We start from the raw sequence: 144,179 nt of genomic DNA, 5'->3' as shown, positions 1-144,179 counted from the left end.
ATGTCATCAGTATAAGTTATTGTGTCAGCAATATTATTTTGTAATTCTAGGATTTGAATCCTATGCTTTAGTTGAGATACTTCTGATTTAATGGTATATACTTATGTTTTGAGGTCAGCTATAGTGGGTTCTTTATGAAAAGCTTCATTTTGGCTGATTCTTTTCATTATAGTAGCAAAATTATATTCATCAGAAGGTTTAATTAATGAAATAGGTTTATCTTTTTGTTTCGTAAGATTATTGAATTGTGTGATTACTTCTCTTTTATCATCAGGATTCGATATTTTCTCTATTAGATCTAAGATAAAATTATCTTCTTTTGTCAGGGTATGAAGATTATGACTTGGAACGTTCTTAGAACAAGTTTCACATTGGTCGTTATCAGATTCATCAGTCGTAGTATCTGAACATATAAGATGTTCATCATGAAGATTTCCTACTAAGGACATGTCACTACCAGATTGAGAGTCTGTATCGTAACTCGTAGGAGAATCATATATTTGTACTATGTTAAATAAATTATTTCTTACTGATTCATCTACTATAAAAGTTTCGATTTTCTTTTTAACTTTGCATTGGCATTTATAATGGCCAACCTTACCACATTTATAGGAGACAGGTAATTTCCTTTTACCCTGTTTCCTAAAAGTAGAATATTTGGGAGCAAAGCGTTTGGTAAATTTATCTCTTTTCTCTTTATGTTTATATTTCTTATAATGATATTTTTCCTTTTTTCCGGATCTGTGTTTCTTTTTATGAATTTGATTACTTTTGTCTATATGATAACTAAATTGTTCACATAAATCACCTAATTCTTTTTTACCGATCATTTGTTGTTTATCTAACTGTTTTCTGAGTTTCATATCAGTGCATAAGGCTAAGCCTTCTGCACATATTTCAGCAGATAATTTTCCTAAAGTATATTTAGAATATGATATTACACCATTATTTTTATTCTTTAGTCGTTCTTTGACTTTTTCAGCAAATAAATAAGGTAATCCAGCAATAAATTTTTCTTTCCAATGTTCTAGCTGACTATCTTCCCGTAGTAATAATCGGAAAAAAAATGCATCTTTATACCATTTATAATGAGATAAGGTAGGACATCTTAAATTGGACAAAAGATCCTCAGATGTTGCAGCAAGGACAACTGTATTTCCTATAAAATGGAGTGTAATTGTATAAATTAATGTATTTACTGCATCACTTTCTGTTAGAAGGATGTCTTGATTTTGTTCATTTTTCACAGTCCATTTTCTTGTACTATTTATTATAGTTTGTTTGACATGTTCGGGAAGATGGAAATCCCACCATCCTCGAAGCCATCTTGTAATACCACAAACTATGGTTTTTGCTATTTCTTGGTCATGTGTCCCTACCATTTTGCATGAAGATGCATACATGGTCATATGTCTCATAGTGTCTAAGATTTGATGTTCAGATATTCCATCAATATTCCAGTTTACTAAAGTCCTTCCCGAATAAGAAGAAGTATTGGATATGAAAGCTTCTTCAAATTGTATATCAACTGGAGTTGGTCTCCTATGATATGGTAGGGCTGTTGCAGGTTTCCAATTTTTTGAATATGCAATTCTTTGGATTTCATCTATATGTGGACTAGATGTCATAGACTGATTAAATGCTATTTCTCTATTTTCTATTGTATCATTCATAGATTCATCAAATTCTTCCTGAAGCATTAGGGTTTCATATTCAGGAACCTTTTCTTTGGTTTTATTTGTAATATCAAGTTTAGATAATTTTGATATTAGTTGATCCCTTAATGTTTTATTATCATATCCGATTAGAAAATTTTCTTTATTTAGCTCAGGAGGAGGTTTAAATAATAACTGTTTTGGTACAGAAATGGATGGAGTTGGAGATAAAAGATTTTCAATTCGTATTGTTTGTTTGCCTATTGTTTGTAGGTAAAGATTCGTCTATTTATTTTGTTCAATTATATGAGGAAGTAAGTCAAATCTTGTGACATCTGAAAAAGTTAATTTATATGGGGTTGTTGTTGTTTCATATACAACTATTTGAGTAGAAGTACTTGATTCCTCTGTAACTTTTTCGGGGAGTTGTTTACTAACTCTTTTAATGGTTAGGCTTTATTCTGGAGGATGCATACAAGTGATTTCTTTGCCACTAGTAGTAGTAAATTTTGTGAATTGAGATTCAAGAGTATTGACTTTAGTAAATTGGGTTTCTAATGTATTAATTTCAAAATCTGGTATTGTTATATTTTTTGTCTTTACATGTATTTCTTAGCCAATCGAAGAAACATATAGTTTTCTTCTCCTTTTTTAGACATTTATTGAATTTCTTATGGAATAATTCTACTAATCTTGGCTCAAAAGTATTAAGATACCAATGCCTAATATTTTTGTTTTCCTCAGATAAATAATAATTAGTAATATGCCTTTTATTAACTTTTTCTTCTTTTTGAAGAGTTAATAGGTGAAATTATGATTCATCAGGTTTATCTTGGGCTGGTTTATATAGAGGAATAATAACATTTTCAGATGTTCTTAGTAGTCCTTGAATTTGTGGTTCAGATGTTCGACTATTTCGGGATATAGGTCTTTGTTCGGATGTCACTGGTCTTTGAGGAGACTTGTTATAAATGGTGACAGAACTTCGGGCTGGTTCTATTTTAATAGGTTTAGAGGGGATTTCTAAATCATCTTGATTTAAATAATTTCGATCACTATTAAATTGTATTTCTATGTTGCCATTATTATGTTCAACTATCCTATCTGGAATATTTTGAACTAGATACTATGGAGGTTGTTGATCATTTTGTATTGACCATGATTGTGGTAGAACTATTTTTGACCATGATATAGTTATGGAAACAATCGTATTAGATTTTACTATATTTGTTTGGAATAATATATTTGTCCTTTAGTAACTACCTGGAGTATATTCGGACATAAAGTAGTCATAACTTTATAATAAATTCGATATACTATGGCAATATTTTGAGTTCCTATTCTCATATCAAACCCTTGTGTTTTCAAGTTTAAGGATAAAACATTTAGAATATTTGGATCTATTAATGATACAGAATAATTAGGTAAACAATTAAAATATATTGGTGCACTACAAAGACTGGATTCCACCATTTCAAGTAATGAATCAGAAAACCTATTATGCCTTGTATCTCTTAGGCATACAAGGACAAAAATTTTAAGTCCTAATCGTGTTAATGGTTTAATTGCTATTTGTATTAGCCCAATATGTAGATATTTATAATTTTTATTTTTATGTACTTGTATTATTTTAATTGATAAAAGTTGAAAGTCTTCCTGATTACTGGTAACAGACAAAGTCTGTTCCACAGTTTTTATAGCATAATCTATTTTTAAATCGAATGTTCCTTTTCTATATACATTTATATGTATTTTTTGTATATTTCAATTTTGTATTTAGTTTTCAATATCATTTATAATTACTTCTTCTTTGTTCTTAATCCTTAGAGTATAACTAGTTTGTCCAACAGCTTTATTAGTAAGATTTCTAATAAAATTTTCCATTATTAGGTTGCGGATGAGTATTATCTGGACAGTCCTCCTTGACTACCTCTTATGTATGTTTCGACCTCAGCAGCTCTTTTGGCCTTAACGGTCTTTAGACTTGGTGTCTGAGCGTCTCTAACCTCAACTCTCGGACCAACTTTCTTTAATGGATAATATTCTTAGATTTCCTATGATGAAGTTGTTTTTCAGACTAGTGATTCTCTAACAGATATGAACAGTGAACAAGTGCGAACTGGTATGGCTCTGATACCATAAACCCGCCAAGATCAACCAGTTTAGATTAAATCAAAAATTACTTCGACCTGAAGAACTACTCCCTTACGATTTGTAATTTTTTCATTGGAATAAGAATATGCATACTAATACATCTCAAAAATCTAAACAAAAAACCCCCATGGACTTAGTTCCTTTACATCCATCTGAGCTCCCTGTGCTCAGCCAACCTTTTTTACCATTACAGCCCATGTCTCCACTACGATCTACCAATGTCTCAGAATATTATATTCAAAGTCCAAAGCATAATACACCAAGTTCTGCTTTTTCTCCAGCCCAAATCCCATATAAATCACCCTCTTCTTCCAAATCAGTGTATATTGACAACGCTTTTATTGCAGACATAGTCCTTGATGATAAACATGTCCAAATCAACCCAAATAAATTAGCTCCCCTATATCTTCAAAACCATTTAAGCCCTCTTAATGGTATCAAGACTAGAGAATGGTATGAGTCTGTTTTAATGGAAACCGGATCAGTTTCAATTGTCCACTTTTTTCATGGCAACACCAATTTATATGCTAATTCAAAGTGACAAATTAAAAAGTTGTTCACATATGAAGATTGGGGTAATAACCACACTCAGGGAAAAAAATTATTAAATACAAAATACCAATACGAATATTACAGATATGCTGAATATCTTGAAGCTTGGCATAAAATATTCTTCTACCAAAATCCAAATAATTCTCACTCTTGGTACATCCAGTTTAAAATGCCTATATTTGAAAGATTTCCCAGTTGGTTCCGTCATTGGTTCCTTATTTGGGGATCCTCCACCCAAATACTACCTGATTCCTTCCATGCTTTCCAACAAAAATTCTGTGAATATAATACTTGTTCAGACCAAATAGACTACAATCTGTACTTCATGGCCATTTATCAGATCCCATGGATTGTAAAATGGGAGTATGCTATTAATGAAAATACTTCGAATACTTATGAATACATTCCCCGTCTGGGAAAAAAAAATAAAATTAAATAGTGGGATATGTATAGCACTGACCCACAATCTTTTTCACTCAAGAGGATTCCTCCTTCCTCGGAGTTCTGTCATAATACTACTGAGAATAATACTGTTACTCTTAATACATTTTCTTCTTATATGAAAAAGATAAAACATGCTCATCCCCATGCTATACTAGAAGAAATAGAAAAACAACTTTTTGCAATATTTGCTGACCCTTCTACGTTACCTACAACATCATAAGAAACTGTCCAATCTGGTAATTCTCTCCTTGAAGAATTTAGCCAAAGGCCCGAAAACTGACAACACGGCCCATTGGAAAATCTCATCCTTATCCTTTATTCTGATATGACTCAAAGTAGATTCCTTATCTTTACTTTATTCCGATATGACCCAAAACAGATTCCTTTTATTTGACGAGACCCCAACTACAGTAAGTATTATTCCCTTGCATAATGCACCATTGCCAAGTGTTTGATGAGACCCCAACTACAGTGAACATTATTCCCTTGCACAATACACTATTGCTTCTCACGCACCATCAATTGCCACGTCGCCCAATTGCCACTCGCCATCAACCGACAAGTCACCTCCGTCAATCATCACCTTATCCAGCCGTATGATGCATCTATTTTAGCCAGATTCCTTGAGATAAGGAGAAGCAACAACAGCATCCCAACAGCCCTCCACTTGGCAACCATCTACACAAACCTGTGCCTATAAATACATCTTCCCTAGATAGACAACACAGGTCGAATTCAAGGAAGCCATACGAGAAGACCTTCTTCATCACTCCTCTCTAAGTCACCCCTCCCTTATTCCTCTTTGCAATTCTCTTTCTTTACTACTGTAAATTCTCATACAGTATATAGTTTTCATAACAGTCATGTATAATCGAATCAAAGTTGGTAACCTCTATTACTCTGTATTTTTAAATTTGTGATTGTAATATCTCTTCTCTTCCCTCTTACTGTCCTTACGAATGGAGTTTCTTTTCCAGTTATTATATTTGTAAACAGTGAGTTTTTATATGATCTATGAGTTTTTTATGATCTATCTGTCTATTATTGATGCAATTTAAATTAGTATTCAGTATTAAAATAAAAAATTCAATCCATACTTCTTGGATTATCTTAGATATTTATGTAATCTCTGCTGTCTTCATAATATTCTTATTCTTTTATTATATAGGAATTTTACAACAATTAATTAACTACAATTATGCTCTATTCATGTTTTTAAGGTAGTAATTTTTGGTTTAATCTAAACTGGTTGATCTTGGCGAGTTTATGGTATCAGAGTCATACCAGTTCGCACTTGTTCACTGTTCATATTTGTTAGAGAATCACTAGTCTGAAAAACAACTTCATCATAAGAAATCTAAAAAAATTATCCATTAAAGAAAGTTAGTATGAGAGTTGAGGTTAGAGACGCTCAGACATCCAGTCTAAAGACCGTTAAGGCCAGGAGAGCCGCTGAGGTCGAAACAGACATAAGAGGTAGTCAAGGAGTACTGTCCGGATAACACTTATCCGCAACCTAATAATGGAAAATTTTATTAGAAATCTTACTGATAAAGCTGTTGGACAAACCAATAATACTCCAAGGATTAAGAACAAAGAAGAAGTAATTGTATATGATATTGAAAATCAAATACAAAATTGGAATATACCAAAAGTACCTATATCTAATGTATATAGAAAAGGAACATTTGATTTAAAAATAGGTTATGCTCTAAAACTGTGGAACAGACTTTGTTTGTTACCAGTAATCAGGAAGACTTTCAACTTTAATCAAATAAAATAATACAGGTACATAAAAATAAAAAGTATAAATATCTACATATTGGACTGATACGAATAGCAATTAAACCATTAACCCGATTAAGACTTAACAATTTTGTTCTTGTATGCCTAAGAGATACAAGGTATAATAGGTTTTCCGATTCATTACTTGGAATGGTGGAATCCAGTCTTTGTAGTGGACCAATATATTTTAATTGTTTTCCTAATTATTTTGTCGCATTAACAGACTCAAATATTCTAAATGTTTTATCCTTAAACTTGAAAACACAAGGGTTTAATATGAGAATAGGATCTCAAAATATTGCTATAGTATATCGAATTTATTATAAAGTTATGACTACTTTATGTCCTAATGTACTCCAGGTAGATACTAGAGGACAAACTATATTATTTCAAACAAATATAGAAAAATCTAATACTATTGTCTTCAGAACTATATCATGGTCAGAAATAGTTCTACCACAATCATGGTCAATACAAAATGATCAACAACCTACACAGTATCCAGTTCAAAATATTCCAGATATGATAGTTGAACAAAATAATGGCAACATATAAATACAATTTAATAGTGGTCAAAATTATTTAAATCAAGATGATTTAAATATCTCCTCTAAACCAATTAAAATAGAACCAGCCCGAAGTTCTGTTACCATCTATAACAAGTCTCCTCAAAGACCAGTGACATCTGAACAAAGACCTATATCCCGAAATAGTCGAACATCTGAACCACAAATTCAGGGATTACAAAGAACATCTGAAAATGTTATTATCCCTCAATATAAACCGGCCCAAGACGAACGTGATGAATCAGAATTTCACCTATTAACTCTTCAAAACGAATAAAAAGTTAATAAAAGTCATATTACTAATGATTATTTATCTGAGGAAAACAAAAATATCAGGCATTGGTATCTTTATACTTTTAAGCCAAGATTAGTATAATTATTCCAAAGAAATTCAATAAATATCTATAAAAGGAGAAGAAAACCATATGTTTCTTCGATTGGCTAAGAAATATATGTAAAGATAAAAATATAACAATACCAGATTTTGAAATTAATACATTAGAAACCCAATTTACTAAAGTCAATACTCTTGAATCTCAATTCACAAAATTCACTACTACCTGTGGTAAAGACATCACTTGTATGCATCCTCCAGAACAAAGTCTAACCATTAAAGGAGTTAGTAAACAACTCGCCGAAAAAGATACAGAGGAATCAAGTACTTCTACTCAAATAGTTGTATATGAAACAACAACAACCCCATATAAATTAACTACTTCAGATATCACAAGATTTGACTTACTTCCTCATATAATTGAACAAAATAATTATACGAATCTTTACCTACAAACAATAGGCAAACAGACAGTACGAATTGAAAATCTTTTATCTCCAGCTCCATCCATTTCTGTACCAAAACAGTTACTATTTAAACCTCCTCCTGAGCTAAATAAAGAAAAATTTCTTATTGGAGATGATAATAAAACACTAATGGACCAACTAATATCAAAATTATCTAAACTTGATATTACAAATAGAACCAAAGAAAAGGTTCCTGAACATGAAACCCTAATGCTTCAGGAAGAATTTGATGAGTCTATAATCGATTCAATAGAAAATAGAGAACAAGCATTTAATCAGTCTATGACATCTAGTCCACGTATAGATGAAATCCAAAGAATTGCATATTCAAAAAATTGGAAACCTGCAACAGCCATACCATATCACAGGAGACCAACTCCAGTTGATATACAATTTGAAGAAGCTTTCATATCCAATATTTCTTCTTATTTGGGAAGGACTTTAGTAAAGTGGAATATCGATGGAATATCTGAACATCAAATCTTTAGACACCATGAGACATATGACCATGTATGCATCTGCATGAAAAATGGTAGGAACACATGACCAAGAAATAGCAAAAGCCATAGTTTGTGGTTTTACAAGATGGCTTTGAGGATGGTGGAATTTCCATCTCCCAGAATATGTCAAATAAACAATAATAAATAGTACAAGACAAAAAGTGAACAAAATCAAGACATCCTTCTAATAGAAAGTGATGCAGTAAATACATTAATTTATATGATTACACTCCATTTTATAGGAAATACAGCAGTCCTAACTGCAAGATCTGAGGATCTTTTGTCCAATTTAAGATGTCCTACTTTATCTCATTATAAATGGTATAAAGATATATTTTTTTCTCGATTATTACTGCGGGAAGATAATCAGCTAGAACATTGGAAAGAAAAATTTATTGCTGGATTACCTTATTTATTTGCCGAAAAAGTCAAAGAACGACTAAAGAATTAAAATAATGGTATAATATTATATTCTAAATATGCTTTAGGAGAATTATCTGCTGAAATATGTGCAGAAGGTTTAGCCTTATGCACTAATATGAAACTCAAAAAACAGTTAGATAAAACAACAAATGACCGGTAAAAAAGAATTAGGTGATTTTGATGAACAATTTGGTTATCATAAAGACAAAAGTAATCAAATTCATAAAAAGAAACACAGACCAGGAAAAAAGGAAAAATATCATTCTAACAAATATAAACATAGAGAGAAAAGAGATAAATTTACCAAACGCTTTGCTCCCAAATATTCTACTTTTAAAAAGAAGGGTAAAAGGAAATTACCAGTCTGCTATAAATGTGGTAAGGTTGGCCATTATAAAAGCCAATATAAAGTTAAAAAGAAAATCGAAACTCTTATAGTAGATGAATCAGTAAGAAATAATTTTTTTAACATAATACAACTATATGACTCTCCTACTAGTTCCGATACAGACTCTCAATTCGGTAGTGACATGTCTTTAGTAGGAAATCTTCATGATGAACATTTCATATGGTCAGATACTACGACTGATGAATCTGATAATGACCAATGTGAAACTTGTTCTAAGAACGTTCCAAGTCATAATCTTCATACCCTGACAAAAGAAGATAATTTTCGCTTAGATCTAATAGAAAAAATATCTAATCCCGATGATAAAAGAGAAGTAATCACACAATTCATTAATCTTACAAAACAAAAAGATAAACCTATTTCATTAATTAAACCTCCTGATGAATATAATTTTGCTACGATAATGAAAAGAATCAGCCAAAATGAAGCTCTTCATAAATATTTTGAAAAAATTACTCAAATATTAAATACTGCTGATGGAAGTAGATTATTTATTAAATACAAATTATCTAATGCAATGATCTACAATAATGGACATTGTTTTCCGACTCTTTTCATAATGGTCAAAGGATTAACCCAAGCTATTACCCTTGGAGTACCTTTTCTTACATTACTTTATCCAATGATAATTACTCATACTGGAATAGAAACAAGAATAGATAATACTACTATTCAATTTGAATTATTAGATAAACCCAGAATTAAAGAAATAAATAATATAAAAGGAATTATCAAGCAAAAAGAGAATTTCCTATGCTCTTTACAAACATAAATAAAACATAAAATAATAAGTGAAAAATTACAATCCACTGAAGTAATTCACAAAATACAAACACTCAAAACTTTAATTGAAAGAGAAATTTGTAATGAATTACCTAATGCATTTTGGAATCGAAAACAACATATTATTGGATTACCATATGAGCCTGATTTTGATAAAAAGAAAATACCTACAAAAGCTGGACCAATTCAAATAAATACTGAATTATTACAAACATGTAAAATAGAAATAGATGATCTATTATAGAAAAAACTTATAAGACCTAGTCAATCTCCTTGGAGTTGCTCAGTCTTTTATGTAAAAAAAAATGCTGAAAAGGAAAGAGGAGTTCCTCGTTTAGTAATTAATTACAAACCTCTTAATAAAGTTTTACAATGGATCAGATATCCAATTCCCAATAAAAAAGATTTATTAGACAGACTTATAAATGCAATCATCTTTTCTAAATTTGATAGAAAGTCAGGTTTTTGGCAAATACAAATTAAAGAAGAAGATAAGCACAAAACATCATTTAATGTACCATTCTGCCAATTTGAATGGAATGTCATGCCTTTTGGTCTAAAAAATGCTCCATCTAAATTTCAAAAATAATGAACGATGTATTCAATCCTTATTATAAATTTATGATAGTTTACATAGATGATGTCCTAATATTCTCTAACTCTATTGATCAACATTTCAAATATCTTAATACTTTTAACAATACAGTGAAACAAGCTGGGTTAGTTGTTTCTGCTAAAAAGATAAATTTATTTCAAACTAAAATAAGATTTTTAGAACATAATATTAATCAAGGCACTATCATTCCCATTTATAGATCTATTTTATTTGCTGATAAATTCCCTGATAAAATCCTAGATAAAACCGAACTTCAAAGATTTTTAGGATGTTTAAATTATATTAGTGATTTTTATAAAAATCTTGCTATTGATGTAAAACCTTTATATGATAGACTCAAAAAGAATCCTCCACCTTGGACGGATCTTCATACTACTGCAGTTCAACGCCTTAAGATAAAAGCTAAAGAATTACCCAGTTTAACTTTACCTGACCCAACTGCCTTTAAAATCATTGAATGCGATGCTTCTGATATAGGATTAGGAGGTATCTTAAAACAAACCATAGAATCTAAAGAACAACTCATTCGCTTTACTTTTAAAGCATGGAATCCCACTCAAAAGAATTATTCTACTGTAAAAAAAGAATTACTTGCTATTATTTATTGTGTTACTAAATTTCAAAGTGATATTCTTAATCAACATTTCCTTATCCGTACTGATTGCAAAGCTGCCAAAGATATCCTGCAAAAGGATATCCACAATCTCGTTTCCAAACAAATTTTTGCCCGTTGGCAAGCCATTTCATCTGCTTTTGATTTCTCCATTGAACATCTTCACGGTGCTTATTTGGTACAGAAATGGATGGAGCTGGAGATAGAAGATTTTCAATTCGTACTGTTTCTTTGCCTAGTGTTTGTAAGTAAAGATTCATATAATTATTTTGTTCAATTATATGAGGAAGTAAGTCAAATCTTGTGACATCTGAAGTAGTTAATTTATATGGGGTTGTTGTTGTTTCATATACAACTATTTGAGTAGAAGTACTTGATTCCTCTGTATTTTTTTCGGGGAGTTGTTTACTAACTCCTTTAATGGTTAGACTTTGTTCTGGAGGATGCATACAAGTGATGTCTTTGCCACTAGTAGTAGTGAATTTTGTGAATTGAGATTCAAGAGTATTGACTTTAGTAAATTGGGTTTCTAATGTATTAATTTCAAAATCTGGTATTGTTATATTTTTGTCTTTACATATATTTCTTAGCCAATCGAAGAAACATATGGTTTTATTCTCTTTTTTTAGATATTTATTGAATTTCTTATGGAATAATTCTACTAATATTGGCTCAAAAGTATTAAGATACCAATGCCTAATATTTTTTTTCCCTCGGATAAATAATCATTAGTAATATGAATTTTATTAACTTTTTCTTCTTTTTGAAGAGTTAATAGGTGAAATTCTGATTCATCAGGTTCGTCTTGGGCTGGTTTATATTGAGGAATAATTACATTTTCAAATGTTTTAGTAGTCCCTGAATTTGTGGTTCAGATGTTCGACTATTTTGAGATATAGGTCTTTGTTCAGATGTCACTGGTCTTTGAGGAGACTTGTTATAGATGGTGACAGAACTTCGGGCTGGTTCTATTTTAATTGGTTTAGAGGAGATATTTAAATCATTTTGATTTAAATAATTTCGATCACTATTAAATTGTATTTCTATGTTGCCATTATTATGTTCAACTATCATATCTGGAATATTTTGAACTGGATACTGTGTAGGTTGTTGATCATTTTGTATTGACCATGATTGTGGTAGACGTATTTCTGACCATGATCTAGTTCTGGGGACAATAGTATATTCACAGAATTTTTGTTGGAAAGCTTGGAAGGAATCAGGTAGTATTTGGGTAGAGGATCCCCAAATAAGGAACCAATGACGGAACCAACTGGGAAATCTTTCAAATATAGGCATTTTAAACTGGATGTACCAAGAGTGAGAATTATTTGGATTTTGGTAAAAGAATATTTTATGCCAAGCTTCAAGATATTCAGCATATCTGTAATAATTGTATTTGTAATCTGTAAGGATAAGGATGAGATTTTCCAGTGGGCCGGGCCGTCAGTTTTCGGGCCTTTGGCTAAATTCTTCAAGGAGAGAATTACCAGATTGGACAGTTTCTTCTGATGTTGTAGGTAACGTAGAAGGGTCAGCAAATATTGCAAAAAGTTGTTTTTCTATTTCTTCTAGTATAGCATGGGGATGAGCTTGTTTTATCTTTTTCATGTAAGAAGAAAATGTATTAAGAGTAACAGTATTATTCTCAGTAGTATTATGACAGAACTCCGAGGAAGAAGGAATCCTCTTGAGTGAAAAAGATTGTGGGTCAGTGCTATACATATCCCACTATTTAATTTTATTTTTTTTCCCAGACGGGGAATGTATTCATAAGTATTCGAAGTATTTTCATTAATAGCATACTCCCATTTTTCAATCCATGGGATCTGATAAATGGCCATGAAGTACAGATTGTAGTCTATTTGGTCTGAACAAGTATTATATTCACAGAATTTTTGTTGGAAAGCATGGAAGGAATCAGGTAGTATTTGGGTGGAGGATCCCCAAATAAGGAACCAATGACGGAACCAACTGGGAAATCTTTCAAATATAGGCATTTTAAACTGGATGTACCAAGAGTGAGAATTATTTGGATTTTGGTAGAAGAATATTTTATGCCAAGCTTCAAGATATTCAGCATATCTGTAATATATTACCCCAATCTTCATATGTCAATAACTTTTTTATTTGTAACTTTGAATAACCATATAAATTGGTATTGCCTTGGAAAAAGTGGACAATTGAAACTGATCCGGTTTCCATTAAAACAGACCCATACCATTCTCTAGTATTGATACCATTAAGTGGGCGTAAATGGTTTTGAAGATATAGGGGAGCTAATTTATTTGGGTTGATTTGGACATGTTTATCATCAAGGACTATTTCTGTAATAAAAGCATTGTCAATATACGCTGATCTGGAAAAAGAGGGTGATTTATATGGGATTTGGGCTGGAGAAAAAGCAGGACTTGGTATATTATGCTTTGGACTTTGAATATAATATTCTGGGACATTGGTAGATCGTAGTAGAGATATGGGCTGTAATGGTAAAAAAGGTTGGCTGAGCACAGGGAGCTCAAATGGATGTAAAGGAATTAAGTCCATGGGGGTAGATTTTAGATTTTTGAGTTGTATTAGTATGCATATTCTTATTCCTATGAAAAAGTTTCAAACCGTAAGGGTGTCGTTTTTCAGGTGGAAGAGGTGGTAAGGTACGGCCCCCTGCAAAAATTCACGGGTAAGAAAATCAGGTAAAGAGTTAGAAGCACTGTGAAGATGTTCAATGGAGAAATCAAAAGCAGATAAAATGGCTTGCCAACGGGCAAAAATTTGTTTGGAAACGAGATTGTGGACATCCTTTTGCAGGATATATTTGGTAGCTTTGCAATCAGTACGGATAAGGAAATGTTGATTAAGAATATCACTTTGAAATTTAGTAACATAATGAATAATAGCAAGTAATTCTTTTTTTACAGTAGAATAATTCTTTTGAGTGGGATTCCATGCTTTAGAAGTAAAGCGATTGAGTTGTTCTTTAGATTCTATGGTTTGTTTTAATATTTGCGTAGTTTTATCAAAATATTTAGTAGGTACTAATCCTTCATTGAGGCAATTTAAATCTGCTCCAGAATCTATTAAGGCTAAAGATTGAAAGTCATATTCATTATTTACTACAATCTTGACTAGTACAAACCATTTTTTGTGTAATAACTTTATTGAGTAAATTCAGAGTTGTAGTCTCTTCTTCTTTTATTTTGACACCAGAGGATTCAGAGTTTTCTTTCAGATTATATGTATGTACTAAATTATCAAACTCCATGTCATCAGTATCAGTTATTGTGTCAGCAATATTATTTTGTAATTCTAGTATTTGTATCCTATGCTTTAGTTGAGATACTTCTGATTTAATAGTATTTACTTCTGTTGAGGTCAGCTATAGTGGGTTCTTTATGAAGAGCTTCATTTTGGTTGATTCTTTTCATTATCGTAGCAAAATCATATTCATCAGGAGGTTTAATTAATGGAATAGTTTTATCCTTTTGTTTTGTAAGATTAATGAATTGTGTGATTACTTCTCTTTTATCATCATGATTAGATATTTTTTCTATTAGATCTAAGATAAAATTATCTTCTTTTGTCATGGTATGAAGATTATGACTTGGAACGTTCTTAGAACAAGTTTCACATTGGTCATTATCACATTCATCAGTCGTAGTATCTGACCATATGAGATGTTCATCATGAAGATTTCTTACTAAAGACATGTCACTACCGGATTGGGAGTCTGTATCGGAACTAGTAGGAGAGTATATAATTGTACTATGTTAAATAAATTATTTCTTACTGATTCATCTACTATAAGAGTTTCGATTTTCTTTTTAACTTTACATTGGCTTTTATAATGGCCAACCTTACCACATTTATAGCCGACTGGTAATTTCCTTTTACCCTTCTTTTTAAAAGTAGAATATTTGGGAGTAAAGCGTTTGATAAATTTATCTCTTTTCTCTCTATGTTTAATAATAATGTTACTCTTAATACGTTTTCTTCTTATATGAAAAAGATAAAACAAGCTCATCCCCATGCTACACTAGAAGAAATAGAAAAACACCTTTTTGCAATATTTGCTGACGCTTCTACGTTACCTACAACATCAGAAGAAACTGTCCAATCTGGTAATCCTCTCCTTGAAGAATTTAGCCAAAGGCCCGAAAACTGACGACCCGGCCCATTGGAAAATCTCATCCTTATCCTTTATTCTGATATGACTCAAAGTAGATTCCTTATATTTACTTCATTCCGATATGACCCAAAGCAGATTCCTTTTAATTAACAAGACCTCAACTACAATAAATATTATTCCCTTGCATAATGCACCATTGCCACGTATTTGATGAGACCCCAACTACAGTGAACATTCCCTTGCACAATATACTATTGCTCCTCACACACCATCAATTGCCACATCGCCCAACCGTCACTCGCCATCAACCGACAAGTCACCTCCGTCAATCATCACCTTATCCAGCCGTATGATTCATCTATCTTAGCCAGATCCCTTGAGATAAGGACAAGCAACAACAGCATGCCAGCAGCCGTCCACTTGGCAACCATCTACACAAACCTGCGCCTATAAATACATCTTCCCCGGATAGACAACACAGGTCGAATTCAAGGAAGCCATACGAGAAGACCTTCTTCATCACTCCTCTCTGAGTCACCCCTCTCTTATTCCTCTTTGCAATTCTTTTTCTGTACTACTGTAAATTCTCATACAGTAGATAGTTTTCATAACAGTCCTGTATAATCGAATCGGAGTTGGTAACCTCTATTACTCTGTATTTTAAAATTTGTGATTGTAATATCTCTTCTCTTCCCTCTTACTGTCCTTACGAATGGAGTTTCTTCTCCAGTTATTATATTTGTAAACAGTGAGTTTTTATATGATCTATAATTTTTTTATGATCTATTTGTCTATTATTGATGCAATTTAAATTAGTATTCAGTATTAAAATAAAAAATTCAATCCATACTTCTTGGATTATCTTAGATATTTATGTAATCTCTGCTGTCTTCATAATAATCTCATTCTTTTATTATATAGGAATTTTACAACAATTAATTAACTACAATTATGCTCTATTCATGTTTTTAAGGTAGTAATTTTTGGTTTAATCTAAACTGGTTGATCTTAGTGCGTTTATGGTATCAGAGCCATACCATTTCACACTTGTTCATTGTTCATATTTGTTAGAGAATCACTAGTCTGAAAAACAACTTCATCATAGGAAATCTAAGAAAATTATCCATTGAAGAAAGTTGGTTTGAGAGTTGAGGTTAGAGACGCTCAGACACCCAGTCTAAAGACCGTTAACGCCAGGAGAGCCGCTGAGGTCGAAACAGACATAAGAGGTAGTTAAGGAGGACTGTCTAGATAACACTCATCCACAACCTAATAATGGAAAATTTTATTAGAAATCTTACTGATAAAGCTGCTGGACAAACCAGTAATACTCTAAGGATTAAGAACAAAGAATAAATAATTATAAATGACATTGAAAATCAAATACAAAATTGGAATATATCAAAAGTACCTATATCTAATGTATATAGAAAAGGAACATTCGATTTAAAAATAATTTATGTTATAAAAACCGTGGAACAAACTTTGTCTGTTACCAGTAATCAGAAAGACTTTCAACTTTTATCAAATAAAATAATACAAGTACATAACAATAAAAAGTATAAATATCTACATATTGGACTAATACAAATAGCAATTAAACCATTAACCCGATTCGGACTTAACAATTCTGTCCTTGTATGCCTAAGAGATACAAGGCATAATAGGTTTTCTGATTCATTACTTGGAATGGTGGAATCCAGTCTTTGAAGTGGACCAATATATTTTAATTGTTTTCTTAATTATTTCGTCTCATTAACAAACCCAAATATTCTAAATGTTTTATCCTTAAACTTGAAAACACAAGGGTTTGATATGAGAATAGGATCTCAAAATAGTGCTATAGTATATAGAATTTATTATAAAGTTATAACTACTTTATGTCCTAATGTACTCCAGGTAGATACTAGAGGACAAACTATATTTTTTGAAATTCAGATGGAGCATTTTTTAGACCAAAAGGCATGACATTCCATTTAAATTGGCCGAATGGTACATTAAATGATGTTTTGTACTTATCTTCTTCTTTAATTTGTATTTGCCAAAAACCTGACTTTCTATCAAATTTAGAAAAGATGATTGCATTTATAAGTCTGTCTAATAAATCTTTTTTATTGGGAATTGGATATCTGATCTATTGTAAAACTTTATTAAGAGGTTTATAATTAATAACTAAACGAGGAACTCCTCTTTCCTTTTCAGCATTTTTATTTACATAAAAGGCTGAGCAACTCCAAGGAGATTGACTAGGTCTCATAAATTTTTTTTGTAATAGATCCTCTATTTCTATTTTACATGTTTGTAATAATTCAGTATTCATTTGAATTGGTCTAGCTTTTGTAGGTATTTTCTTTTTATCAAAATCAGGCTCATATGGTAATCCAATAATATGTCGTTTTCGATTCCAAAATGCATTAGGTAATTCATTACGAATTTCTCTTTCAATTAAAGTTTTGAGTGTTTGTATTTTGTGAATTACTTCAGTGGATTATAACTTTTCACTTATTATTTTATGTTTTACTTTTGTTTGTAAAGAGCATAGGAAATTCTCTTTTTGTTTCATAATTCCTTTTATATTATTTATTTCTTTAATTTTGGGTTTATCTAATAATTCAAATTGAATAGTAGTATTATCTATTCTTGTTTCTATTCCAGTATGAGTAATTGTCATTGGATAAAGTGTATATATATATATATATATATATATATATATATATATATATATATATATATATATGGAAGATGCTACACCGGCGGGTGTACTTGTAAGAATACACCCAACGGCCCAAATTAAATCTAAGCTGATCTGACGGTCACCAGACTGCCACGATCTCATTTCGTGTTTGAATTTTAATATTTTTTGTACAAATCTAAATCACTTTAAATTTCAAGCGTTTATTCTTTTCATCAAGGCGCACCTAATAAAAATATCACAAAAATAATTCATAAAAACTAAATTGATCAAAATACCTCCGAAAATGCTTTTCGTTGAGCAGAGAGCTACATAGTACTTTGTTTCAAAATTGGGTGGGCCTTCTTGCGTTATTGGTTATCTGCACGAGAGCAAGTCAACCGGTGAATCTCAATCTTATTCTTGAGATATGAGCACAAGATCTAATGGTGATCCTTGGGGGTCTTATGCCACAAGGTGTGACAGGGTCTCATAGGGTCATTACTCATATTATATGGGGTAATGGATTGATGGATTAGTGTAATCCCAATGGCCAAATTGAATCTGAGCTGATCTGACGATCACGACTACATTTCGTAATGTAATTTTTATTTTTTTTTACCAATTTAAATCACATAAAAATTGAGGCGTTCACTCTTTTCATCAAGGTGCGCCTAATAAAATATTAAAAAATAATTCGTAAAAAATAAATTTACAAATATACTTCTCAAAGTTTTAAGGATATTTTGGTCAATTTATTTTTTACGAATTATTTTTTTGATATTTTTATTAGATTTTCCCATTTTTAAAGAATCAATTTTTCAAATTTTAAGTAATTTGGATTTGTATAAAAAAAATTAAAATTCAAATATGAAATACAATAGTGACAGTTGGATCGGCCCAGATTCAATCTGGACCATTAAACAATAGCTGTCCACAATTGGCATAGATGCAAATAAGGTATGTACCCAATAACTTATGCAATTACTTTGATTATATCTGGACTATTGAGCACATGCCACTGATGGCCATATTGTAGAATCTTGTTGTCCACAATTGGCATAGATGCAACTAAGGTACGTACCCAATAACTTATGCAATTGAGTAGGAGACTAGTTATAGTTGAAAATGGTTTCGGAAATTTTGAATGAACAGCTAAATGAGAGGCCTGATCTCCAAGCATTGACCACTATCAAGTATATTGCTTGCGCCACTTAGTTGAGAACTTCAAAAAGATTTGGAAGGTTCTTCATTACCACGACAATTCTGGATAGCTGCCCATGCAAAGACCGTTGTACTGTTTGACAAGACCATGTCTTACATTTGCAGAAAGGGATGCTTATGAATAGATAATGGATAAACCTGTACAATTTTAGGCAAACACCCATTTTCATGGGGCTAGATACAATCATCTAACTTCAAATATTGTCGGAGTGTTTTAACAAGTGGATACTACTGGGTTAGGACAAACCCATCCACCAACTACTAGAATACCTCAAAATTAAACATATAAGCAGGTTTTCAGAAAAAATGTCAGAATCTAGAAACTTGAGTACTATGCTTGCTCCAAAAGCTCACAAAAAGATAGATAGGTGGAGGGAAGAAGGCCAGATTCATAACATGGGCACATGATAGCAAGTATGAGGTTCTTAATGACAAGGTGTACTCTGCTATTTTGTCATTAAGGATATGCATCTATCAGGTATAGTAAATTAGTGGCTTGCCGTGTAGCCATGCCATTGCTGCTATAGACCATCGGTATAATAAGTCTGTGACGGGGTAAAATGGTCATTTAAAAAAATCCACCACAAAATGGATATGCTTGTATTAAATAAGGATTTTATGTATACCTGAATTGGAAAATTGTTTCATGCGGGCCAAACCGCAGTTCTACATATGTGGTCCAGAAGTGTAAAGCATCCATCTTAAAGATAGATGCAAGTAGGTGTTCCATCTAAAAACAATAGAAACTAACGGTCCAAATGTTTTCTTACTAGAACTATTAATTTTTAAAATTTATTTATTTTTTCATATTCATGATCTCCATGTTAGAGATTACATATCTTTAAAAACTAAGTCTTAAAATCCATCTCAAAAATAGATTTATAAGAGGCCCGCATTTCTACATATGTGAGTTTGGTTGCATAGAAACCGGGTCCATATGAAATATAGGGAACTTTAGGGGATATATCTGATAATTTTGCCTCTTTTTTTTATTTTTTTATATACGGTCATATATCTTGATGTCCAACATGATCAATTCTAGGGCTTTTAGATGTTAAAACAAGTGATTTTTAAAGTGCACCTTACTTCTACCAAATAAGGCTGACAACTCAAATAAACTCTTTCTATATTACGTATGTTGATGTGTATAGGGGATCAACACACTAAGACACTAGATATCCCAAAAAAATCTATTTAGTTGAGGCCACGTTTTTTTTGTTTTTGCTGCATCTCGAAACTGCCGGTAATCAACAAAATAATGTTAAAAAAATACAAAAATACGAAAAATTCAAAAAAATAGGAAAGATATACTTAAAATAAAATTAACCAAAATAGATCTAAATGTGGTTAAAAAGTAGTAAAATGGAACTTGAAAAAATCAATTTGTGACCAGGGTTATTTTAGAAAAAATCCAAAAAGAATGGAAAAATAGAAAAATAAGTACTCGTGACCAAAACACTTTCCCATCTTTACCAAAATAGTAGAAAACATAAAAAATACCACACATAGATTCCTTATTTTTTGGGATTTGTATGATTTTTTTGAAATTTATTTACGCAACTCGAAGAAACTCATGCTTGCGAGGATGGCAAGCCTCGAGTACCCGGCCCGACTACTCGGAGGTCGGACTGAGTAACCGGACACTGTTCTATCCTTCCTATAGAATTTTGAGGTCCTAACAAAATGCTACAGTACGTACTTGATATGGATTGTCTAAAAATTATTTTACAAGATAGATTATTCTTAGGATTTGAAATTCATCCATATTTGTCGAAGTAGAAAGAAGTAGAAATGATCTATTTACAAATTTTTCATGCAATAACCGTGTTTTCCGATTAAGTTTGAGGTGCAAGTTTATAATAAGCTGTGGACAAAAAAAATACGTTCCCCTTGTTTTTATATAACTCTCTTACAAACTCCAACAAACTATATTGCTTAGAGATGCTTGGAAATAGTCAAAAGAATGCCTACATTATCTAAAAGATTACATGATGACGATTATTTTAGGGCTTCAAATTTTGGGAATGTTGGTCTTGTTCAATCTCGGCCTATCGATCACAGCTGAAAAAGGAAAAGAAGAAAGAAATTCAATGGGCAATCTGGATTTACTTATGAATATTAATTAGGGTGTGGTTTCTATAAGGTTGCAACCTTAAAGAATTCAATTAAGGTGCACCTCTAAATTTTATCATAACATGTAATTTTGATGTAAAAAATTCTTAAGATTATCTGAAAATCTATTTTTATCTCTAATTATAAAATTTTAAATTCCAAAGATGGTTAAAATCAAGTCGATCTATTAACATATGAATATCTTGAAAATGGACGGTCTAGATAATGTGTTGCAAGATGCACTATTTATATGGGGCTCAATTATTATTATTTTCATATTCATACATCTCGATGTCGAGATGAACAATTAGAGGGTTTTTTAACATTTAAACAACATTTTCCTGTCCAAGTCCGGACAGTCAAATCAAGATCAAGATGTTTAGGTAGTTAAACTTTTTTTTGAGAAAGCTTAAATACTCATTTCTAATGTTGACCCTGGACATCTTATCAAAATAATCCACTTAAGCACATCATCTGCCTAATGGAGCAAATATAGATTTTACTCCTAAGGGAGCAATGGACTCCCGCTAAATTAAAGAACAAAAATAAAAAAGCAATGTAAACCCCTTGTTAATTTCTTTTTTTTTTTTATAAATGTTCAAATGTTTTATTGATGACTAAGTGAAAAAAATTACATCATAACAGATCAACAACGAGGGTAACGAGGCACGACTTTTAGCCAAAGAGTCGGCAATGGAATTTGCTTCCCGATAGACATGATTGAACGAAAGAGAAGGTCCAATTAGATCCATTATTTGCAACCACAAAGACTGCAACTCCTACAGAACCCTATGTTCCAATTTGCACCATTTTATCACATTCAAAGAATCCCCTTCAATCTAGACATTACCAGTAATGTTCCTCTCAATCAAGATTTTCAACCCACACAACAAAGCACTCAATTTAGCAAAATTTGATGTTTTTTCCCTTATTGGGCTAGCAAAAGAGAAAAAACACAACCCGTGAGGTCACGTACAACACCACCAATGCCAGCCCTTCTTGGATTTCCAAAAGAACTTCCATCGAAATTTAGCTTAACACTCCCAAAGTCATGTGCCAACCAAAAGCTCTTCGGTCTAGAACGAGAAGTGCCAAGGGAAACAAATTGTGAAGATTAGACAAAACATCCACAATTGGAATACCCCAACCCTCCTTTTTCACTGATAGCCATAACCAAATAGATAGCTTAATTTTGGCTATGATCTTTTCAAAGGGCAATGAGTTCCCATCGAAAGTTCTTCTATTCCTATCCTTCCATATTTCCCAGAGGATAGCCCCTTTAAAAATCTTCCATAGGACCTTCCCACCTACAGGAAAATGACTTAAAGACATCTAAAAGATAATACCTTCCACTGAATGGGGTATGACAAAAAGTACCCCAAGCGTGGAGAAAAGCCAGGACCACACATGGGATGTAAAGGAAAATGGATCAAAAGATGTGCCATTGTTTCCCCATCTTCTTTGCACAAAAGACAAACTTTAGGCAAAATTTTTCCCCTTTTAATCAAGTTATCAACTGTTAAAATCCTATTCAGAGAGACAAGCCAAATGAAACATTAAACCTTATGTGGTATAGGCCATTTCCGAACAACAACAACATTGGACTTAGACCATCTAAACCTATCTTGGAATAATAGATTATAACAAAATTTCACCGAAAAAACACCATTACTTTCAATCTCTCACATAATCTCATCCTCAGCATCAACAGCAACATAAGTGTTATCCAACATTTCCATAAGAGAGCACCATTGAGATAATAGGTGGTTACTTAGTCTGCCATACGATAGATAAATATTTCAAGAACTTTGTAAACCTCTTCTTTCTAAAGCATCATGAATAGTCATTGTTGGCTGAGTTACCAATTCAAAAAAATCAGGAAAGGCCACTATCAACAGATAATCCCCTATCCATTTATGATGCCACAAAGATACTTGCGTACCACATCCAACACTCCATCTAGAATAACCTGAAACAATAGGCCTGTATCTAAACATGGTCTTCCACACCTGTGAAACCTCTCTTCCGTGCCCATTACCCAACCAAACCTGTAATCTATCAACTCTATATTTAGCCATGAGAACTTTATACCACAAATGGTTCTTAAGGCTCCTCCACCACCATTTACATAAAAGTGTTTGGTTAAACTCCTTAATTCTCCGTAATCCCATTCCACCCTCTTTTTCAGGTATACATATTCTATCCCATCTAAGCAAGTGAAACTTCCTTCCGTTGGAATAGGAGCCCCAAAGAAAGTCTCGCATCAGTTTTTCCAATTTTCTTGCAACCGAAGCAAGCATATTTATCAAAGACAACTGGTAAACATGGAGTTTTAATAAACACGATTTTAATAAAGCAACCCTACCACTAAGAGAGAGGTAATTGTACTTCCATAAATCCATTTGTTTTTTAACTATTTCAAGCACTATATCCCAGACAGCAATCGAAAGTCTTGAAACAGAGATAGGAAGACCCAAATAGGTCACTGGGAAGGAGCCAATCTTGCAACCCACAACAACATCTATCTCCTCTATCACCCCATCCTCACAACATATCCCAACCATGGAAGATTTATGAAAATTAACTCTCAGACCCAAGGTTGCTTCACAGATATCAAAAAATCTGCCAACGTTAAAAACTTGTAATGTCTCTGCCTCATAAAAAATAACGGTATCATCAGCATATTGAAGATGAGAGATTTGGATATTAGAGTTAGCAATCCGAAACCCAGTAAAGTAGCCTTCATTCTCTACTCTATTTAACACTAAACTAAAGCATTTAGCATAAATTGTATAGAGGAAAGGAAACAAGGGATCCCCTTGTCGCAACCCCCTAGAGGCATTGAAAAGCCTACGGAACTACCTTTGTACAGAACAAAAAAATGAGTCGATGATAAGCACCCAAAAATCCAAGATCTCCATCTCTTGGGAAAGCCTATAACTCTCATAATTTCCAAAAGGATCCCCCACTCCACCCTATCGTAGGTTTTTTCTATATCCAGGTTAAAAAGAATACCCAGCTTCTTACTAATAACTCTTGAATGGATGCATTCTTGAGCTAGTAGAACACTGGCTGTGATTTGACGATCCTTAATAAAGGCAGATTAGGTATTAGATATAAGAGTAGGCAGCACCAACTTCAGCCCCTCAGCCAAAACCTTAGCAATGATCTTATATAGGCTTGTCAGCAAACGTATGGTCTAATATCAGCAAGACTAGAAATCAACCCTTTCTTTGGAATCAATGCCACAAAGGTAGAATTAACACCTTTGAAAGTTTGACCCCTAACCCTTAATCATAAAAAATTTCACCAATTGAAGCACTTCATTTTTAACCAACGACCAAAATTTATGGAAGAGTGCCCGAGGGAAACTATCAGGTCCCAGAGCTTTGTCCGCAAGTAAGCAAAAACAACCTTATGTAACTCCTCGCTGATGACTTGCCTCTCCAGTTCAAAACGCAAATTCAAATGAAGCCTATTAAAAAAGATTCTATCCAGTGATGGGGTGAAATCAACCTCTTTAGTAGAAGCATTTTTAAAATGGTTTACCACAGCATTCTCAGTAATAGTATCACTCTATGGATCCACACCAGAAATTGATAAACCATGAGACATCATTTTATTTCCTCCGGGCACTTGCAATTGCATGGAAGTATTTGGTATTAAGATCACCTTGTTTTAACCACTTTGTTCTAGACCTTTGTCTCCAATATATTTCCTCTGCCTTACGAAGCTCCTCCGACTCCAAAATTTTCATATTATGCTCCAGAACATCCTAATCAGTAATCACTCCAGAGGTCTGGAAGCTCAAGTCTAATACTTCCAAATCAAGCGACACTCTATCAATTTTTGCCCTTACATCAAATTTATTCTCTTGCTTCCACCTAATGAACTTCCTTTTAATATTTAACAACTTGTTGTGCAACTGAAAGTCCATAGATTCCTCTACCACTGTATTCACCCAGGCATTGTTTATAAGGTTCACTACCTGTTGTTCCTGTAACCAGCTCAAATCCAACCTAAAAGGTTTAGGGCCCCCTTTCAAAATTCATGAATTAAGAAGAATAGGACAATGATATGAGAATAACCTTGTCAATGCCCTTACGGAAGATATAGGGTACTCCTCTAACCAATCCATCGACAGTAAAACTATGTCTATCTTTGACATAGATAGATTGATTTGGCTATTATTAGACCATGTAAACCTGGCCCCAATAATAGGGGGATCCATAAAAGAATGATTTTCTATAAAGCGATTAAAACAGCACATCGAAGAATTGATAGGATTTCCCAATAGACTTTCATCAGGCTATCGTACCAAATTGAAGTCCCCACCAACCACAACCGGAAACTCAAAAGAATGAATAGCAGCAAATAAATCCAAAAGAAATCCTCCTTTAAGAGCAGCACTAGAAGGCCCATACACATTGACAATCTCCCATTTCAACCCAACTTGAGGACCACAAAAACCCATAAGCAAAAAAGAGTCATGTTTGCTTATGACAAAAGTTTGGATAACTGTGGGATCCATAAGACCCACAAGCCACCAGATGCTCCACAAGCATCTATACCATCAAAAGCAACGGCATTAGATGCCCAAATCTCCCTATCCCCTGCAACATCAGGACTAGGGAGTTTTGTCTCCTGGACGATTAAAATCACTTGTTTAAATTTAGCAACAAGAAAAAGTACACCCCTTTTCGTACACTGACTACGCAAACCCCTTACATTCCATGATATAATATGCATTAATAAATTGAGGGGTAAGAAGAGGAACTTGGCCCATCAGGACCGAAATCATGCTGCACATCATTCGCCGGAAAGTCATCATCAGGTCCAACAACACTGGTGGAAGAACTGATTCAGAGTCGACATTGACGATAGCTTGATCACGAAAGACAATTGCTTGCGGGAGTCCTTTTTTTATGACACCTTTCGCTTTCAGCCTAGTAGAAGAACGAGTATCCCAGAAGCCTTTCATCGTCGCCTTCTTCTTCTTACTTTTATCCATCTTTATCTTTGGCGTCGTAATAGGGTCTTGAACAGCAGCAACACCACTTTTGTTGTCCATTCTCCTAGACCTGCGACTTTTCTTGCTATTTTTTATTACAACCGCAAGTGGCGCTTCATCCATGCCCATATCGAAGACCATGTTTTCCAGCATTTCCTTCAATTCCTTCTGCATTTCATTCAAAGACTGATCAGGGGCATTTTCCAGAAGCCCTTGCTCCTCAGACGGTACCATATCTAACGGGACGGCATCCGGCACATCTGCACTTACCAGAGCACCATCGTCTTGAGCATCACCCAAGTCAGTATCATAATCCAAAAGACGAGGGTGATTCTCCATGACAGGGTCTTGTTCTACAACTATGATGGCTAAGAGATCCACCCGTAAAGGATCAAAATGAACTGTGTTTTCCTTTCTCCCACCTTTCACTGCAGCCAAACGGAAAAGTAGCAGATGCATATTCTGGTTTAGCAGGACTCCAAACACCAAAGTCGTGAGCTTCTATTGAACACACCTCGCTGAAGCTCTTCGATGGATTAGCAAGCACCACAATACGTAGACCACCACCAAGCTTTGCAAAATATGGTAATGGAGTTCAAACTCCTTCCAAAATAGAGCCAAAGGGACTTGATTTTTGATTGACGTTGCTACGTGTTCTAAGGAAGAGAAATTGCCCTCCTTTTTACGCAGAAGATTGTCTTTATCGAGAAATTGGAAAGCAAATATATCAGTCCCATCAACTTCAGGACTGCCTCCCACTGCCATATCAATAGATTTAGGCATAAAATCATTCCCCAAAAATGGTGCACCAGCCTATCCACCATAATAGATGAGTAAACCAGCATCACAGTAGTTACTCGTAACTGACTTTCCAATCCTTCCATATTCTTCGGCAGCACAATCTCCATCATTTGAGAAAATCTCAAGCTAATTATGAAATTCTTCCAAAAAACCTTTCGAGCTTTCAGGAAACTCCCAACCTGGATCCAACGTTTCCAAATTTTTGGCCTTTCAAATTTTTGAAAATTTTGAACTTTGTACCTCCTATAATTTCGGTCTTTTCAGGATTGCTCCTGCACTGAAGTGCTGCCGAAAATAATTCCGACCATCTTTTCCGACTGCTTGAGAAGATCTATATTTTGTCCATTACTCCGTTCTCCTTTTCTTTTAAGTTGAAGGGAGTCCATGGACTTTCTATGGATATAAGAATTTATTTGAAATTATTACTATAGAGAGAAAAATATAGAATAAAACTATTTATCTGTGATGCAAAGAGGTCACAATTGCCAGTGACTGATAGATTTGAAATCGGATAGTTGGGGGAATCGACCAAGCTCATTTTTCAAAAGAAACTTTCTCTATCTTTGCAAGAGATCCTAAGTTTTAGGAATTGACTTCTGACGGTCTAGTGCAATTGTGAACTTCTTGAACCAACTAGTATACAATCCATTATAGAGATGGGGTATATGACTTTTTCCCTTATGAATTTACACATGATAGGAATTTGATCTGCCAATCATTTAATATCCTTGCGCAACACTCATAGTAATCACCAGGTACCCTTATTTCCAAGCCAACATAGCCAACCACGTACACTTTGCTCTTACTGTACACTTACTCCCTCTTGTAGAAGTCTTCCTTGGGAGGATTTTTTCACTTTGAATATTTGGGAACCACTTAGGAATCACTAGATGGTTGCTATCATAGTTAGCAAGTCTCCATTTAAAGCACGATTTTTTCAAAAAATCTCTGATTTTTTTAAATCCGTTTAGGACCCGAATTTTTCAAAAGATATTAAAAAAATCGTAAACTCTTATTTTATCTTTTTTCAGAAAAATTTTTCAAAAACACTTATTCCCTGACTTTATTTCTTCATTAACTTAATACTATGGGTGCGGTTTGTATAGAGCCTAGGCTCTAAAAAATTAAATTAGAGCCTACCTTCAAATAGTGTCAAGAAATTTGGTTTTAATAGTGGAAATCTTTGTGATAGCCTTAACATACATTTTCATCTTCATTTATAAAGTTTAAAGCTTCAAAAATAGTGTAGATCAATAGATCTATGAAAAATTGAAAATCTTGAAATTTGACGGTCAAAAATGCATTACAAAATATACTATTTCCAAATCTTTTCCATATTTTTATCATGTCCATGCATCTTGAGCTGAGATGATCAATTTGAGGATATTTGGGCATCAAAACAACCTCCTATAGTGAAGTTTTTGAGGTAGGCTCTAATTTGATTATTTAGAGCCTTTGCTCTATATAAACTTTTTCCCAATATTATTGAATTTTTATTTAAAGATAAACAAATTAATAGTATGAGTAAATTAAGATCTTGATTTAAATTAAAATTCCATAAAGTGTTTCACCAATAATTTCCCTTAAAAAAGTTTACAAAAAAATTACAAACAATATATTCTCCAAAAACTAAGATATCATAACTATCTTATATCTCAAGATAATAGGCAGAGTTAGAAGACTAACTCAATGAAAACTCCTTTTTTTTTTTGTTTCTTTAAACCCAGTGCATCTTTATAAAGGGAATTTTGTGTGAGATTCGAAATTGCTTAAAGATTTTGTATACTAAAGATTTAAGCAGCTAGTAATTCAATGTGAGATTCAAATTTTCTTAAACATTTTGTTAATTTCTTTATATATAGAGAAGTTTGATTAATTTATTTTTTTATTTTATTGGTGTATACAACATAGCATTTTGGATGGACTACTATTTATGTATTTGGATCTGTATTTTGTTTGAGTTAATTGTAATCTTATGCTGAGGGTCTTTTTTGTCTTTTTTTTCTTCAAACAATAATCCTATGTCTTAGTTTACAGTTCTTGTTATCTACTAATGTAGTTAATGTGTTAAGTATTATTTATATTTCATTTTATGTTCCAAATTAATCTGTCATATTTTCGTATTATGACAACAGCGAAAGGAAAGGTTTCTATACTTTCCCAACAATATAGAAGATCTATGCTTTCCCTACCATCCAGCCGTCCAATTTTGATCAAGAGAGCCAGTCACCGTTTGATCTTAGATCCGACATCTCAAAGTATTTTATTTTTAGGTTTTTTATACAAATTTTATGAATATGAAATTTGGTACATGTCATCTTCTCATTAGGGAGCACCTGTAAAAAGTATTAAAAATAAATTTTTGATAAAATATAATGACCAAAATACCCCTTGAATCTTTCAAGGGTATTTTGGTCATTTTATTTTATTGAAAATATTTTTTTAATATTTTTTGCTAGTGCGAGTTTGATAAAGGATTGGACATCTAAAATTTAGTATCAAAATAATTTATAAAAATAAAAATTAAAAATAAAATAGTGTAAATACGTGACATTGTGATTGGGGCAATCTTAGCCCTCCATTCAAAATGGACAATTGGATAAGGGGAAGTATATGAGTTTTATGTTGTAAGAGAAGCATAGAAAGCTTGCCCAATAGAAAAAGCATTGTTGTTGGACTTATTGAAATTTTAGACAATAAATTGTCAAGTATCATTCCAACGATACTAGGTAAGGTCATAAAATTATTGTTCAATGGCTTTAATGTATATATACAACAACTGTAAATCATAATCCTATATTATGTCATCTTTACATATCCGATTTTTTCACTTCGTTTTTGTTTAGATAAATCTGAATTATTCACAACTTTATTACTTACCTCATTTTTTAGCGATCCGTATTTTAACCTGATTTTTTACACCGACTTTTTGAAATAAAACCGATTCATTACTGATGTTTTGGCTTGCCGATATATTATTATTCCCCGACTTGCTAACTATAGTTATTACTCAAAAGAAAATTTGAATTTTAAGCTTTTTAGTAATTAGATCTCACCCTCAACAAATTCATCTGTTCAAATACATTATTCTTTTCAAGTGTATAGAGAGTGCGATTTGGGTTTTTCTCCTTTCATTGTTGGGTTCATCAATAGGAAAATTGTTTCATGTGGGCTGGACCGCATGACTATATATGCAGTTCAAAAAGTGTATAACTAATAGTCCAAATGTTTTCCTACTATAATTATTATTTTTAGTTTTTTAAATTTACTTATTTTGTAGATCATGATAGAGATTACATGTCCTTAAAACTTAAGTCCAAAAATCCATCTCAAAAAATAGATTTATTAATAGGCCTACATTTCTACATATGCGAGCTTGGCCGCATAGAAACCGGGTCCTAGTCAATATGTTGAGCTTACATCCTCAAGATTTGGGGTCTCAGAATTACTCCTATATTGGATTTTATCCAGGGGGTAAATGACTAGCATGCTTTTACATGTCCTTTTCTAACATTGGGAGCTGATCAGATTGGCAAAAAAAAAAAAAAAAACTTAGTCCCCTAGGACCAGGTTCGGCATTTAGTCCAACAGCCGAAACACCACGTTGTGTTGGTTTACTTGATCCCGAATCTCTTGTATCATCCTAAGATCAATCTAATAAGACCAATCTAAAACGAAATTGAGTTGAAGATCAAAAAGTTCTCCCAATAGTTCCCACCCTATTATTTGATTCTTGGACATCCAATTGATGCATGATTTGATCATGTGTTTCCTGACCTTAAAATCTTTCTTTTTATTTATTTATTATTATTATTATTATTATTTAAATTGATGAGTTTCTTAAAGTTGCTTTGAAAAGTTATAAAATGTATTACTCAGCGTTTCAAAAATTGGATCTGCCGACCGAACTGGCCTTTTGGATTTTCTATCCAAATCGACGAACTGGACTGACTCTCGGTTTTAAATAATAATTTTAAATTTTGGAAAAATAGAATACGAAAATAGTTGTGAATCAGGTGATACGCGTGATATGAATCACGCAGTTCTTTACAAACTCACACAATTCTATGGAATAAGGTGAGTTTATGGGAATGAGACCAATTCCTAATTCTGACTAGGAACCAAGTCGGTCCCCCCTATTCTCGATCTGGATCAGCAACTCCAGATCTACCTCCACAAAATTTGCAACATACGTACTGTCCATGGGACCTCAATTTGGTTCCATCTAAGGTTTTAAAAATAGATCGGTAACCTACCCATCCGTGAAACTGATTCCATTGGCGGATTGGCAGTCTTGATCAAAGAATCGACTGGATCAGTTGGATTCAGCTTTAAATTTTTTCAAAAAAAAATCCAAAATTTCTTAAAAATCTATGTTTTATTTCTTTGTATACTTTTTTTCAAATAATGGTAGTGAATTATAGTTTTTTATCATTATATATAAAATCCGTATATACTGAGAACTTCTCTCTTGTTTGAGTGTTTGTTATCGGTTAATTTCATCTCAAAATCAATAATTCGTCTTCCCTATCTCAGTTATCTAAATGGATAAATAAAAGGGTGTGGTTTCTATAAGGTTGCAAACTTAAACAATCCAATTAAGGCGCACCTCCAAATATTATCATAACATATAATTTTGGTGTAAAAAATTTTTAGGATTATTGGAAAATCTATTCTCATATCTAATTATAAAATTTTAAACTCCAAAAATAGCTAAAATCAAGTAGATCTATAACATACGAAAATCTCAAAAATGGGCGGGCTAGATAATGTGTTGCAAGATGCACTATTTCTGGAACTGAAAATCTTTTTTTTTTTTTTTTCATATTCATTAATCCCGATGTCGAGATGATCAATTAGATGGTTTTTTAATATTAAAACAATATTTTCCAATGGCTTTTTGACGCACATATGTAATTCTACATTTTAAAGTTGCAATCTTATATAAACTTTTTCTTAAATAAATATATAAACATGAGAACCCAATTCAACACTGAAATTATTTCTTGTTCCATTTGAATTAATTCAAACTATATAAAAAGTGTATTCTTGTGACATTTTAACAGTGGGCATGTATACTAGGTTCCCTCTTGGTACTTGAGGGCATATAGTTTACTTCTACTTCCTCGGTTAAACTACAAACTTTTTTTCAATTTGAAATTTTGGGAATCACTTAAAAATCAATAGATGATTTTTCTAAAAAAAAATTGAAATATGAGTTTTCTAATACTTATATTTCACTTTCTAAAAGTTCGATGGTTTCTATTCAATTGAGACATCAACTGCATGGATGATGCAATTCAATTTTTTTTTAATTAATTTTAATCTATGAGTTGATGAGGTTATCTCCCTAAGATTTGAGATTCTAAAATTCACCGTAGGTAGGGTTTACACCCTTGAGAGTACAATGTCTTTTGACTTAATTGCAATCAGTGCCCATGCTCGTTCTCTCTACATCCCTCTTTTCCCTCTTTTGTTGTGTGTCCCACATCGAACTTTTTCGAGGATTGGAGTTTATAAACAGCGGGTGGGGGGGCATGTGTCCCACAATCAGAATGCCTTCCGAGGAGGGGTCAATTTGTTGATCCAAGAAAGGCTCAAGTGTATGCAATACGGAAGAAAAGAGCTCGGGTTTAATTGGTTAGCGCTCGACGATTTGTGAAGCTAGGTTGAATTCTTATAAAGGGTAGACGTTTTATCCACTTCCTCAACTCGAAATAAATAAATAAATAAATAAATAAAAGAGAAAGAGAGAGGTGTGTGGACAAGCCCAGCGTATGCTAAAGTATATTTGGAGTTCCTTCATGAGAGGGGTGAGGGTCACCCTTTCAATACGAGACTTTTAACTTATTAAACATGAATTATAAAATTCGACAAAAATATAAAAGTAATGTCTGGGAGGTGGGCCGGACAGGAGAATGGGCTGGAGAAGTGCGGGGACCTAATTGGCTGCTGATATTTTATAAGATCCAACTTGGATATGCGAATCTTCCTCTCTCTCTCTCTCTCTCTCTCAAACGCTTTGAATTCATTAATTCATTCATTAATATGCGTTCATTGCATTCCAATGCATTTAGAGAGAGATGATGTTCTCACTCGATTTTTACGTTGTTTGCATGGTTGGAGGCCTTCTCAGCTGCGGCCTCACTCATGCTGGAGTCACCCCTCTCGACCTTCTCAAATGTAACATGCAGGTCTCTCTCTCTACCTTCTCATATGGAACATGCAGGTCTCTCTCTCTCTACCTTCTCAAATGTAACATGCAGGTCTCTCTCTACCTTCTCAAATGTAACATGCAGATCTCTCTCTCTACCTTCTCAAATGTAACATGCAGGTCTCTCTCTCTATATCTCTATGTATCTATCTCTCTCTCTAACCAACTGACGATAGGCCTTGTTACTTCAGGCTAATCCATCAAAGTACACAAGCATCAAATGTGGGTTCAATAAGTTGATCAGGAGGCACGGCCCTGGTGCTCTATTCAAAGGATTGGTTCCCACATTTCTTGGTTACAGTGCTCAGGGTGCTGTGAAATTTGGGCTCTATGAATTCTTCAAGGCTCTCTATGGAGGAGAGGGAGATGGCAACAGTAATGGTAGGCATAAGACCCTCGTTTATCTTGCGAGCTCTGCTTCAGCTGAGTTCATAGCAGACATTGCTCTCTGTCCTTTTGAAGCCCTCAAAATTAGAGTTCAGACTCATCCTGACTTCGCCATTGGTTTCTTTGGGGCTGCTTTAGACATTGTGGCCACACAGGGAATCAAAGGGTAAGCCATTCATGAATTATTTCTCTGCCTATGTACTATGCTTTCTCAATGTTGTTTCTCTTTTCTTTTTCACTATGAAAGATTCTATTTTCTGGGTTTTTGTGGTTCCAAGAGACGGGTTAGTGCTAGTGATCATGCATTTTGAGTAATTCTTTTCATGGGTTTTTAGTTTTTGCATTTTTTTCCCCCTTTATTCAGCTTTCAGGTCTTCCAACAGTATTCCATTTTGCGCTTTCATGTCTTTCAAATGGTGATGAGTGATATAGAATTGATGGTCCCAATGCATTTGGGGTAATTGATTCCATGTGTTCTTAATCTCTGTAAAAAAATTTATTTTCTGCGTTGTCATGGCTTGCAATTGATAATTGGTGACATGATTTTTAGTTAACCAGTCAAGACATTAAAAATTCTCGTAAATGTCAGCTTTGATTTGGTATAAAAAACTAAAATTCCCTTGCCTCCTAATGATTCAAGATATTCCACTGTTCTTGTATTTGGTTTGTCTGGCAACTATTCCTTTTAAATCAAGGATTTGAAGTCTAAACTCCCCATCTGTTTCCCAAGCAGTAATTGCGCTAAAACTTGTCTCCCTCTCTACATGCACTATCTATTCTTTTCTTTTTTTTTGTTTTTTTATCTTTTGATTCTGGATTCCTTGCTAAACTTGATATTATTGTGGTTCCTAATCTTTTGGAAAAACTTTTGTTAATTTTTTTTGCTTTTAAATTTATTCTCGCAGTGACAAAGCATTCAAAACACAGACATTACCCTTTTTTCTTTAAAGAGCACATTCATGAAAGTTTGTGTAGTTTATTCTTAGATTATAACAGGTATGGGATAATTATCTATCCCGTCAATATCAGATTATTTGTACATACATATATTTGGACATGAACGCCTTCCTGGTTGTGGCTGTTTCAGTTTTGGATGCATTTTGTTGCCTCCCCTTCTAAGAACTCTCCTCATTGAAGTTCAACATTAAAAAATCTTAGGGATTGGCTCAATAATTCATGATTAAAGTTCATTTTTTGGATTTTGACATTGTCCAATACAGGGCATAATCAGTTACAAAAATTACTGCAATTACAGGAAGGCTGTAAGTGGTCAACCTAAAAATGGCATCAAATTTTTGGTTTGGGATTATTGTATTAAGGAAACATCAGCCATCGACCCAAAGGTTGTTAATCCAGTTCATGGTTAATCACTGATCTACATACTGCAACCAGTTTAACTGCTCAGGTGAGAAAATTTAATAGGGCGACCGTGTGATCTAGTTTATGCAGTCTTGCTTGAAGGTTCTCCTGGTTTGATAGGTTCAGTTCAAACTGGTTCATTCTGGTTCTGACTTGTTCGAACTAATTATCCAAGTCCTCTGGGTTCTAGAGGTAACACGATTTTATTTAATCCTACTGGGATTCAACCATAATGTGCTTGATGCTGAACTGAAGAAACTAGTATGCATGAGGAAGGCGATGATATGTGCATACAATTTGTTTTTCTCTCCAAAGCTAATTTGTCTCATGAGGAAAATTTGGTAATAGGAAAAATAAACAGGCCTTTTCCCAAGGAATAGAGGGTGGCATTCAACAAGTGACATATGTTTGTTACCAAAAGTAGTGAGTGGAGCTGCAATGGATGACAGGGAACATGTCATAGAATTGACACCAAAATAGTGAACAACTCCTGGAAATGACTACAATTTTGCCTTGCCTTAGAGTGCCACCTCTAGATTGGTTGAGCTGGATGATGTGAGAGAAGATTGGTTGTATGGTTAATGAAATTTTGGTCCTCAATGAGCTGCTCTTACTGTGCAAGATTTGTTGCATGCAGTGTGCCGGGATGGGACTCTCTAGTTAGAGTCGGTAAATCAGGGGGAAGCCGAGTTTTCCCAAGTTGTGTTTACAACTCGGGGTTATTAAAAAAATTTAAAAAATTGAAAAATATGTGGGATGAATCTATAGCTTTTGTGTATGATTTATATGTTTTTGGCAAAGATTAGTGAGCATTTTTTGCCACAAATCCTTATTTTTATATTTTCCTTTTTTAAAGAGTTTTTAAAATGCCCCCAACTATATATCTGTTTTTTCTAAATCCATTTTTCTAGTACTTGTTTAAGCTTATTTGGACTGCTGAAGATTTTTTTTTTTTTTTTTTTATTCTTCTCTTAATACAATTGTTTTAAATTTTTTAAAATTTTCTCATTTTTTTCAATTTATATAGGGCTTGTCAGACCTGTGCTTGACTCTGCCAAGTAACTCACCTCAGCCAGAGGGCGAGTTCCCTGGCCGAGGCAAGTTTCTGATCACTGGCTGCACAATATCTGATTTGCTTGTCAACACTATGTTTGTATATGCATGTAGGTGTGCGACTGTGTTTATGCATGCATGCATTCATTTGTGTATGAACATATTTGTGTTGATTTATCAAATAGTTTATTATGTTATATATATAAGTCACTTGATGTGCTCTGCATGTAATATCACTGTTTTCGGGAACCCCTTCTCTCTTAATCTCTCTTTTTTCAGAGAAGTGCCATCCATCTTGTTCACTACCACTTCAATGCATTGCTGAATGAAATATTACTTGCTTTTATTGACAGGCTTTATAAGGGATTACTGCCTTTATGGGGAAGACAGATACCCTGTGAGTGAAAACACTTAGGCATGAAGTAACTATATTTAGTTTAATTTCTAGTATTTGGTATCCTTTTCTTTAAAATTAATGATCTCACTTCTTTGCCATTTGTAGACACAATGGTAAAATTTGTATGCTTTGAGAAGACAGTGGAAGGGATTTACAAGCATGGCTTGTCAATGTCTAGAGAAGAATGTCCCAAGTCAGTTCAGTTGGGAGTGAGCTTTCTGGCTGGTTACATCTCAGGAATATCTTGTGCTCTTGTTTCACAGCCAGCTGATAATCTCGTCTCCCTCATCAACAACTGCAAGGGCGAAACCCTATCCACCGTAAGTATGGGTTCTTTACTTTTCACTTCTACAATATTAGTTAACATCTCTCTGTTGGATTATTACCAACTTAACTTTTAGGAATCCTATTTCATGTTTTTGATGTCTAGTATATGCAATCACTTGGTTTTATCTGATTGGAAAAGCCTATATTATTAACGTGGTTTGTGGATAACATCTTACTAATGGAGATTTTCCTACCCCCATTCTGAAAAGTGAAAACTACTTGTCAATGCCTGAGCACAAGGGCTTAGAAAAGCACTGCTTGTTTCAGAATTTGGAACCATGTTCCATTATCCTATATATCTTTCATATGATTTCAAATTACATCTGAACATCACTTGATCATGCTTGGTATGTTACCCAAGATTTCCTGTTTCGACTGAAACTTCAGATCTCATCTATGCTCCATAATTTAATTTTCCAGTTTCAGGGAAAATGTGGAACATTAGTTTTGGCCAAGAATTGAAACAGCCACAAAATCCAAAACAGCCACAAAATCCAAACAGTTTTTACAGTTTGTATGATCCTAAGGTTTTTATACGGCGTTCATTACTCATAGCCTAATATCTTGAACTCATGCAGGCGATTGCAAAGGTGAGCATTGCCTCTTTGTTTACAAGGGGTTTGACACTACGAATCCTAATGGTGGGTACACTCACTGGAGCACAATGGGGAATATATGACGCATTCAAGGTCATCAATGGACTGTAAGTAATTCATCTAGTCATTGTCATTGATATTTATTATAACTGTATCCACAATAGTATTTACACTGTGTGTGTAGATTTTTACATGCATGGAACCTTTAAATACAAGAAGCTGTCCACAGTGGACATGCACTCCAAAAGTATGTGCATTGGCAAAGGGTCATGCAAAATTAGGGTATGAATTGTTAAATAATTTATCTTTCCTTGTGAAATAGACAGACACATACTTTTTTTTGGGGGGTTGGTAGGGTGTGGGAGGGTGGGCGCTGCTGCTAAACTATTCAATGCATGAGATTAAGGCTAGATTTAAAGAGACGGATATGGTGTAAGGGTATGTTGTCAGCATGCGCCCATTTTCTTTGGCTCCTATAATCAATTTTCACAAATGCATAATACAGTCCTCTTTAATCCCATGCAAGAGAGATCGGTGAACTATATATATTTAGAAGTTATATAAAGTCTTCTCCATGATGTTTCCTTTTGCCCTTGGTGTGGAATCATGATATAAACTTGGCACCTTTGTATTGAATTTCTTGAAAATGTCGCGAACACTATCATCCATTACTATGTAAATGCAATAAAGAGGGTAACTGATTGTGATTTTCTCGAACCATGTGGGGAACATAATTGATACGACGTTTCTACATTCCTGGGCAGCGGTAGAGGATGTTTACTTACTATATATATTGCCATGTTTGTATGTGTGAAAGTGATTCCATGTTCATGTATCTCATATTTTTCATCCAAGTATAGTAAGTCCAGGGGCCATTACTTCGGATTTCGCATCCATCAGAGATGTTTAATTTGAATTTGTCACTTTCAAGCCGCAAGTCTTTGCTAGTTTGACTTATTGAGATCTTCAAAGTTTTAATCAGTTACAATGGATTATGGGTTGTGAAATATGAATTAAGGCTGTTCTGCAATGGATTTTTATTGTATGTCAAATTGTCATTGGAGGTTGACTGTGGTCACTGGCCTCTATGCTTCGGTTCTTATTCAGAATTTATTGAACTCTGAGATTCCTAAGCATACAGTTTCAATATTCTTAAAATTTGATAAGCACATTACACTTCCACTGTAACAGTCACTTGATCAATGTTCTGAAGGACGTCTCTTAGGTTTTAATATAAGGGAACTAGCTAATTACTTACTGTTTATTTGTAGATAAATTAATACTTCTACCACATCCTAGCAGTCAAATGTTTAATACTTTCTAAAACTTAATGGTTGTGGCAGGCCTCCGTCAGGGACGATGCCTTCAAACTCTGACAGCTCAAAGCTTGGGAGTGCTCTAAGTGACTCATTGGCAGCTTGAAACTTTTCTATTCAATCATCATTGCCCAAGAGGCGACCCCCTGTGGTTTGAAGCTGGCTATTTCATTGAGTTGTATCCTTCTGATGTAAATTCCAATATTTTCCTCCAGGCCAACTCCAAAGCCATGGTTGCTGGAGATGAATTTTGTATGAAATCATCCATTGTCCCACAATCAGAAAAATTTATAACGACTGCCATTATAATTTTGTATGGTGAAATACAGAAGCTACATGATTCCTATCCTGGTTGATGGGAAGGTCCTCTTGACTTCCAGGATCTTAGTATTTAATAGCAAAGCTCTGGAGGCAAGTCCTTACTCTGTTTGTCTTCAAACTAAGGAAATCCTAAACCTAGAAGATTGCAATTGTTAGGAAGGGAATGTTGGAAACTTCTAAATACTTGTACATATGACTTACAAAATCCAACATTCTAAATACTTGTACATATGACTTACAAAACTACAAAAACGCATGAAAAAGAGCATTTTGATATATGAGGCCCCAACTCCCAAAGTTCCATATGGGGGACAACTCATTTTTGGTTTGAAGATTTGAATTTCAAGAACAGAACAAAAGCCGCGACTGTGAACTGAATGGGACTTAGCATGCATCTCAATTATTTTCACACTTTGAAATTTCAAGCCTTCAAAATTCAAAAAACAACAGAAACTGAGTGGGATGAAATTACCCTAATTTTTCTCATGTTAATGTTACCTAGATCCATCCCACCTCCTAGAGAAAGCTATGGTCTAGTGTTGCTTGACTTGTCTAAATCCCAATGAACTCAGCTGATTCCTCTAGACTTCATCGCAGTAACACAGAAAAACTCAGTCTAAATATCTTTGGTTCCCCTAGAACCTCTCTAAAAACTCTAGATGGTTGATGGGATTTAAAAAAAGGCAAGGTTTCTATGCTTCCCCTACAGCATAGAAGTTCTATCCTCCCTCTGCCATCTAACCGTCTAATTTTGATCAAGAGAACCACTCACCGTTTGATCTTAGATCGGACGTCTCAAAGTATTTTGTTTTTAGTCTTTTTTATACAAATTGTATGAATATGAAATTTGGTACGTGTCATATTCTCATTGGGGCGCACCTACAAAAAATATTAAAAATAATTTTTCGATAAAATATAATGGCCAAAATACCCCTTGAAATTTTCAGGGGTATTTGGTCATTTTATTTTTTTGAAAATATTTTTTTATATTTTCGCTAGTATGAGTTTAATAGAGGAATGGATGTCCAAATTTTGGTGTCAAAATAGTTATAGAAAAAAGTTAAAAATAACTAGTGTAGAGACGTTCCATTGTGATTGGGGCAATCTTAACCCTCCATTCAAAATGGACGGTTGGATAAGGGGGAGAATACGTCTTCTATACTGTAGGGGAAGCAGAGAAGGTTGCCCTTTTTTTCATAGCATAGATTGTATTTAAATTTTATCTCTTTTCCTATAGGGAAAGCTGTCTATGTCCCCCTACTACATAGAAGTTCTATCCTCTCCTTATCCAACCGTCCATTTTTCAATGGAGGGTTAAGATTGCCCCAATCACAATGTCACGTCTCTACACTATTTTATTTTTGAACTTTTTTTTTATAAATTTTTTTGACACCAAATTTTGGAAGTTCATTCCTCTATTAAACTCACACTAACGAAAATATAATTAATAAAATATTATGACCAAAATACCCCTGAAAGTTTCAAGAGGTATTTTGGTCATTATTTTTATCAAAAAATTATTGTTAATATTTTTTATAAGTGCGCCCAAATGAGAAGATGGCACGTACCAAATTTCATATTTATAAAATTTGTATTAAAAAAACTAAAAATAAAATATTTTGAGATGTTGGATCTAAGATCAAACGATGAGTGGCTCTCTTGATAAAAAATGGATGGCTGGATGGTAGGGGGAGGATAGAACTTCTATGTTGTAGGGGAACATAGAAAGCTTTCTCTTTTCCATATATTGGATTAAGCTTAAATTGACATGGTTATACTTCTCACCCATTCCATACTATAAAAAATGTTAAAATTTATTTAAAAATAAATTACCCAAATCCTTTACAATATTCAGGGACTTTTTTACTTTTAACTTTTAATGTTTTTTAACGGATGTGTGATAGTGAATAGTAGACGTACCAAATTTGAGCTTAATCTTGATGTATAGATAAAAAAGTAAAATTAAATAACATTTTATGCTTTCAGAAAGTAGGATTTCCATGTAAAATAAAATATGAAATATATGGGAATATTTTTTAATTTTGAAAATAACACTGGATTTTTCTATAGGTTTCCATTTATTTATTTATTTTTGAACAAATGGAATTTTTACTTTGCATACATCATCACCAAATTCAGCTCCCAAATAGAACACCATCCTTTCCGCAAGCCTCGATAAGACACTTTATTTCTTTGACATAAGATTAATGGTTGTTTGTGCAAGGATTTCTCGATAATTTTAAGCCCTGTGGGAAGAAAATGGCGAAGCTTCTTTTTTTTTTCTTTTTTTTTTTTTTTTGGGGGTAAGTAAGAAAATGGAGGAGGGTGCGGATTGTATGGAGCCGAGGCTGTAAACAATCAAATTAGAGCCCACTTTCAAATAGTGTCAAGAAATGTGATTTCAACATTGGAAATCTTTGACTAGCCTTAAAATATATTATTAACTTTAATTATAAAATTTAAAGTTTAAAAAAAATAATGTAAATCGAGCAAATCTATGAAAACTCAAATAACTTAAAAATTGACTGTCCAAAAATGCATTACAAGATGCACTATTTCCAAAACTTGAAATTTATTTATTTCTCAAGTCCATGCATCTTGATGTCGAGATGATCAATTTGAGGATATTTGAGCATCAAAACAACCTCTTATATTAAAAATTTTAAGGTAGGCTTTAATTTGATTGTTTAGAACCTAGGCTCTATAGAAACTTTTACCAATGGGGAAGGGTATCACGCTCCACATAGTGCACATCAATAGGAGCCTTTACAAGAAGTATTCATTCTGGAAACTCAAAAGTACATTTTGCATAATCCTTATGACTTCAAATTTTCAATTTTTTCCTTTTTTTTTTTGTTGCATTTTCATATGGGCTTTCCTCAGCTTTCAACAATTCGTTTTACTCTTCCAATTAATCTAAAAAAGGGGCGCATTGAATTGAAAAAAGTTTTTATAAGGTTGCAACCTTACCATGTAGAATTAAGGTACACTAAAACGTCCATCATAAAATATTGTTTTGAAGTTGGAAAAATGCTCTGATCCATCATCTCAACATTGAGATGTATGAATATGAAAATAAAAAAAGAAATTTTGAATCTAAAAAATAGTGCATCTTGCAACACATTATCGGGACTGTCCATTTATAATATTTTCATGTGTTTATAAATCTATTTGATTTGACCCATTTTTGGAGTCTAAAAATTTATAATTAGAGATGAAAATGGATTTTCAAGACATACTATGAAATTTTTATGCCAAAATTACATCTAATGATAAAGTTTAATGGTGCGTCTTACTTTAATTGTTTAAAATTACGACCATATGAGAACCACACACATTTGAATTTCTTGGCCATTTTCCTTAAAGTCAGCTCTAGCAAGCAGCAACCATTATCAAGAAAATATTTGTTTCCGCGACTGTCCATCCAAATGTTGGATATTATTATTATGGGAATGGATTCTGTTAGCCCATGGGCAAACTGCTACAATATCAATGACCCAAATTCAATATGGGTTGATCTTACGGTTGCAATCTCATTTCGTATTTGAATTTTCACTTTTTTTCTACAAATCCAAATCACTTGAAATTTTAAACATTCATTATTCTCATCAAGATGCACCTAATAAAAATATATAAAAAAAAAAATTACAAAATATAAATTGATCAAAATACCCCCAAATTGTTTCGTGGGTATTTTGATCAACTTATATTTTACGAATTATTATTTTTATTATGTTCTTCTATTTTTGAAAAATAAACGCTCCAAATTTCAAGTGATTTGGATTTGTAGAAAAACAATGAAAATTCAAACACGAAATGAAGTAATGACCCTCAGATCGGCCCATATTCAATCTGGGTTAGTGGCTGACACTGCAGCTATCAGCACGGGGGCTGACATGATCTTTTGCCTATTACTATTATCATTATTATTATTATTATTATTATTATTATTATTATGGGAGAGTTAGTGGGGAGAGGCCCCGACCCTTGGTAGGAAATTGAACCTAGGATGTAGAGTTGCAAATTGTCAAGCGCTCAACAATTAAACTCAAGCTCTAAATGTTGGATATTTGATAGTCTCGATTTAGTTTAGGATGCTGGAGAATATTATCTCTATGGCTTCATATCCCAAATTTTTTCTTTTGGAACTAAAGATATACTAATAGATATCATTTAGATTAGGTTGCATCATATAGTGCAGGCATACGCTGATGTAAAATATGGGGGAAGAGGAAAGATGAAAAAGTGCAAGTGCCCGATCAACATTGAAATTTCTCATGCTTCTGGAAAGCCCAAAAAGCTTTTTCACAAGTCACACAGTTGGGGTTCAATTTCGTCAAACACAAAAAATCTTAAGAAGAAACTTCATTATAGCATAATATGTGTTTCATTGAGGCGTGAGGTTTTCAAAACATGGAACATGCTTTCATTGCAATATCCTACGAAAGTTAGAAAATAAAATAATTTTGAGAGAGGGGGACCGTGCTCACTGGATCACAAGTAAGAAGCATGCCATCTGCAGTTACTTGATAGGTCTCTGGATCAACCTCAATGTCGGGGAGTGCATCATTGAGCTTCATGTCTAATTTGGTTATGGAACGTACGTTCTTTACAGCCTCCACCCTCTTCTTAAGCCCATACTCCCTCTCAATTCCAGCATCCTTGGCAGCCTGTTATTTTTATTCATACGTAACAAAGTTCATTTCTTATCAGTAAACTAAACAATCAAGCAGATAAATTTCTTATTGCACTTGACATGAAGAAAGAGAAATGGGGAGTATCATTGAATTACCTTGCTAACAAAAGCAATAGAGGTGGAGCTTCCAGCCTTCCCAAATGCACCAAACATGGGCCTCATCATCACCTGCATCATTGAAAATCAACTTTCAATATTAATGAAACAGTGAACAGCTGTGCCGCCGACTTTTGGATCTTCAAAGAGACTTACTGGGAAACCTGGTGATGACAGTAGCCTTTGGGCAGCAGACTGTAACTATCATTAGTTAAAGGGAAAAGTTTATATAGAGCCTAGGTTCTAAACATCAAATTAGAGTCTACCTCAAAATTTTCACTAGAAGAGGTTGTTTTGATGCTCAAATATCCTCAAATTGATCATCTCAACATCAAGATGCATGGACTTGAGAAAAAAATGGATTTCAAGTTTTGGAAATAGTACATCTTGTAACACATTTTTGGACCGTCAGTTTTTAAGTTATTTAAGTTTTCATATATCTGCTGGATCTACACTATTTTTGAAGCTTCAAATTTTATAATTAAAGATGAAAATATATTTTAAGGCTAGTAAAAAATTTCCAATATTGAAACTACATTTCTCGACACTATTTGAATGTGGGCTCTAATTTGATTGTTTAGAGCCTCGGCTCTGTACAAACCGCACGCTTAATTATAAAATAAGACGTATGCCATCATACCAGTGTTTAGGGCTGTAGGAACAATACCTATAGTAAATGATAGATTCATTGATATGATTCCAAAAAAATATAGCTGGAAAATACAAAAAATAAATAATCACTTTATTTGATGTAGCATCTTTGAGGAAGCAACCCTCCTTATAACCACTTCGAGGAAGTAGGTCCTCATTAGATTTTCTTTTGATCTTACAAGCTCTTTTCTAAGTGCCACTCTCCCCCTAATCATTTCTTCCCAACTCTCAAAACCTTCCTTTTCCTCAAATCCATCAAGACACCTACTTTCTAAACATCCAAACTTCCTACCAACCTACTCCACTATAAATCCCTGATAACTTGGAAGACCAACCCATAAAATAAATACACAGTTACCAAATTTTATTTGTATCAGTCTAGCAGATTTCCTACCAGCTGGATTCCCTATTCCAGATTAGGATCATATCATTCCACCCCCTTAGAAACAATCATGTCCTCCAGGATTTTCCCTCACCCCACTCTCCTTTGCCCAATGGCTTTCCCAGTTCCACAAGATTGAGATCTTCTTCACCATTTTGTTTAGATGTCAATTGTGGGGTTTCTGATACCAGTGCTCCCTGCAGATCTTTGGCAACTCTGCCTTCCTAGCTCCCTTGTGCAGATTTCTAGCTACATGATTTCTGTTTTTTTCAGAGTGCCACATTCTGGCTAATTTTTCCCTTCTTTAACTTCTTTTGATATTGGGATCTCACTTTGACCATACATGACGTTAGCTTCACATAATCAGTGGTGTTCAAGGTACATGTAGGCACAAGCATCTGCATATTGTGACTAAAATCTATGAGTTATCGCAGATAAGATAGCTGCTTTACTACATTTTAGTGCTTCGCTCGTAGCGCCATCACTACATTTTAGAGCATTCATTGTAGAATTGAATTTGACAAGGTTTTCCTTTGAACAACAATGTTTTCTTGGATTTCCTCCCAATTTTATCCATCTTCACAATATTGGCTTGTGCTCTAGGAAAGTTCTTTGATACCAATTGATTTGATGCCATAAAAACAGGAAAAAGGTTTGATAAGACTGCAGCCATATTAAAATACGTAAAGCCTCACCTCATAACTCATCAAAAATTGTAATTGAAGCATTAGAAAAACTTTAAATCACTCATCTTAGCTTGAACATTATGGTTGTGAAAAAAAAAAAGGATTTCAAGCTCTAAAAATAGTGTCTATTGTAACAAATTATCTAGACTGTCCATTTCGCCTTAAAAATAAGTGCTCAGAGATCTGTACAATTTTTTTAGTTTCGAATTTTATTTTCGATGTTGGAAATTGATTTTAGAGCCATCATGGAAATTTCCGTTGCCAAAAGTGCTTTCCGAATGAGGATTTGATGTGAGGCTTTGTTTTGTTTTTATAAAGCCTAGGCCTTATAGAAACCTTGTCCTAAAAATATGGATGAAATTATCAAAAGTAAGTAACAATTTATTATATACAAACTCTTTGGGGGGAAACCGCCTTGCAATCTACTTTGAGGGGGCCGGTCCTCCATTGCTGTTTCTTTTCATTTTCCAGGCTCTCTTCTGTGTGTTTTCATTGTACTTCTGTTTCAATAATTAAATTTTTGTTAATGCTAAAAAAAAAAAGATTTCCGTGGTACTCTCCCCTATTAGTTTCTTTCTGCCTTTCAAACTAATCCTCATCCTCAATCCCAATCAAAGCACCTACTTTCTTAACATCTAGACTCCCTACCAACCTACACCGCCATAAATCCCCATTAACTATGAAAACCAACCCATAACATAATTCCAAAACTTACCCAATTTTAGTCTTACCTTCTAGTCAATTTCCTACCAGCTGGAATCCTTAATCTTGATTAGGATCATATCATGAATAAATATGGTTCAGGGAAACTATCACCCTATAATATAATTTCTTAAGCACGGCCATTGCTTTGCTGGAAACAAAAGGCAAGGAAATTCAGGAAGTGGTCTATTGAATATTTAAGAAAACATAGCAGTAAGTCATCTGTAAGTAAATCAACTCTCCTGTCCTTGCAAATATGAATTACATCCCTAAACATCGGGCTGTGATTTCCTTTAGGTCATTATGATACTCTTTCTAATGGTTGCATTTGTTGTATTCAATGCAGTTTCTAATATCCCCTGTTAATCCACCCATAAATTACCAATATTGGGTGCCCATCAGCCACTTTGCCTCTACAGAGGGCCCAGGAATTTTGAGGCAATGATTTGCATCATCACCTCATAACAGTTTCTGAACTGCAAACAGGAAGTTTATTGGAGCAGGTTGCCGTAGCATATGTTCAAATTTTTTATTTTCAGTTTTAATTACAATGTTTGTGTACCTAATCTCTTACCTTTCTAATCCAATATACAAGTGAGTCGATCAATAGCATGTCAAATGAGAGGAAATCTCTTACTGGCTCAGGGGTCGGAATGCTAGCATTTGGATCTCCCATCTGGGCCCATGCAATTACACCACCTTTGATCACCATATCTGGTTTTGCTCCAAAGAAAGCAGGTTTCCACAAGACAAGGTCACCCATTTTTCCAACCTGCACCAGAGCAAAGAAACATTTAGAACAGAGAGCTAAGATAAAAAATTGGGTGCTTCCTGTAACACTTGTCACTATGCACTCTAGTACATGTTCTACTTTTTCTTTTCCCATTTTATATAAGAGAAATTTTTTGTAAATTTCTGACTGCTGCAATTCACAAGGTGAAGCCAACATGATGATGTCATCAGAACTTTTCTCAAGATTATTTGTCTTCTGCAAACTTAATAATATAATTTCCAACAATATCTGTCACTAGAATGTTTCTGCACAATAGCCTATGAACATTATCTCCAGTTATTGCCAAAATTGTAGAAGCTAATCCATTCACATAATTTAGTTAAATTGTGATGAGTGTTATGCTAATGTATGATACAAGCAAGCGAATAGCAGAAAGCATTAGATCAATATGGATATGCAAAATCCATGAAAACTGACCAGCATTTAATGTGCATTACATACCAGCATTGCATCTACTAAAAACCTGTAATACCAGGGATGCTGAATAGATAAACATGGAATGTAATTTGAAAATCAACACGCTCACCTGAATTTAAGTTGCCTAATCGTCCAACCATTTGATTCGTGACACATGAGAAACCTAGTTCTTCTATTTGTTGTTTAAGCGACCATCAAGTGCTAGAGTCTATGTCAAGTCACTTTTTTAACTAACATTTATATTTTGACAAGTGACTGTCGGCTGACTGTAATATCCTTTGAGTTTTGTAAATGGCTCCTGCTAAGCAGGTATGCCAATCTTTGTATATGTGTTTATACACACATGATCTGTACTGTAATTTCTTTCTTATTAATACAAATGTGAAATTGCACCTTCGAATGTGTCAAGACACAACCATGCTACCCAGATATATGTGGATTTCACACAAAGTGAGATATAAATTTAACGACATTATCTTGTGTGTGCAAACTCCCAGTAATATTTTACAAATCATCCTTTAATTAAGATTCGAAGTTCAGCGATATCTTTAGACATCATAGGATCTTATAACTAAGAACACATATCTTAACAACAATAATGTATTGTTGATGGTATCAGCAGCAGCATCAATGGCTTCCGAGAGATATTTAAGAGCATTGGGATTCAGAACTGAAACCAAAAAGCTCGATACTATCTATGAAAATTCCAATATTCTTGCCATTTTTCTTGGAAATGTCTCCTTCATGGATGACATTCAAAGATGTACGGATAGTGTTTTAAAAATATTATTATTGGTCAATAAAGTAGTGAATATTTTGTACTATTCTGGTCAATAGGGACCAGTGAATTCTCGAATTTAAGGAATACTAGATAATTTGATCCGCCAGAAGAGTTGTCTAGAAATATTTTGAGGGGAACGAATTTCCAGAGGGTATCCTTTAAGCAGATACCATTTGTGTTCCCTGGAAAAACATAGGCATCAAGTTCCATAATCTAGTGTTCAACCTTGAAAATACTATGAGAATTTATTTGGGGAAAATAATATCAGGAGGAATGGATTTATCTGCACATACATATGACAAGGATGTATGTCAGCTAGACCCACAAAGAGTAAACTCAATCACTGTGTCTGCAGATATCCTTTTCCAGTCTTAGGATTTTTCTGACAGAACAGAATTTTACATTCTGCCCACATTAATCATTGAACAAAAATAGAACATCTCTCATGCCAAGCTGTTTCCAGATATTGTGCTACATTAACTTGTGTTAACCATCTAACTCATATTTCAACATATACAATATGCATTGATTTGTATTACGTCATTATTGAAGTTCTATAAACTGAAGAAAGCATATAAAATATCCAGTGTAAGCAGTAATGCAAACTGGAAAGATCTAAGAGAGCATAGAGAAACAATATCTTGTAGGGAATAAACACATGGAGAACAGATATCACCGCAAAAATAGGCCTACCTCAATTGATCCAACATATTGAGAAATTCCATTAACTATAGCAGGATTTATAGTATATTTGGCAATGTATCGCTTAATTCGGAAATTATCATTTTGGGACCCAATTGGTTCAGTAACATTTCCTCTTTGAAACTTCATTTTATGGGCTGTTTGCCACGTTCGTGTGATCACCTGAGAAGAGCATCAGAACAAAACTATTTCAAAATTTAAAGAGGTAATGAATAGTGTAGCATGAAAATAATTTAAACACCACTGCAAGCAAAAGGGCCAAATACCAAAGGAACCCAGAACTGAATCCCAACATTTCAACAGGTCATGATTGTATACTTAAATAAATAAGAACTACCCCTCAAAAAGGCAAAGGTTATGTATATAAAGGCATGCTGAAGTCACTGGTAATTTACTTGCTTAATATGTAGTTTGCAGTAGTTTTTGTTGGAAGAGTTTTAAGGAAAAATTGTCTTAAAAACTAACACAACAAAATTATTCAAACTTAGCTGCAATTCCCACAATACAATGTAGAAATAAACCTACAACAATCTAGGATCTTTAACTCTTCTTGCTTAATAAAACATAAATCAAAACTGAATTCAAACTTACAAGATGAATTCTAATACAATTAGGAATTCTAGCTTGAGTAGGAGCCCTAGTTCAAGCCATCATCGTCATCGTCATCATCATCATCCGAACTTTATCCCAACTATTTGAGGTCGGCTACAAAAATCGTGTTCTTCGAATTTGCTCTATCAAGGGTCATCCCCTCAGTAAGACCATAAGTCACCATATCGTTTCTCATTACTTCGACTTGAACTAAATTGCATCTCCTAACCAGAATTGTATTAGGCGTACATTGCACATGGCTAGCCAAGCCATACCTAATTACCTCGATGCATTCATTCCAAATTCTCAATGCATTCATTCCAAATTCTTTCTTTCCTTGTCTTGACACTCATCCATTTCAACATCTTCATCTCAACTACACTCATCCTAAGAGTATGTTGTTTCTTGAGTACCCAACACTCCGTCCCATAAAGCATGGCTGGTCTTGCAGCTGTCCTATAGAACTTCCCCTTTAGTTTCATAGGTATGTGGCGATTACATAAAACTATAGATGCATATCTCCACTTCGTCATCCCAGCTCTAATTCTATGCATGACATCTTCCTCAATCTCTCTATTCTCTTGGATTATCGATCTAAGATATAAAAATAATCCCTTTCAAGTATTTTTTGGCCATCAATCTTAACTTCTTTCTCATTTCTACTTTTATTATTATTAAACTTGCATTCCATATGTTTTGCCTTAATCCAGTTAATTTTAAAATCTTTAGATTCTAGAATATCCCTTCAAAGTTTTAACTTTGTGTTGACGTCGCCTCTTGTCTCATCAATCAAAACTATATCATCCGCGAACAACATGCACCATGGTACCTGATCTTGTAGGTGCCAAGTTAACTCGTCCATAACCAAAAAAAAGAGAAATGGGCTCAGTGCTGACCCTTGATGTTGGCCTATTGTCACTAAAAACTCCTTATCTCTTTATTAGTTTTCCTTACACTAGTTAGCATTTCATCGTATATATCTCTCACCATGTCAGTATAGCCTCTGGAGACTCCTTTCTTTTCCAACATCTACTAAATTAAGTCTCTAGGTATCCTATTGTACGCTTTCTCTAAATTAATATAGACCATGTGGAGGTCTTTTCCCTTACACGAAAACTTTTCAATTATTTGCCTAGGTAGGAACATGACCGCAGTTGTTAACCTTTCTAGCATAAAACTAAACTGATTTTCCGATACACTCGTTTCATCGCCTAGTCGTTGCTCAATCACTCTCTCTCGCAGATTCATAGTGTGGCTCATAAGTTTATCCCTCGATAGTTCGTATAATTCTGTATGTCTCTTTTGCTTTTGTAAATAGGTACCACAATATTTTTTTCTCTATCAGTCTGGCATTTTCATTGTTCTCAACACCTTGTTGAACAACTTAGTCAATCAACATATACCAATCTCCCCCATGCACTTCCAAACTTCAATGGGGATACCATGTGGTCCACAAGCCTTTCCTATTTTCATCTTTCTCAAAGCTTCTTTTACTTCAAATATCCTAATCCTACTAATGTATCTATGATCTCTATACTTAATTATGTCATTCCTCCTAATGTTGTGTTTCCATCCTATTCGTCATTTAACATTTTTTGAAAATAAACTCTCCACCCTTCGTTGACCTCGTCATCCTTTACCAAGACGCTCTAATCTTCACTCTTAATGCAAGTAGGAATCCTAATTTAAATATGACTCTTAACCAGCAAACAAGTGTAAGGTTGATAAAAAGAAACAACAAAATATGCCATATATACTAACAGAAGCACAGGGGTAAGATGTACCGTACACCTGTGGTTTGCCAAAATTAAGGATGATGCAACATTTGGTAATAAACAACGGTTGATCTACTCATGTCTATGAAATTACTTGTTGCATACAAAATGAATGAAGAGAATCATAAGCCAATCCAAACCTCTGCTATACGTCCCATAGCCTGTGAATCAGAAGATATAATGCTGATTGCTCCCATATCATGCAAAATATCTTCGGCAGCAATGGTTTCTGCTCGTATTCGAGATTCAGCAAATGCCACATCTTCTTGAATGTTTTTATCCAAGTGATGACAGACCATCTAAATAGATTCAAAAAAGAAGAAACTCCATGTAAAACCTATTGAAGCAAGAGGAACTTGAAAAAACATAATTTCAGTGAAATACCAAAGAGGGAAATAAATGGAAACACTTGATATTCACCAGCATGTCGAGGTGCTCATCAATGGTGTTTGTTGTAAAAGGTCTAGTTGGGTTTGTAGATGAAGGCAACACATTGGCCAGGCCACAGACTTTGATAATATCTGGAGCATGACCTCCCCCAGCACCTTCGCTGTTAAATACAATACATTTAGGAAGTAATAAATGCCATATTGACTTTCAGTAGCCCTTCAAAGGGGACAATGCAAAAGGAAATGTTTCTTATAAGCTATGGGATAATATCATGGTACCAAAATAAAAGCAAACAGGATTTATCTCTATGTGGGTTGCAGTCCTTCCACGAAACCAAATAAAAGTGGTAATACCATTCAATGCAATTTCAGAAATCTAAAAAATCAACCAAGTCCATAATATTATTTAGTGATAAAAAAACAACCGTGCCCTTATGGCAGGAAAGCAATTGAAGAATTGTATATAAGCTTCTTAAGACATGGTATACTTTGGGACAATGACGAAGAATAAGAGCTCACCAACTTCATATGAATCATTGGGTATCAAATTTAGAAACAAAGATCAGACAACTATGGGAACATTTTATTTAGATTTAAAATTTTATAAACTGAGAAACGTTCTTATTACAATTATGACCTGGGACATGTGCAAAAGATAGTGGGGCTTACGAAGCTCAGAGAACACAAAACATTGTACTACTTCCAATCATTTTTTTGTAGTTCGAACAAACTTCTGCAGTGATGCATAGAAAACATCAAGCCAAACAATGAAAAAATATTATGGCCATAAGGGGCCAAGTAAAAAGCTTTTATATCAATACAGGCTATAATCATTAGAGCTCATATAAGAAACCAACATGTTTCACCTGTGATATGCATGGATTGCCCTCCCTTTGAACGCACCAATGGAATGTTCCACGCATCCAGATTCATTCAAGGTGTCCGTATGAATATTGACCTTGGCATAGCTCACAGAACATGCAAGTTTAAGATACAAATCATCATTACAAATTTAAGAATTTAACTAAATGTAGTACCTGGATATCATATTCGTCAGCAACAGCTAAGCAGTTATCAATTGCAGCTGGGGTTGTTCCCCAGTCCTCATGCAGCTTCAGTCCCATTGCTCCAGCCTTAATAATTTCACATAGACCCTCAGGTTTGGAGCTGTTTCCCTGAATCTTATGAAAATCAGTAACTGAAAGAACGAGCTTCTATGCAGACAGACTGAGCAACACATGATCTGAGGATCGTCTCCCTTAGAAAGCAATTGCCATTGAGACGAATAAATGCATCACAAATGAAGCAGAGCAGATGATAGTTACAATACAAAATGGATAAAATGAAAATCATTAAAAAGACGTCCAATCATTACAACAGCTATAATCAAAACAAATGATAAATCAGACACATTATTCCCATAAATATTTTTTTGTTCCCACAAAAGTACATAATACATGAGGCCTGCAAGCCACGGCCAACCATGTGTGCTCGCAAAGAGTGCATGAGAACCTTTCACAATGATGTCTAAAATACTAGAAAGATGAAAAAATGCAGATTGCACAACAAAATGTGTTAATCATATGACAATATTGACTTAAGCCAGTTGAAAGTATTACTCATTACATCAGTTCCATGAATCCCAAAGAAATCGAGGTCATTATAAATAAGCAGAGAGAAATCCACCAAACATATGGTCGGTCTGTGACCCCTGGATGCCGAAGGCGTCCTTGGGCTGATCTGATAGTTCCTACGGGGTGGAGACGATGGGGTCGGCCCATGGATTTTTCTTCCTTTTGCCACATTTCGCTCAAAGGGTTGAAGGGAGATAGTGCATCAAGCTGTTCGCAAGGGCCAACTTGATCCTCTTCCCCAGGGATCCCAGATGAGGTAACCCTAGGAGAGCCGTCGACTCCAACTATCGTCCATGTACGATCCATACTAGATCTGACCAACTGCCCATCCTACCTCCTCTACGTTCTTGACAGCCCTCTTTGTCTCAGTAGAGTCTTTCAGTGGCATGTTTCGGTCCTCTTCCCCATTACTTAGAAAAAAGTGAGCCACTGGTTCAGGTACAAGATACTATCATTACCGCCTGGACAATTAGACATCCAACCCATAATCGCAACAACCCAATTGCAAGAGTGGAGCTCTACCAACTGAGCTATATCCCCCGGGCCAAATGGAGCCACATGACGAAGCATATTGATTCCCAGTTTCACAAGGAAAAGATAAGGCCCTCATACTAATCTTGAGTCTTGAGATTCCCAAAAAGAATAGAAGAGGCACAACTATTAAGTGGATAACTGAGGAACAAGAAGGGAAATACCTTCCCAGTGAAGCCAAAGTTAAGTGGTATGTCATCAGTTGACTGCAGCATCAATTGCATTTGTGATGGTGCAGGTGTACAAGTAGTTGCTGTTGTGCCATGTGCTGGCCCCGTTCCACCTCCAATTAGTGTTGTGAGACCTTCCAACAAGAAAGCTAAGTCATTCCATGTACTTATGTACAATCTAAAGCTTATGCTAGTCAACATGGCATTGTAAACAAATGAAGGCAAGGTGAAGCTACCACTCAGTTATCAGCCAGCAGCTCCATTTTAGATTATGAGCAACTTGATACGCAACAGAGATCAAGTTATGATTTTACTACAATGCCAAGAACCCAAAGATACGTATGGGCAGGGTGCAGAACACACCACCTGGACGCAAGGAACATCTTGGTAGGTGCTAAGATCTCATTTAGGGGAAAAAAATTTTAAAAATAAATTAAATAGCTAAAATTTGAAATTGAAATATATAATAAACATGTTGGCATTAAAATTGGTAGCAGTAGCAGTGACTGTGGGTGGTGGTGGTGGTAGTGGAAAGGTGTGGCTATGTGGTGGAATTCAAGGTAATAAATTCAAAAATTTTCTTTTTAATTTTTATTAATATACCTTAATTCCACTTATATGAGCCACAATACACTGCTGCAAATAAAAAATAAAACCCTAAATATCAAGTCTGCTACTGTGAATTTAAGTACAATATAAGTTCCTGAAAAATCACAGAAAGTGCGCTAATATGACTGAAAAATAAATAAAAACAGCCAAGAAGACTTACTTGATCATGCCTAAGGTTACCCCACAGGACTTGATACACCTCACACCTGATAAACCTGACCAATGGCGTACTTTTGTCCCCTTTGATCTTTCTGGAATTTCAGAGATGGGAAGCTTTTATAGGCAATCTCTTTTACTCTAGGGTTTTATTGATCATGGAAACCTAACTAGGGCTTGTACGAACCCTTAGGAACCAATTAAGGCTGTGCTTGAAGGTATAGATCCTCCTATGGCTGGGCGTACCCCTTTTTCTTCTCCAAACAGCTAGACCCTAATTAGAATTTCAATATGTCACCCTTGTCTTATCAAATTTTGGGTTGCATGGCCTTTTAGGGAAGGGAGGAGAGAAAATAACAAATTTTAATGAGAGAGACTTGGTGCATGGATGAGAGGAAAATATGGGTGTTGAGAGAGAGAAAGAGAGAGGCTCAAAGGTGTTTGAATAGAAAGAATTCCTTCTCCCATTTGGATTAGAATTCCTTCTCCATGTCTGCCTATCTTAATGAATCAGCTTGACCAATGCAAACTTAGGAAATCTATGAGGTGAAGGCGAACAACTCTAAGTCATCCATCCCATAAATTAGCCATCAGGATTTTAGAAGATTATTAGGAACCTTATCCCCTTATAATTTGACCCAAGTCCAACTTCTTAGTTAAATAGGATTATATCCAATCCAAAACTTCCTATTATCTTCTTCAAAAATTCATAGAAAATCAAAAGATAACGTTTGTTTAGTCAAACAAACTCCCACAATACTAGAAAACAAATATTTTATTTTAAAAGACTATTTAACTCAAATTTTTCAATCAATTAAAGACCAAATAATTAAAGGAGTGGGGCCTACCACCCCTATGGGTCACTTTTCAAAATATTTTACAGTAAAAATAAATTTTTAAAATTCTAAAATATTTCTAAAATTCACAGAAATATTTCCAATATCAAAAATAGAATATTTAGAAGTGGATTGGTACCAATGACACAAAATAAGCAACTATAAAGGGCACTCCGTCAAACCCAGTGAACATGATCCACAATTGTCTTCCCAGACAAACCCAACAAACCCATGACCCACAATCTTATGCAAGGGCTCACGCTTGGCTTGTCAAAGTTGGTCCAATAAATAGTGGAACTGTGATCCCATTATGTGAATTTTAGTTTCTCCCCTTTAATAGCAAGTCTAGCACTTGTCACTATAGTGCAAAAGGGCTCTCTCCATGCACATGTATACGTGTCCCTCTGAAAAGAGTGGCTATGTGGAACTCAAAGTATTAAATTTAAAAAATTTATTTTACTTTTATTCAATATAACTGAATTCCATTTACAAAGGCCACAAAATATTATTGTAAATAAAAATAATGCCATCGATACAACCTAAGATTTTTATTTTTACTGCCAAAAGAAATAGAAACTATCCAGGAGCTTTAAAAAAACTTGCGCTATAATTTTTAATACAATACAAGTTCCTAAAAACTCACAAAAAATAAAAATTAATTTTAAAAATTAATTAAAACTATTGGAATACTTACTGGAAGATGTTTGAAGTTACCCTCATAGGTCTTACTACACCCCACACTCGATTCCCTGACCGGTGGCACACTTTTACTCCTTTCAAGTGTTGTTGGTAATTTTGAGATGAGAAGTTTTACTTGCGATACCTCTTTTACTAGGGTTCTAAAGAGCCCAAAAATCAACTAGGGCCTATAGAAACCCTACGGGAACAAACTAGGGCTAAGCTTGTCAGTTAATCTCTCTCTAGGTTGGGCTTCTCCCTTCTTTTCTTCAAAATACAACAAATCCTGGCTCTAGTATTTCACTATAACATCACCTCTATTTTTCTTTTGGGTGGTGTGATAAAAATATAGAGGAGAGGGGGTGGCGTGCCTCCCTATGGGGCAAAGAGAGGGGAGGCACATGACTTCAAAACTTTTTGAGAGAGAGGAAAAAGTGGCGTGAAGAAAAGAGAATAATAGATGATTGAAAGAGAAACTAGTTGTATATTTGAAAGAGGTTCAAACCATAGTTACCGAGATCTCCTCCCTTGCTTGGCGATCCCTTGCAGAACCTCGGTTCTCTTGATCCCAGAGCGGATCTCGTCTGAAACTCAATTTAGTGCTTTCGGGATCTTGCGCCATCTTATAAGGGAACGAGTTCCTTACAATTTAATTTCACGTTCCTGAACATTACAGGATCTAGTTCCCTAGTCTTATGGCTCGCGCTCCAGAGTGCATTGGATCTAGATTCCAAAATAACGGAACACAAGCATCGCCATATATGGCATCCATATCCCACCAATATGGGATTGTTTTAAAGTTCCTATCTATTTCATAAAAAGACTAAGCCTACATGTTATTGGTTAATAATACCGGGAGCTACATTTAAAGCCATGGATCCTTATTACTTACACAAGGAACTTATGTTCTAAGAAAATGGAACTCGCTCCTATAAAAGTTATTCCTCGCTCCATAATATTTTGAATCACTTTTAGTAATGCGCTCCCTGAGTTAAGAAACTCAAAAAAATGTTGGGAACTTCGCTTCTTATGTATAGGATCTCGCACCTTTATATAATAATTATCGATCTTATGTAACAAAGGAGATCGATCCCCATCACACATGGAGCTCGATCCCAATCTTTGAGGTTGTACGGACATCGATCCCTAATATCCACCGATCCCACCCCTGATCGTGAAACCGTTCCCGTTCCCGTACCCAACAACTGTGGTTCAAACTAGGCCTTTCAATAGAACGAAATCTATCTCCCAATTTCAATAGGATTTTCTTAGGTATGCATTATCTAATTTCCTGCTAGACCTTTTAGGATGATTTAAGAAATATGTGGGGTGAGAGAGACTTAATTAGAGTCATCTATCCCACAAATTTGCCATCATAATTTTGTGTGGAAAGATAGAAGCTTTATCCCCTTAGATTTTGACCCATAACCAACTCCTATTTAAATTTTAAAATATAATCAATCATATTATTATCTAGGTTTCCCATAATCTTTAGGAAATCAAGGATAATCTATATTTTAAAATTCCTACTAGAATAGGAAATCAAATCCTATTCAAAGATTTCTTATCTAATTTAAAATCAAATATTAAGAAAGTGGGGTGTGCCCCCTTTCTCCTGAATAAGTGGAGAGCCCACTTTTCCTTAAAACGTGTCATGCCCTATTTTTTTTGTTAAAAAAGGGTGGCGTGCCTCCCTAGGGGTAATGTGGGTCCCACATGGGTGGCACACATGTGGGGGCTGGATCCTTTGTCCCCACATGTGTCTTATCAATTTCTGAAAATTTTAGAAATACCCTTCTAATAAGTGTTACAACAGAAATAATATTTTAAAATTCTAAAAAAATATTTAAAAATCATAAAAACATTTTTAATACGAATATATTAAGAGTGGTCTGATACCAATGAGTTAAAATTAGCAACAATAAGGGCACTCCACTAGCCCAAGAAACCATGAGCTGCTACTGTTTTCTCATCCAACCCAACAAAGACCCATGACCCACAGTCTCATTTCAAGAGCTCATCATTGGCTTGTCAAAGTTGGATAATAAAATGGTGGGACCATGATCCTAAAATGTGGATTTCAGTTCTTCCTTTAAGAGCAAGTCTAGCACTTGCCACTACAGTATAAAGGGAGCTTTGTCTATGCACATATATATGTGTCCCTCTGTTGGACATGACCAGAGCCATAAAACGCTCAATCCTTGGTCAGTCAACACACACACTCCTACTAAAGTGCATATTCCACTTTAACATATCATGTTTACAAGCTCTTTAGGCCTTTAAAAGCCACAAAACCCAACATCAACTACTTGGCCTTTGAACGCCATACAATCATTCCCTCTCAATTTCTCTCAAACCCATCCCATTACAAGTTTGGCAAAAAAATTCTCCACCAATCCTTTTGTCAAAGTACCTCCACATTTATAGGCCCACAAATATCACTATGAACAACTTCTAATATTCCAATAGCTCTTTGAATTTTCACAAAGGATTTTTTAACCAGATTTCCTTGGACATATGATTGACAGACTCTGGTTAAGTCTGCCTTTAAATTCTTTAGTAATCCCTCTCTTTAACCTCTCCATCCTTTTAGGATTTATGTGCCCTAGTCTCATGTGCCATATATACGCATCATCATTGTTATTATTATAACACGAGACATAAGAAATGGAATTCTTTATTGCAACTGTAAAGAAACCATCTACAAGATGAGCATCCATGACTAATTCATTTCCATATTTCACTTCCACCTTATTACCAGTAAAAATGGTTTAGTAGCCTGCGTTAGCCAATTTAGCGACCGAAACCAAACTCTTCCTAATCTTAGGAGCATAAATAGTTTGCTTTAAGACCATGCTTTTTCTATTCTCAAATTGAAGGACGAAATCTGCAATACCCAGAATTTCAATCTTTTGATTCCCACCAATATAGATATACTGATCCCCATGGGCAACATGCTTGAAACATCGTTGGTGTTCAACACATGGGCAGTGGACCCTGAGTAAAACCACCATGACCCCATTTTAGGGTCAGATGGCAAGGTCTCAAGGACCACACAAGCATGTTCCCTATTGCCCGTGGGATTCATATTCTTGGGTGCTTTACAATACTTTGCTTATGCCCAAATTTCTTGAAATTATATAACCGGGTATTCTTAAAATCCTTCTTCGTAGACCCATTATTCCCCTTTTGATTCACATTGGTTTTATTCTTATTCTTTCCATTATATTTCTTCTTCTTGAGTGAACCAGAGTTTAATTTAAGGTTTACCAGAATTATAGAGTCATTCAAGGCTAAAGTATCGCAAGACAAACTCCTTTCTTCTTCGGCTTTAATTTTGGTGATGATCTCGCCCAACTTCAGCATGCTCTCCCTTGCGGTAAGGCCTGAAATGACGCTTTCCCATGAGCTCGGTATAGAATTCAGCAATTGGCAGATTTGCATGTTTTCATTTGACTTAGCTTGTACAGCCTCGAGTTCACGAACTAAAGCTCTGAACTGTTGTATATGCTCAATTAACTTGCTTCCTTCCTTCATCTTCAAATCTGAATATTGTTTCATAGCCATTGTCTTCCTAGTGAGAGAAGGTGAGGCATAATCGGTCTCAAGTCATTCATGAATCTTCTTTGCAGTCTTCAGGTGCTCATACTCGAAATCATGGGTGCCATCCATAGCTATAAATAGTACATGCATTGCTAGAATGTTTTTGTGCTCCTACTGAGCATGAGCATCTCTTACAAGCTGCCTTTCATAAGTATTTCCTCTTAGGACATGTGGGGGGTCATCAGTAAGTATTTGGCTAAATCCTTCTTCAAAGAGGACATAACCTATTTTTCTCTTCCAACTCGCCTAGTTCTTCCCGTCAAATCTTTCAGACTTAATAAATTCAGCTAAGAAACTTTTTGATGTCATGTTTCTAGACTCAAATAAAAAAAAAAATACCCCTAAAAAATGGCAGTAAAATATATAGGCTCTGATACCAGTGAAAGGAGTGACTATGTGGACCTCAAGGTATATTACATTACAAAATATTATTTTTCTTTTATTCAATATACTTAAACTCCACTTACAAAGGCCACTAAATACAGCTGTGAATCAAAATAATGCCCTAGATAACAGCGAGAATCTTTATTTTACTGCCAAAGAAATAGAACCTATTCAAGATTTCCTTAGGTGTGCATGGTCTAATTTCCAACTAGACCTTTTAGGATGATTTAGGAAATCTGTGAGGTGAGAGATTTAATCAGAGCCTTCCATCCCACAAACAAGCCATCATGAATTTGGGTGGAAAAGATCGAAACCTTATCTCCTTAGATTTTGACCCATAACCAACTCCTAGTTAAATTTTAAAGTATAACAAGTGTTATCATTATCTAGATCTCCTATAATCTATAGGAAATCTACGATAATTTATATTTTAAAATTCCCACGAGAATAAGAAACCAAATATTATTAAAAAGTTTCCTATCTAATTTAAAATCAAATATTAAGAAAGTGGAGCGTACCCCCTTTCTCTTGAATAAGTGGCGTGCCCACTTTTTTGTTAACAAAAAAAGTCGTGTGCCTCCCTAGGGGGTAATGTCGGCCCCGCATAGGTAGCATACAAATGTGGGGGCTGGATCCTTTGTCCCCACATGTGCCTTATCAAATTCTAAAATTTTTCAAAAATACCTTTTTAATGAAAATTATAGAAGAAATAATATTTTAAAATTCTAAAGAAATATTTAAAAATCGTAAAAATATTTGTAATACGAAAATAAATATACTAGGATTGAACTGATACCAACAGGTCAAAATTAGCAACAATAAGGGCACTTCACTCGTCCAAGAAACCATGATGAACTGGTATTTTTTTATCCAATCCAACAAAGACCTATGATCCAGAGTCTCATTTTAGGAGCTCATGATTGACTTATCAAAGTTAGACAATAAAACAATGGGACCATGATCCCAGAATGTAGATTTCAATTCCCGCTTTAAGAGCAAGTCTAACACTTGTCACCACAGTGTGCAAAGGGGGCTCTCTCTATGCATATGTACATGTATCCCTCTGTAGGACTGCTTCACAATAATGAGGCTGTCATATGTACATGTCGTGCAGAAGTTTGTTGAGGCTTTGGCCCTTGCTCTCACAAGCCTATAACCACATACAAAAGATCATACAGTTCTCCTGACCTACAAACATCATCCACGGGCACCTCTTCAACCTCAACAAGGGATGACCCACTATAAACCCTTCTCAGTAGTGCCACATGCCCAGGACTAAAGGTTTTGGATATGACCAAGGCCATAAACCTCCCAACCCTTAGTCAATCAACACACACACTCCCACTAAATTATATATTTTACTATAAAATATCATATTTACAAGCTTTCGAGGCCTTTAAAAGCCACAAAACCTAACACCCACTATCGGACTGCTTCTTGGTAATGTGGTTGTCATGTGTACATGACGTGCAAAAGTTTTTTCGAGGATGTGGTCATTGCTTTCAAAGGCCTACAACTGCACACAAGAGACTACACAATTCTCCTAGCCTACAAACATTATTCCTAAGCATCTCTCCAACCTCAAGAAGGGGTGACTCAATGCAAACCCTTCCCAGTAGTGCCACTTGCATAGGGTAGAGTTTCAGATATAATCTGGGTCATAGAGAACCATTGGTTAGTCAACACACACTCTCACTAGAGTGCATAATCCACTATAAAGGTATTCCAGAGGTGCTTCCCAATTCAGAGGATCTAGCAAGACCAAGGATCAAAGTGTCCCATTGGTTTGTATATTGGGTTTGGGGTGTGTTATGTCCTAAAGAGGTACCCTAGGCAAAGGTTCAGTAAATCTTCTCAGTTTTTGTTTATCGGTTTGTTTTATTCATATTTGTTTTAGGCTCCACCATGGTTGGTCCCGAGCTAGTTATGCGGTTCCAAGCCCAGATAAAAGATGAGGGTTCTGTTATGTAGATCGGCTAGCGTAAAACTTTCTCGCATCTTATCATGAATCCTGAACTTAGGTGGAATAGGATTCGTGTAGCAAGCCCAAATAGTTGGGATAAGGCTCAAATGATGATGATTGTCTTAAAAGTCCTAATTGTATTGGAGTCCTTTTTGGATCACGATTCCTATTTGAACTAGGACTCCCACTTAGATTAGAATACCTAATTGTATTTGAATTCATATTGTAAATATGAATTTGAATTTTTTTAAATAAAAGTTTCATTTGGCAGTAAGAATTAAAACTAGATTTACTTTTTTTCTACATTGTATTGTGGCAATTGTAAGTAGAAATTCCAGTTATTAAAAAGAAGAAGAGATTTTCTTTTTTGATATTTTTATACCTTCGAATTCTACATAACCATTTCTTTCAAGATGATGTACACTAATGTGCTGGATAGGATACTCATATTTGTATGTCGTGAATTTGGAAAATGCCAAACGGCATGGATGGTTCCCATACCTCAATCCCATAAGCATATCTATATTTAGACATCATAAAAATGTGTGCACTTTAAATATCCAGACAAGGACATGACTTCATAACATCAAACAGACAACTACTAGCTTAAAAAAAAAATTGAAAATAAGAAGCATCCTATTATATATGCAGTAAATGCAGCCATTTTAAAAACTATGAATTACTCAATAAGCTATAAAGATGGTATATAGATGGATTGCTTACAATCATATCATGCAGAATGGTAAATTCTTCTAAACTCTCCAATTCATTAGCAAGAGAGGGTGTCAGCCAGTCTGTATTAATGGTTAGCAGGGTGAATGTCTCTCTACCTCAGGGATCTTGTCTCAGTACATTTTGTAAAGGATGCACATGTATATAGGCTGCTATACGTAAATCTTTATTCACATAAAAAAATTGCTTGTAAACTCAAGTTCCAGTATTCACATAAACAAATTGCTTATAAACTCAAGTTCCAGAATATGCTTGAAGCATATATTATAAACTGCAATGTGAGGGAAATAGAAATTTACCACTTGAGATTGCTTCATTTGCGAGTTGAGGACAGATGAAGTGTACATGACAGTCAATTCCTCCAGCAGTTACAATCATTCCTTCCCCTGCAATAACCTCGGTATTCACCTGCATTTTAATACACGGAGAGGCACAATAGTAAAACAGAAAAACAATATTAAACAATGGTGCAATATCAACACATAAAATAATACATCATGATCAACAAAGAAAGGGAAGAAAATTACACCAACTATCATATCCTTGTGCACACCGTCCATTACATCTGGATTCCCCGCCTTACCAATGGAGCTGATGAACTCCCCTTTAATGCCTATATCTGCCTTGTAGATCCCCATATAGTCAATGATCAAGGCATTTGTGATAACAGTATCCAAGCAAACGGATGACGGGTAACCAGTTGCTTGTCCCATCCCATCACGTAGGACTTTGCCACCCCCAAACTTACACTCATCTCCATAAACAGTGAAGTCTCTCTCCACTTCTGCATACAAGTTAGTATCACCAAGCCTGATCTTGTCACCAGTTGTAGGTCCATAAATGTCAGCATAAGCCTCACGAGAAACCTTAACTGTGAGTTGCGGATCTTCTGATGTAACACCAACCCTGAATCACAAATCGGTTAAATAACTTTTAATTGATGATCTAATTGATCAGCATAAGATGCATAATGTGATAGCACTTTGATTGCTATGATACAGGCCAAGAGGATGGTCCTCACTCAAAGATGTCAAAAATATCAAGATCTATACTTACATGACATTATCCTCTTTTCCATGGCCAAAACATTTCGAATGCAAAGCTTCCATTATCTTTGGAAGTCTGGAATTTTCAACAGGACCATCAACCATGCCGTTCCCACCCTTTATTACTTTCTGTCCTCCAATGCTAACAAGTGTGACAGACTTCTTCTCCCCAGGCTAACTCCAGAAAAGGAAAAGGATCCAGGTAAGGAATGCAGACATACATAACAAACAACACGAAACCAGCAGAATACTTCTAGTGCACGAAGATGGTAATGCTGCATCAAGAAATTAAAAATTTAATGCATACTCCACACATCAATAGCGCATATTAGATGAACTTTGAAAGTCAGATATGTAGTTATGAGCACTTAACCATTGAAGTTATGATTAAAAATGCATGTTTGAGTTCTTGGGGTGCACAAGAGAGCAAGGACCAGCATTCATCATGAAAAAACCCATACTTGAATGGAAAGTCCATTTCGATTGGTGCCCCTCTCGACCTGCAGACTTGTTGATCAAGCTTGGGATCCCACCTCTAGAGAATGCATCCCTGCCCTTTAACTGTTCTCCTTCCTTTTAAGCAATAACTATGGAACCACAGTTCCTTTATTCCAAGTGAATTCAATTTCATGTAATATTCGAACAACACTTTCAACATGAAAATAACAATGAAATGTAGTGTTTTTTCCACAAGATTCGGGGGTAATTCCATTGAATATAGGATTCATTATCAAAAAAATACAGAACAGTTGAAACACATAGTGAACCTAACAATTTTCATATAATTACTTCATACATTTGTTAATAATAAAACAACAATATTTAAAAATTAGCCACTATCTCTCTTCTTTCACTTTTTACCCTCCATCTTATGTCATCCTTTTCCCTGGATCTTCTAAGCAACTTCATTCATATATGCATTAGAAAACTACATTTTCTCCAGATTGTCACATTTATTTCATATTTGGTCCAGTGTTCTTCATCTCAGCCGAAGAACTTTTCAAGTCATGAAATTCCTTTGTTTAGCTTTAAATCAAATGGCAGGCCGCAAACAATAAAATTTCCGTTTTCTCTCTTTTTTATGCATTTTCTATATTCAAATTTAAATAGAATAAAATTTAAGGATGAGATAGAAACAAATGACTAGAGATTATCAGTCCTATGCTTTTTAGTTATAAATCTTTCTCATTTTATTATTTTATTGGGGTCTTCACATTTCATGATAATTACCTACCTATAGCATGATGCAAAACGACCCCCACAAGAGAGACAAATATTGAGCCAAGTTATAAAATAAGGAGAGAGCACGAGCACATGTGAGAATGCGTGTGTGTGTGTGTGTGTGTGTGTGTGTGTGTGAGAGAGAGAGAGAGAGAGAGAGAGTCGTGATCCCTTCCTTTTGTTTAGATTAAAAAATTGAATACATGCCTCTAAAATGGGTGGGGGGCTAGAGCCTCCCAATTTCATTAATGAGTTTCCTTCAAAAACAAGCCAATTCTTGAGGGCATCCTTGTGTCACCTTCTCCAAAAAGATTTGGGCCGTGTGTCTGCTTCTAACGTTATTTTTACTTTTCCAGTATTATCAAAGGGTTGGTGACATAGAACTCTATTCTTTGCTATGCATTCACTGAAAGATCTCAATGAACCAATAATGTCACAAACACTCAAGATTAGTCGCAAACTGACTTCGACTCAGCAAATCAGGGGAGTTCATGTCTAAGGTGATTCCATGCTTGCTACAGGTACATGAGCAGCAAGCTGCCTACTATCACAAACACTAGGGGCAGAAAAGGGTGGGTCTCGAACCCAGCCAGGCCCTGCAGGCCAAAACCCTGTTATGGGCCCAGTCCAACCTGTTCAAAATGCCCAGCCAGGCCATGATGTGCCTGGCTGGGCAAGAGCCCAATCGGCCACATATGCTGGACAGCGGAGACTTAGCTGGGCTGCCTGACCCATTGCCACTCTTGACAAACAATAACGGCTTTGACTTTGAAGCAAATTAAAAAATTTGAGGGTAAGGGCCCTGCTAGCCTCCAGGTCCTGCAAATATCTTGCAGTAACTAATGGTTGTTGTTGCCTCAAGTCAATGCCTCCGAACCATAACAGGCAACAAAACTCCTAACAAACAATGAAAGAATTTCTTATTTCCCCACTTTTATTCATATTTACATATTTTTGTTTGCACCTCATTCATCAGGAAAAACACCAACAAATGGGTTGCTAGAAGTAAGAAGCCAAAGCAGAAATAAAATAAAAGTCATATGCAACTTTCAGCTTCCATATGAGACATGAATGAAACACGATAAGAAAGGCAATGCATGCAGTAATTGCAGAGAAAACTCTATACATTTATAGAAAGAGCTCAAAGAATGAATGTTCTGTTAACATCAACCAAACAAATACACATGCCATGTCAATCTACAAGATCGACGAGTTCAAATTTTGAAGGTCATTTTACCTCAAATCGAACTGCGGTTCCTGCTAGTATATTGAGCCGCATGCCATAAGACCTTTTCCTATCAAAAACCAAGTAAGGATTGGCCTCAATAAAGTGATAGTGGCTTCCAACCTGAACAGAGACAAAAGTGATCACGTATTAAATGCATCTGATGAACCAGGGAATTGAATCAATTAATAAAATGGGGCGTAAGTATATAAGGTTCTTGAATACATTGAAAAATAAAGCATCAAAATATCAGCTTTATTTATTCATCTTAGGAAGGCTAAAATTCGAAGGCCATCCAAAGTTCATCAAGAGCATCCACAAAGCCCAATTAGCATCGACATGAATTTTGTGTCCCAACAAAAAATATTACCACATGATTAGTATGCAACATTTTAGGGAACTGAGAAGTTTCATATTTCAAATGATAGTCCATAAATTAAAATATTGAAGCAGTATTTATCTGATGACAGTTTCACATGGAGCAACAAGAACTGGAAAATTATGGTATTGAGCCAGCTGATAGTGGTCACCAATGATTGGTATGCCAGTCACCCCAATAAAACCCCAAAACTCGACCTTCTAACTAAGATTTACCTAAAATTCAAAACCTGATAGAAAAAATTCAATAAAACAAAATATACAAAAATAAGCAATGGCATAAGAACAAAGGAAATTAGCAAACATATATGTGTCAAGAACTTGAACCTGGATAGGCCTGTCTGCTTTGTTAGTTACTTCGAGAACAAGAGCATGCCTTCCAGTGTTCAAGATAATATCTCCTTCCCCAACAATTAATTCTCCCGGAATGTCATGCTCATGGGTCTCCACAAACATATTTGCAGCAGGAACTATAACATAGGACATATGCGAAAACATTATCAAGAAACTTTAGAAGGAAAAACAATTTCAAGTTTCTTCAAAAGAGAACTTCAGATCATCCAACAAAACTTCCAAGAGATAGACCAATTATTAGAAATTTCAATGCCATCAATGAAACATATATCTCATCCACAGAATTTCAAATCCTTGCCAGTTCATCCAAGCTAGGAATTCTTTGGAAATTTACTAGGAAACATCCTTAGGAAAATATGTTTTATAACTTTAACGAGGATTACAAAGTTTATTCTTGCAGTTGAAGTATTACACTATGTCAGATGAAGCATATAGCCCAACTGGAAGACAGTTGCAACCCTGAGGTTGTGGTGAGATACCAGCTAACCTGCCCAATGAGAAACAGGACCACGTCCATCCCAATGAACCACTAGTAGAGATGTTTACGATAATTCCCGAACTTTGAAGTGAAAAAAGGAAAAAAAGAAAAAAAGGATTACATAGTACATATTTTTTTAATATTAAGAATTTCAAATGAACAGTCCCAAATAAATTGGTTCAGGTATTTTCTTAAGAAATTAAAGCAAAAATAGTATTGCAGCTAAGATTCACTCAATATGATAAAAAGTGCTTCAAGAGCTAATTGACATTATGATTCCTTCGCACGTCTATGCTTATAACATATCACCAAGGAATAGCAGCAATTGACTGGAAAATGTTCAATACCTTGTTTCCTCGTAGTTAATCTAAGAACCAACAATGACTGGCACAGAGGACAATAACAGTGAATGTTGAGTATCCCTATCACATAGAGCGCAAAACCTTTGATATTAATAACTATCAATGACTTCATATAATATTTATAAACTCGGCTCGGGCATGAGACTCGAGCCCTGACCAAGCCAAGTAACTCAGGCGAATCCGAGTGGACTCAACCAAGTAGTAAACGGGGCAAAAAATGCCTAAAAAATTTAAAGAAAAAAGTTCCAAACATTTAAAATAAAATAAAAATAGTAAAAATCAAACTAAACTAAAAAAAATAAAAGTCCAATTAAGATAGAAAAAAAGATAAACAGTGATTATGAGAAAATTGATTTATAGCTGGAGATGATATAGAGAAATCCGAAAAAGAAAAAAAAAAAGACAAATATCTAAAAATTGGGCATATGACAAGAAAAATCTCATAAATCATCATCAGAAAAACATCCAAATTACATATAAAATATTTATACATTGATTTCATAAATTAACATAATTCTTATTCTTTTAATTACCACAAGTTTTACCCAAGTAACTTGGCCGAGTCCGGGTGGACTCATCTAAGTTTTCGATTACTGCCTTATAACCAAAACAAAAATAATCAAGAAACATATTTTGGAGCAACACTCAATTTAAAAAGGGAATACATAAGTTATTATAGATATTTGGTGCATGGCTCCCTTCCAAGAAAGAATATTTACACTAGAAAGGGTAAAAAAGGGTACTAAGGTCCTATATGGACATATAAGCACAATCATTTACTTATTTTTTAAGTTTTTGACAATTATATAGAAGACTGATTCCCCGAACTAACATTTTAGGAAGCAAGCTAATATAAAGGTGAAGCTTTTGCTTCATTACTTTCAAGGAATGAACTACACACAAATTTGAATACAAAGGCTATGATGCCCCTCATGATTGTTGTGCATGAAAGAAATCCTCAAAAATCAAGGCCATGCTCACCTTCTTCATAAGTTAATGTAGCATTCCATTAAGCTTCCATTATCAACATGAAATAGTCAAGCTTCTCTATTTCACTTAACATGCATTTCTATAAACAGGTGGAACCCACCACCCCTTAGTGAAGTAGAGTGCTTAAAGAAAGTCTGACCTCCACTCCTATACACAGGCATCTAACAAAAGAGGGGATAAGTGTATCTGTGAAGAATGTCACACTCCTTGAAGATGTAATGTTTCCAAATGAGATAGAAGAATGACCAACCACCTCTATGAACCCTAGCTAGGATAAGGTGCATTACATTGCAGCCATTAGGAAAAGTCCTGTTTGTGCCTCCCAGCTGGCAAATGTACCTACTCCTATTGAGTCAGTATGCTCCATTTCACTTACATGTCGTAAGGATAGATTATGCCCATGTTGAAAAGTTAAACTTCATCATCATCATCATCCAAGCCTTATCCTAACTATTGGGCTGGCTACAAATCCTTTCCTAGCCGATGTTTTCAGCTCCATAGTTTTGTGAAAAGGTATTCCAAAAGTGCTTCCCAATTCAGAGGATTCAGCAGGACCAAGGACCAAGGAATTTTCTGTCATTAGAAATAATCTTGAAGTGGAGGGTGTCTCGTTGTCAGTTACTTTTCTCTATAGAATACAGTTTTACATCATTATTGTTTGCCTGCTAAAATCTTCTAGATGTGTGACATTCCATATCCCCTTATGTGGCAACTGGCATATGTTATCTTCAAAGATTTATAAATGAGGTTTTCTTGATGCATGAGCATGAATATCATGAAAAGGGATTTCTCTCTTCTTTGCAACTCTCTCTGTAGTTCTATGCGGAAAATAAGTTATGCCCCATTTAAGCTCTTGATATTTTAGCAATTTTACCCATCTAAGAGTGACACCCACCAAAGAGTGATAGGTGTCCCAGCATGGTCCCCCAGCATTCGAGCGAGCTATTTAAGAGCGATGGGCATCCTAGCTTGGTATGCCACTATTCCTAGTTTAAAAGTAACAGATACCTCAGCTTGATCTACCACGAGCCAAAGGGAAGCCTGTTTCTATACACCACTTATCCTCAAAACACCATCGAAACTCCAACAAGAATTAAAATAGAAAAAATAACAAAAACTATTTTTTCTTTATTCTCAAAACAGGGACACTTTTTTTAATGACCATGACTTATTAAGGCTACAACTATCAGGATTGTCCATAAAGGTAAGTAAGAGTATTTCTTTGAAATGATGGCTACTTTGTCCAAATCATGTCTAGGGTTACTACTTGACCCAGGTTGTTTATGGATTTGCAATCCAAAGACAATAAGAGTGCTTCACTCCTTTTGATGAGCCCTGGGGATATCATCACCATCAACCCCTTTATATCTTGAAGAGATCCAATTAAGGGATGCTATCTATCATGAAAAAAAATGAGTCCCTAATATGTCCTCATGTCAAAGAAAAGGCACAATCTAGTGTCACTCTCAAAGTTATGTTTCCCCAAATTTCAGGTCTTCAGGACATAGAACCAACAAGGTGATCAATTACTTTGAGCTACTGTAAAAGATCAATTTGCACAAGAAACACATATCTTAGTGTTCCCAGTAGACCTTGATACGGGACAAGGTTTACAAGTTCTGTATCAAATATCTTGAGGCCCAGTGAATAACCACTTGTCCAGAATTTCCAAAGAAAATGAAGAAAAATTCGTAATTTCACATTGTTTCAAACATAAACAGCAAACTGAAAACTTTACAAGTGTGCAAACAAAAGAAAATTATAACACTTCAGCTCATGGAAATAGTTCCATAATCAATGGTATTAGCTACTGGTTAGATAACAAAAACAAAAGTTCATGATGATTATGTCCTATACCTGGAAGAAAAGAACCATGCAATGCCAGTTCCATATTGCCATCAGTAGTGGCAATAGCGTTATGAATTGTGACTAACTTGGTCCCATCCTGAAATGTTCCTTCAACCTACCAAGAACACAACCACTGATGAATCACAGAAACAACCAATATAATAGGCTAAATAGGAGAAAATTATGATGCATTGAAAATGGTAAAAGAAAACCGCAAACCTAAGTTTGAACATTGCATGCCCTTCTCACAATAGGAATATCTTCCAACGAAACATTGTGTGGTGAATTCATATAGAAAACAATTTACGGAGTACAATATGTTATTAATGTAAGGAGTAACATAAAGCCAACAACAAATATAAACTGACTAAAAAGGTGCTTCATTAAAGCATGATCTTGCAGTGCCAAACCATATAAGTGTATTTACCTCTAGTCTATAGAGAAGGATGATATCATGAAGGATTTGGCGGTAGCATTTTGGATGCAATGGGATACCTAAAACATCGAGCATCACAGGCTTTATCAAGATTCCAATTGAATAGAAGTGGATGTGCCGAAGGAATTGTTTATTGAGCACAAGATTGCCACTAACAACAGCTTACTTGGAGTTGAAAGAGGAGAGGTAGCTGAAAATGTTTGCTAGGAGGAGTTGATACAAAACAGCGGGTGGATATGGGGACATAGCTATAATGTGTAGAAAAGTTTACATGCTTAACGTGCTAATGTCTTCGTGTGTTGACTCCGCTATTATTGGATTCTCCTAGGGGGACTCTGCACATAATATGATTTAAATATAAAAAAAATGAAATCGAGTAGGATAAAATTGTATATATGTATCTACATGTTGGAACTTATTTTCTGATAAGCATGTGTATTACATAAAAATATATAGTTATTGATATGTTGGAGAGGACACTCATATCCATATTTGTGTCCTAGAGTTAAAGAAATGCCAAGTCACATATATAACTGTTCTATGGATCCATGCGCATATCTGTGTCTGCACATCTTAGGCATGCAGTGTTTGCTAGGGCTCAATTGCTTAAGTTACGAAAAAGTTTTTATATTGAATAGGCATCATGGATGCATTTGCGAATGTCATAGATCAGAAAAAGGCAAGTAATGGAAGAAAATAAAGGCAGGCAATTGAAGTTGAAAGTAAGGGGTAGTTGTCAAATTTGAAGTTATATAAGAGAATAATGCAGCATGTTGCTGACATATTTCCATTTGGGGTTGAAAGGCTCATATATGCAATACACACTCATATATGCAATACACATATCAAAGCCTGACGACTATTCCTTAAATGGAACACATGTAAACATAGATAATACAAAAGGATGGGCCTAAATAAATACAAGGATAGAAGTAAACCCCAACATAGAACTTCAACATTCCCCCTCAAGTTGGCGATTTGATATCTAACATGATGAACTTCCTTGTGATGCAATGCAACTCCTACTGGAAAGAGTCTTTGTAAGGATGCCCAGAAATGGCCTGTCTTAATGTGTGGATGTCTGAATCTCTTTGGATGTCATCTTTTCCTATGTGAACTTCAACCCTCTTCTTTTGATTGTTTGTTCAACCCAATTTTATATGTGCTCATGGATGATAGGATTAAAAGCAATGTGAATAGTTGTGATGGAGGGCAAACTACTTCTTATTTTGTATTTTTATTCAATTTCAATAATGTATATTGTAGTTTTAATTTTAGGGTTTATTTCTAAGGTTTTTAGGATTTTTATTTTTTCATTTACTATTCACAAGTACTATTCATGGTACTGCTCATAGTTATTGTTCACAGTACTGTTCATGCATTACTGTTCATAGGGTTATTTTTTATATTTTTTAGGGGTATTTTAGAGTATTAAATATATACTTGAATCTCAAGTTAGATTAGGGTTTCATAGGCCTATAAAAGGTTAGATGTCATAGTTTGGATAATATGTTATTGGAATAAATTTATTTTATCAAAAAAGAAACTTCTTCTCTTGGCTTGATTTACAATCATGTTCTTTCTCTATTGTTGCTGATTTTACTTGTTTAAGGTTCAGGGAAGGGGAATCAAGCAATAATAGAGAAAGAACATGGTTATAAATCAAGTCAAGAGAAGAAGTTTCTTCTTTGATAAAATAAATCCATTCTAATAACATATTCCCCAAACTATGACATCCAACATTTTATAAGCCCATGAAACCCTAATCTAACTAGAGATTCAAGTATATATTTAATACTCTAAAATACCCCTAAAATAATACCAAAATTTCAAAAATACCCATGTGAACAGTAACACATGAATAGGAATGTGTGAACAGTAACAGTGAACAATAACTATGGTAGTACCATGCATAGTACTCGTGAATAGTAAATGAAAAATAAAGAATTCCTAAAAATCCTAGAAATAAACCCTAAAACTAAAACTACAATATATATCATTAAAATTGAATAAAGATAAAAAATAAGAAGAAGTTTGCCCTCCATGAGGTTGTTTGCCAGAATACATGTTCATAAATCAAGAACCAAGACATCACTATCTCCAAAGAGGACCTTTAGCCACTCAAGTCACATGCAGTGAAAATGATCGGACTGTACCCCACCTCTAAAATGGATCCTGCCTCTATAATTTTGTTTTCATCTAATAAGTACAACAATACCCCCTAGTTGATCTCCTATCTGTTGAGTAACTTGCTGAATAAGCCTTTGATAAATCTACGATGAAGAGAAGAAGAGGTGATTGTGGTCCCGTTAACAAGATGGCATTTTCATATGAGGACTTCAAAGTATTGCAATATTATGGTGGCAGCATCCATTTGAATCACAAGTGGAAAAGCTCACAGTTGGAGGTGTCACAATTTTCCATGTGTGTGCGTGTGTGACAATTTATATATAAAAGAAGACTTCAAATTAAAGCAGGCAAACACAAGATAATTAGAAACACAAATGTTTTATTTAAGCAAGTAAACGCTTACAATTTTTTGTGGTTTAAGAATCTCCTATGTCGTTTTGGGACCCTTTTAGACTACCTAGCTTTGGGATGCCAAGAGAAGTCCCAATGCTCTCTCTCGTGCTAGCCTTGGGTTGATTTGAGGTGTATCTTGCATGGGGAATTGATGGGGATCGACTTTCTCTCTCTAGAACTTGGGAAGCCTAGAGGTAAATTTAGGGTTTATGTCTTTAGGAGTTTCTCTCTAGCTTACTTTCTCTATCTAGGGGAGTTTCTCTCTTTAAGCTATAGGTGAAAGTGGACGATGTGAACTAGCACGGTCTATGTAGTTTAAAATTTTTCTTTTGCGATACTTGTAATGAGTCACATCAGTTACATTATGTATCTAAGTAGATGCAATAAAGATATAGACATCTAGCTAGCCACATATTCAATCATTTATTTCTGCTCCAATATATTTGGGTCCATGATTTCTATTTTCTATTCAAAATATTCAAAGTTGGAATACTATGGCTCCCTGAAGGTGATGACATCCATCCTATTAGCTCAAATGTTAATTTCCAGGATCTCGATTCTACTGGGGATTGACTTTTGCTCTCACATGAGGAAAAGTTGCTTACAATAAACTTATGAAAATAATCAGCATCCCAGAACTCATTCCTCTGCACCACTGCTACTCTTGTAAATACACGTAATTTTGCATTCCTTGTGTCTCAGAGACCATCTTCTTGGGTCATTGACTCAAGAGCCACTATCATATGACTAGTGAGTCTTCTATGTTTTCTTTTCTTGATCAGTCAATTCCCATTGTCTCTGTTATATTAGTTGATGGTTCTCCAGGAGAAGGAATTCTTTCTATTTAAATGCCATTAAGCCCCTCTCTGTCTACAACATATTTCTCTCTCCTCCATACACCAAATCTCTCGCATTAATTTTTTTTTTCTCTCTCCTCCTTCCAAAACGGGTCATGCCACCCAAAATTTGGTGAGGCAAGGGTGGCACATTGAAACCCTAATAAGGATTTTGCAGTTTGGAGAAGAACAAGGGGTAGGCCCAGCCATAGGAGGATTCTATGCCTTCAAGCTAAGCCCTAATTTGTTCCTAAGGATTCTTACAAACCCTAATTAGGTTTCTATGCTCTCTAAAACCTTAAAGTAAGAGATATTACCTATGAAAGTTTCCCATCATTGAAATTTTAACAAGACCAAAAGGGACAACAGTGTATCTCATCAGTCAAGGGGGTGTATCAAGTCCTATAGGGGTAACCCTAGGTATGATCAAGTAAGTCTTCCAAAATGATTTTATTACTCTTCAGTCATATTTGCATAATGTTTCAGGCACATATATTGTATTTAAATTCATAGTGGAAGATTTGGATATTGTTTCCGGGTTGTGTTTATTTACTTTGGCAGTAAAAGGAAAGGTCTTAGGTTGTATTTAGGACTTTATTTTTTATTTACAACAATGTATTGTGGCCTATGCAAGTGGAATTCAGGTATATTAATAAAAGTCAAAAAGGATAATTTTTGAATTTATTGTTTTGAGTTCTACACAGCCACACCTTTCACGTAGTTGTTGGAAATGCCTGACATTCTGAATTGTTTTAGGAATCAGAATCGTGGAATTGCAACTAGCTAGAAGATTCTTGTTTTCGGAATAGACATCCATACGAGAGGAATTGTGGGAAATGGGATTACCACTTTATAGGAATCGAGTTTCAACCCAAATGGAGTAGAGATCCCTATATACAAGGAATCGAGATTACGACCACTTTGGAATCGAGTTTCCAAATAATCATTCCCTATGGAAATGAGATTCCTTCACATACAGGATCGTGATTCCGACATCTTTCGAATCGAGTTTTCGATATATTTAGGATCAAGATTCATACCATTTTAAAGTCAAGATTCATATCAGTTTGGAATCGAGTTTTAACCTACACGGCAATGGAGATTTGTAAATCTATGGGGTTGAGTTTCAACCCCGTTATAAACTAGATTTCTACATCAACAACATCCCATACCTTAACAACTTAAAACCTCATCAAGCAATCGAGATTAGAGGTCTCTAAGACCTAAATAAGGGTTCCACAGATATGAACTCAATATATTGAGTTATTGACTATTAAGCCTCAGACCCAGTGTCAGAAGTATGGTCAATTAATAGGCATTTGTAGTCCACTAAGGAAATTGTCTACAGAAGATACAAATAGTATCTCATCTATTTTTTAAATGTGATTTTAATTTCATTATTATAATTCAAAATAGGACTTTGTCTGTGCCATGGTGTTGTCTATGTTGTAGTCCTATTTGAATGTAAAACTCTTTACCATTTATACTTTAAAAAAGGCAACCAGTCCTAGCATTATTAAAATTTAAAAATGTGATCCGAGCCAATCCTAGCACTATTAAAGACGTGATCCAAGTCAAACCTAGCATCATTAGTACTCTCATTCATTCTCCAACGTCCTAGTTATACATGCCTTCATTACCTAGAAAAGACATTAAAATCATACATGTCGAGTACTTAACTCTTGATTTCAAAAAAACGTACTTAACTCTTAACATTTGCATTTGACAGTAGATTCCTTTTACAAATACTTCAGCATTGCGTCCATCGGATTATTATTTGCAGCACCTATAAACCATGGGAAACAATGTCGCACATTTCTTAACTCTTAACATTTGCATTTGAAAGTTGATTATACTTCAGCACTGTGTCCATCGGTTTATTATCTGGACCACCTACAAACCAAGGGAACAATGTTCTCCAATCTGGTTTCCAAACAACTGAAATCATAATCCATAAATATTTGAGGTGAGATTCCTAGTTCAACGAATAATAGTTTTGTGCACCTATGAACAACAATACTTGAGTTTGTGGAATCAAGATTCAAGAAAATTTTGGATCGAAATTCTGTGAAGGTGAAAGCAAGATTTCATGTTTATTGAATTGCAATTTCCAGCACCTACGAACCGAGGTACTTGATGCTGTGGATTCTAAATTAAAAAAAACAAAACAAAAAAATCGTGATTCATGATGTGTGGAATCGGGAATCAACAAATGTGGAATCAAGATTCAATAAATGTTGGAATCGAGATGCGAAAAAGTTGGAATCCAGATTCCATAAATGTTAGGATCGAGATTCAAAAAAAAACTCGGAATCGAGATCCCCAAAATAAAGAATCGAGATTTCTGACTTAACGAAACAAATTTCATAAAGATTCCTTGTCAGAATCGACAAATCGGGATTCTAAAGTTCCTTGAGGATTCCTTATGTGGGCAAAGAGATTCTGGTAACTATGATATAAAGCAAGGGCTCACACTACATTTTAGTTATTGTAATTGAAAACCTTGATGTAGGAGATGGGACTCACAATTGCAGAGCCAATGAAGATGTTTTGTGACAATCAAGCAACCATCCATATATCTAGCAGCCCAATATTCAATGAGAGAACAATACATATTGAAGTGGATTGTTATTTTATTAGGGAGAAATAAATATCCACGCCATATATGAAGTCAAAGGATCAGTTGGCTGAGATATTCCAAGGCTCTTAAGATTAGTTATTTTAGTTATGTGCCTTGTTCGTGGGCAACCAGGGCATTCTTGTCCTCTTTTATATAATTAAGGAGAGTAATATACTATTAAGGGAAATAAGGGCAAAACTGGAATTTGCTACATAAAGTTTTTAAATAATTTAGAGGGGTATCGACCAATGTAACCCTAATGATAATGCCTCCAGACACCTCTCTCCATCTTTTTGCCTTCTCTCACCAACTTTCTCTCTTTCCCCAACTTTTGTCTCACTTCTTCCTCTCATATCTCCCTTCTCTCTCTTTGGTACCATAGTTCTAACAACTTAAATAGCACTTCTAATTTTTCAAGAAACCTACTATTATTATCACCACCTTAACTTGAAAAAAAACTATCCACTTATCAAATTTCAACCCCTAATCAACTTTTCAATGCCAACATTCAAAGGAAACTCTCTAACCCATATATTGGATTTTAACCTTCGGTCATCTTTCAAACTCAAATGAAACTCCTAAAAAATACTACTTATTTAGTGCATTTCAACCCCTCAAGTTAGTTTCAAAGGATTCATTGCATACACCTCAACAAAGTTCTAGAATTAACTTAAAGATTAAGCAATTATGGACCACAAAGCGTGTTGTACACACCAACTTAAAATGAATTGTAAGAAAAAAGCACACACTTAATCGTTTTGCCTGAATTTATCTAGACTAAAAGATGCATAAAAACATTTCTACTAGAAAGGCTTTCCACGATTTAAGAGAACATAACCCAATTACGGGAACGATATCATTACAATCATTTATATGAATTTATTGGACCAAGGTAGATCCTACTTGGAGAGATAAGTATAGGGCCATTCAATCATGTTTCAAGTAGAATCCTAATCAAAACAGCCCTAGATGTCTTGACAAAGCCTTTAGGAATCTATACTCCTCGCACGCCATGTTACATGTTGTTGGGATATTGTGGCCTTTAAAGACCTAGACAGCTTGTAAGAATAATATTTATAGTGGAATATGTACTTCAGTGGGAATGTGTGCATTGACTAACTAGGGGTTGGACGATTTATGGCATTGGTCATGTAAAAAACCCTTGACCCTAGGCATGTGGCACTACCGAGAAGCTTTATAGTAGGTCATCCTTGTTAAGATCGGAGATATGCCCACGGATCATGTTTGTAGGCCAGAAGAACTATGTGGTCTCCTGTGTGTGGTTGTAGACCTGTGAGAGCAAGGGACAAAGTCTCAACAAACTTCTGCATGGTATGTATACATGACAACTGCATTTTTGGGAAGCAGCCCTAAAGAGGGACACATATACATGTGCACAGAGAAAGCCCCTTTTTGTACTATGGTGACAAGTGTTAGACTTGCTCTAAAAGGGGGAACTGAAATCCACATTCCATGATTATAGTCTCACTCTTTATTATCCAACTTTGACAAGTCAATCAGGAGCCCTTAGAAAGAGACTAAGATTCATAGGACTTCTGATGGGTTGGATAAAAGAACAATAGTAGATCATGGTTTCTGGGGCGAGTGGAGTGTCCTTATTGTCGCTTACTTTGACCCATTAGTACTAGTCCACTCCTAGTATATTCTATTTTGACATTATAAATGTTTCTTTGTTTTTTAAATATTTTTTTAGAATTTTAAATATTATTTCTACTGTAATTTTTATTAAAAGGGTATTTTTTAAATTTTAAAACTTTTCACAGCACGTGGGAACCAAGGATCCAGCCCCACACATATGTGACTGTTTTTAAGGGGAGGGACCACGTGCACCCTAGGGGCCACACCCAATTCTTTTTCAGCAAAAGTTGCATGCCACTTTTTATGCAATAAAGGGAGCATGCCCTACCTTCTTTCTTAAACAAGGATTTGTCTAAAGTTTTTTTAGCACGCGCTATTTTGAGGGAAAATATTCCCCACGCCACTTTGTAAGGAATATGTCCCACGCCATTTATTTAGGAAAGGGGGGCGGGCACGCCCCACTTTAATGTTATAGTTTAAATTTTTAAACTAGTTAATGATAAGATAGGAAAATCTAATTCAAATTAGATTTGGTTTCCTATCCTATGGGAAGCCAGAGATCTACATAATCTTTAAGTTTGATTGCATTTTAAATTTAAATAGAAGATCTAGATAAAATTTAAGTTTGATTATATTTCAAATATAAATAGGAGTTAGACTTGAGTCAGGAGATAAGGTTCCTATCTTTCCACCCAAAAGTATGAGGGCTGATTTTTGGATGGATGGCTCTAATTAAATCTCTCTCACCTCACAGATTTCTTATTTATCCAAAAGGTTTAATTGGAACTAGATAACGCAAAACTTAAGAGATAGATTTCTTTCTATAAAATGATCTAGTTTGAACCTCTTTAAATTAGATTCTCTCTCACGCCAGCCTCTCTTTAGTTTCATGCCATTCTCTCTCTCCTAGAGAATCACGTCTCCCTCTCTATTTCTCTCTCCTTATTTGAGTAGCCTCCAGTAAAATAAAGAAAAGGAGGATCTTTAAAATAAAAAGGAGAGAGAGTTGTATTTTGAAGAAAGAAGGAAGAAGTCTAGCCTAGAGAGAGATCAACTCTCAACTCAACCATATTTTCTTCTCATAGAGTTTCTATAAACCCTAATTTATTTTTGAGCTCTATAAAACCCTAGAGAAAGAAGTATTGCCTACAAAGCTTCCCTATCTCAAAATTTCCAACAACACCTTAAGGAGTAAAAGTACATCATTGGTTGGGTGTGGAGTGTACCGAATCCTGGTAGGGTAACTCCAGTTGTTTTAATTCATTTTCAGTATTATTTCTTATTTTTCTATAAATTTTTAAGAACTTATTTTGTGCTAAAAATTATGGTGGAAGTTAATTTAGAACACTTGAATAGTTTCCATTTCTCTTGGCAGAAAAAATAAAGATCTTAGGTTGTATCTAGGGCATTATTTTAATTTTACAGCAACATATTATAGCCCAAATAAGTGGATTTCAGGTATTTAGAATAAAAGTAAAAGAAAATTTTTGAATTTAATACCTTGACTTCCACATAGCCACACCTTTCACATGGTACAACAGAAAACAGTTTTGCTGCTTCTTGTACATTTCTTCCTTCATGTTAGGGGGAGACATTCTGTGAAATCAATTCAAGTATATGGCTTACTCTGAGGTTTACAATGATCATATTGTAATGCAAGTCCCCACAATACAAGAGACTAATCAACATTGTAAAATCAAGGCACCAAGAAATAGTATCCTGGAATGGTAAGGAAGTGATTGTGATTATAGTACAAGAGCCTTTTTTGCCTCACCATTAGAAAACATTGAAGAAGATGGTATATGTTTTAAAAGAGTCTTACTAATTTCAATGTTAACACATAACTTAGTTGTCTGTGACAAAAGCTTCCTCAGAGGAGACAAATAGACACATGGAGTGGGTTTGGAACTTGAGACTTTAAATGTTGAACGTAGAGACTAGGGCAAAGAAAAGTATCTGAAAAGAGAGACCATAGAGGAGGAGAATAACTCTGGTCAAGCAACACACAAAATTCATGAGTTTAGAGAGATGATTAGAGTGATCAATCATCCTATCGTTTTGTTTGCATATTCCTAAAAATGCCTCATGAAAAGGCGCACCTATAGCTGGTATTTCGCCAAGATCCTTTAATATGGATGGTGTTGTGTGCAGGTTATATGGCCTTTCAAGGCCTTAAAGCTAAAAGTCTTTCGCTTAGTGAGAGCTAGAGAGAGACACTGAATCTAGGTGCTTAGTGCACCAGTGCCCAGAGTCATATACCCCGAGTATTTAAGGCAATGAGAGTATGCGTTTTAGGAGTGTGAACTCTCAAAGAGGTGTGAGGGTCACCTCCCAGTCAGGACTATATTGATTAGAATACCTCATAGTTGATGTGATAAGCCAGGGCTTGGAGAATCCAATAGAGAATAATAGAACCTGAGTATTTAAAAGAATATTTGCCCTGTAAGGAATGATTGGTTCATGGGATATGAGCCCGTATCCTAACACAAGACCGTTCCACGGCATGTGCACCCACAGTCGTATGGGGAAGCAACTCTTCTATAGTATTATTCGACTTAAAAGAGTTAGTGCACATGTGCTATGAGAGGACCCAGATATTTGAGTAGGAACATGTCCCATAGGGGTGCACCAGTAATCTCTTGAACCCCCAGTGACGGGAAGCTCTGGCTCAGCAACTTTGACGCGATCAATTATATGTCCTAGCCATAGACTGTGGAGTAGAGGTCTATTGAATTGGCTTGAGACACCGGTGGAATGTCATTCGGGTTAGCCCAATGAAAGACTCCGACTAGCGTTATTATTCTAGAGATCTCATTTACCTTAAGCCCAAATTAATCTAAAATTGATGAAAAAAGATTTTATATCGATGAGAAAATGTGTAACAACGTTGAAAAATCATTTGGATAATTTTTTAGATTTTTAGAGAATTTTTAAAACACCAAAATTATTTTTTTGAAATTATTTGGCACAAATGACGATCGAGGACGATCCATTGGGATGTCACGTGGGTCACAAGTGGCCATAAGGATGCCACGTGGCACCCCCACACCCCCTTGGGTGCTAACATCATGTTGACGTCATGCTCATGCGTGGGGGCCATTGTTGTCTTTTGTTGTTTAGTTATATTATGTTTATTTAAAACATTATATTTTATAATGTCGTGACTTAAGTGATTTATTTTGTCACATGGTGTTCGGTTCACACATGTGGTTTATTTGACATGTGTGAAGTTATGGGATTTTGAGAATTAATTTGATTTAAATATTAATATCCACATATGATTCAAGACATGTGTGTGTATCTTATGTGACACCACCTGATGGGCTTGACCCATGTGAAACTTTAATGTTGCTGAAATCCTATTGGTGGTGTCATAAAATATTTTATTCACATGTGTGGATGTCCCATAGTTGTTGGAAATGCCTGGGAACCCGAATCGTTTTAGGAACCGAAATCACTAAATCACGACTAGATTGAAGATTTCCGTCTTAAGAATCATTGTACACTAGGAATCGCTAGGAATGAGATTCCTAGTTTTTGAGAATCGTGTTTCGACTGAAATAGATCCAAGTTTCATCCACATATGGAATAGAGATTCCATCCTCCTTGGAATCGAGATTCCCATCCCCTGGAATCGACACTTCAGAAGTCAAGATTCCTTAATATGCAAAATCGAGTTTCCGACATCTATGGAATCGAAGTTTTGATATATGTGGAACAGAAATATGTTGTTATTTCGAATCGTGACTCTAATATATTTGGAATCAAGTTTCTGAAGTATATGGATCAAAGATCCATGCCAGTTTGAGATCGAGATTTACAATAATATGGACTATGAAATACATTTGACGACCCCTACCAGGAATCGAGATTTCATTTTTATGGAGAAGGAAGCGACAAGCACATATTGAGCCTCATCAACTTTAGAACCTATATTGGATGTTTCTTATTAGAAGGTTTTCCAAATTTTAAAGTGATTGTGTTGACTATTAAACTTACGGTCATTATATACAAAAGACAAGTATTTCTAAATTGTGATTTTGACTTCATTATTATAAAGACAAAATAAGATTATGTCTACACCATGGTTTTACTTTTAATTGTATGTATTGTATTTACAAGTTATATTTTAGATTTAAAGTAAAGGCGATCCAGGGTAGCACTAGTAAACTAATGAATCCTTGCAACCACTAAAATCATTCGAAGGAAGATTTCTATTTCAATTGAAGTGGAATCAAGATTTAATCCTTGCTGAAATCTAGATTCGATATATTTGGGAACGTCTACCCACAATTAATGGGTTCAAATTTCTAAAGATGTGTTGGATCGAGATCCCGAAATTAAAAAATTGAGTTTCCTTGGTTCTCATAAATGGTTTCTAAAGATGTGCTGAATCGAGATTCTGAAATTAAGGAATCGAGTTTCTTTGGTTCTGAAAAATGGTATCCAAAGATGTCTCGAATCGAGATTCCAAAATAAAGCAATCGAGTTTCCTTGGTTCCGAAAAACGGTTTCCACAGAGATTTCTTAACGAAAACGTGGAATCAGGTTTCAGAACCGGAAACACGAGGTCAATGGAGAGATTCCAGTAACAATGGGATATCTTATGTCCATGTTCTTGTCTTTTATTGACTGTCACAAATTATTTAAAAACCATGGCATAAGTGTAAACATGAATTTGGATTTAATGGGAAATAAACGATGAAGTTATGGGCTTTAAGATACAATAACTATAACTTAGGTTTTAAGATGTGAAGGGTGTCAAAAGCTCATCTATTGATCTTGGAAATAAGGTATGGATGAGTGGCTTGAATAAAAGCCTATCATGTGCCATTGGTCTAAGGCATCAAGGATCAAGATCAAATCCACATTTATGATGTAAGTATAAAAGTAACTTATGAGATCAATTATACCCTAATTTTGAGTTTCACTTCAAAGAGAGAGAGAGCCCCTTGACAAAAATGTGGCCACCATGGCCCTCTTGATATCAACACCCCCATTCTTGTGTTCTTCATTTTTGAACCTTGAGTTGAAACCTTTTGATGGAGTAGTCCTTCATATGTGAGATGCAGCCTATAATATTGTTTCACCAAGGTATTGAATTTTCTTCATATATTCCATTTCCTACCTCATTTCCATTATCACAGCTTGCGGTAATTCTTAATTTACAGTAGCTTTCTTCATCTTTTGGTCATGAAAACTTGATATTTGAAGAGTCTCAAGCAATAGTGTAGTCCATACACATAGTATGTGTAGACTAACTTGCTTACTCCATGATCTTGAGTAGTTTCACTTTGATTTTCTTGATCTTATTTTTCTGGAATTTTTACCGAGAATATACAACTGATGAGAGGTTTATTTCTTCATATTTGAGCATATGAATACTGCCTTGAGTTCTTTTTTTAATGTTGAAAAGTTTGTGTGGTCCCTTATGGACCACATGGTTTAGTTTCACTATAACTTCCTTATTTTGTGTAGTATCTCTCTCAAACTTTGACAGGTTGTTTGATACGTCTCTCTCATGATTTGATCCCCATTAAGTGAAAAAAAAATGATCATTTTCTTCCCATTGGATTTATCTCCTTGAGTTATTTTTATCACCCGTACCTTAGACAATGAGACAAAATTAAGTCCTTAAAAGGCCCTTTCGTGGCCCGGGCACATGAGGTTCGAACCATGGCTTCTCCTATATTGTTTGCATGTTAATTTGATGTATTTACAGTTATTGAGTGATTCATGATTGATTAAATTGCGTATGTTATGTGAATACTAAGATTGTTCTTTAACCTTGTGGTATGAGCTTTAATGCTATGCTTTATTGTTTATGTGAATTGAAATCTCATTGGATTATTATGATCAAGTGTATGCTGTGTGTAAGACATTATGATATATAATGAGGATGAAGAATAAAGATGGAATTATCATGTAATTTTGATATAATGATGAATATGTCTAGAGATGTACATTGTTTAATTGTAATTTTTTTTTTTTTTGAGTAAGGAATTTGTAAGGGACCTATTAGGGTTAAATTTTTATTATTCAAATGTGTATAAACCATATTTGTAGGGTGGAATATATGTATTATTTGTATAAACCATTTGAATATTTAAAATTATTCAAATATTTCTAGCCCATTGGTCTTATACCACCAACACTGTGTAACATGTATGTCAATCCAAAGAAAATAAATAGAAATACAAGTCAAAACAACATAGCATTCACATATAACTAGTCAAACTTCCTAGCATAACTAAGATGAAGATTTAGGAGTTGACTGAGTCAGTACAGATACAACAATGAATCCACCAAATTAATAAGCATCTGTTTTACAGGAAGAAAATAGATAACAGAACAACACATCTGAAATAAAAACTGCACATTTCCATGAAGAATTACCTGGATAGTATCCAAAAGATATCGAACAGCTGGAAGAACATGCCTCCTGACGAATTATAAGCAGCATACAGATTATTTCATGAAAAAAATGGCATCCACATACAATTTCAAATAGAAGCCTCACAATTCACCATGGAAACATAAATCATAAAAAATTTCCAACCATATCAAGAGGCAAACTAAATAATACAATAAATTAAAGAGTAATGATCCGATAAGACCCTCTCACACCCATGTGTATAGGACCCCAAAGGATCACCATTAAATTTGGCACAGATCTCTAGAAAAGTTATCACATAGATGTGCGACTTTTCTAGAGATCTATACCAAATTTAATGGTGATCCTTTGAGGTCCTACACACATGGGTGTGGGAGGGTCTCACAAGGTCATTTCCCTAAATTAAACCTCATTTGTTGGGCAAAGACGAGGTTAAGGAAGCTCACTTAGAATGTGTCAAAATTGTTCATTTTAGATTTAATACACATGCTACATTAAAAACAAAAAGTAAACCCTAAAATTCCACTTAAATAATTATAATTAAAGTATCAAAAAAAAAGTACCCTTTAAGTCCAAAATATAAACCACATTGTTCTAAAACAGTTTCAAAAACTTTACGAATCACACAGTACAGTTCAACCCGATTGTCCAAACATGGTTTACAAATTTCACAATTTAAACAATACAGCTTATTTTTTCAATAACAATTAACCACATGCACGTTCAAGTATCCCATACCCATTGAAGGGGACACAGGTGAATCCCCTCCCAATCTAGAACCTAATTGCACGTCTCACACACTTGGGACATGTGCTAAATTGTGAGTGGCAGGACTACTCTCATAAGAACTTCGGGATGAGACTGGATTAGCACAGTTCCTGCCACTAATGTAGGACACTGTTATTTATTTCAGCCTTATGATTCTAGGTGTGCATTCCATAGCTAGAAAGGCAAGGACCTCTGATTCCAGGAGTAGATCATACAAATATGCTACATTGTGCTACTCACAGGAGTTGGGTAATGGGGTGTCTAGATGTTGTGATTGCTCAAGATGTGATACAGATCAAGGTATGGTTCCTACAAAATTTTAATTTTATTTTTGTTAATTTTGTTTTTAGAGATTGGGTAGACTTTCTATTTTATTTATTAGGATTAATAATTAAAAATAGGATTTTAAATCCATTTTTTTAGCAGGTGTTTTTTTTAGATGAAAAGGTTCAATTTCTTTAGGAAAGTTGAACCGTATTTTTTATGGGTCCGTTTGTTTTGCTTTTTGAATTTTTTTTAGATGAGTCCGTTTTTATTAGGAGGCTAGCTAAGAGCTATCTTTCTCAGAGGCATTGGTTTTAGATAGATTTGCCTCATAAATAATGGGCTTAATTTTAAGATCAACGTGAAAGGAAAGTGACGTGAATAGGTCATTTCCTTTTAGGAAGGATAAGTGTGTTTTGGTAATATTTTTTGTATGGGTTGAAAGTCCACTCTATTTTTGGATAAGAAACATGTAAATAGGGAGTAATGGTTTATCTTTTAGAAAGAGTGGTTATAAATGTATGCAGTTGATTGTATTGGTTGATTTTTTGCTGAATAAAAAAAAGTGATCTTTGCATATCGTGTAGAGAGAGAGAGAGGCCCTTTGTGGATATTTCTTTTCTTCCCTCTTGTGCTTGTGGGCACATAGCGAAGGACTCAGATCTGCACGTTTTGCTATCTTCCTACTGATTTCTTCTTTGATTTTTATTTCTGCCTAAAACACGGTTGTATTTACCGGGTGTTCGTTGTCGGTAATGTTAAACAACGTCAAGATGTGACCAGCTCAGATGTATTAAACTGCAAGGTCAAGAAGTAGGCCTATATCTTTCTTGAACAGAGAAAGCAAACATTTGCCAACAGAGCAATTTGTTTTTCTTTTCTATTTTTGTTCCTTGTAAATTAGAATATAGCAATCTTTGATGCATGAGGATGCCTGCTTTTGAATGTTGTCACAGAGTTAGACATTTTAGAAATGCAAGGCAGATTCTGAATGGAAAATTTCCATATCATTCACTAAAATTAATGTTGCTGGCTGAAGTAAAGCTGGAAAGTCAAAATATTCTCAGCCTAATCAAAATTTGATACAAGATTTGATTTTAAAAAGTTATGACTTGTAATCAAGGTTTACATTTGGGAATATGCTTCAGATTTGCTGGAGACATTTGCTACAACATGGTAACCATCAAATATGCGTGTGATCTGTGCTAACTCAAAGAATTGGCCACAATTTGAATTGGATATCAAGAATGCATCCCCCCTATATGCTTAAGTACATGACGTAGACATGCATCCAAAACCAAGATTGTGGATCGACCCTAAACAAGTTATGATTTATAAGTTGAGAATTGCCCTTTATACATCCATCCAAACCCAAGAGTTTGGATCGATCATATGCATCTTATGATCTATGAGGTGAGAATGGTCCTTTATGGGCCCACATATGATCCATGGGCATCTGAATTCAGGGGAAGAATGATACGAAGTGGTATTCATAAAAGGCAAGTCTTCCATCAGTATTCATCAGGAGGATGATAAAGGCAATTTTCTTGTTATGTTGTGTGTCAAGAAGTAGTTGCCAGCAATAATATGAACTGGAGAAACTAAATAGCTCTCCCTATTAGTCTTCCCCTCTTGATCTCTGCTCTGCTTTCACAATCTATTTATTTCTGCTCGCATTTATGATCTCCACTTTCTTCTCCCTTCCCTCTCTCTCCCTGCTATCTCTTCTCAACCTCTACATTTACTCTTCCCCCTATCTATGTCATGTTTTTCTTCTAATACTTCTCTATCAATGTTTTTTATATAAAAAGTAAACTGCTGCTAAAGTTGGAAGGTTGCCCCCATTCTGTACAGAGCTCCACACATATGGTAGCCATATCGGGCTATTTGGTATCATAAGCAGTACATCAGTAATACAGTCAAATAATTCTTCAAAAAAAAAGAGATCATCTATTAGCATTTCAAGATTAAGTATCTTCCGAAGCTAAGATCTGGTCACTGAATTTACAATGTTGCACATAGGGCTATTGCTATTGTGGACCTAGTATGCAATGGACCTAATGGACAAATGCTGGTCTTGGTTGCTAGTCTTGGTACATACCCATTGAAAAGAATTCCAAGACATCAACTGAAGTAACATAATAATATAAAGATACAGCCAGATGCAAGGTTAATTGAAATTCCTATCTAATGCACATTGACAATAACAGAATGACTCCACTGTTAAAATAGTGAGTTAGTAGTGTTAGTTTATGCAAAACCCAACCCAAGACCATTATGATGCAACCAAAAGGATATTATGATACATTAAGTCATGTCCAAGGAAAGATATTTTGCTTCCTCATTTTCATTAATATAGGTGACTATGGTTCAAATGTGTATCATGAAAGGTAGTGTTGTAACAAATCACAATCAGAAATCAACAATTAAAAAATTGATAGGCTAGAATGGTCTGTTTATGTGACAATATTACGGGTCCAAACCAACGCACTCAAGCAACCTGGACGTTCACCACTATGCTGTGACATAGGGGACAAAGGTTTATGGTTCTGACATACTGCCACATGGCCATCTCATCCATGTGATGGCTTTAATCGAGAGATCCTCTGTGACAGGAGATTTCCCAATGGGACACACAGCCAGCATTCTCACTCTAACCACATCACATCATCGTCTAGATTGAGGTGTGCGTCTCCATCATGTTGATGGAAGAGGGTGAACAAACCTATAGAGCAGATTCCATCCAAGTTATCGCATAAAAAATAATTTTACATGCATAAAATAAGTGAGAAATAAGTCAATAACAACTACTAGGTTTCACTCACACTTCCATTGGGTGAGCTACCTCCAAAGCAAGAGGCAAGTAGTGGGATCTATCTCCAATTCCAAGACGGAGCATCAAGCTATCTTTTCCACTACCATAAAGATGGAAGCATGTGATCATTTTTGTTTTTTGAAGATGGGAGCATTTGATCATTACTAGAACGAAACTGACATCTCTTTCCTCTTTCTATGACAATGAATTTGCATATTACGTTGTAGAGAAGACAGTTCTCCACCATGGGCAGCATATTGAAGTCCACTACAATGCATAAATGAGAAGTTTCAAAGATCACCAGTACTCCCCACGAGGCCAACCTTACAGATCTTTCCACTACATGAAAGACAAACTTCATCTCTTATTCATAAGATTGGAATGTATAACCCACATTCGATCTCAAGATGAGTGTTAGGATGTAGCTAGTTCTCAAAGGACAAATTTGTACTAGACGCCTTCCCATTTTTCTGTCTCTTTATTTGGACTACAAGCTGTAAGGACCCATAATATCCTTATCTATAACAAGAGCATTATAGAAAATATCAAAGATGTATTGTAACCTTGATATATATGCACACGTGTATATATATATATAGGGAAATGCTGGTGTAGGCCCACTAGCCTACAGCTACATATAGGCCCGACGGCCCAAATTGAATCTAAGCCGATCTGACGGACACGACCTCATTTTGTATTTGAATTTGAATTTTTTTCTACAAATACAAATAATGTGAAATTGTAGGCGTCTATTCTTCTTATAATTCGTAAAACACGCACCTAATAAAAATATTAAAAAAAAATAATTCGTAAAACATAAATTGATCAAAATACCTCTGAAATGTTTCGGGGGTATTTTGGTCAATTTATTTTTCACGAAATATTTTTTTTATATTTTTATTGGATTCTAATATTTTTAAATAAATTCAAATACGAAATGCAATCGTGATCATTGGATCAGTCGTTAGCCTATATGTAGTTGTAGGCTAGTGGGACTACGCCAGCATTTCCCATATATATATATATATATATATATACACACTCTCTTGACATCTAGTGAATTAATAGAATTAAGCAATGAGGTGGATTTGCTTTTCATCTTCACTTTCTCCCACCAGCCACATTGGTTGTAGGGAAATTTAAATTATTCGTGAAACAAGCGCGGTCTCACCAAATCCATGGTCAATAATATTTTTAAAATTATGAAAAGGGTCTCGTCCACACTTTTGCTGATCAAAAAGTTATTTCTCTCCACTTTCATATGAAACATCTGGCAGTACTATCACTTAACCAAACAAATCGTCATCTAACAATTACAATGAGCTCTAATAAACTACGTGTAAATTTCACTGGGAAGTGCAAAGGCAACATTGTGACACAATTATCACCAAAACTTACTTTAAAGATCAAAGGACTTACGTTCCCAAAATTTGCCTCCCAAGATCCATAAGCTCTGATACACTCTTACCATCTCTTATAAACTCCAAAACCTATTTTCAAAACAAATACATCACGGAAGGAAGAAAGATAAATAAGCAGTTCCCAAGTTGGTTTAAGTAGAAGTCTACAAGTTAAAAAATAATACAAATCAAAGTTTGAAGAAGCATTGAGCATCACAACTGACAACAAGCCCTCAAAAGAACAGAGAGAGCTGATATATTTTTTGAAGAAATTGATTTTTAACATAAATAAAAGAAATTATTTTTGTATTAAGTAAAATAAGAGACGACTAAAGCAATACAGCACCTACCATCAAGCTTGAATGAATGAACTTAAAAAATTAATACATGCCTTGATATTACTCGATGTGATTTTACTCATTTCATGCTTAAACTCAAAATGGTACAGCACCCATCATGGCATGTATTAGAAACATGAAAAAGATGAGCCACTTTCTAGAAACAGATTGCGAATCAAATGCTTCTCCAGCAAGATTTTGTGACTAAGAATCCAACACCAGTCAAGCAAGATATTTCTCAAGGATAAGCTGATCAGAAATGAGAAATAAAATTTTAGATTTCATGACAGAACTACTATATTATCACTTAAGTAATCTAAGGACACCATAAGTTAGTTCAGTCCTACAAATAGCCATAGGATAGCATTGTTGTTGTCAAACAATTATGTTAACCCCTTCATCAACAAAAATGTTAAAACATCTAGTTGGCAAACTCTTGTGCACCCTCGCCAACATATGTATGACACTATGCCATCTGAAACAAACTCAAGATGACAATTCCGAAAAACAAATAGTTAAGAGTTCATATAAAGTTGATAACAAAAGAGAAAAGCATACCAGATGCTCTTGTCATGAACGCATTGAGTCTCAAGTTCTCAAGTATCTCACCAGACCCATTTCAACATGAAAAATATCTCATAATTGTCCTTATTAACAGAAGCAATCATCATAAATTTGCAATCAAATGCATCCTAAACAGTAAGATTAAAAGCACTAAAAAGAAATAGAGCAGAATCCACAATATGGTAATCGCTAACCCCAATTTTCTGAGCTTTACTATAACATTCACAGATGATCAAAATTTGCAGAATCTAAACCATGTAGGCATACACGGCATTGCTTCAATTGAATCATGCTCCTGAACATGCTCAAAAGTACAAATTCATACAAAAAGGACAAAAACAGCCACCAAACCACCATGAGTACTACCATATTTAAGAGCCACATCAATATAAATTGCAGGATGACTCATATAAATTGATGGTGAACTTGTTTTGCCAAACTATTGTAATGAGTCCATGTAATATCATAATGAAACATCAGCTCTGGGAAAGGGTAGATCGTTGACCTCAAGTAGGTTATTTAACAAAAGTAAACCATGCTCTTATAGAAAGAAGAGACACATACCGATGGCGAGTGCAATGCAAGAAATGGAGAACATTTTAGAAAGATACTCGCACTGCGGATCACTTCTTACAAGCACTCGAAACAAAGTTTTGATAGAGCAATTTTCACAAGCATGATATGGGCTTTTTCCATCCAGGTTAATTTAAATAAATAGTTCCAAACATCCATTCCAGTGTAAAACCCCTGTATTTTCTGTGAAACTTTCCATAACATCCACTGGAGAAAAGAGTGCTAACCTACGAAAATTCAATTACTAATATGACTACACAATCTTCAAATCATCTAGTGACATAGTGGTGCTGTAATCTACATTTCAAAACCACATATACAATAAGAAACTACTCTAAGAATATCCACCATCCTGAGCAGAAACGCAATCAAATACCTAAATTTCAACAAGATGCCAATTATCAGTGAGTCTTTCTATCATAATTACAACAGTCTACTGGTGAACTTATTCATAATTTTCAACCACAGATAAATAGAATAGGGTCACCAAAGTGACCTGAGATGCTATCAGGGCTATTGCTTCAGTGTAATTAAGCTTCAGGCCTCGAGCCAAACGCTTTTGGGCAAGAACACCTGCACTATGCAGAGCTAATTTCTCAACCTCTCTAGGACTCAACTTCATTTTTGGGATGGATTACAACAAACAAACTAATCTAATCTATGCATTGTTGTCTAATTAGTGTCTAAACCTGCATTCCAAACAAAACGTTACTTGATTAAAATTTAAAAACAATTCCACAGAGACATAAACAACAAGGATATTAAAGTTCAAGTGAAGGCAATGATTTCCAATAATCCAAACCAATATTTGTAACAAATTCAATTGAAATTTATCATATGCTTTTTTGGAAGGAAAAAAAAAGGAGTATGCAATAGCATCATTTGAGCTTCGTACAATAAGGTGAGAGTCAGTTTCTACCCGTTCGATGCAAAATCTCGCGGTTTTAGATTGGCTAATCACAGCTAAAAAACGAATAAAATTTTTCTCGACTTCGTTAGCCGCCTGATTTCAAATCTGACGGATAAGAGCGACTATAACATTTTCTGTACATATAAGTAAATGGGTTAATAATTTTTGTTTTGGACAATGAGCTTAACCACAGTCGATTGCAGTCTTACGTGGATTCAACATATAGTGGAAGTAACGCCTGCCCACAAAAGGACAGGGAGAAAAATATTAACAATATTAAATAAATAAATAAGGAAAACTATTTGGTGAGTCGGCCTCTCTACAAAATGTCTCAAATATGTCTTTTCAATCCAAACTTTTAGAGTTCAATAATCTCAACTACGACAATAATATAATTTTGAAATTTTTCTTTTTTCAAAAGATAGGAATATTATTTTTTGAATTTCTTCTTCACTATCTATTTTAACTTTTAGTAGATGTAGCGCTTTTTTTATATCCATCTTCGAAATGGATGTTAGATAGACAAGGGACCACACGGTAATAAGTGAGATGGCTGACTCACCAAAACCGTGTCCAATAAAAAAAAGAGCAGGAATATGTCATAGACTATGCCTCCTTTGTGTCATTTTCTCATTAAAATTATGGAAGTGCCCAAGTTCTTAGAAAATTTAAATAATGCCATCGGGAAAGAGAAACTTGAATTGATGAGATATGATCCAACTTGGAAGCATTGTTATTAGGAATAAATTATTCATAGTGTTTTGGTTGCTTTTTATTTTATTCTTTTTCAACTCTGCTTTTATAAATAGTCCTACCAATTTAGGGGGACTTTTTTAATGCTAGATTTCTAATAAGAGTTTGTGTGCTTGTTTTCTTGTTATTATTGGGTTTATGTGGCCTTTAAAAGCCTTGTGAGTGCTTGTAAAATGAAATAATATAGTAGAACATGAATTCAGTGGGAGTGTGGTCTCTTGTGGATCATACTAAGCAAACGATGTTTGCTGATATCGAACTATGCTTGACAATCTAGGGCAGTGAATTGGAAAAACCCCATGTTACCTGAGCATAGAGAACAAACCGAGAAGGATTCTAATGGGTCATCCCTTGATGTGGTCGGAGCATATGCCCGGATGAGTGAGCTGAGGGACTGTGTGACCCTTGTGTGTGATGGTGGCCTACGTAGATGGGGGCCAAAGTCTCATCCATGTGTCATCACACGGTATGTATATTGATAGATCATTCGAAAAAACAAGTAAATCACCTTTCAGAGTGAAGTGTATGCATGTGCTAGAGATACCCATATGTACCATAGGAGCTATGGTCACATCAGGTCTAGGTGACATTGACTCGTCTTTAGGGGTGGACTTGAAATCTACAGACTGGGATTACGATTCCTTGGCTCATCGACCTGACTTTGGTGACCCGCTAATGAGCTCTGCTTGGACTGTAAGTCATGGGAAACACTGGGCCGGTCTGATAAAACAAGTGTGGTCTGTAGTCCACAATTGAAGGTAGAGTGCCCCATGATTGTTGATTTAATTCATAAACCATATGGATCATTTTCCCATCAAATTAATTTAATTGTGTTTGTTTTACTGTGGAAATTATTTTAGAATTTTTATTTGAATTTTTATTAACCCATGGATATTTTATTTATAATTTTTGGATTTATAAAATTAAATATATTGATTTTACAATTATTTAAATATTTAAATAATATTCTAAAAATATTTTTATTAATTTTAAATATATAAAAATATCATGGGGACCCATTGTGCATATGGGCCCACCATATTTTTAGAAAGTGGGGCCCATGAGTGCCTCCCTTGGGTGGCACGCTCACCCTTATTCTCTTTACTATTTTTGTGGTGATATGATATGTGGCTATATGGTTGGAAGATATTGACTAAATATTGACTTGATATGTCTTTGAAATATTTTGTGGAAAGATTGAGTAGACTTGTGCTATTTTATGATATGCATAATATTTTGATTAGATTTAATTTATTTAATTTTCTATTAATGAGAAAATGATTTAGGAAAAAGGATAATGGTTCATGCACCTTTCATAATGTTGATGGCCAATCTATGTAATGGATGACTCAAATATCTTATCCCACAAGTCACTCAAGATTATTGATTCATATTTAATCTCAAGAAAAGATGCACGCTAAGAAAGAGCCTAAGAAACCTTAATCTTGTTCAAAACCTATAAAAAAATTATTCTCTCTATCCAAAAATCTCTACATTTTATCTCTTGTACCTAATTCCATATTTCTCTTTCATATCCCACTTAGAATTTCTCTCTCTCTCATAATAAAAGTTTTTCTCTCTCATGAAAGCCAAAAAATGGCGCATGTCCCATTCTCTCATCTTTGATCTCTCTCTCCCATATTGTGAAAGAACCTAATGATTTAGGTTATGAAGTTTTTCTCTCTACTATTTCTCAACTATGGATTTATGGCTTAGGGTTTTAGGGTTTAGCAAAAAGAGAATCTATCTTTAGCAAAAAGAGAATCTATCTCTTTCAAACTAGGTCGATAAAAGAATTCACCTAGGGTTTGATTTTGTGATCAAATGGGTTCATGTTCTATTGGTGTGGCTTGGCCTAAACTTGTTTTTCTAGTTGAAATTGAAGGTTGATCATTGATCCTGCACTATCGAATGATGGTGACTCGGTTTGGGGTGTAATAAGTCTGGTTGAGGTAATCTTCGGCACTCTTTTTTTTGTTTCTTTTCATATTTAATTATATTATTTTTATATTCCCAAGCATAAGAATTATAGATATTTTATTTATTTAAAGAAAATTAGTTTAATGACATCAACGTTTTTAAGATTTTGGATTTTTTAGTTTTATTTTCTTTGAAACAAGAGTTATTATAATAAGACTATTTGTAAGTGATATTTGCCAAAAGAAAAGAAAAGAAAAAAAATTGGGTGAAAAGAAAAAAAAAAAAAAAATATATACTCCCCAACAAGATCGTATTAGTTTTTTTTTAAGTTAATTCTTGGTCAACCATTCTTGGATTGAACCAGTTTTTGAAATTGAAGCGGTGCATTTATGTGTGCGCATATATTAGCCCATGCAGTACTTAATGAGAAATGGATAGTGGATTCCCTTGTATTAAAAATTTGGGAAATATTAATAAAATGTAAAGGAAAAGTGTTTGATGAGTCGGGGGACACATGTGCTTCTTGGACCATCAAATACATATCTTTAAGATGGGGGCCGGGGCCAATTGAAATTTTAAAATAAATGAGGCATAAAAAATAGACGAATCAAATAAAAATATTAAAAAATAATTTTTAAAAATAAATTGACTAATGTACATTTGAAAATTATATGGGTATTTTGGTTAATTTTACAAATAAATTTTTAAATAATTTTATGAGGTGTGCCTTAGTGAGAAGAATGAACGCTACAAATTTCAAGTGATTTGAATTTGTAAAAAAATAAAATTAAAAATAAAATATGAAATACAATTATTACCATCATATCGTTACAGATTCAATCTGAACCATTGAACTTACACTATTTCATCAGCTGATAAGCTGGTAGGATCTTTTCCCATATTTCAATAAGAGCATCAAAAAATTTGACAGTCTTTACAAGGCATATGATTTTCTATTTACCAGGTCAATTGCTAGATCTTGGAGATTGCATTAAAAACATCTTAAGCTCTATTTACCAGGTCAATTGCTAGATCTCGGAGATTGCATTAAAAACATCTTAAGCTCTTATATGTGAAAAGTTGAGTGAAAGTTTATTTACCTATTGAGTTCTACACAAACGTTTGAGGGAAAGTTTTCTCAAGGTCTGAATGTAGTTGGAAGGGACATCGTGTGGATCGTTGTTAAGATGTGTCCATCTCTTCTCGTCAACTTGAACAACGAAGATTTGGATTTTTAGAATGTGAACCTTGCCTACATGGGTAAGTATACATTCTAATTCTTTTTTTTGGATACCGTTTTTCATTAATAAAGATAAAGAAATACAATTCATATTTTACAGCCTTATAGTTGGGCATCTATGTAAAATCATGAAATACAAGAAGGGAGATAAAATCTGACGCTCTAGCACGCAAAACCGTAGCACCAGAGAGGGACATGGCCTTTTTGGCAAGGGTGTCTGCTACCATGTTATCCTCGTGATAGATCCGGGAGATGGACCACATACCATTTGAGAGGCTATGTCTACAGTTTATTGCTACTGTGTAAAATCATGAAATACATGAAGGGAGATAAAATCTGGCACTCTAGCGTGCCAAACCATAGCACTAGAGAGGGACGTGGCCTTTTTGGTAAAGGTGCCTGCTACCATGTTAGCCACGCGATAGATATGGGAGATGGATCACATACGATTTGAGGGACTATGTCTACAGTTTATTGCTACTATGTAAAATGCCTATAGAACTTTATATTGGCCTTGAATAACATTGACTAACAGAGAGGAGTCACTTTCAATCTATAATGGGCAATCAATGCCCTTTTTTAGGGCATAAAATTCCACATAGTTGTTAGATGTAATACCGAAAGGGATGGCGAAAGCGGTAATAAAGAATAATGTCAAGAAATACCTAAATGACTATGCATGATCCATGCATTCCCAGTTGTGAAGTTAAAAGAATAATGTCAAGAAATACCCAAAAGAAATTGTTTCCGATATCAATCCAAGAGAATGGAAAGATTGAAGAAGATGCTGCATGTAGAATTCGAGCTAGGTGGGCAAAGTGGAGATGTGCATCTGGAGTTCTATGTAATCACCACATACCATTGAGACTGAAGCATAAGATCTATAGGACGGCTGTAAGACCAGTTGTGAAGTTAAAAGAATAATGTCAAGAATACCTAAAAGAAATTGTTTCCGATATCTAGGGTCGATAATCCAAGAGAATGGAGAGATTGAAAAAGATGCTGCATATAGAATTCGAGCTAGGTGGGCAAAGTGGATATGCGCATCTGGAGTTCTATGTAATCACCACATACCAATGAGACTGAAGCATAAGTTCTATAGGACGGCTGTAAGACCAGCAATGCTTTTATCAAATGGAATGTTGACGGTCAAGAAACGACATATCCATAGGATGAGCACAACTGAGATTAAAATGTCGAGATAGATGAGTGACAAGAAAATAAAGGATGGAATTTATAATGAATCATACGAGGGAACTTAGGTGTGGCTTCAGTAGGCAAAAAGATAAGGTAAAGTAGACATAGGTAGGCTGGCCATGTGTAGTGTTTGGAGGTGCGATTTGACACTATTGAAAGGCTCTAAAAGGGCAAAAAGAAAGCCGAAAAGGATATTGATAGAAGTAATGAGAAAAGATATATCGACCTGTGATCGTATTGAGGGTATATCCCTTGATACAGAATAATGAATGAACAAGATTCATGTAGCCAGCCATAAATAATTGGGATAAAGCTTGGATGATGATAATTTGATGCTTAGAAAGTAATTTTGAAAGGATTTCTTCATCTATGCGAATGTACAAGGTCTAAATATATTTTCCTTTGGTTTTTCAGATATTGGTTTGTGATAGTGAATCTGTGGGCTTTTATTTTTAAAATTTTTATTCTATTTGTCAAATTAGTATGGAGTTACGATACATCTTAACATACGTGCCTAGGCTTGATTTTGCAGCTTTCACATATAAAAACCATGTAAAAGGCTCATCTCTATAGTCAACAACCCTAAAGCTTAAGGTTTATTTTATGAGAGAGAGACGCTATATGTGCGCGTGCTGTCACTGGACCGAAGAACATCATAGCCCAACTACATAGAACCAAGAGACTAAGCCCACTGTTTGTAAAATCGAACTGGAACGGTTAACCGGACTTAGGATCAGAAGCGGTTTAACCAGTTTAATTGGTAAATCGATCGATTAAATCGTTCTAATCAGGCAAGTCCAAGACGGCCAAAAAATTGTAGAAAAAAATAAAAAAGATGCAAAAAACATGTACTAAAAATATGAATAACATATAAAGAATGATTAAAACAATAAAGTAAAAAATTAATTAAAAATAGATTTTAAAAGTGAGTATTAATGACAAAATTAATTTTTAATATTTACCATAATGTAAAAATATAAAAAAATGTATTACAAATCAAATTCCTTATTTTTGAGATTTTATAGATATTTCTTCTTGAATTTTTATTTTTAAAATACCGGCCAATCACCAAAACCGCTCGAAACCGAAACGATCTAACCGGGCTATTACCAATTTGATCGGGCAGTTTTTCAAACAATGCTAAGCGGCTTCTTTTGTAAACTTTCCAATAGACAATATATTTTTCATTATGTATTAAGTATGGGAAAAGTTTATATAAGGTTGCAACCTTAAAATGTAGAACTACGGATGCACCTCAAAAATCTATCGGTAAAGGTTCTTTTAATTTTGAAAAGCCCTTTAATTGATCATCTTGACATCAAGATGTATGACTGTGAAAAAAAGAAGGATTTTGAGTCCTAAAAATAGTGCATCTTATAACACATTATCTAGACCGTCCATTTTCAAGATTTTGACACGTTTATAAATCTACTTGATTTTAATCATTTTTGGAATTTAAAATTTTATAATTAGAATTGAAAATAGATTTTGAGATAATCTTGAAAATATTTTAGATCAAAATTATATGTTACGATAAAATTTGGAGGTGGGCCTTAAATGGATTGTTTAAGGTTGCAACCTTATGGAAGCCACACCCATTTAGTATTGCTAAATATAGAGATAGACGTGTGTGTAAATCTATGACGAGTGTCATAATGCCAACCCCAATAACTTCGTGTTTCGCAGGTCAATTAAATAGAAGTCGTTGTGGCATAACTGATGTAATTGAGTTTGGTAGATATATTTCAATGAGAAATATTAAACAAATTCTGAATTTCTAAGTATCACGTACAAGTATGTGTCTTTGAGGTGTTGGCATAAAATATAGAAACCCATATCCATGTTCCATGGGAGACTAGAGTGAAAAGCACGCTACCATACAAGACCTAAAACAATGAAAATTATAGAAATAGAAAGTTTGGAATGTTAAATGGTAAACTTTAAATATAGACTATCAATGAAATAACAGAAGAAAAAAAAAAAAAAACCAAAAATACCCCCAAAAAGAAAAAGAGTAAGGCAATGGTTGGGAAATATATTTATGTTTATTGGGAACTCAAAAAAAAGTAGAAACTGTATGGGAAACCAAAAAATGAACAAAAAAAGAGGACTAAAAACAAACACAAAAAAAACTCAAATTAAAAGACTAGAACTATAGAACATGGAAATTACAGAAAAATAAAATTCATATACTATAATTTAATTAATGAACTGCCAAAAAAAAAGAGGCTGAAAAAGCCCCAAGGCCTTTACAAATAAAAAGAGCCATTAAAGCCAAATGAAACTAGAAACCGTATTTTTTTTTGCAGTTAGGAAGATGACGGAGTGGTAGTGGACAAATTTAAGACCTAACTTGGGCTGGTTATTTATTAAGAAATAATTATGAGCATTCCCCCATTCATGGAGATCATGGCAAAGTTTGGTCCCCTCTGCTCTTCATGCACAAGAGCAGTTTCTCTTGCGTGCTTATTAGGACAATGCCACAAAGTGTTTTCCCTCTTATTTCGTCAAAAGATACCCAAAATTTTTGTACCTATAAAGAAACTATCTATCGATATTAAATAGGGAAATTTGTGCTAATTTCTCTTTTTTAGTGCATTAAAGAAGGGAAAATATCTCCTTATCATTTATTTTTAACTTCCATATTTCATGAGACCCAAGAATTGAAAATATTACTAGTAGGCAAAATGTCTCTATCTTTTTTATCTTACAACCCCCTGGACCTTTTGACCATAAATTTTTGATTCAAACAAAAACTAAAACTTCAAAGCTTATCTCTCTCTCTCTCTAAAACTTCATCTCTCTCTATTCGCTTCTCGGTGAGTTTACCAGTCAAGGGGTTGAACTTGAGCTCGAACACGAGCACACCTTATGTGTGTGAGAGAGATGGAGTTTGGATTTTAGAGAGACATGGAGTTTTAGAGAGAGAAATAAAATTTGAGTTTTAGGGAGAGAGATGAAGTTTTGAGAGAGAGAGAGAGACGATGATGTGAGAGAGAGATATATAGTTTGGGTTTTAGAGAGATATAGAGTTTTGAGAGAGAGAAAAAGACGATGATGTGTGAGAGATAGAGTTTTAGAGAGAGAGAGAGATAGAGTCATTTCATAAATTGTTGAAGTCAATAATACATGGTCAAAAGGGTTTACGAGGTTGGAAGACAGAAAAGATGGAGTCCTTTTGCTTACAAGTAATATTTTCAATTCTTGGGTCTGATGAAAAAGTTAAAAATATGGGATAATAGAATATTTTCTCATTAAAGAAATGATTCCTATATTTTACATTTGGGATCTTATACTTCGAGATAATTTTATCTTTGTTGCAAGGAAATCATGATTGCTACTACTAAGTCATTAGATGTCAGATTAGATGACTTGAAGTATATCACAAAGTTAATGTTCTTTTTTCAACTTTTTTTTATTTTTTCTAAAATAGCCCCATTTGGAACTTCATGTTCCTAACTTCTTCTTCTTCTTTCTTTCTTTTTTTTTTTTTTTTTTTCTCTCTCTGGATATATAGGTCTGAAACTTGAAGTTCCAACAAACTTTCTTCAAAATTAAGTAGAACTGCTTACCTCATAAGCAGGCGTATATCTGTTTGAGCACCAACAACAAGCAATCTTGATTTATAATTTGATGGAGAATATTGTGAATTGAAATTGTTTTTTTGAAATTTAATTTAAATAGACTTCCCTATTACACATAGTATACATTCATTTCTTAAAGAAAAACGTTTATAGAAGGTTGCAACTTTAAAATGTAGAATTACATATGCACCTCAAAAATCCATCTAAAAAAGTTGTTTTAATGTTGAAAAACCTTCTAGTTGATCATCTCGATATCGAGATATAAGAAAATAAAAAAAAAAAAGATTTTGATTGCAAGAAATAATGCATCTTGCAACACATTATCTAGACAGTCCATTTTCAATATTTTCACATGTTTATAAATCTACTTGATTTTAACTATTTTTGGAGTTTCAAATTTTGTAATTAAATTTAAAAATAGATTTTGAGATAATCTTAAGAATTTTTTATACCAAAATTATACATTATAATAAAATTTAGAGGCGCACCTTAATTGGATTGTTTAATGTTGCAACCATATAGAAACCACACCTTTTCTTAAATCAATTGCTTTGGTTCAACATGACTGGGTTGAGAATTTGATCTTGATGAGGATCTAAATATAGAATAAAATTCATGTAATATAATACTAATTCTTCACATAATAATATAGCTGATAGTAGCCCTTATTTATTACTTTTAAATTTCAATTAGGTAAATATTTTTCTTGTTTAGATTCACACATTGTAAGTGTTCTTTTGCGAAAAGAGTTGGTTGTGCACCACCTATCTCTCTTATAACACCATGTTGTTTAGACCTACTCTGGTTGGACCGGCTGGCGATAAGTCGAATTATAAATTCTAAAATAAATAAATAAATGGAATAAAAATTCAAATAATATAAAAAGTAGGAAAATTTCAAAAAGTACTAGAAACAAAAATATCTCATCAAGTAATAATTCAGTACGCATTAACAATGAAACAAGTCAAATAACTATGAAAGAAACATCCCATAGCAATTATTTGACCAAAAAAAAAAAATCTTGAAAATATACTTAGTTACTCCCAGTTTATATCAGTGATTTAATATCAACATAATTTTCAGTTTTTCACCAAAATCACTGCTGAAAAGAAGACAACAGAATTTCATAAGCTCTTAACCATGCATAATTTTTCCATGGTTCACTATTTACAAAGAGGCATTGGTACCTGTACAACCAACAAAATAGACAAGATAATTTGTTTCACATCCAATCAAAACCAAAACAAAAAAAATAATGCAATAAGAAAAAACTACTTCATAATGAGAATTGATGCAAGAAACATCCCAAACAATTATGTGCGAAAAACGAATTTTCTTGAAAATATATTTCATGATTCATAATTTCTTATCAATGATTCAATATCAATATACTTTTCAGTTTTTCACCAAAAATCGCTGCTAAAAATAGAAAAGAAAACATAATTTTATAAGTTGTGAAATAGCGAAATAAATTTTCCCTGATTCACTATTTATATAAAGGAAAAAAGCTGGGATTAGCCCATTAGCTTATATGAACATATGAGCCCAATGGCCTAGACTGAATCTGGGCCGATCTGACGATCACAGATGTTCAGTAGATTTTAAATTTTAATGTTTTTTATGTAAATCTAAATTACTTGAAATTTTAGGAGTGTGCTCATAAAAAATAGTTGAATATTTGAAAAATATATAAAAAAATAATTTACATGAAATAAACAAAATACCCCCAAAATGTTTTGGGGTATTTTGGTCTTTATTTTATGCTAATAATTTTTTTATATATTTTTATTAGGTGTGCCTTGATGAGACGAACACATGCCTAAAATTTCAAATGATTTGGATTTGTAGAAAACAAATTAAAATTTAAACACGAAATGAAATTGTGACCGTCAGATCAGCCCAGATTCAATCTAAACCGTTGGGTTCATATATTCATATGAGCTAGTGGGCTAATCCCAACTTTTTCCTCTCATATATATATATATATATATATACTGTTGGACTTCAGACTGTACTTCATTTTTTTCATGTTTTAATTCAGCCTTTTAAGTATTTCAGAAAGACTATATTCATCTAGCAGTTTTATTAAATGTGGGGATTTACTTTTACTTTTAGCAATCTGCACATATTGGGTAATAGCTTCCCTTTTTTCATTAGGGTCTAAAATTTTATCTATTAGATCTAAAATTAAATTTTCTTCTTTAGTAAGTATGTTACAAAAACATTTTTGTATTTCATCCACTGAATTTGTTTATGAGTCAGAACTACTCCATACTAAATCTTCATCCTCAATTCGTCCTGCTAACAAATCATAATCAGTGTTTGAGGATTCACTATCTGATTCATCTTTTATTTGAATAATATTGTAGATTTGGGTTTTTATTTCTCAGTCGAGAGTAAGAGCATTAATTTTCTTTTTTACTCTACAATTATTTTTATAATGGCCTATTTTTCCACATTTATAACAGACTGGTAATTTTCATTTTCTTGATTTAAATTTGGCTTTTGGCACAAATTTCTTTGTAAACTTATGTCTTTGTTTCTCTCGTTTGATTGTTTTATTTTTCTTATAAACATGTTTTCTTTTAAATTCTTTATTAGAAGAGAGACTTATATTATATCCAATCTGTTCACAAAAATCTCCTAACTTCTTCTTTCATGCAATTTTCTGTTTATCCAATTGTTTTTTAAGTTTTAAGTCGGTACATAATGCTAGGCCTTCTGCGTAAATTTCAACAGAAAGTTCGTCTAGAGTATATTGAGAGTATGGAATGATTCCATTATTCTTATTTTTTAGTCTATTCTTAACCTTTTTAGTAAAAAGGTAAGGCAGACCTACTATAAATTTTTCCTTCCAATGGTCTGCACTACTGTCTTCTCTTAATAAGAGTCTTGAGAAAAAGATATCTTTATACTATTTATAATGGAAAAGAGTAGGACATCTTAGATTTGAGAGTAGATCTTCAGATCTAGCCTCTAATAAGGATGTACTACCTACAAAATGAAGGGTTATAGTATATAATAATGTATTTACAACATCACTTTCGCCGTGAGGTATATCTTGGTTATGCTCATTTTTTACTACCCATTGGCGAGTAGCACGAAGAATTTGATTTTTGGTGGTTTCATTCATGTGAAAGTCCCACCACCCTCGTAGCCAACTTGTGAAGCCACAAATAATGGCTTTGGCAACATCTAGGTCATGACTACCCGATACTTTACATGTTGTAGCATACATAGTCATACGTCGCATTGTATCTAATATTTGATGATCTGACATTCCATCAATATTCCAGTTAACAATAGTTCTTCCAGAATAAGATACTGTATGCGATATTAGGTCCTCTTCGAATTGGATATCTACAGGAGTAGGCCTAGGGTGGTACATTCTAGTCTGTGCCGTAGGTTTCCATTTAGCTCCATAGGCTATTCTGTCAATTTCCATATTTTCCATACTATTTTCTTTAAAAGCTTGCTCTATATTTAAGAGTTCATCTTCAGTCTTTATAGGTTCTTCTTGGAGAACCAAGGCTTCTGATTCTAATATTATTCCTTTTCCTTTAGTATCTTTATTATCTTTTATTTTTAATTGTGATAATCTACTTATTAATTCTTGCATTAATTCCTTATTATCTTCTCTAAGGATAGAACGGTCTTTGTTTATTTCAGGAGGTGGTTTAAACATTATTGCTTTTTTCTTTTCTTCAATTTGCTTATAAGGTTTGCTAATGATATTTCCTATTCGAGTAACCTGCTTTTCCAAAGAGTGGAGATACAAATTATTATAATTATTTTGTTCCACTAGGTGAGGAACTAATTCATTTTTATGAGTATATTCTTTAGGAGTTATTTTATAGGGTGAAGCTTTAGTTTTTAATTTATTCTTCTTTATCACTAGAGCATTCTCAAGGGGGTGTATGCTATGAATATCTTCTCCTTCTAGTGTATAGAAAGTCTGATACTAACTTTCAAGAGTGTTTATTTCGAAAATCCTATAGTTTTCCTTTTTTTTCTTAAAAATTTATTATATCTTTTATGACAAGTTTCCATTAATTCTTCTGATAATTTTTTTAAATACCAGTTTCTTATCATTTTATTTTGTTCTGACAAGTAATCTTGCTTTATCCACTGCTTATCTATTTTATCTTTTGTTTGCCTGGTTAAGACGTGAAAGTCTAAATCTTCATAGGTGTATTCATTATTTGAGGAACTAGGTTTTGCTGATTTATAGACAAGGATATGGGCATTATCTTCTGTCCTTCTTAATCCTTTTATAATGGGCTCAGTATTTGAAGAAGTTGAATGCCGTGAAGATATTATAGGGTTTTGTGGATTAATAATACTATCATCTAAAATATTAAGCTTTGTTCTACGAGTATTATTAAATTGCAATTCCATTTCTCCATCAGGTGTTCAATTATCTGTTTTGGAGTTTGATTTACAGGTACCCTATATTGTTGATTTTCATTATAAATAGACCAAGTTTTTGGAAGTGTTACCTGGGACCAATCTATTGTTTTAGGGCTTGCAATATTAGATTTTTCATTATTTGTCTGAAATAATATTGTTTGTCCCCTTGTATCAACTTGTAACACGTTTGGGCTAAGAGTATTCATAACCTTACAGCAAATTCGATATACTAAGGCTATATTTTGTGATCCTGGGTTCATATCAAATCCTTGAGTCTTCAAATTAAGGGTAAGTACTTTAAGGATATATGGATCACTTAAAGATACAGAAAATTTTTGGAAATAATTGAAATAGATTGGGCCACTACATAGACTACATTCTACCACACCTAGTAATGAGTCTGAAAATTTATTATGACGGCTATCTCTAAGACATAGTAATATTGATGTATTAAGGCCTAATCTGGTAAGAGGTTTTACAGCAACCTGTATTAATCCTATGTGTAAATATTTATATTCTTTATTTTTATGAGATTGTAATATCTTTAGTGATAGTAATTGGAAGCTTTCTTGCTCACTTGTAACAGATAGACTTTGTTCAACTGTCCTTATTGCATAACTTGTTCTGAATTCGAAAGTTCGTTTTTTGTATATATCAGTTATTGGTACCTTGGGTATGTTCTAGTTTTGGATTTGTTTATCCATATTTTCAATTACTATCTCTTCTTTATTTTTCAACCTTAGATTATTACTAGACTGGGATAAAGTCCTATTGGATAGGTTCCTGATAAAATTTTCCATTAAAGTTATGGATGAGTACCTTTAGTCAACCTCTTATGTCATTTCTACCTCAACGGCTCCTCCTGGCCTAAACGGTAATCTAGACTGGGCGACAACAGTCTCAACACTCGGACTAACTGACTGATGAATAAATTTTATCAAGTTGCTAAACATTAGGGCTTTATTCCTAATCTTTGAAATAATCTATGCTAATTTGGCTCTGATGCCAAGCTGACCCAAGACCTATCTGAAGAGATATTTATATGTATCTGGAAGAGATATTTAGATCTGAAGAAATATTTAGATTACTTTAATGCTCAAAGTATTGATATTCATTTATACCAATCTGCTATAATCGATTCTAGAGAAATATATTTATAATTCTTGAATAATAAAACAAAGCAAATATTATAATAATGGCTGAGAATGGAGAAATATCCAACTAATGTAAGTAATTCCATGAGTTTTTATACTGAATATGAACTTCAATTGCATTTCTACTTATAACAGCATATAGATTCATGCATTAAACAGTAACTTACTGATTACATATGCAAAAGCTGGCAAACAACTTCCATTCATCAGGGTAATAACTTAGAAGGGAACTAAGGTTACAATCACACATTACAATACTCAAAGTGGTTTATAGCATACCACTATTTACATGGACCAAATAATAAAAGAGTAGAGTAAAGTAGAGTACAAAAACAATTACCCAGACAATATTTTCAGATATTCCATATGTCCATTTAATAATCCATGGTATCTGATAGATAGCCATGAAATACAAATGGTAATTTATATTTGGGTTTTGAATTCTACAAATTTTGTTGCGACACTTGAAGACTTTTGAGTAGGATCTGAGATCCCGATCCCCAAGTTAGAAACCAATTTATGAACCAATTTGGGAATGGTTTAGTAATAGGCATTTTTATTTGAACAAACCATGTATGGGAGTTATTAATATTTTGGAGGGAGAATATTTTGTACCAGGCATCTATATACTCCGAATATTTATAATATTTGTTCTGGAACTCTTGTGGCTGTAATTGTTTCCTCTTGAAAGGTCTGAACTCCAATCACTGTAGAGTAATATTTTCCTTGTTTGTAATTTTGAATATGTAACTATTTTTGTATTATGCTGATAATAATGAACCAAAGAAATAAAACCAGTTTCTAATAGCACTGCTTCATACCATTCACGTGTCTTATTTCCATTTGAGGGATTGAGGTTTTTGAGCAGATATAGGTTAGCAACTCTGGCTGGGTCTGTCATTGCATGTTCATCCTCTGTGATAGAATCAATTGAAAAGGTAATTTCTTCAAATTCGGATTTTCCTGAAGCAGACAATTTTTTTGGGATAGGTGACTGAATAAATATTGGAGTCTGGGAACACGTTATTTGACTTGAATATTCTGGATAATTTATTGAAATAGTAGGTAGATAGCTTATTATTGGGGATCCAATTGGAGAAATCTTTGTGATAGCCTTAAAATCTATTTTCATATCTAATTATTAAAATTTAAAGCTTAAAAAATGATATAGATTGAGCTGATCTATGAAAACTTGAAAATCTTGGAAATATAAGATGCACTATTTTCAAAACTTGAACTCCATTTTTTTTCTCATGTCCATGCATCTTGAAATCGATATAATCAATTTGAGACTATGTGAGCATCAAAACAACCTCTTCTTGTGAGATTTTTGAAGCGGGCTCTTATTTGATTGTTTAGAGCCTCTCTCTCTTTTATATATATATATATATAGAGAGAGAGAAAAAGGGGGGGAAAGTGATTTATATCACCATTAGATTTTAATATAATGAAATCACTATTTTAAAAGGGCATCTTTGTGACATTTGTCGTATCCAAATTTTGCAATTGCATTCCCTTCATCCTTGCCATCATTGTCAAAAGAAAAAAAAAAAAAAAAGAATTTGCACCCTAGAAGAAGTCAATATGTGTCCCTCTTTAAAAATGATTCTAATCCGTCATTCTAATCCGTCATTCGTTTTGGCTTGAGATCTAGGCCAAATTCAATTTTCCCATCTTTAGAATTGTTCATTTCTTGTCCATATGGGCCATCTACAAAATTTGGGATTAAAAAGAACCTTTTCACCTAGATCTGATCATCCCATCAAATGGACTACCTTGAGTTTATTGGGCAAAATAAAAACAATTTTATAGTGAGTTTACAACTTTTGTTTTTTTGAGATGATTCATCATACTAATTGAGTGCTTAATAGTAGGGTCAAAGGTTTATGAAGGCATGTTTTATTATTATTATTATTATACGACGGTTGCATGAAATCACACTACACACATAAATCGTTCTTGTACGGACGCGTCCTGCTAGCCTTTTACGTCAAAATACTAGAACTTTTAACTATGTACTGGACGTAACACTCACGTCGAACTCCATATAAATTTGCAATAACCCATAGAAATTATAAGGAAAAAAACTTCATTATTTGTAAAATCCCTTAAGAATTGAACTTTCATTAAATTTCTAAATCTAAAACACAAACCAAAGAATAAATAAAGAGTACTTGAGGGTTCAAAACTTTGGATTAAGTTGCCGGAACAATTTTAAAATATTGCTAGTTCATAGACACAAAGCTAGTCTTTTCTTTTCAGTTTAGAGAGAGAGAATCGACAAAACCATTCTCATTCTGAAAAAAAAAATTAACCAAGTTGAGCATGCATGACATTCATGCACCAACTATAGGAGTATACTACTGTATTGTTATGTATATGTTATAAGATCTTTTGGTCTAATTTTGTATTGCCAGGACTTTACTGTTCAACCTTAGGTCCTTTATGTAATGATCCATGTGTCCAAGGGCCATTTTTAAGTATATTACTAATTCCAGTTTCGGAGAACCATAATTCCACTTCTTGTAAACTCATTTCCAGTATGTAATTTCAAGTATACTTTCATAGATTTGTGTAAAACAAGCACCAGCATCTCATCAATTCCCCTTCTTGTAAACTCATTTCCAGTTTGTATTTTCAAGTATGCTATCATATATTTGTTTAAAGCAAGCACCAGCTTGTCATCAATTCCTATGAAATATGAGGAACATGAGGTAGTGAGAATGTTAAGCCTCATTCCTTTTTCTTCATACTTAAAGTTAATGCAATCGCAACTAAGCAATTCTAAAAAGCATAGAAATGCAAGTAACAAACAAAGGGCAATAATCATTCATATTAACAAGGAAACTTTAAAGACTTACTCAACCCCAAACTGCAAAAGATTAATGATAAATTATTTAAGGTAATTAGAGGCTTTTGAAATGGCATCACCCATCTTCACAACTTTAAGTGAGTACAATCAAGCTCCTCCCTGTATGCAACCATTAAACAATGCAAAAAGGATAGTGTCTGCTTGCAAGCCGCACAAAGAACATACGCGTCATTGAATAGAACATATGCGTCATTGAATATACCTGACAAACAATAATATGTATAAGGAATATACAAAACATAGATAAAACGTTTTATGAAGGTATTGAAATTTTTAGCTTTTTCATGACTAACCAAGTTGATCTGTTGCAGATAAAGAGGTTTTTTCTATTGCACTTCTAATTCTTGATGTAATCTCATCATCATATTTCACCCTATGGAAACCAATTTGATCAATATTGAGTTTGATCCGATCTCTTGATGTGTCTAAATGAGTTTTTTCCATCAAGCCAACATTGTTCTCATGCAACAACTCTGATAAACCCATATCCCCTACTTACCTTTTAAGAGGAAGTTTCTGTGTGAACCATAACATAGAGTTATAAGAACAATCCATTGCCATCTCGAGTCAATCCACTTGACAAGAAACGCGATTGCACAAAGTGCAAAAAAACTTAGGTATTCATCTATAAAGCAGTCTAACACAACCAAAAAACAATTGAAGTAAAAAAAAATCATCTATGATGAATATAATACCCATATTGGTCAATGCAGCTTTGATAAGAAATGGGAGTAATCCACACCTTCAAAGCTCCATATCTAACAAGAAGCTATTATAGAGATGCCCATAATTTGTTTATTTCAGCAAAGGAACTACTATATCACAGGTGCCTAGCATAAAACTCAATAAAATCAGCACACAAACTGAAACTGTCAAGTCTTCTTGAGCATTTAATATTTTTATATCACGAGGAACACAAAAAAAACAAACCACCAGTTAATATATAGCTAAGTGCATGTATAACTTGAGGCAGAGGAGCATATACTGAGATAAAGTCCAATAAAGAATAAACTAACAGTCGACCTCATAGTTTTCTAAAATAATTCTTAGTACTTTTATAATTCTCGTCACAATAAGTAGTTAAGACTATAGGCAGCTCTTCTGATGTAATCAAGATGAATTTGATGAACATAGGGCCATTGAAAATTAGAATCTCCACAAAATAGGATGGTGCATTGAAAAAGAAAAGCCACAAGTCATGTGACTCAAATATTATACTAGACATGCCATAGGAAAAGGTCGAGGAAATCAATGAGAAGCACTGAAGTTTCAGGATTTCTTCAGTGTCCAATGGATAGTTTATTCGGTTATCCATATATAATACAGTATGATATGGGAATGAGGACATAGAGGGGTTGAAAGTAACTTTTATTAGTTAGTGTTATGAATAACTAAGTTTACGTTTATTCTTTCCTATATTTAAATCCTTTAGGCCTATTTATCTTTTTCCTCATCTAAGGGGACTTTTGTAATCTAAACCTTTTAATTATTCATATAGATGTATGTAAGTGAGGCATTGAGGTCCAAGGGGACAACACTGTGACCCTACTCTCTTTCTTCCTCGTCAAGTGACACACACTCTCTGTCACTCACACACATATAACCACCCACCCACCCACATATCTCTTTCTAACTTTCTCTCTCTTCCTGAACCTTGATCCCTCCCATACTCTTCCATCTCATACATTAGCTTGCTGTATTTTTTACTTAGCATCACAACAGAAAGCTTAGGGTTATGTGATTGAAATTCTAATGATGTGATTTGATTGTGAGAGGGTCTCACAATGGCAGCATGGTTTGAAACCCCTAGAGCTGGAAAATCACGTAAGAAACGCACTGAGAGTGTTGTTTTCAGTCGACGGGTCCGGGTTGAGTCTTTGATCTTGAGGAGGATAGGGAGTCTTGTCACTCTTTTGTTCCTTCCTTTTCGTCTTGAATAGCTTAACTAAAATACATTCATCAACCTAAACAATAGCTTACTAATATCAAACAATTCAAGAGTTAGGAACAACAAGGTTCATAGAACAATGTAAACAATGTTGGATATTGTAGTCCTATGGGAATTGATTGTAGTCCTCAGTTAGGTTACAGAAACTCTTAGTGGGGTAACACTGTTTTCTATACATAACTCTATTGAAAAGCCCAACCAAATGACAATAATAGTATTACTTTTGCTTTTTTTTATAGACGAGCAATATTATACAAAAACAACAATTACAATATTAAGATGGGTGATGACCCAATGGATGTTTCCAAAAAGGGGTTATAGTCTAGGAAAAAAAGAAACCATTATTTTGCAAAATAACCTTTCTATGATATAAAATAAACAAGTGAAGAAACAAGAAATAGAAATGTCTATGCACATGACAAATTAAATCCTAATAAAATAATTTAATATTACTTTATTTCATGAGAAAATAATAAAATATATCAAATGGTAATACATTATGTACAATATACCATGCACTACTAGATTATAAATAAAAAATAAAGGTTAGATATATTCACCATCATGTTTTTCATAATGATGGAGTTTTGCTTGGCTGGTTGAAATTAAATTCGTCCATCAGCCACTCTACCTTCTTCTCCTACATTTGTCGCTTACCTATGTCATTCATGGAATTGTATTTTTGTTGTCCCTCTCTCCCTTGTCTCTCTCTCTTACACAATCGCTTGCTTTTAAAGAATAGCTTGCCTTTAAAGATGCTTGCCTTAGCACAAGTGGACTCTTTCGACCACCATTGAGAACTCTCTATATTTACTTTTCCAAAACCCACGCAATGGTGATTGTTTTTGTCTATCTTCGTTCTATTTTCCCCATAAATTAAATTCGATACATAAAAAGGAAACCCCAAAAAAGAAAGAAGCGAATCTATCAACAAATACTATATATCCCCAAGTCATTGTTAATAGTGAAATTCCCGAAAAAATAGGATACATGTACCATAAATATATGGTATTGTTATACATCCCAAAAAGTTTCAATTTAGATGAGTAAGATCTTTTTATTACGGAATTGAGTATTGTGGTACTTGTATCACATCAAAAGTATGGCACATGGTATCTCCACTATCCATACCCAGGATGTAGAGTGGGATGTGTCATATATTGCTTTAGCAAACGATGACAGACCAAGAATGATAGAATGGCTCATCTCTTCTATCCATGGTTTAGTGTGGACCATTGAGATGATGTTGTTGATAATGTACACCTATGATGGACGTACTTCCTTTTCTTAACTTTCTTTTTTCTATTCAAGTATAGCTAATTGCCCAAAAACAGTTTCTACACAAAAGAGGGGCAATGCATAAATCATGGGCTATTCAAAATATGAAATCCACTACACAATTACATAACATGAATAATAACGTACGTTCATGAAAGACTCTAAACAACATATATTTGGTCAATCAAGGGAGGTGCACTAAGCACATTGTAATCCATATGAGCTCAAGAAGTATCTAGTCATGGGCTATACATGTGCCAAACTTCATTCATGAAATCTTTTAAATATGTAACGCATGACATGCTTTTTATGAGAAAAAATAAAGCATGACATCCTTTGTACAATACATGGCAAATGATAGCTCTACTCATAGGTTCAGTTGTAGATTTGAGTAGGTAGGCTCTGCCAAACTTTTGATAAAAGAAACTATAACAAAGTTTATGTAATGATCACTAAAATTATCTTCCTACGTGTTCGGTTTAAAAAGATTATTAAAAAAATTTATTTGCTACTTGGTTCTTTATGAAATGTCTGCTGTTATTCCTAAATCTTGTGCATTTTTCCTACTTCCCTATCACTCTCCTCCTCCGTGTGCTTCCTCATGGAGATTGCAATTTCTTTTGTTTTGACACCTACTAGGTGCCTGCATATTTGACCATGAGAGGATTATTCAGTATGGATAATAGAGGTAAAGAGAGTTCTAAAGAAGTTAATTCCCACCATGTGAGATAACAAAAAGGTTGAAGAAGTAAAATGATTGCTAGGAAACTCCCTTTTTTTTCTTCTTCTTTTATCATGTACAGATTTGGTCACCATTACCAAAGTCTCGACATATTTTATGATAAAAGCTTGACGGCTTTTTCTGTGAAATTATGGTTTTATTTTTCTTTATGCAAAATACGGGCTTTGCTTTGAAGTTTTTTAACCATTTTAAAGCTCAAGAAAAAAAAACAAAACTTAAAATCCTAAAATTGCAAATAATTTTCACAGCAAACTCGGCCTTTTGGCTATGGTCAAGTACTCAAAGAAAAAGAACAAAAATGGAAAAGAAAGAAGTCAAAGTCTCAATTAACTAATTATAAAAACCAATATTTTTCCTATACATATGCAGTCTATAAACTATCACAAGAGCCAATCTCTCTCTCTCTCTCTCTCTCTCTCTCACTCTCTCTCTCTTCCCCCATGAATAGGCAAAAGTCCCTCTCAGATCTCCCTCTCTCTCTCTCGAGTGTAAAGAAGGATTTATCATCCTCAATTTACCATCAAACAACAAGAAATATATAAAGAAGGATGATAACAATTTACCACCAAACAACAAGAAATATACAAATAAGGATTTATCATCCTCAATTTACCACCAAACAACAAGAAACATAAAAGCATCAACATGACTAAGTCTAAACAAAAATGACTCAAGAATTTTAGGTGTAAATAATGAAAAATAACAACATTAGTCCTTATCATGCAAAGGAAAAACAAAGCAAATAACATACTAGAGCAGCATAAGCTGATTTCAGATTATGAGAACAATTTGAGTTTTTTAACAACGTGAATAATATGGGCTTGATGGGAAGAAAATTGAGCCAAGAAACAAACACATCATGATAATGCAATAACTCACACAAGAAAGCAAGAAGAAGATGTAGTTTTGATGAACATAAGAGAAATAAACACATTGCAGGTGAAGAACATTGAGATAAAAAAACTACTAATCCACATATATTAAATGCATTAGGTAAAAAACATTATATGAATTTAAGTTCAATCTAATATAATAAAATAGCAAATAAATATAGATAGAGCACAATGATCAATGAAATAGATGAGATCACAAATTAATCCTCTAAAAAAATATAATTTCAATAAAATCAATTTTTTTTCCTAAAACATAAATTTCCAAAGCTATTAAATATCACTACATAATACAATTTCTAAAAAATAAATTAATGATTTCTTTTTAAATATACTTTTTAGTCTCCACCAATGCCTTAATATATTTTGTCCTCCAAGGTAATCACCAACGTTTGTAGTATGCTAAAGAAACTTTTCTTCAACTCAACTTTTCTCTGGTTTTGGAATTTATCCACAAATTTGTTGGAAGTCATGTAGATGGAAATGCTTGAAAGGCTTTTCGTAGCACACAAAGTAAAAAAAAGGGAAAAACTAAAAACCTATCATAATGAAAGTATGCTATTCCAAAGTCTTGTCATATTAAAAGTATGTGATTCTAAATCAAGGGTCCAAGGCATGCAAAGGGTTTGGTGAGGTCATACAACCCATACACTTATAAATTCAAACTGTATGCAAGTAGGATTTGCTATTTGCCTAATAATTTACCAAAGTTAAAAAAAATATATGTAAAGAGTAAAAACAACGGTCAAAATTAGCAAAATTCTCAACATTATTTTTAGAGTGGATGATCTATCCCACCGATCCATGTTTTGAAAAATTGGTCATGATACTCTGATTAATTGCCTCCATATTTATCCTATTTGTGCAGCCTGCAACTACATTATACAACAATATCAAAAGTTACAAAGTATTCAACTTTTACACTATATTATGGTATTATAAATAATTTTATACTGTAATTAATTTGTGAGCCTGCAACTATTTGAACATAGAGAGAGAGAGAATCCAAATCAAATTCAGGCTTACACAGATGGTGTACAGATAAAGAATGAATTACAAAAAGAGCTAACTCAAATGTAGCTAATTTTGGAAACTTTTTAATGCAAAAACTTGAGAGAGACAACACATATAAGATCTTAAGAGATGGAGGAACTTTATTTATAAGCATCTCTTCTTTTGTTCTCCATCTTAAATTTCTTAAATATTTATTAAAAAATGATTCTTAAGTATAGAAAGAGAGACTTCAATACATAAATTAGAACATGAGCATGTCCATAGAAAATAAATAAAAAGAGAGAAACCCTTAAATGAAGGACGGTGGGTTTAGAGAGAGTGACCAAAATTAGAAAGTTTATATCTTTCTCTGGTTTACTCGTTATCTATTCCTACAAATTCCTAAAACAACCCTCCAACACCAAAGAATTCTTATAATCTCTAACCTAAAATATCTCATTACAATGTGGGAAGATATATAAGCGCGCCATTCTAATTCCTAGCTTAGGAATAATTTATATGCTGAAGCCAAGAAAAAAATAGGAAAGAGAGATAGCAATCGAAAAAGAGATACATGCCCTGAACTGCTTTATTTACAGTTCATGTACCCTACAACTACTCTAAAAATATGATATATTCTTTTTTTAGCAACACGTGTCCCTCCCTTAACTTGTGAACCTGCAAGTATTCAAACACAGAGAGAGAGAGACAGAGAGAGAGAGAGAGAGAACATTTTTCAAGAGACTTCAAATCAACTTCTTGCTTTTACATAAGGTGAGAAAACAAAACAGCAATTAAATTCAACATTGCTGATTTCCAAAAATTCTTTTGTGCAAGAGCTTGAAAGAAACATCCTATAAAAGATCTTGAGAGATGCACGATAATTATTAATAAGCATCTCTTCTTTCCATGTTCTCATCTGTCAACAAAGAGATAAACTCCATGCTAAAATAATTAAGCGTTTATTTATATTGTATTTTGATAAATTCTAAGAGATATAGTTCCATAACCATGAGAATAGAAGTTTAAATGAGAGCAGGGATGCCCATTTTATAATAAACTTAGATAAAGGATAAGTAAAACAGAAAGAGGCGCGCCCAATAAAGGCCAATGCGACCCCATCGAAGTTAGACCAATAACTAGTGGATTTGATTCTTCACTACATAGAAACAAGAGATTTTGAGTTAGAAACCAGATATGTAGAGCTTCACATTTCCATTTAGATTGCATATTATATATCTTTAATTGAGGTAAAGATAAATGAACCATGTACTTATGGTGAAGCAATCAACTCACTTACATCAGCTAAAGGGATCAATGTTATGGATGATAAAATCAACTCCATCAAAAGAAACCAAAATATGAGCACTTGTAGATCTACTTAAACATAGAAAGGCCACAAGATTCAAACATGTCCTAGAGAAAAACTTCAGGGTTCATAAAATCATTGATAAATATAAGATTGCACTAGTAGCTAAGGAGTTACTTAAAAAGGAATAGCTTATAGAGACATATTCTCTAGTGGCAAAATTTGCATCCATAATACTATTAGCATTAATAGCATATTATTCCGTAGAATTATTCCAAGTGGAAGATAAAACAGATATCCTAAATGGACAACTAAAACAAGAGATTTATATGAAACAACAAATATGATATATATAATCGAAGCCAAGAAATAAAATTTTATAAGCTAAAGAAATTATTGTATTGTCTAGAAAAACCATCCAATCAATGGTACTTAACATTTTGTAAAACAGCTGCCCAAATTGGTTGTATAGCCAATAGATTGCACCATTGTGCATATCTTTGGAATAGTGGGAGCAAACTTTTTATTTTATCTCCTTATGTAGATGACACATTATTAGTTGGAAAGGATATATAGAGGATGTATAAAACTAAATATTGGCTTAAAACACATTTCGAAGTGAAAAGTATGTGATAAGTATCATATATACTAGGAATAAAGATTGCAAAGGATAGAAACTCTAGGCTTCTCTACATATATCATGAAAATATATAAAAAAATATCATTGAAAGGTTTAAGATGGAAAACTGCAAAGCTATATAAACTCCTATTTATAATGGCATGAAGCTACCAAATATAGAATATACAGTTAGTGATGAGCATAAGTCTAAATTGGAACATATATAAGGTATAAAAGTCGTTAGGTCTATTATGTAGGCCATGTTATATACAAGATCTAATCTTGGCTTTGTAGTTTGACTACTTAATAGATTTCAAAGTATCCATGTTATGACTGAGGGGAAGTAGTACAAAAGATTATTAGATATATCCAAAAAACATAAAATTAGAATTTGTGTTATTTGGCTAATAACTAGAAATTCAAGGATTGCATGATATAAGACTTTACAAGAGAAATTGATGGTAGGAAGTCTATTTCTAAACGACTTTCCTCTTTGGAGGATGTTTTATTTCTTGGTTTAATAATAAATAAGGATAAATTGCCCAATGTACAATGAAAGTAGAATACATTGAGTGTAGTATGACATCTATTTATGTCATCTAAATAAGGCACTTTATTAAATATTTGAAGTTGGATATAACCGACATGATACTCAACTTTTTTTTTTTTGCTAGTGTACAACGACAACAGAATACATTGGGTGTAGGATGACAGCTACTTATATCATCTAAATAAGTCACTTTATTAAAGATTTGAGTTGGATATAATCGACACGCTACTCAAAATTTTTAAGACAACAAAGCTGCAATTTCATTAATTAAAAGTGGAGTAAACAGTTTAAAAAAAAAGAAAGTGGAGTAATCAACTTTATGGGGAAGCAAATGAAAACTGATTATCACTATGGACAAAAATGTTGCAAACCCCTTATCAATAAATGAAAGATGAGTAATCAACTTTATGGGAAAGTTGTAAACCCTTTAACAAAGCTTGACTACTAAAATGTTCTCTGCACATACAAGTATGATGGGACTTAGAAAGATATAAAACTTCTTCCAAAGGCATTTTTGTACTACAAAGGAATAAGTCCGGTAAATGGACAAACAATAGGTAGATCCACATTTAGATTTAACCTTGTGATGTACATGGAAACCTTGAAAAGGTTAAAAATCCTGTATGGGGCCAAACCTTGTAACTAACAAGTAAAAAGGCATTTGAATTTTTGGCTAAATGGAAGAGATTGGAGGATGACTACAAAGGTCTCGTGATTTACCTTATAGTTATATGATTGCAAACCCATTAACAAGGGTTTGACTAAGGCAAATTCTCCACACATATAAGCATGATGAGATTTAAAAAGGTATATCATTTCCTCAAAATGCATATTTGTACTACAAAGGATAAAGTCCTAGACAAAACCTTGTTATATGATATGTCACAATGCGTAAATCCACATTTAGACAGAACCTTGTGATGTACATGGAAATGTCGTAAAGGTGAAAAACTTTTATCGCCCAAAACCTTGTAACTAATAAGCGATAATGCATTTGACATTTTAGCCAAATGGAAGATATTGGAGTATGACTATAAAGTGTTGTATTTGTTGTTTTGAAAAAGTACTTTGAGTTATATCAAAATAATAACCCTCTTATTCCATAGTATTTTGGAAAGTGTAAGACCTTGAAAATTGTGTCTTGTCTTGTATATATAGAGAGAAACGATGGGCTATTTATTCCACATTGAAAATGTGGAAGAGTGAAATCTTGTTTAAATATGTAGACATCGTCTTCACTTGTATTCTAATAACCAAAGTGAGAGAAGCATAAACGGAGCACCGCATACACACGTGCATGTGCGAGCGCGTAAGGGCGCTTGATGGTACTGCACTTCTCATGCTCGCATCGACGCTTGAGTCGTCACTCATCTGAGCATGCCTGCAGGTTGGGCTTGTGGCTCCTCTATCTTTTTGTTGCTCGACACAATGCTTCCAGTATATTAGCCTTTGGTGGTTTATACCATCCCGTGCTAAGCCTCTGGTGGATTTTATGTTCCGATAGAATGCCCCTCTTGTGAATAGCCGCATTTTGATAGATTCATGCGATTGGGAAACTATGCCCCATCGGACGGTTCTAATGGATTGGTGCATCTATTTTGTGCCCTTCTAGCAGAAAGCGAGGCTCCGATGAAATGGTGCACTCTGGTACTTGTGTTCCATCGGTGAAGATGCACATGGAACACGTTGGTCTCCCATTAATCAAAGAGACACCTGACTTTTGTACGTGCATGTGTGATAAGTGCAGCGGTTACTTTTTGGAACTCTTGACTTTTGAGATCATTGTGAAAGTGAAAGGGCACTTTATATATAGGAAAACGCTCACGTACGCTGGTTCGTGTATACAAAAGTGGTGCGCCCAACGGTGCAGATCATCTCGTATAGTTTAAACGGTTAAGATGAGCTTAAAGGGTTCACATTTAAAAAGCGCGGTTTAATGGGTTGTCAAGTACCTAGCACCCATGTTTTTCTTGGAACCAACATTTCCTTTTGGATGGGCTTAAAGGCTTCACCTTTAAAAAGCGTCGTTTAATGGGGTGTCAGGTACCTGACACCCCTGTTTTTCTTTGAACCAACATTCTCTCTCATCTCACCCTCTCTCTCTCCACTCCACCTCGCTCTTTCTCTCTTTCTCTCTCTACTGTTAATGTATTGTTTCCATGGGCGAGCCGTATGATGAACTATGATTAAATCCAAAAACTGAACTGCCATAGTGTGATCCATTTGTTATTTGAATAATGAAATGCCAGGATAATACAATGCTAAAGCTTGGAGATTTTTCATGTTAAGGTCACATGATTTAATGGGCCACACCTACATACATTGCATGTACAAGGGATACAATTCAAGTAATAGGGGTACTTTCTCCTGTATATGATATTTTGTTGGGTAGAGTGTTTCAAAGAATGATTAGTTGTAGAGGGTATTTATAGAGACAAACAATTAGGTTAGTTCAGTTTGATTTGAGGGACAGAGTCCAATGGCTCGAACACTAGACCTCCCCAATATAAGCTCATACAAACAGGGCATCATGCCATTCGCCCAAAGGCCACTTGGAATAAGAGATAGTGACAAATTTTCAAATGTTCAGAGGGAAATAATTCATGAATATAGTGATCGCAAGAGCACGTCTTTCTTCCTTTCCATAGTCCAGTGAACCCAAAGCTCCATCAGGATCAGTGGGCATGAAGGCAATCAGGGCCACTAATGTTGTCCAAACTATAGAAATTCTCCAATGTCACAATACAGTGAAATCTCACTCTCTCTAACTCGATCTATTTCCTAAAAAATTCTCCTCTACCACTTCGAGAATCAAGTTTCTCCTGAGACGGCACAAGAAAACTGAAAACCCATATATACTAATCTAAAGGCATCTTCTTTCTGAGACCTCAAGGACATACACAGAGTGAAAGAGAGAGAGAGGTTCCAACCTGACCTGTAGAGAGAGAGACATTCCGACCTGTAGAGAGAGAGGAGAGAGGGTGAGATAAGAGAGAACAAGAGAGAAAATGGGGTTGTACTTAGAGCTTGGAGAGAAAAATGGGGTCGTGCACCCTGACCTCTAGAGAGAGAGAGGGTGGAGCTGAAAGAGAGAGGGTGAGATGTCCAAGAAAAACAGAGGTGTCAAGTACCTGACACCCCATTAAACCACATTTTTTAAATGTAAACCCTTTAAGCCCATCCTAACCATTTAAACTATATACAAGATGATCTACGCCGTTGGGCGTACCACTTTTGTATACGCGAACCGGCGTATGTGAGCGTTTTCCTTATATATATATATATATATAGACGTGTTTTCTCCTATTTTGACACCCAAAATCCATACAAATTTCCAAAGTGTTTTTCTGTGAGAACTTTCCCTTTATAGAAAGAGGAAAATATGGTGCTCTAGATCTTGCAAGCATTTGTATTGGCAAGATAGTTCCCCAATCCTCCGCCCCTATGCATCCATAGAATAAATTTGCTTGGTTGTAATTTAGATGCACACTATTTCTATCACTAAGAGTGTGGACATCCCATTTAAAATTTGGCAAATTCTATGGTTTTCTGAACCCTTAAGACCATACTATCCTAGTAGAGCCAATTTAATTGCCCCCAAAACTACCAAAATCCTATCCCAATTTGAAGTAGAGCCCAGGAGCTTTCCAACGGTCCAAAAATCGTCTGAATCGGACCTACGGATAAAAAGATATAACAAATAACAATTTAGTCCCTACGAGACCCAACTGTCGAGCTGCGGGCCGGGCTATAACGGCCCCGACAGGCCCAGATGCGGGCTGATGATACAGTCAACGCATCTGATGATGCAGTAAACGCGTTTTTTTAATTAGATAAGGCTAAAACTTCAAGATAAATCAAAAAAATTCTAAAAAAACTCCAAAACATTTAAGAAAAATCACCAATTGAATCTTATAAATATCCCCTCTCCCTAACCTAAAAGGAGAGAGAAAAAGAGACCAAAAAAACCTTAGAAATTCTAAAAATTGGGAAAATTACCCAAAAATAGGAAAAACTTAGAAAATTCTTAAAATTTAGGAAAAATCCCAAAAAAATCCCAAAAAAGTAGAGAAAATCTCAAAATTCATGTTCAACCTCTAGAGATCACAAAACCCTTAAAAAACTAAGGAAAATTCTCTTTCAGACCCCGAGAAAGACCGACAACTTTAGAAAAATCTCTAGATTGAAAACCCTAGAGAAGATAGAAACCCCAGCCTCTTGAAGTCCTAACCCCCAAGACTGAGAAAACTTAGACCTAAGGCACAAAAACCCTAGATCAAAACTAGAATTAGGGCACGACAACCCTAGATCTAACCATTTACACCAAAGATCTACTGGTCAACATCCGAATCAAAGAGGCAAAGAGGACCGGTTCTGATACGGACGAGCCCTAGAAGGCTCGGGAATCCCGGGGCCATCCGGCCCAATCTGGTATCTTCTTATTTTTACTGTTTTGTTTCTTTAATTCATTTTTAATATGTTAACTTGTTTTAAAAAGCGTATTGTAATGCTCTGGATCATGCTGGCTCTGCCACATATCTGAGAGTAGATCTGCTCGTTTCCGGGCAAATCTGGCCTCAGATCTGAATTCAATCTGTCCCACTTTTTCAACCACTTTATTTTCATATTTTCATCTTTTTAATTAGTTTAAGGGGTTAAAATTCGAGATATCTTCATCGGAAGATCTGTTAGATCTTTATCATAAAGAAAGAGGCAAGTATTGTCTTAAGAAAGCAATATATTACACCTAGGATCAGAGAGATTGAAACATTATTGTTTCTTATATCCTTTATTTTGCCACATTTCACCCTCACCCTATATTTCCAACAATCCAAAATAATATTCTGGGTGAAACATGGAGTTCTTTAAAGCTGTGAACATCAGCCGCTTTGATGGTGTGAACTTTCTGAAATGGCAACAAAAACTGTTATTTTCATTAACTACTCTTAAGGTTTTATAAACTACAAGTAGAAGGAGAGACATTGGAACAAGCACAACAATTAGAGGAACAATCCAAACTTCAGTGGAAGTGGATGGAGGATGACCTCATACGTAAAGCACACTTCCTCAACGCACTTATAGACCCCATGTTCAATATGCATGGGTGGGTCTCTATCCACAACAAATAAAGTACGGAAAGAATTTAAGGTCAAATATAAGATTGAAGAGTCAGGTAATCAAAGGTTTTTTATTTCCAATTATCTTGACTTTTTCACTGAACCTAAGCTTATACTCAGTCAAGTATATGAGGCACAACTTATTGTAGAGAACTTAAGGGCTACGGAGTGGAGTTGAGTGAGGCTTTCCAAGTATGAGCTATCATGCTTAAGTCACCCCGTAATAGAAGAGTATCAAAAGAAAATGAAACATAAGTATTGTTCAACTTCAACGGTCTTTTCGTAATGAGGAAGAGAATAAGCTTCAAGAAGTGAAACATGTATCCATGAAAGAACAATTGAAAAGGGACTTTCAGTCCAATGCAAACCTTGTAGAACAAAAATCTAAGGACAAGGCTTAGAGCAATAACCTTTTCTTTCCCAAGCAGCAAAAAGACATCTTTAAAAATAAAACATCTAAAAAGAAAAGCATTTGTTACCTATGTGAGAAACTTGGGCACTATTTTAAAGAGTGTCGACACCAGAAGAAGCTACAATGTCCTTAAACCAAGTGAACTTAAACCACCGAAGAAGAGAAAATTGTTGCTACGAACACAGAGGTCAACTTTATTGGAAATGATTCTGGTTGGTGGGTAGACATAAGTACTACCATCCATGTTCGTATCAACCAATACTATTTCAAGACCTATGAGCTGATGGAAAATGGGAACTCAATCCAACTAGTAACTCAAGACTTGGCAATGATGCTTGATACATGTACAATGGATCTGAAATTTAGTTCGGATAAAGTTCTCACTTTAGAGAACGTATTTTTTGCTCCTGAAATGAGGAGGAACCTGATGTTGGGTTATTTGCTTAATAAGCATGACTTTCGGAAGGTCATTGGATCTAATAAGGTCGTTTTAACCAAGAGAGATGTCTTTGTTGGAAAAGTGTACACATTTAATGGGTTTGAGTAATGAAATAAAGAACTCCTCCGTGTATCTTGCGAGTGTTTCTAATATTTTGAATGCTAGATTAGGTCATTTGAATTTTTCTTCAATTAAGAATATTGTTAAGTGGGCCTTAATCCATGAATGTGGTGATGTATCTAACGGTAAATACGAAACTTGTGTTCAAGCCAAAATAACAAGAAACAATTTCTCTTTACTCGAGAGGAATATTGAATTATTGGGGCTTGTACATAGATATTTATGACCTTAATAATGTCCTCACAAGAGGAGGAAAGAGATACTTTATCACATCCATCAATAATTTCTCTTGGTACACATATGTTTATTTGTTGAGGAACAAAGATGTGGCACTTGGAAAATTCAACATATATAAAGTCGAAGAAAAACAACATGAGAGAAAAATTAAGATTGTGAAGAGTGACCAAGGTGGGGAATCTGAATCAAATGAGTTTTATGCTTTTTGTGAAAACAACGAAGTCATTCACCAAGTCACCACCCCGTACAAACCTCAACTGAATAGCTTAGCCGAGAGAAAGAACTAGACATTGGTGAAAGTAGTCAATTCTATGATCATCAACCTTGCTTTATCGTTGTTTTTGCGAGGTGAAGCTTTAATTTTTGTATATTTCATTCTTAACTAAATTCCATATAAGAAAGTAGAGAAAATACTTTAAGAGCTCTAGTTCAATGACAACCAAAATTTGGATTTTCTCAGAGTGTGGGGATGTTTGACATATATAAGATTGCTGAATCTAAAAAGAAATAAATTGGGACCCCGAACCTCTAGATGTGCTTTTGTAGGGTATGCACAAAAGTAAGGCATACCACTTTCTAGAACTAGTTCTAATGCTATAATTGAATCTAGAGATGCAAATTTCTTTAGGAACTTGACTCATAAAAGTGAATGACAACATGTTGAGCCTCTTCCAAGAAGAGATGAACCTAAAACCTGTAATGAACCCATTGAAGAGGTTGTAGAACAATGAGGAAGTTAAAAAGCGAGAAAGGATCCATCATATAATTTGGGCCTGATTTTTATATTCGCTTGGTGGAGGCTAACCAAAAGAAGTTTTGGGTGATATAGTCATGGCTTCAATTGAGGAGGAACCTTCAAGGTTTTGAACCAAGACCCAACCCGTCAGATCCAAAAGTTAGACTCATACCTATACCCGTCGGGTATTGGATCTATCCCGTCGGGTCTCGGGTCTGGTCGGGTCCATTGCCACCCTCACTCTGATCTCTTTTTTTTTTTTTGGTTGCCTTTTTCTTTATTATCATATACTCATATTATTGGCAACAAGGTCATAATCACCTGCCATTAGGTTTCAAGCTGTCTTATTTGTTGTTTAATAGCTAAAGATGATTACAAGTTCTAATTGTATATGATCCTTAATACACCCAAACAAATAGGGTTTGAAGTATAGTTTATGGGTACAAGTCGGTTATGGGTCGGGTCCGCCCTGACCCGTACCTGGACTTGAATAGTCTTTGGGTCTAGGTTTTCGACCCGGACCCTACCCACAGGGTCCAAATGTTGGACCCATACCCGGACTCGTGTTGGGTATATTCCGTGGGTCCCGGATTGGATTCGGGTCCATTGCTGCCCCTACTCATGCTTCTATAGCAAGGATATCTATTATACAAATGCTATTTGCTCTTGTCTAATTATTCACCAAATGGATATGAAAATTGCATTCCTAAATGGTGAGTTGGATGAAGAAATCTATATGGAACCAGTGAAAGGTTTTGTTGTGCCAGGCCATAAACACAGTGTGCAAAATGGTCAAATCATTGTATGGGTTGAAACTCCAAAATAATGGCATAAGAAATTTGATAGTGTAGTATTGTCAAATGATTTTAAAATAAGTGAGGCAGACAAGTGTGTGTATAGAAAGGAAGCTAATTCAATGGGTGTCATAATTTATCTTTTCATTAATAGTATGCTAACATTTGGCCTCAACTTGGAAATTATGGAGGTTGGATCTAATTTTGATATGATGGATCTAAGCATGGCAGATATGATACTTGGTATTAAGACAGTGAGCAAGATGGAACCATTACTCCAAAAGGCGGCGCTTACATTCACCTGGCACTGAATTCGACTTGAAGGACAATCAAGAAAAAACGACGCAAAGCCCCAATCACTGTATCCAATCAAGTCACTAAGATGAATCTGTGCCGAGCCCAAAAGTTTATATGAGAAGAAGTGAGGATGCTTTCGGTAAATCTTGATGGCAACCGAGGAGGTGTTTTCCTCTTCATTGTCTCGAGAGGTAGCTTTGAAGAGCAAGCTATCATCTACATTGAAGACGAACTTTTGTTTCCATTCCACCTTCGGTGTCGACAACCCGCGACTTGTGCTGTATTTGTTGGTGCTTCTCTTGTGGGGTGATCCAAAGTACTGCATAGATTTGGAACTTAGAGGGTTTTCGACTAACCGGCTTCTTTGGTGGTTGAAGTCGAAGCAGCTGGGCCGAGATGAGGGTCACCTCGAATACATTCATGTTGATGCCACAGAAACAGAAGAGAAGAGAAGAGGGTATAGTCTTATCTGGGGGCTAGTAATGTGATCTTGGGGTACTAGTAATGTGATCTTGGGGAACTAGTATTGCTTGATTAGTTTAGGGGGAATGGGTATAGTTATATATTTAGATGAGCTTTGGGGGGAGTTATTACGCATTGAATTCCATTTATCTTAGGATTGACAAATTTTCTTAATGATAAGGATGATTATCTACAAAGTCCGTTAACTTAAACCAGATTGAGATTAATAAAAAATAAATAAACAAACAAGTTTCTATATTTGCGTGTTCACAAAAGGATAAATTCTCCTTTGAGAAGGAAGAAGTCCCTAAATTACTATATTGCCCATGTATTAGTTAGGGCAAGAATCTTGTCATTATAAAAGAATTTCTTAAAGGGATAATAAAAGAATTTTCTTGATCCCCTGGGCTAAAGAATGACAACTGGACTTTATCAAGAAAACTTTATCTTGCTTTAAGAATACATTTTCTTCACTCAAATTTAATCAAGAAAACATTATATACGAGCCTAGGGTTTATCTTTCAACTGTTTCTTGCCATCATTTTGTAGCCTTTGTAAGAACTCACTTAAACATTATTTCTGGTCCTTTTGTAAGGATTAAAGCTTGGGCTTGATTTATTAAAAATATTTATGGCAAATGTGTTCGAACCCTAACGTTGATCAACCCAAAAAAAAGGAGCAAACAAGTAAAAATTTTAAAAAAGAGTAATGATCCTATAGGACCCTCCCCCACCCATGTGTGTAGGACCTCAAAGGATCACCATTAAAGTTGGCACGGATCTCTAGAAAAGTTATCACATGGGTGTGGGACGTGACTTTTCTATAGATCCGTGCCAAATTTAATGGTGATCCTTTGGGGTCCTACACACATGGATGGGGAAGGGTCCTATAAGATCATTTCACTTAAAAAAAATGAAATTTGAGAAAAAGAAAAAAGGATAGGAAAAATATATTGGAACATATGTACAATAGTTTTACTCTTTTTTCTGGGCAACTTCAGGCAAAAAAAAGTGCCCATGAGATTTTTTAGAAGATATTTTGAAATAATTTTGTCAGCAAAGTGAGAATTTCTTTCGCCATTAAAAAGGGGCGAAAAATAGTGGACCAAGACTCTTTTCAATCATTTTAGAAAAAAATCATTTGGACAAAAGATCATGGCTCCCATTATTATTAATAGAAGATTGCATGGCCTTATCGGAGATCGCTATAGGTATTGTCTCGATGCTGAAAATTAAAAACCAAGTATTTTCCTTGTAATTACTAGTTAAAATCATTGGGGAAAGCTAAAATGAGATTTAACTTCATACAAATTGGAATAGTGCAAAAGCATTGAATTCATTGGTTGAAATGAGTAATGTGTCTATTTCATTCAAAACTGAGTACACAAGAACACAAATAATCCCACACAACAAAATGTAATCCAAAACATAAAGAAAAATATAATTAACACGCTCATGTACGATTTACAAATAATGATACTAATTGATAATTCCAACAAATAAGCAGGCAAAATTCGCCCTCTATTAAGAAATTAATTATAGTAATTTCCAAAAAATTGCCTACCCCAATTAATTAGGAAAAGGCTATGATGAAGATGATGAAGAATTTCCAAAAAAATGGTACAGGATGAATTCTAGCTGAGATTTCAAGAATGGATTTCCTGGTCTAGATTTCTACCCCCCATTCTAAGTCGTCCGATCAGATCCATGAATTCAAAACATCATGCACACCATACATAGCAACAAAGTCAGTAATGCACATGCTTAGCACAGTCATTAGCATCACTATTTTTGTTTAGAATAATATGGAACAACTTGCAGAATATGAAAGAACAAAACATTTTAAGATTTCCACATTCTGCTAAAGATTTTTCGTGAGTAATCTGTGTTTGCAAAGAGGTATTTTATATGGCAAAGTGGAACAAAGTTAACGAACCTATTACAATGAACAGGGTATGGTTTGCCATGCCCTAACACTACAGAGCTGACATTCAAAATGCCAATTTTACGCCCTTATACAATTGAAATTTGAAAGAAGCCCCCAAGCCTTTTTGTTTCTAGTACCAAGCGCAATTGCCTGCCATACCATTCATGTTGGTTATAATAACAGGAAGCTCTCCCAAACCAAGCCTAACAAAAATAAAAAGGAAAATTTTGAACAGAACCCTAAGTCCCCAAATTATTTCATGGTAGACCCTTTTTCTATTTTACTTTCCAAGGGCATAAAAAAAATCCCTAAGGATTTCACCGTACCCCCTCATCTCTTATCTCCCTCATTTCTTCACTTTTGATCACAAAAATTAGCCCCAACAAACTTTTTATACCATTTCAACCCAATATGAGAGAGAGATAGGGAGCCCTCCACTTGGCATTGCGGGGCTGATAAGGCAACAAAATATATTAAAACAAATATTTTTGAAACGTTTTTGGGTTAAAAGATATAATGGGGTGGGTTAAAAAAGTTTTTGAAATGTTTTCAGAATGTTTTTGGCTTGAAATGGTATAAAAAAGTTTGTTGGGGCTAATTTTTATGGTCAAAAGTGAATAACTAAGGGAGATAAGAGATAAGGGGGTACAGAGAAATCCTTAGGGATCTTTTTATGCCACTTGAAAGAAAAATGGAAGGAGGGTCCACCATGAAATAAGATGGGGAATTAGGGTTCTTTACGAAATTTTTCCAAAAAATAAATAAATAAATAAATAAATAAATAAACAAATTAAAAAATAAAATAATATATATATATATATAAATATATATATATATATATATATATATATATATATGTCAAATGCCATATGCAATAATCTGATCTGATCTTCAAATTTGAGCATAATATACTATATGCCCTATGCAATATTTTGATCTAATCTTCACATTTGAGCATATTGCAAGAATAAGCAACATTGGTCATGACAGAACAGAGAAAGACAACTGAAAAGCATGAGCCTCAGTGGAAAACGAAGAAATTTAATCAGTGAAAAAAGCAGTTTACAGCACATTGAAAAAAAAGGGCAGTTTACAGCAAATATCTTACCAATCTCCTTCACTCAAGCTTTGGCTCTTCTCTCTTAGGGGGATCAAGCTGCAAATAGTAGAATGGCTCAGTTGGTTCTTCCCTGCCATGGAACAGATGGTGCATATATTGATCAAGAAGAAAAGAAAGAAAATGGTCCATACATACATAACATACATAATGTATTAAAAAGCCTTAAACGTAACCTAAATAGTGAGGAGTATGCCTTTACGCAAATTTACAATGTTCATAAATAAGGGTAAGTATGTGGTTGACAGGAAGACGAATGCATCTTAAACTTAGATGATCACATGTTATTCCATCTTTGTGTTATTCAATCTCCAGTTCTTGGAGGAGCAAATTCAAAAATACCAACCTATCGGGGGGGGCAAATCAAATAAATAAATCACCCAATACAAACAGGATATGAAGTTTCCCTTAACTGAATATTCTTTTTCAGATCTGTGCAGTCCTAGTGATCTGGAGCTTTTGTACCATTGTTACCTAGTTCAGACCGTCACACAAACTTGCATGCCTTACAAAGCACACACAAATGAGATGAATCATTATACGATTCAAATTAGATTGTTGAGATAATATCAACCCTGAAATCACCAATGCTAGAACTCACAAATTCCATCAAACTCTATGGCTTCATTTGCAATCAGTACTGGTTAAGGATGAAAATAGGTTAGTGGCAGTGAACAACTGTGCTCCATATAGGGGCCGGAAAAAAAATGAAAAAAAGAGGTGAGGAACACTTCTCAGGACATCGCTTACTAGCGGCATTTATATTGTGGCTGGTATGAGATTGGGTGTTGGCAGACCAATAGCCTTAACTGCCAAATGTCTCTCAGTCATAATTTGCGAGAAAACATTCTGGAAGCTTCCTAAACTAACTATAAGCCCATCAGAAAAATAAGTACACTGTAAGTGTTAAATAAATCCTTGACTTTCAAAGAGGCAGATGGAATTATCAACCAAGCTAAGATATTAAGTTTTTGATACACTAGTTCAGGTGTAGCTAAGCTCTTATTTCTTTCAAATAAGATGAAAAGTGATGTGAAAGGATGGTCCGAAGTTAAATCCACCCTCTCCTTGATACTTGAACACGCGAAATTCAGCAACACAAGGAGAACAACAAGCAACGATAAGTCAAGTATAATAGAGGAATCTCTCAATGTACCGAAAGCACTCTCCCTTTCATTTTAAATTATTTATTTAAAAAAAAGAAAGCTCTTACAAAATCAAAAGTCCACCTTCCCTTCTCTTAATACAAGCCAATCGGGGAAAGGGGTTGGGGTTGGGGTCATGGTGGTAGCACCCCCACACCCTAGTCACTGTGTTGCGGTTTCCATTGCTACTGATACCACCCCACTAACACATTAAAAAAACTAACTCCTAAACTATTTAAAGAAATGGGTAAGGGGCCTCTCTTCACCACTGAATTACGGGAAAAAAATTAAAAAAAAATATAAGCCAATCTAAATAAAAAAGTAAAATAAAATTAAAAGAATAAAAGTCCAAAGATAACTTCCACCTATCTCTCCCATGCACCTCGTACTTTCTTTTACCTCTATTCCTATTCTAATGGGATTCCAAATGAGCCCTTAGGAAGTCCTAAGAATCCTGGAAAGCTTCCATGATAGGCTTCATCTATCCCCCTCATATTTCTCATAATCCAATTTTCTTTTAGCACTTCTTTCTCTTCCCTATAATCATACAACCTATATGGAAAAAGGAAACTAACTGATCTAAGTAAATCTTCAGAAAATCTCATGCTAATCCTAAGAGAATTGGAAACTTGCAACTCCCTGCCTATAATAATAATCATATTTCTCATTAACTTCACGCTGCAACTCCAAAACATTAACTCTAATAAAATAAATAAATAAGTCCAAATTCCCCATTTAAATATATAAAAATATTAATAAGAGCAAACTCTTGAACATCTCTTAAGTGATTTGTTTCATAATCCCTAGGTTAGAAAGAACTCACCCTCAAGTTTTCGTTGTTTCAACATTAACTTCCCTTAGCTGATGGTAAAGCCCTACGATTCCAGGGAATTTCTCCCCATAATGCATGAGGTCAAACATTTTTAGTATTTCTTGGCTGCAAGAGATGGAGTATTTGAATGGGAACAACAAGAGAGAAAGACGGACAATGTAGGGTTTTCATTGAGGAGAAGGTGATGAGCTTGGGGTCAGGATTGGGAAGTGTGGTGAGTGAGGAAGAGGAAGGAGGAGGAGGAGGACAAGAGAGAGAGAGAGAGAGAGAGAGTACTGACAACAGAATCATGGATGGAGTACACGATGTGAGAGATGTGATGGGTGGGAGTTGGATTGGGGAGGTTAAAGATACAATAAAGAGATTTAATGGGGGACGTATGGGAGAGAGGTGATGGGCGGGAGTTGGATTGGAGAGGCTAAAGATAAAATATTTAGGTTTTATGGGAGGACGTTTTGATGGGAGGAATGGTAAGGGCTCGGGGTTTGGAGGTGAGGTTGAGGTTGAGATAGGTGGGTAGGCAGTGCAGGCCAGAGGGGGAGATGAATTTCGTACAAATTTTTACTTAGCAAATGTTAATATTCTGATCTATTAGTCTTCAGCACTCTTATCAAATTGCCATATTTTGTGATCACTATGTAACATTAAAATATTCTATACACATTAGATTGACAAATTTTATGCACTCTCGACATTGAAAGAGCTATGGTGGTTGAAGAAATTAATGTTGATATTTTTTGCGGCAATAACCCAGCTGAGGTCTCAGAAAATGAGGTTGAAGAACCCACCAAATATGTAATTGTAGTGCATAGTTCTACAAAGGGAACTAGGGGTACAAAGAAGTGGATATGTAATTTTAATTGTAGACACACACCTTTTGTAGGGTCTTGCACTCATGTGCTTGCCCACCAATCCCATGGGCATGGACCTAAAGGAATCTCATGTTGTTCCAAAATATCTAAGGATAAGCAAGAGAGTTTGCTTGAGAAGGATGAAGCTTAAAGATTATATGGGAGTAAGACGCAAAAGGAGGCAATGAGTTCCATCATTTCTCCCTTCTCTAATGCAATCAACTAGTACTTACAAAAAAGGGAAAGGTAAAATTCAAGTCAAATGTACAAGCAAGAGATGATGTGGATGCTACAGTTGAGCAATTTTTTTTATGCCCAATGCCATCTTGTTCGGTATTGCGAGGGCCCTAGGTTCCATGAAATGGTACATGCCATCAACGATGTTCCCAACTGAAACATGGCATCCTTATATGAAAAAGCTTAGGACAACTTTGCTTAATAAAGGAGAAGTAGGATTGATCATGCATTGGGCCCAATAAGGAATGACTGGACACCTTATGGAGTGTCAGTCGTTTCGGATGATTGCAATAACATTGATATTGAATTTATGATCAATATCATGGCCTTGTCAAGTGAGAAGGCTATGTTTGTGAATGGCCTTAACTGCTTTTCAATTGAGCATACTAGCCAATTTAGTAGGGACACCCTTTTTAAGGCCATCAATACTATAGGACTGTACAATGTGACCCAAGTTTTCACAGATAATGACCTCGAATTGCAAAGGTACTAGGACCATAATTCAATGGCAACATCCTCATGTTTTTTACATTGAGCATTCTCATAAAAGATATTGATGATAAGTAAAAGAAGAATCCATCTGTCGCTTTTGTTGGAAACCACTGCAAGTAGGGGTAAAAAGGTGGTGATGTACATCCAAAATCACACTAAATGTCTATAAATTTTCAGGACTTATCCGAATATTAACTTCTTAAAGGCAAAAAAAATATGTTTGGATACCACTACATAATGTTGAGGCAGTTGATGGAAGTGAGGGTCACAATGAAATCCTTCCATCAACTATAATCGAAGGTTCACACTATGACATAGTGTTGGCCAATATGTGGGAGAGTCCTAGACGAGGTGCAACAGACATTGAACATCGAAGGTTCACACTATAATCATGATCGAGGATTTTTAGAAAATGAATAAAATGATATAGCGGTTTACAAGACCAATTAATAATTGCAAACAGCAACATAGCTGTTGTGCGTGATGCATAGCATAGATACAAGACCAGGGGAAATCTCAGTTGTCCTTTATGATGATCCTATACTGCTCTAGAGATAGTGATGAAACGGTGGTACTGGTCTAATCTTCCTTTTCGTTGTTTGGATTCCTTCTCAGTCCTAAGTAGTACTATCTTGAGGGGTTATCTACGCCTACCCCATGGGAGGACAAGGTGGTGAAGCCCATCAAGATCCAAAAGTGTCTACTGGCTACCATGCTGCTCTCGATGTATTGATCCCGGATGAGGAAGAACTGGATAGAGTACAATAGAAAATTAGTAATTCGTTGGTAATAGAGGGATCTTTTTCCCTCATAGCATCCATAGTTGATCAAGGCATCGTTCCCACTGTAGCGTGGTGAGACTTGTATGGCAATGGAACTCCAAAATTATATTCAATTGCAGTAAAGATGTCGCCAGAGAGAGTCAATTCTTTGTGCAGAGATATACTGGAGTATATACAACTATATCAATAGTGTCAAACAAAATCGGCTTAATGCAAATAGATTAGAGTGATTGGTATTTATCCATTACAATGATATGTTGTTGAGTAGAATGTGGTCAAACTATGAAGTCAAATACAAGAATTGTTATGCTCATCCAGAAGACGACCAACTAGAGGATGAAGAGGCCTTGGAGCAGATAGATGCACGCCTTGATGTTGTTGATGATGCTTGTCCCATGGTCCTTCCACCTCAAAGATCTATCAGGCTGGTAACTACTTAGAGAGAGCTTGATGATTGACAACCAAATCCCCCTATGAGTGTCAGTCCAGCCAGTCCCTCCTACCCCTGCACAAGGTGGGTCTCCATCGTCTTCAATGGTGGCACAAAAGCTCAAAACCACCCAAAAGGGTATCAAGAAGCGAAAATTGTAGCTCTCTCTCTCTCTCTCTCTCTCTCTCTCTCTCTCTCTCTCTCTCTCTCTATTGACTAGTTGGACAATTTAATGTAAACCAATATTTTATTGGATCAATTCATAGACACTCTTGTGTGACTCTCTCCCCCTCTCTCTCAAGGTATGCTAGTAATGTTATTTAAACATTAAAACACATTAGTACGTGATTGTAACGTGTAAACATTGTAGAGCACATAGTTGAGCTTATGTAAACATGGTTTATAGCACACTATTATGTTTTTGGACTGAACAAGTGTTACTCTATTTTATCTCATGCATTTTATGTGCTCATTTCGTTTGCTATGTCAACTAAATAATATAAAGTGGAAATAATGTTGGGAGAGGGTGAGAGGGTGAAAGAGATAGAGAGAGAGAGAAAACAAGTCATCAAATGAGTGCGATCAGAGTGAGAGAGAGATACAAGCAATTGGGTTCAATTCCTACTAATTAGATTATAGGGCATGGAAAATGAAGTTTCAATTCGAGGAAAATTTTTATTTTTATTTTTTGTATATTTTCTCAAAACAGACTCAATTTCCTAGCATGATTTAATGACTCGATTTACTTATAAAAATCTATGGAATGTTTGGAATTTTTAAACATTAATTGAGAATTTTTGTTATTTATTTATCAATAATTAATAAATGATGGGTATCTAAAAACACTATGGGTATCGGCAAACTATAGTTTACATTATTCCCAAATTTTGAGAATTCTTATTGAAATTACATATCCAGTGTATCAAAAAGCGCTAGGCGGGGGCCCAGAACCTGGGCGGCTTCCCAGTTGAAAAAAAAGTAAAAATCCCAATATAACATATTCCAAGTTGAAAAAAAAAAAAAGATAGAAGTCAAGAAGAGAATTTTGATAATCCATATTGTTAAAACAGTAAACTGTAAAACCATACAAGTGTAGGATATAAAAGTCAACACTCAACACAACAAAAATATATAGAAATTTAGAAAATATACAGTCTAACAAAAGTCAACACTCATGACTCAACACAACAATCAACAGACTCAACAGTCAGCACCAAGAGGCAAGAGTCTTCAGTCATCATCATCATCATCATCATCATCATCATCAGAAGGAATATCAATAGGACAAGTCTCATCATATGCATCATCTGAATAGAACTAGGAACATTGTTCCTAGTCCAAGTGATACCAAAAGTTCATGCTTTGTGCAATGAACTTTATCTGGTCCATGGATAGTAAGGTGCAGTGGTTTCAATCACGTGAGTGCTGGTAAAGTAAAGTAGTCTCACCAAATGATGGCATGAGTGTTATTTAGCTGAACATCTGAGTCTTAAGTTGACTTGTTAAGTAAAAGATTCTTTTGCTTTTTGAAGAATTTGAAAATGAGATACATACCTGGGGAGCTCCTAAGTCTAAAAGTTGCTCACCAATGAGTTGGGGACTTAACCTAGCTTTGGAGAGGATCACACATGAGATTTAAAATTTCTTTTTCTTTTCAAAGTTACATCAAGGATGTGCAAAGATAAGTGTTAACATTTGCTAATGTTACCATAAGTTTATCAAATTTACTTATTGCTCAAACATCATATTTTCACAACCCACTCACACGTCAATGGATTCATTGCTATTTGCAACAAGACTATATCAGTGTTGATGGTGATGGAACAGTGCCGCTGGAATCAGCCATGGTATGTTTAGCACGTTGTACTATTGTTGTAAGTAAATAGACCATTGATGGGAACTATACCTAAAGTACTTGGCCGTTATGTAATTGATGAAATTCGTGGACACGATTTCAGACAGGAATGCAGTCTATAAAATATGAAGCTCAATAAGAATCCATTGTACTTAGGGCCATCACCATCCGATGAAATGGATGGTGTTGGAGAGAGCTTCGATGGGATCATATCATGTATTTGTGGTTCCCTCTCTCCTTCCATCACTGTCTATTTCAATGGATGGGGATGACTATGGGCTCTAGGTTTTCTACACTCTCCAGGATTATGGTATGCTTTCCCATTACAATAGTTGGGACATGAGATCACTTTAGTGAATGGTTGAAATGACGCTTTTAAGATAACTTTCATTAGTTTTCCTGTAGTAATAGATAATTTGTGGCTGAGTATATTCATCGGTCAATTAATTTCTGTTACGGTGGTTGTAGTGAGTTTCCATGCTTACTAATTTATCATATAATCTAGTACTTGGCGAGAAACGACAGAATCTGACTTGCTCTGGCACTACCTTATGCAGGCAGATGGGCTGAAGGCAGAGGCCAGGATAGCTGTTCCTGGTGATCACAGAGGACTGGTATATGACCCTCACGTGTTCCGAATTATCAAGCATTATCTGAAGATAGGGTATCCAGACCCTTATTACAACCCTATAAATGATTAAGTGATCTTGCCCACATCTACCGAGTACAAGCTCGACAAAGATGGATTACAAATTACTGCTGTTAAAGAAGATCGGGAGTTTAATTCAGGAGACGATGAAATTCAAAGTATGCAGCAAATGAAACAAGTATTCATGCTTCAGTTTCTGTCGGCCATGTTGGAAATGACCACTCAAGAGAAGAGGCGCACGCCACTGTCACTGTGCACCCACAAGATTCACAAGGGAAGAAGCATGTTGAAGTTAGAGCACTAGGCATGTCTGTTTGCTGATTAGTTATAGCCTTTTCCCATTTGTGTTGCTGTATAATTATTTAGTATCACTTGAACTATCAAAAAAAACAAAAAAGGACCACCATAGGTGATTGTGCAGTTAGTAGAGTTCTATATATGGATGTCAAAAACTGGTTTTGTATATACATTTTTATCATGTTGCATGTAAACAACAAGTTCATAGTGAACTTTCTCGTAGGAAATCAAATGTGAGATTTGTAGCCTCCAGACATTGGATGACAGAGTCAGCCTTTTTCTGCAGTTGTACTTTAATAGCATGCGTGCATCCATTTTTATCAGAATAGTCAGAACATTAGTTGTCTAGTAGGTAGTTTTTTTATTTCTCGCTGATATGATATTTTGAGGTATTAAGCTGTCTATTGCTGCTTTTCAAGATGGTCAAATAAACCTGTGCTGCACTTGGGACTATCTAGTAAGTGACCCTGGATTTCTAAAGATGACAAAGTATCCTAACTTCAGGCGATAGTTTGAACTTTTCCAGCATGGATTTGTGAGGTGACCAGATGATGTTTGGTATTTAGTGTGCAGCGAATGGTACACTATCAACAAACCAAAAATATTTCATATTTTGGTCCATTTTCTTCATTTCCACAGTTTTTATTTCCCATCAATTTTATTCTTTTATTGCCTAGTTCATATATGTATGTAGAAAATCTCGGTTCAAATCACTCATATAACATCATTGAAATTTGAATCTGGATTACTTCCTCTATTGCAATTTTTGAGACTAGGGTTTCAGATTTTACAGGGTCGAACTGCAGGGTAAGTCTGGGGTTATCCATGTATCACAGTAGTCATAAAAGTAGACATCAGCTAAAGAAACAGAAAGTTTCTAAACTGAAGATGTGCCCATCTTGCATTCTTGCAAAATCTTTTTTTTTAGATCTTCCATCTCTTGCGTCGTTTGCTGCACGAGGATAGGGCAAAAACCAATCGCACCGCCTCTTTTGGACTTTGGAGGAGGATTTCGAAAGTATGTGATTGTTTTTTGCCCCCCGGTTCCATAAGAAACTGGAAATATACAATCACGAATGATACTGTTTTATTGTGGAGCTTCTTGCACTATCGCAACGGATGAACTCAAAGCAACCCTTGATCAATGTCTAATTGTTCGACCTTGCAAGGAAGACTTCCGTCAATTCACTTGCAGACCGAAGCGAAACTTAGATTTCTTGATTTGAGAAAAGTTTCCTCGAGGTATATGCGTTGGTGGTAGGCTTAACCACTCCACCCCCAAATCTACCCCTCTGATCAGAGTCTTGAACAATAAGAATTAACACCAGTTCAGGAAACGTGGGGTATAGCAAATATTGGATAGGGATTGGCATAAGATTGGGAGTGGAAGTACCCTCCTATGGCTTCTAGGATCTGCTGATTTGTGTTTTATTGGATTTATATCGATGATGGGTGGTGGATGCCTGGTTGGTGCACAATTTATGTACCACCCCAAATGGTATGTATCTCCAAAGAAGTAATCCTGAGTTACATTACAATCTTCTATCACCAATAATCCCTACATGAACACTTCCCATCCTCAAAATGATGGAAGCGATTAGAATCCCCTAAGACAATTTGCCTCCCTACATTCTCTGATATGTATTTAAGTTCCTCGTGGCAATCACCACAAACTCGAAGGTTTTTTATGATTCTGATAATCTTTCCCGAAGAACGAGTAAGAACAAAAGCAATCGCCAACTTCTCGATGTGATAGCTTAGCAGCTCTTCCTTGTTCTCCATTTCAAGATCGTATACTGCAAATTGGTCTTGGGTACATAGCCAGCGGCCCTCATCTGTCTAATAAGCATTTTTAGTTTTGCATAGATTTCATCAATATTGGGATGTGACAAGTCACCTAATATGAATACGTGGATGCCATCTTTCGTCACTACGCAGCTGCAACCAGGCTCCTTCTTTACTTGGTTCCCCTCATCATGGCCCTGGTTTTTGTGACATCATCCCATCTCTCTCCTGATGCATACATATTGGATGCTAACACATAGCTTACTGGGTCCTGTTAATCTATCAATTTTCATGAAAAATTTTAACATTATGTTCTTAATCCATGAAAAGTTACATAGGAAAATAAATTTTGAGAGAATTTCCTACATTCCCATTAAGTATGTTTAATGCTTTTTTTTTTTATTACTCCAATTAGACAAGCCATTGACATGGATAAATGCAGGTTAAGTAGCTTTGGTTCTTGCCAACAACAGCTTTCGTCTCTTTTATCTATCAGAGGGAGAGCAAAGATGTATAACCCGAATTGGAGCCAGAAAGAGCTCTCAAACATGTACAAAGACAATTCTATAGATACGATCCACAAGAGGATTTCAGCGTAAACAACACCTGAACATCATTATGAAACTATTAACTAGAACATATCAATCAGATAAACTTGCTATAAGCTACACAGAATATTCCAAATCCGCTCCCATCGCAAGGGGTTATCACATTTTTTTGGCCATGCAGGGGTTATCATATGTCGCAGAACTTCTAAGCTGCATTCCTACAAAGTTAATAAACATCCTGATCCCACGATAGCCTATCCAATTTATGCAATTTAGTATGGCCAAATCTAAGGGAGCTATGTGTTGCAAGAGTCATTTGAGTTTGATGCCAACCAATTATTCAATAGAAGAATCAATCATGACTGAGTTTCCTCAGTTTACAGTTTGGGCTCCCTTAGAACTTGATTAAAGAGCCAAATGACAAGTATTCCTCAGAGTAAACTCACACAAATTGATGATGATTGATCTGCAGATCAAATTTGAATAAAGAAAAGTACAGTTAAAATTCTTAGTGAATTCTGCAATGCAAGCAAATATAGGGGCGTTTTCTAACAAAATTACCCATAGGAATCATACCTAGTTATGAGCGTTTTACACCCATAGCTATTCATCAAATATACTAACTTTATTAGTCAAGTAAAATAAATTACCCCAAAATGTATTAAAAGAAATTACAGTTTTGCCAGTATAAAACCATTTTATCTGTCTTTCTCATGGGTAAGAAATGATCTGATGGGGTTCCAAATCAAGCGTTTCAGAAAGCTCGAGTTATGTTATCAATTACACAAAACTTGAGACCATATGAAACATCCAACCAAAAAATGAAATACAAATTAAGTTTGCATGCCTTCAAAGATAACAAATTGACCCAGAAATCAGTAAAGAAAAGAAGAAAGTAAAGAATAGAAATGAAAGAAACATTACAGCTACCTCTTCCATCATTTGAAAGCAATAATCATACAATAAAACCATAACCACTTGAGAAAATACAGGGAGGAAAAAAATAAGAAATCGAATTAAATGATGACAAATTACCCCGGTTTTGAGCGCATACATCGCCAAAAGAGCTTAATAGGCCCTGGAACTGTCTTGAATGGATTCCCCTCAAAACACGCCTGAAATTTTTTCCCAAGAAAATCAACATACATAAACGGTAAAATTCATCACAATGAGTCAATAACATAAATTTAGGGATCGCAATAGGAAACCATGTGACAAAAAATGACTAGATAGGACGATGAAAAAGAGAAAAAGCAGCAGATATAAGATTGGGGAAGAAGAGTGATAAACAGGGGTTTCATGCAAGGAAGAGAAAGAGAGACATGAATGACGTCTTCAGCTCGATCGTTGCATCTGTGTGCTTTGGGCTCCCGGTGGGGGCCTCCGGATACGCCCCAAGGACTCTCTCTCCTCGGCACCTCCCTACTCATCTCTCTCTTCACTCTCCCACGCGCCCTCAGTGATATTTACTGACAAAGGGGGTTTTCTCGTACGGGTGGACCGTATTTCTACATATGCGATCCATAAAGTGTAAAGCATCCATCCGGTCCATAAAATGTAAAGCTTCCATCTTAAATATGGATGTAAGTAGATGTTCCATCTAAAAATAATAGAAATTAACAGTTCAAATATTTTTTTACTAAAATTATAATTTTAGTTTTTAAAAATTTATATATTTATTCATATTAATGATCTCCATGTTAGAGATTACATGTCTTTAAAAATTAAGTCCAAAAATCCTTCTCAAAAATAGATTTATTAATAGGCCCGTATTCTATATATGTGGACTTGACAACTTTTTTGTAAAATTCGGGGATGAAGTTCGAATAGAGCCTAGGCTCTAAACAAACAAATTACAACTTACCCTCAACTAGTATCAAGAAATGTGGTAGATTCAAACCATAAGATAAACTCATCCCCAGCATTATATTATTCCTAAATAAATAAGCTCCAAAATTAATAACAATTTTTTTTTTTTTTTTTCTCTCTGCATCAATAGTAGAGTCACTATAATCAAGATAAGATTAGGAGATTGAAGTGCTACATTCTTCTGGAAAACTTATTTTGCGAGGTGATTAAAGATTGTTTTTGTTTTTTTAGAAAATGTCTTCTTCTTATTTTAGGTAAGGTGTATATAAGGTGCCCACTTTATAAGGGGATGTATATAGATATGAGCAATGATCTCATGCTACTGTTGTATAGTAATATGATGCAACAAGATTAAAAAACCATCTTATGGCCATTTGTTTGATCCAAATTTTGAAATATACACTCTTTTCATTCTAATGAACAAACACAAAAAAAGAAAAAATTGATAACACAGCCTAAGAAGTATTTTTTTAGCCCAATTAACATAGGTCATTCATTTTGGTGAGATTCTTAGATCTACGCCTTACAAAGATTTCATTTCCAATTTTTTTGGATGGCTTTATTATCATTAGATGAACAATGTTAAAAAAGAAAAAAATGATTTTTAGTTTATCAAGGCTAAGATCTTGAAATTTACAAAATGAATGGTCTAAATTCGTTTTTGGAGATGACTCACTTTGACCATATCTAGGTTTCAAATGTAACTTTTTTTTGGGGGGGATTGATTATTGAGATGAAGAGAGTGTGTGTGCAAAATTTGGCGCCATACAAATACCGCAAACATGGTTTTCTAGAAGTGTCGTTGCATTACCGTTGCATTGTATCGTTGCTCTATAGATATGAGCAATGATATCATGCAACCGTTGTATGGTAATATGATGCAACAAGGTTAATAAAACCATCTTATGGCCATTTGTTTGATCCAAATTTTGAAATATGTACTCTTTTCATTCTAACAAACAATCGCAAAAAAAGAAAAAATTGAAAACACAACCTAAAAAGTATTTTTTTAGCCCAATTAGCATAGGCCTTTTATTTTGGTGAGATGCTTAGATATAGGCCTTAGAAAGATTTTTTTCATTTCCAATTTTTTTGGATGGCTTTATTATCATTAGATAAACAATGTTAAAAAAGAAAAAAAATGATTTTGAGTTCATAAAGGCTAAGATCTTGAAATTCACAAAATGAATGGTCTAGATTCGTTTATGGAGATGACTCATTTTAACCTTTTTATTTTTTATTTTAGAATTGATTATTAAGATGAAGAGAGTGTGTGTGCAAAATTTGGGGTTATACAAATACCGCAAACATGGTTTTCTAAAAGTGTCGTTGCATTATATTATGATACAACCGTTGCATTTCATCATTGGGGGAGTTATTACTGAATGTTGATTATCTACGAAGTCAATTTAACTGATTGAGATCAAGAAGAACACTAGTCACTATATTTGCGTGTGTTCATGAAACGATAATTCCTTAAGAGGGAAGAAGTCCCTAAATTATTATATTGCCCATGTATTAATCTTGCCATTATAAAAGAGTTTCTTAAAGATCCCTTGGCCTATAGATTGACAACTGAACTGTATCGAGAAAACATAATCTTGCATTAAGAAAATATTTTCTTCAATCAAATTTAATCAAGAAAATATTACATACAAGGCTTACTTTCAAAATTCATGAAAACCCATTCGGTTGAGAGTATACTCAAGAAATCTATGGTTTCTCTTTCAACTGCTTCTTGCTATTATTTTGTTGCCATCATTTTGTAGCCTTTGTAAAAACTCACTAAAAACATTATTTCTGTTCATTTGGTAAGGATTCAAGCTTGGGCTTGATTTATTAAAAAATTTGATCGCAAATCTACATCCTATGTTCAAACCTTAACGTTGATCAACCCAATAAAAAAGATTGCATAAAAATAAAAATTCAAAAAAAAAATTAAAATTGTTAAAAGCAGAAAAAGGAAAGGATAAATATATCGAAACTTCTACTATTTTAAAATCTTTAAGGAAAACTAAAATGAGATGTAACTTAATACAAATCGGTATCGTACAAAAATATTGAATTCATCGGGTGCATTGACAAATGTGTCTATTTCATTCAGAAAACTGAGTAAATAAGAACACAAATAATCCCACATAAGAAAAGAAACAGGAATGGAATACAATAGTAAATC

The 144,179-nt window shown here is 34.5% G+C and overlaps 3 protein-coding genes and 1 long non-coding RNA gene across 28 annotated transcripts; 1 reads left to right on the top strand and 3 right to left on the bottom strand.

Annotated features, from left to right (window-relative positions):
- The first annotated feature begins 33,124 nt into the window (after positions 1–33,124).
- Positions 33,125–39,320, top strand: LOC18435126 (mitochondrial phosphate carrier protein 3, mitochondrial). 3 transcript variants are annotated; one of them, XM_006845177.4, is made up of 6 exons: positions 33,125–33,440; positions 33,652–34,013; positions 36,613–36,656; positions 36,762–36,976; positions 37,562–37,686; positions 38,923–39,320. In XM_006845177.4, the coding sequence occupies exons 1-6, from the start codon at positions 33,330–33,332 to the stop codon at positions 38,999–39,001; spliced, it is 936 nt and encodes a 311-aa protein (XP_006845240.2). In that variant the 5' UTR covers positions 33,125–33,329; the 3' UTR covers positions 39,002–39,320. The 3 variants fall into 3 exon arrangements, with proteins under 3 accessions (XP_006845240.2, XP_088726504.1, XP_088726505.1); XM_088870378.1 differs by having other exon boundaries at positions 33,252–33,512; XM_088870379.1 differs by lacking the exon at positions 33,125–33,440 and adding an exon at positions 33,484–33,580.
- A 4,132-nt stretch (positions 39,321–43,452) lies between these two features.
- Positions 43,453–93,311, bottom strand: URE (urease). Of its 19 annotated transcripts, none has more exons than XM_088870365.1 (18): positions 93,125–93,310; positions 90,750–90,820; positions 85,486–85,531; positions 71,085–71,190; positions 67,371–67,513; positions 66,678–66,788; positions 64,230–64,393; positions 63,701–64,079; positions 63,473–63,581; positions 54,207–54,346; positions 52,915–53,052; positions 52,744–52,835; positions 51,909–52,038; positions 51,629–51,787; positions 49,114–49,284; positions 47,067–47,201; positions 44,009–44,080; positions 43,453–43,886 (listed from the first exon to the last, which is right to left on the bottom strand). In XM_088870365.1, exons 2-18 carry the CDS (start codon positions 90,776–90,778, stop codon positions 43,665–43,667), a joined length of 2,346 nt encoding a protein of 781 aa, XP_088726491.1. In that variant the 5' UTR covers positions 90,779–90,820; positions 93,125–93,310; the 3' UTR covers positions 43,453–43,664. The 19 variants fall into 19 exon arrangements, 18 of the variants coding, with proteins under 18 accessions (XP_088726491.1, XP_011623717.1, XP_088726493.1 ...); XM_011625415.3 differs by lacking the exon at positions 93,125–93,310 and adding an exon at positions 92,702–93,089; XM_088870367.1 differs by lacking the exon at positions 93,125–93,310 and adding an exon at positions 92,702–92,808 and having other exon boundaries at positions 90,729–90,820.
- On the bottom strand, positions 88,895–89,669 carry LOC148781733 (uncharacterized). Its single transcript, XR_016058185.1, has 2 exons — positions 89,341–89,669; positions 88,895–89,240 (listed from the first exon to the last, which is right to left on the bottom strand). It is a non-coding gene; the product is annotated as an uncharacterized LOC148781733 (long non-coding RNA).
- A 16,672-nt stretch (positions 93,312–109,983) lies between the features above and the next one.
- On the bottom strand, positions 109,984–141,616 carry LOC105420716 (hexokinase-1 protein). Of its 5 annotated transcripts, XR_966692.3 has the most exons (5): positions 141,457–141,616; positions 141,170–141,249; positions 130,223–130,304; positions 129,124–129,264; positions 109,984–110,447 (listed from the first exon to the last, which is right to left on the bottom strand). XR_966692.3 is itself a non-coding variant. In XM_011625412.3 (4 exons), exons 1-3 carry the CDS (start codon positions 141,562–141,564, stop codon positions 130,232–130,234), a joined length of 261 nt encoding a protein of 86 aa, XP_011623714.1. In that variant the 5' UTR covers positions 141,565–141,616; the 3' UTR covers positions 109,984–110,447; positions 130,223–130,231. The 5 variants fall into 5 exon arrangements, 4 of the variants coding, with proteins under 4 accessions (XP_011623714.1, XP_020523335.1, XP_088726487.1 ...); XM_011625412.3 differs by lacking the exon at positions 129,124–129,264; XM_020667676.2 differs by lacking the exon at positions 129,124–129,264 and having other exon boundaries at positions 109,984–110,344.
- Between the last annotated feature and the right edge of the window lie 2,563 nt (positions 141,617–144,179).

The sequence above is a fragment of the Amborella trichopoda genome, chromosome 6 (assembly GCF_054954075.1).
Source record: "Amborella trichopoda isolate Santa Cruz 75 chromosome 6, AtrichopodaSantaCruz75HAP2 v2.0, whole genome shotgun sequence".
Taxonomy (NCBI): domain Eukaryota; kingdom Viridiplantae; phylum Streptophyta; class Magnoliopsida; order Amborellales; family Amborellaceae; genus Amborella; species Amborella trichopoda.
The sequence above is the reverse complement of the archived record's forward strand: the minus strand, read 5'-3'. Positions and strand labels throughout refer to the sequence as shown.

Bases quoted from the DNA above. Each gene is read 5' to 3' on its own strand.
- LOC18435126 (XM_088870378.1), top strand. From the start codon at position 33,330: ATGATGTTCTCACTCGATTTTTACGTTGTTTGCATGGTTGGAGGCCTT. The intron at 36,657-36,761 runs GTGAGTGAAAAC...TGCCATTTGTAG, and splicing joins ATGGGGAAGACAGATACCCT to ACACAATGGTAAAATTTGTA. The intron at 37,687-38,922 runs GTAAGTAATTCA...TGGTTGTGGCAG, and splicing joins TTCAAGGTCATCAATGGACT to GCCTCCGTCAGGGACGATGC.
- URE (XM_011625415.3), bottom strand. From the start codon at position 92,827: ATGAAGTTGAGTCCTAGAGAGGTTGAGAAATTAGCTCTGCATAGTGCA. The intron at 64,080-64,229 runs GTAAGTATAGAT...TTTGTGATTCAG, and splicing joins GGAAAAGAGGATAATGTCAT to GGTTGGTGTTACATCAGAAG. The intron at 54,347-63,472 runs GTAAATTTCTAT...TCTTGTTGGAAG, and splicing joins AAATGAAGCAATCTCAAGTG to GTCTCACAACACTAATTGGA.
- LOC105420716 (XM_011625412.3), bottom strand. From the start codon at position 141,564: ATGAGTAGGGAGGTGCCGAGGAGAGAGAGTCCTTGGGGCGTATCCGGA. The intron at 141,250-141,456 runs GTCTCTCTTTCT...AAAAAATTTCAG, and splicing joins GAGCTGAAGACGTCATTCAT to GCGTGTTTTGAGGGGAATCC. The intron at 130,305-141,169 runs GTAATTTGTCAT...GTTCCATGGCAG, and splicing joins TGTATGCGCTCAAAACCGGG to GGAAGAACCAACTGAGCCAT.